This window comes from Balaenoptera musculus, chromosome 19 (assembly GCF_009873245.2).
Source record: "Balaenoptera musculus isolate JJ_BM4_2016_0621 chromosome 19, mBalMus1.pri.v3, whole genome shotgun sequence".
NCBI classification, from domain to species: domain Eukaryota; kingdom Metazoa; phylum Chordata; class Mammalia; order Artiodactyla; family Balaenopteridae; genus Balaenoptera; species Balaenoptera musculus.
This window is the reverse complement of record NC_045803.1, coordinates 6,653,806-6,769,518: the sequence shown is the minus strand read 5'-3', so window position 1 is coordinate 6,769,518 and position 115,713 is coordinate 6,653,806. Positions and strand designations below refer to the sequence as shown.

The 115,713-nt window shown below is 53.2% G+C and overlaps 4 protein-coding genes across 14 annotated transcripts; 2 read left to right on the top strand and 2 right to left on the bottom strand.

Annotated features, from left to right (window-relative positions):
- Positions 1–20,406: 20,406 nt before the first annotated feature.
- Positions 20,407–36,696, bottom strand: SYT3 (synaptotagmin 3). 4 transcript variants are annotated; one of them, XM_036833446.1, is made up of 11 exons: positions 36,654–36,696; positions 35,883–36,013; positions 34,263–34,428; positions 30,391–30,916; positions 27,712–28,099; positions 26,736–26,954; positions 24,175–24,295; positions 23,597–23,768; positions 23,358–23,490; positions 21,082–21,150; positions 20,407–20,917 (listed from the first exon to the last, which is right to left on the bottom strand). In XM_036833446.1, the coding sequence occupies exons 3-10, from the start codon at positions 34,411–34,413 to the stop codon at positions 21,085–21,087; spliced, it is 1,776 nt and encodes a 591-aa protein (XP_036689341.1). In that variant the 5' UTR covers positions 34,414–34,428; positions 35,883–36,013; positions 36,654–36,696; the 3' UTR covers positions 20,407–20,917; positions 21,082–21,084. The 4 variants fall into 4 exon arrangements, 3 of the variants coding, with proteins under 3 accessions (XP_036689341.1, XP_036689342.1, XP_036689343.1); XM_036833447.1 differs by having other exon boundaries at positions 34,263–34,433; positions 36,654–36,690; XR_005017442.1 differs by lacking the exons at positions 20,407–20,917; positions 21,082–21,150; positions 23,358–23,490 and adding an exon at positions 25,349–25,422 and having other exon boundaries at positions 23,681–23,768.
- On the top strand, positions 27,916–52,091 carry C19H19orf81 (chromosome 19 C19orf81 homolog). The gene is made up of 5 exons (XM_036833536.1): positions 27,916–28,001; positions 30,820–30,937; positions 48,817–49,113; positions 50,324–50,463; positions 51,317–52,091. Exons 3-5 carry the CDS (start codon positions 48,940–48,942, stop codon positions 51,510–51,512), a joined length of 510 nt encoding a protein of 169 aa, XP_036689431.1. The 5' UTR covers positions 27,916–28,001; positions 30,820–30,937; positions 48,817–48,939; the 3' UTR covers positions 51,513–52,091.
- A 2,024-nt stretch (positions 52,092–54,115) lies between these two features.
- On the bottom strand, positions 54,116–99,971 carry SHANK1 (SH3 and multiple ankyrin repeat domains 1). Of its 7 annotated transcripts, none has more exons than XR_005017439.1 (26): positions 99,919–99,971; positions 97,152–97,449; positions 96,751–96,954; positions 96,189–96,260; positions 95,002–95,110; positions 94,754–94,905; positions 92,925–93,092; positions 92,354–92,470; positions 87,252–87,329; positions 86,943–87,009; positions 86,340–86,670; positions 85,244–85,437; positions 81,331–81,444; positions 81,078–81,153; positions 80,585–80,611; positions 72,778–72,860; positions 72,443–72,567; positions 71,734–71,869; positions 71,370–71,450; positions 70,784–70,807; positions 70,537–70,605; positions 69,960–70,078; positions 61,779–61,875; positions 57,033–60,126; positions 55,363–55,570; positions 54,887–54,965 (listed from the first exon to the last, which is right to left on the bottom strand). XR_005017439.1 is itself a non-coding variant. In XM_036833379.1 (25 exons), the coding sequence occupies exons 2-25, from the start codon at positions 97,407–97,409 to the stop codon at positions 54,343–54,345; spliced, it is 6,513 nt and encodes a 2,170-aa protein (XP_036689274.1). In that variant the 5' UTR covers positions 97,410–97,449; positions 99,919–99,971; the 3' UTR covers positions 54,116–54,342. The 7 variants fall into 7 exon arrangements, 4 of the variants coding, with proteins under 4 accessions (XP_036689274.1, XP_036689275.1, XP_036689277.1 ...); XR_005017438.1 differs by lacking the exon at positions 54,887–54,965 and adding an exon at positions 54,974–55,060; XR_005017440.1 differs by lacking the exon at positions 54,887–54,965 and adding an exon at positions 54,974–55,060 and having other exon boundaries at positions 55,363–55,566.
- A 3,732-nt stretch (positions 99,972–103,703) lies between these two features.
- CLEC11A (C-type lectin domain containing 11A) lies at positions 103,704–106,201 on the top strand. Of its 2 annotated transcripts, none has more exons than XM_036833493.1 (4): positions 103,704–104,182; positions 104,436–104,532; positions 104,944–105,135; positions 105,516–106,192. In XM_036833493.1, exons 1-4 carry the CDS (start codon positions 104,036–104,038, stop codon positions 105,959–105,961), a joined length of 882 nt encoding a protein of 293 aa, XP_036689388.1. In that variant the 5' UTR covers positions 103,704–104,035; the 3' UTR covers positions 105,962–106,192. The 2 variants fall into 2 exon arrangements, with proteins under 2 accessions (XP_036689388.1, XP_036689387.1); XM_036833492.1 differs by having other exon boundaries at positions 103,708–104,182; positions 104,436–104,625; positions 105,516–106,201.
- Positions 106,202–115,713: the final 9,512 nt, after the last annotated feature.

Genomic DNA, 115,713 nt, shown 5'->3' with positions numbered 1-115,713 from the left:
GGAAAAAAAGGGTAGAGTAGTTGCTCTAGATTAAAAGAGATTAAAGAGATACAACAACCAAATGCAATTGCATAGACCTTGCAATGGATCCTGGTTTGAAAGACAGTCTATGGGCAACTGGGAAAATGTGAATTTGGATTTGATCTTGAAAACCTCAGGGAATTAATGTTAATTTTCTCTGGTATGATAACGATATGATATTGTGGTTATGTAGGAGAATGTTCGTATTCTTAGGAGATTCAGCCTGAAGTATTTACACCTGCAACTTACTTTCAAATAGTTCAGCATTTGAAATGTTAACAATTATGGAATCTAAATGGTGGGTATATGCAGGCTAATTCAAATTTGTTGTTCAATTTTTCTGTATATTTGACGTTTCTTTTTCATTAAAAAATTGGGAGAGGGGCATTCCGCTGACAGAAGTAACAATAGGGAAAGTTGTCACTGGCAATGAACCCCTTCCCCTTCCTGCATAAATAATGTCTGCCTCTCTGCATCAGCATTTAAGATTGCCCTAAAAAAAAAAAAAAAAAAAAAAAAGGATTTCCCTGCAGGTCCAGTGGTTAGGACTCCTCCAGGGGGTGTGGGTTCGATCCCTGGTCACCGCAAGCCCGGAGGTACGGCCAGAAGTTAAAAAAAAAAAAAAAAGATTGCCCTAGTAACTCTCATCTTAAAAAAAGTCACCCCAAAGTTCCCTCCTTTGAGAACACATCTCCTTGCACCTCATTGTTTGTTCTTTTCAGCAAAACTTCTGAGACAGCTGGAAAGTCTCACTATCTCCACTTCTTCCTGTTCTATTCTCTCTTCCAACACGGCTGGGCTTCTGCCCCCCACTACACTAAGCCGCCCTTGTCAAGGTCACCAACGACCTCCATGTTGCAAATCTAGGGGCTACTTCTTGACCCACATCCTACTCATTCACTGAGCGGCACTTGACACAGTACCTCCTTGAAACCGCTTCTTCTCTTGGCTTTAGTGACTCCAAACCCTCCATTTCCTCCTCCCCCACCAGACTCCTCTGTTGGTCTCTGGATGTGGGAGGAGAGCCCGGAGGCCAGGCCCTCTTCGTGGTCTTGGCTCTCTCTCTCTGAGTGATCTCACCCAGTTCATGGCTTTAAACTCACAGTCAGCTGACGACTCCCCGGTGTGGGGTGCGCACAAAGGACCGCTGACATCTCCATTTCTCAAATGCAGCAGGTCCAAAACGGGGCTCTCCACTCCCGCCCCACGCCCACACACCTGTTTTGCTTCCGGCTCCGTTATCTCAGCAAACTGTACCACCTTCCACTGAGTCGTCCTGTGGCTCTACCTCCAAAGAGACTGCACGCAGATAGTCCCTTCTTTCCATCTCTTCTGCCACCACGGCAGCAAAAGCCACCATCCTCACTACTGTCCATTCTCCATACAGTGGCCGGAGTGATCTTGTTAACATGTAACTGAGATCATATTATCCCCCAGTTTGATACTCTGAAGACTTTCCACCCTGCTTTGAGTTAAATCTGTACTCCTTACTGAGGCCTCTATAGCCCTGTGTGGTCCGGGCCCCTATGCCTCCCCGACATCTCCTGCCGCGGTCCCCTTCACTCACTGCACTCCAGCTTCTTCCTCTGCAGTGGGCACCTTCCCACCTCAGGGCCTTCGTACCGGCTGCTCTGCCTGGGACACTCTTCTCCCCTCCCGGAGAGTCACATGGTTGGCTCCCTCCATATCATCTCCCCAAAGAGGTCTTCCTTGTCCAACTTATTTAAAGGCACCCTCCTACCCCTTCCTGGTTACTCTCTATAACACAAACCCTGTCTCTTTTCTTCATAGCATTTATTGATAACTGAACTTTTCTTATTTTTTTACCTACTACTCACTCACTGTCTTCCCTCCCTAGAAGGCAGACCCCATGAGGAGAGAGACCCAGTCTATTCTCAGTGACTATTATATCCCCAGTGTCTAGAACGTGTCAGGAAAAGTGTCCATTTTCATTAAATTTATTGAATATAATACATAATTCATCCAGTCTTCTGGGTACTTCAAATGCCCTTCTTGAAACAAAATCATCCCTCAACATAACAAAACATGAACTGTTTTTGTTGAGTCTACTATGCATTAGGCAGGCATTCAAGTTGTCCCTTCCAAAATCCCCCAAGGAAGATGCTATTATCCCCTCCCCATTTTACAGAGGAGAGTCAAGTTCAAAGAGGTGTTATTGATACAAGACCACACAGTAAAGAAGTGTTAGATTTGGATTCCAAACCTGCTCTGTTTGACTCCAAAGCACACATTCTTCCTGCTCTGCCATATTGTCTGGGACTTAACTGAATCACAATATCTTTTCATTATAAATGTAATCCGTTGGGAACTCCTGCCTATGGCTATGATGGGGTAACTAGTACCAGAACTGCCCTCCCGTGATAAACCACTAGAAAGCTGGACAAAATATATGAGGCCACTATTTTCAGGCATTAAACAGATAGGAAGAGAACTATGGTCCTATAACCTCTGCTATTACACAGTAATTTCACTCTTAGGTATTTACCGCAAAGAAATGAGACCATGGATGCATACGGTCCACACAAAGGCTTAGGTCAGACTGTTCGGGGCATCTTTGTTAATAATAACATAAAACTGGAAATAAGGGCTTCCCTGGTGGCGCAGTGGTTGAGAATCCGCCTGCCAATGCAGGGCACACCGGTTCGAGCCCTGGTCTGGGAAGATCCCACATGCCGCGGAGCAACTAAGCCCGTGCGCCACAACTACTGAGCCTGCGCGTCTGGAGCCTGTGCTCCGCAACAAGAGAGGCCGTGATAGTGAGAGGCCCGCGCACCGCGATGAAGAGTGGCCCCCGCTTGCCACAACTAGAGAAAGCCCTCGCGCAGAAACGAAGACCCAACACAGCCAAAAATAAATAAATAAATAATAAATAAATTTAAAAAATGTGAAATTCTTAAAAAAAAAAAAATTAAAAAAAAAAAAACAAAAAAAACTGGAAATAAGCCCAACTTTTATCACCAATGGAACAGGTAAACCAATTGTAGTGTATTCATAAAATAGAATACTCTTTAGGAATAAAGGAAATAAACTATTGATAGATTCAACAACATGAATGAATCTCATAGATGTTAGGTGGAGCGAGAAAAAGAGACACAAAAGAGTACATAGTGTATGATTCTACTCATATAAAGTTCAAGAAAAGGCAAAATTAATCTTTACTAATAGAAATCAAAATAGTAGTTGCCTATGGGGTTAGGGATTAGTTGGAAGGGGGAACGAGGGAACTTTCTGGATTGATGGAAATGTTCTGTTGCCTTGAATGAGGTGTTGGTTACATGTGTATAGATTTGTCAAAACTCACTGAATTGTAACCTTAATATCTGGGCCTTTCACTGTATGTAAATTGTTCCTCAAAATAATTCATTGATATAAAATAGATAACCAACAAGGACCTACTGTATAGCACAGGGAACTATACTCAATATTTTGTAATGACCTATAAGGGAGAAGAATCTGAAAAAGAATATAGATAGATAGATAGATATAACTTAATCACTGTGCTGTACACCTGAAACTAATACAGCATTGTACATCAACTATACTTCAATTAGAAAAAATATATCTAAATAATTATATATATATATAAATATATATATAATAAAAATATATAAATAATTATATATATAAAATATATAATATATATAAATATAATAAATAAATAAATATATAATAAATAATGTAAATAATTGGCCTCAACCTCCTATAATTTACAAAAATAAATTCTACATGGGTTACATATCTAAACCTAAGAGGTAAAACAATACAGCTTTTAAAAGAAAGCATAGGGGAGAACTCCTATTCATCAAAAGACACCATTAAGAAGATGAGAAGGTAAGCCACAGACGGGGATAGATTCTTATGCAGAATACGCAAAAAAAAATTTCCTTCTAATCAATAAGAAAAAGTCAGAGAAACCAACAGAAAAACCGGCAAGCTCTTTCACACCGTTGGAGGGAGCACAGATCGGTGTAACCACTCTGGAAAACAGGTTGGCAGAATCCTCCAGAGCTGAACATCTGCACACCCTCTGCCTCCTAGGTCTGTATCCACCAGAAACGCATGCATGTGTTCACCCAAAGACACGGATAAGGGCTTTCACAGAGACACTGCTTATACCAGCCAAAACCTGAAAGCAATCCAGATGCACATTGACGATAGAATGGCTGTGTAAACGGTGGTCTATTCACAGAAGGGCATCCCACACAGCGAGGAGAATAAATGACCCACAACCACATGCAACAGCATGCGTGGGTCTGACAAACATTACACCGAACGAAAAAAGAAGCCAACCACCAAGGAGGCAAAAATAATCTACGGGGTTTGAGGTTAGGATAGAGAATGCCCTTTGAGGGAGGGTGGTGCCTGGATGGGCTCATGAGAGGACTCTTGGGGGCCTGGGATGTGCTCTTTCTTGACCTGGCTGCTGGGTACACAGACGAGTGCACCTTACAGAAACTTACTGAGCTGGACACGTATGATTTGAGTGTTCTTCTCTGTGTATATTACACATATTTTAAAAGATTTACTTTTTAAAGTAAAGTAATTCATGATTGTATTAGTTTTCCATTGCTGCTCTAACTACCACAAACTTAGTGGCTTAAAAGATACAGATTTATTCTTACAGTTCTGGAGACCAGAAGTTCCAAATCAGTGTCACTGGGCTGGAGGCAAGGTGTGCCCCTTCTGGAGGCTCCAGGGGAGATTCTGTTCCATAGCCCTTTCCAGGTTCTAGAGGCGCCTGCATTCCTTGGCTTGTGGCCTCGCCTCGCCCCAAGCTCTGCTTCTGTTGTCACCTTGCCTTCTCTGATTCTGATCGTCTTGTTCCCTCTTATGAGGACCCTTGTGATCACATTGGGCCCCACTGACAATCCAGGATAGCCTCTCCTTTTCAAGATCCTTATTAACGTCATCGTATCTGCAAAGTCCAATCTGCCACGTGAATCCAGGGATTAGGACGTGGGCATCTTTATTCTGTCTGCCACAGCGAGCATCAGAACACAGGTGGAAAACAGAGAGAAGTAGGAAAAAAAGTCTATACTCTCACCTTCTAAACCCAGTCACTCCTTAACAGATTGGTGCATTTCCACTTAGTCTTTAAAAGCATCGTTATAGCCATACTTCATATAAAATGCGAGCATTCTGCTTTTGTTCACTGAACATTACCTCGCCAACATTTCCATGCTAATATGTATTCTTCAAAACGTCCTTTTAAATGGCTGTGTAATATTCTATCGTGTGGATGTAGTAGGGTTAACTTAACCGTTCCCGTCTAGTTTGGGTACCCCGGTAATTTCATTAAAAAAAAAAACCGTTATAAATAACATCATGATGAACCTCTTTGTAGATGAGTCTCTGTTTGACTTGCAGGTGGATTCCCAGGCTGTAAGAGCGTGAACATTTTTTCCTGCACTGACATCTACTGCCAAATTGCTTTCCAAAAGGGTGGTGGCAATTTACATTCTGACACCGTGTATGGGCATGAATGTCTGTTTCGCTGTACTCTCACCAGCATTCAGCAGAACCTTAAAACATTTGTTGCTCATCTGAAGGCCAAAAAAGAATCACTACCTTGTTTTAATGCTATGCCCTTGGGTTTTATCAAAAGGAACGAAACAAAACAGTTAATGTGAAAAATCACTTTGGCTTTTGCTGCAAAGTTTTGTTAATCACCTAGTAATTCAACTCCTAGGGACGTATATTAAAGAAATAATCAGAGACGTAGACAAAAACATTCACGCAAAGATGTGTATCATTGCATCCTTTGTAAAAGCCAAATTCAAAAACGTAAATGTTAAAAATTAATAGAGGATATGTGATCCTGGGGATGTCGCTGTACCCGTATCCTGTTGTTTTCGTTTTGAATCACTCTTGCCCTATCTATTTATTAATCATTCATTCATTCATCTCTTATACGGACTAAGCTCTCTGCTGCCAGCTGGGAATATCGTGATGAATGAAACAGTGGGGAACTAAAAAACTGCCTTCGTGAAGCTTACATTGTTGTGTAGTAGATGGACCTACTTCACTGAAGGATCCCTTCACCTCAGTTTTCCTGTCTTTCTTTCTTTCTTTCTTTTATTGGCCGCACCATGAGGCTTGTGGGATCTTAGTTCCCCAACCAGGGATTGAACCTGTGCCCTTAGCAGTGAGAGCATGGAGTCCTAACCACTGGGCCTCCAGGGAAGTCCTATATCTTTCAAATAGAGGAGTCGGAATAGATACCATCTGTGCTCTTACAAATCCAACTTCCAAGTCTCTAGTTAATCTACTTGTTTATTATTCCCCTGGCTAGACTGCAATCTCCTTGAGGGAGTGTCGTGGGTCTCTGCTGTCTTGTCAGCGTGGCAGGTAGTTCCTCCTCTTTCTGGTAATAGCACCATAATTTCCACTGGGAACTCTCCCTGTCCTACGTTCATTCTATGGGATTTCAGTGGCGCTAACCCACCCTAGTTATTAGGAGAAGGTACACGACCTAGGCCTGGTGTCTCCCAACCTCAGGACCTTTTCTGGGGTTAGCTGCCTTGATCCTGGGGTTGCTTAGCTGTAGAAATGAAACCTGGAACTGCCAGTGACCATCCTGCTACCCTCAGGGCCGCTGCACACACTCCGGCAATCTGTGCTCTGCACACATTCAGCCTGTGCTCCTCTTGCCAAGCCTATGTCCTGGATGCAGGACTGTACCAGCCGGATGGAAGGGATGACTTTTTTGAAATGTATCTACCCAGAGTTGGTGGCTTTTTGTAATTTGTCCATCCCAGGGGCCTCTTTTTGTTGTTGTTGCTTTGTAATTTTTCCATACGACTCCTGGTGACCCTGCCCTAGTGGAAAAGAAGCTGCCTGACCATGAAGGCAACACAGAGGAAAGCAGATGGGAGAAATGGGGAGACATGCTCTTGGCAGTGATGTCCGAGTGCCTGATCCAGCCGTTCCTGATGCTGGCCCTAGCCCTGAACATTTTAGTTACATGAACTAAGAAGTATGCACGCTCTCCCCCCGGCCCCAGGTTTTTGTTTTTTTGTGTTTTTTTTTGTTTTTTGCTTAAACTGGTTTTCACTGGGGTTCTGTTACTTGCAAGTGTGACAGAACTGACCGATATTGGGAGGAACTGCCTGCTATCTCTTCTCATACAGCTCAGCACACTCTCATGTCCCCTCTATGGGTTGTCAGTTTATCTAACTCTAAAATGAAAGGGTTGGGACTTCCCTGGCCATCCAGTGCTTAAGACTCCGCGCTTCCACTGCAGGGGGCACGGGTTTGATCCCTGGTGGGGTAACTAGGATTCCTGCATGCCGCATGGCGCAGCCAAAAAATAAATAAATAAAATGAAAGAGCTGAATCAGCGGCCGTTCATATTTCCATGCCGATTGTATATATTTGATTTTAGAGGACTCTTGTTACAGGAAGTAGAGAAGGCAGAGTTTATCGATCCCACTCTACAGTTGAGCTAATGGCAGCTGGGGGCGATTAAGTGATTTGTTCAAAGTCACATAAAACAAGCACAAAGAGCTGCTGGGATTCAGACCTTGGGCTATATGGCTCCAAGTCCTGTGTTCCATTGACAGGTGGGGAAGCTGAGCTCTGTACAAAGGAAGCAACTTTAAAATCACAGGGAATGGCAAGAGGGTTAATTAGTGGCAGGCCCTTCTAATTTCCACCTGGTGCTTCTTCCTCTGCATTGTGCTGCCTCTTGGCTGGTAATAGCCATAAAGCCATTTTGGGAAAAAAAAAAAAAATCAACATACATTTCTCCCACAGGACTGGCAAAAACTAAGCTGACTGGTGTATAAGTGTTGATGAGGATGTGGGAAAGCCCTCTGTCCCATGGCTTGCAGAAGTGAAAACTGGTGTGCCCACACTACCGCCACACCCTTGCCGTGGCCTCATCCTTGCCCTTTAAGGCTGTGTGTGGTCACGTGATTGCTTTGGCCAATGGCATGTGGGTGGAAACAGTGGTGTGTCAGTTCTGAGTCTAGGACTTAACTGGCCTAGCGTGTTGCCGTTAGTCCTCTGTGTCTCTGCTCTGGCCACGAGACACTTGCTGTCGTAGCTGACCCTCCTTTGCCTGGACCCCAGAATGAGACACCCAGAGCAGACCTGAGCCTGCTGGACCTGCAGTCCACTGCAGAGCAGCCCTAGATAAGACAAGCTAGATCATCCGACATAGGATTACTGTTATTTTTTTTTTAATATTTATTTATTTATTTTGGCTCTGCCGGGTCTTAGTTGTGGGATCTTTTAGTTGCGGCATGTGGGCTTCTTAGTTGCGGCATGCACGTGGGATCTAGTTCCCTAACCAGGGATCAAACCCGGGCCCCCTGCATTGGGAGCATGGAGACTTACCCACTGGACCACCAGGGAAGTCCCCCAGCACAGGATTATTATTTGGAGTTGCTGAGTTTTGGTACTCATTATATAGCGATAGTTGAAAGTTACAGGAAGTGTTGATTAAAATGAAAATGAATATACCCATGTGACCTGATGATTCTGCCTCTTCGTACTGACCCTAAGGCAACATACATGTACCTGAGGAAACCTATATAAAGATGTTCACAGCAACATTGTAAGATCAAAGAAACCAAAAATAACCCAAATGTCCAGCAACAGGAGAACGGATAAAGAAACACGAGTTTTTTTGGAACACCACTGCAGCTCTTAAAAGAAATGGTACAGAGCTATTTAAATAAATCTGGATAGATTTCCAAGACATATTGTTGCATTAAAAAAGCAAGTTGCAGAACAATATGTACAGCATGATCCCATTTATGTTAAAATACACTCACATGCTTGCTAAAAACAATACTACTCATTTACTATACAATACTATGCACACACTATATTACTAGATATATGCACCCACGTATAGACAAAGATCTAGAAGGACCCACTATAAACGGATAACAAGGATTACTTCCAGGAAAGAAACCGAGATTGCAGAGAGGCGATCAAAGGAGACTTTAGCTTGATCTGTTATACTGTTTTTAAAAAGCAAGGACACTCTATCCATACATTACTCGTACATTTGAAAAATAATTTTCTAAAAGGGAAGAAATATATATGAACATATATACACGCACACTATGAATACAAACCTAAGGTTCTATTTTAAATGTCTTTTAGAGGCAGACAGGCCTGACTTCTAATCCCACTTCTGCCACCAGCAGCTAACTGTGTGACACAAGTCACCCAATCACTCTGAACTTCTGTTTTCTCATTTGTAAAATGAGGATATTCGTTTCTTAATAGGGTTAAGAACTTAATAGGGTTGTCATAAGAAGTAAATAATAATGTATATAAAGTTCCAAGAACAGCATCTGACAGGTAGTGTGTGTTCAGTTAAATGTTAACTCCCTTTCCTTCCATTTCCCAGCCCCTCCTTACCCTAACCTTGCTTCTAACCCAGAAGTCAGACAGTAGTGACTGCTTTGTGGTCCCTCCTCAGCATTTATCCCTCCTGCAGTAGGTAGAATGATGGCTCCCCAAAGATGCCCTAATCCCCAGAAACTGTCAGTACGTCAGGTTAGATGGTAAAGGGGGCTGAAGGCAGCTGAAGGAATTAAGTTTGCTAATCTGCTGACTTTAAGATAGGGAGAGTAGCCAGGATTATCCAGGTGGTCTAATATAATCACAAGGTCATTTCCATGAGGAAGGGAGAGCCCGTGTGAAGATGAAGCCAATCAGAGGAAAACAGGGCTTATCAGAGGCATCCAGATGACATCATGCGAGTGTCTGGATCTGTGCTTGAAGTTTTGGGGTTGCCACGACTTTTCATTTATATGAGGCAATAACAATTCCTCTTCCTTTTTTTTTTTTTTTTTTTTTCAGCCAGTCTGAATTGGAGTTTTGTTCTTTGCAAGTGAAATAGTCTTTTGAGAATCTGATGAGCTAAAAACACTTTGCCTGGAGACAAACACACGCAGACAAACCTTCATATACAATTTCAGGGAAACTTGTGACCCCCTGAAGTCTGGCCCCAGGTTATGAAGTCCTGCTCAGTTCCAAACAGATCATCAGGGAGGCACCAAAGGGAAGGAGAGAAGAGAGAATGTCTTCAGGGGGTCTTGGATCCCTCCCTCCATTCCTGTAGAGGAGCTTTGGGTCACAGACAAATGACTGGTTCAAGGAATTAAAGGTGGGAGCTCTCTGTAGAAGGTACAAAAAGCTCTTTGGGATAACTTCACTCTTCTTTGAAGGAAATCTCTCAGCCCCTCTTTTGAGATCCACCAGAGGGAGGGTGGGAGAAAATGCAACGTCTCTTGAATCTCCTTCCTGGATTATTTCTCTCTTTCTTCTCTCTTCCCACTCTTGGGACAACTAAAGAATCAGAGAGGTACAGTGAATTGCCCAAGATACACAACAAATGTATATAGAAGGTTTTGAATTCTGGCCTAGTCAGCTCATGGCTTTCCTTTCCTCTTAGAATAAAAAGGAAACATCTCACTATGGCCACCAGGCCCTATATGATTTGGCCCCTGCCTCTCTGCCTCTATTTTGAGCCCCCCTCCCTCTCATTCACTATGCTCCCTCTGGCTGTTCTGATTTTCTTTCTGTCCCTCAAACATGTCAAACATGCTCCTTTTCCCAGCTCTCCCTTCTGCCTGGAACCAATACTGGATAACTCAAGAGGCAGACCAAGTCCATGTTCAAGGGCCAGCAAAGTATGGGCTCTCCAAAATTATTTTGGCAAATATTTAATGCTGCAAAGGAGCCATTATGGGAAAATCCAGAACATGGATTCCCATACATTCATTCTATTATTTAGCATTTTAAAACTGAATATTGGCCTATAATTTTCTTTTCTCATACTCTCCTTGTTAGGTTTTGGTATCAAAGTTCGGCTTGCCTCATAAGATGATCTGGAGAGCGATTACTCTCCTAGTCTCTGGAAGAGTTTGCATGATACTGGAATCATTTCTTCTTTAAATGTTGAGCAGAACTTGCCAGTGACAATGTCTGGACTCAGAATTTTCTTTGTGGTTTATCTTTTTAAAGTTACTGTTTTGATTTGTTTAAATGGTATTAAGATTAATCAAATGCTATATTTCTTCTCATGTCACTTTTGGCAGGTTATAGTTTTCTAGGGATTTGTCCATTTCATCTATATTTTCAAATGTATTAGTATAAAGTTGTTTAAATATATGATTTTTTTTTTTTTTTTGGCCTAGCGGCCCAACTTACAGGATCTTAGTTCCCTGACCTGGGATTGAACCCGGGCCGCCTGCAGGAGAAGCGTGGAGTCCTAACCACTGGACCACCAGGGAATTCCCTGATCTCATTCTTGAGATTTATTTTTCACTGGGTATAAAATTGGCCGTTATTTTCTACCAGCACATTGATCTTATTCTGGCTTCCATTGTTATTGTTATGAAGTCAGTTGTTATCTAACTATTGATCTTTTGAAGGACGTCTGTTTTCTCTAGCTGCTACTGAGATCTCTTTGCCTTTTGGTATTCTTCAAATATACAATAATGTTTCTAGGTGTGGATTTCTTTATTTTTATTTTGCTTGTGATTTATTGGGCTTCTTGAATCTTTGGGTTACAGTTTCTCATTTTTAATTTTGGAAAACTTGAAAAATCCACCATTATTTCCCTAAATATTCCTTTTGCCACATTCTCATTCTCCTCTCTTTTGGGGACTCAGAATAAATATAGATAAGACCCTCTCACTCTATTCCCCATGTCTCTTGACTTCTTTTGTATGTTTTCTACCCTGTCTCTTCAAGGTTCATTGTGAATGATTTCTTTGACCTATGTTCCAATTCACTATTTCTCTATTCAACTGTTGATTTTAATTTTAAATCTATTCCCTTAGTTTGAAGTTTCTACTAGTTTTGTTATTTTTAAAACATCTAGATAAAGTTTCTGGTTTCTTGGTTTATGAAAGAAATGGCAATCTTTTATTTTATCTAAACAAAGCATATTGTTTTTATGTTTGTCCGATAATTCCAATAACACAAGTATTTTGATGGGTTTATTTCTAGTGTCTCTTATTTCTGCTGGTTCTTTCTCCTGGCACTTTGTCCACCTGGTTATATCTGACTGTGTGCTACTCCCTTTCCTTGAAAATATGTTTACAGGAATGATTTGGGCCTTTAATGAAGGTTCTTTTCACCGGAGAAAACTTTTTGTGTGTGCTATTGTCAAGAGCCTAGAAACACTCCCAGTCTGAAACCAAACTAAATTCACAGCCTGAGATCTTTTGAACCATCCAGGTAATGGACTGCAAATTCACAACTGAGGGTCCATGTACTTCCCGCTTCCTTTACCCTGAAGGTGTAGCCATTGCTTTCCCAGTTTAATGTGGATTCCCTACCTTGGGTGGGACCTGAGCTGTTTTTATTCCCTTCATCTAAGTAAAAGTTCAAATTCCCTCAGGGCAGAAGTACTCTGATTATTTCTCTGGGTTCTTGATTTCTCTTCAGTTATGGCCTGATGAATCTTGTGAGACCTACAATGCTTTTAAGACTTAAAAAATTTTTTTTCCATCCAGCAATTTTAATGTTCCAGTGGGAGGATTGATCTGAATAACCTAGCCTGCTATTATTAACAACTTCAATTACGTTGTCCTCTTAGCTTTGCTTAATTTTTCTTCTTAGCACTTAACACTACTTGACGTTATGTATTTATTTGCCCACCGACTGCATTGAAATCTCTATGGGTGCATGTACTTCGTTTTGTCCAGTGCTGTTTCCTCAGCACCCAGAATAGTGTCTGGCACATAGTGAGTACTCAATATTTGTTGAATGAATGAATGAATGAATGAAAAAAAGCAATTGTGCAGCCTCTTTTGTGCTGTGGCTAAAGTGGGCCAAAGCGAGATGACTGGGGGATTTAGAAACACGGTCACAAATCTAGAATCTGTGTGGAGACCTTTCAAAACACAATCCCAAATCAAGGTCACAACTTACCAAAGTGGCATAAAGAAGAAAGCTTGAGCTTCCCTGGTTTGCAGGACTTCCCAGGATCAGGTATTAGCCTGGGTAGTGGGTCTCAGTTGGTATCCATGGGTGGGTCTGTGCCTTTTACTCTCTCGAGAACTTTGTTCACTTCCCCACCCATCTTTGTTTCGTCTGTCGACCTTACCTTTCACTGAGCCTCAGGTGACTCTGACCCTCTCATGTCTTTTCTTTGCTCGTCTCGCTGTTCATCTCTATGACTTGGTCTCTGTCTTTGCGTCCCTATCTTTTTTTGTTGTGCCTTGGTCATGTTCTCCTTCTGTATCTATCCTCCTCTGTAAGATACAATTCCAACATTTCTGACTGCCCACAACCCTGCTCCCTAGCTTTATCTCCAGGATGTCTGCCAAGCCAGCCTCTATGTTGGTCATCAATCCCTCTATCTCTGCCCCACTCCCCTTCCTGGTCTCTATGCCTGTTATGTTTCTACAATCTGTCTTCATCATCTTCATCACTCCCTTCTGTCACCATCCTCTCTGTCTCGATTTCTTCACTTGTCACTGTGTCACTGAATGTGCTCTGTTACTCCACTCCGGTGCTGTTACCACTTTGCTCTCTACTCAGAGTCTGTGCATTCTGTTTCCGTTCCCTCTCAATCTGTCTGTGTCTGGGTCTCCTCCCACTCTGAATCCTCCATCTCGGTCCCCCACTCTGCTTCTGTGTTCTCTGGTCCTCTATTTCTGTCATGGTCCCCTCTCTGCCTTTGACCCTCCTACATCTCTGTCTCTGCACCCTCTACTTCTGTTCATCTCTCTCTCTGCCACTTTCCATTCTCTCTGACCCCTCTGTAGATTGGTCCACTCCTTATCTAATATATATTGTTTTCTCTAACATCGTTACCTTCCTTTATCTCCGCCGCCTCTGCCTGAAGTTGTTCTCTTTGCCGCTGTCCTTCTTGCCTTCAACTCTCACACCTTTCCCTCTATTTTTGTCACTTTCCCACACATTATTTCCATCTCTTATCTCTGTCTTCTCTTTCTCTGTCACTATCCTCTATATCTTGATCACCCCTGAGTCTGTCTTCTCTCTCTTTGTGATCGTCACCTTCTCTATATCTGCCACTGTCCCTTTGGTCTTTGTCCCTTCTGTCACCGTCCTCTTCCTCCCCATGACACTGTTCTCTCTTTTTGTATTACGGTCCCCTTGGTCTCTCTCCCTTCTTTCTTAGACCCCTTGCTTTCTGTCCAGGACTCTTGGGGTCTTAGTGTCTCAGTCCCCTCAGTCTCTGTTGACCTCTTCTCCGTGTCCATCACTTCTGCAACTTCTACCTCACCCTGACTCACTCTCTTTTCTCTCTCTGCTACTCTTCCTTTGCCTCCGATGATCTTCTTCATCATGGCCGATCCCACTTCTCTCTCTCTCTGCCGCTGTCCTCACTCCCCTCGCCTCGGTCCCCCATGCCTTCAGGCCCTCTGTGACCATGGACTTACTTCTGTCCCCTCCATCTCTATAACAACCGCCCGTTATCGTTCCCAATCACCGTCACTCTCTCGCCTCTGGGCCCTTCCCCTGGTCGCGTCATTTATGTTCCTCTGTCGCTTCCCCGCTTCTCCATCACTGCGATTTTCTATCGTGTCTGAATCGTGTTCTGTTCCTGTAGGTGTGCATATGGGGGGAGGTCTCTGTCCCTTTGGAGTTCTTTCTTCTAGTCAGTCTCTGGCATCTCTGGGGCTCTGTCCCTCAGCAAGATTTTATGGGGCCACACCGTCTCTCAGGCCTTTTCTGGGACCAAGGGGGGCCCCCCCTCGGTCCATCTGTCAGTCAATCAGCCTAGCCGTCCGCCTTGTGCCTCTCGCCTCACGCCTCGCCTCATGCCCTTTCCCGCCTTTTATTGCTTCCTTACGCTTAAAAAAAAAAAAAAGGAAAAAGGAAAAAGAAACACGAGCGCATGCGCACCAACCGCTGTACTGGAGAAAGTGTGCGCGACCCGCCAGCGGGCTCGCAGGAGCTCACACGAACTCGCCTTCGAGCTCATGCTCTCCAGGCACCGACTCCGCAACTAGTGACGTCACAGAGGCTTTGCCCCGCCTTATTGGCTGCCTTCAACTAGCGGGCGCTTGCTGGAGTAAGTGGCCAAGAGTTGCCGAGCGCCAGATGGCGCTCAAACGTTTGAGCTTAGGGACTCTGCAAACTCTATAGAGACTCGTGTTGTCATGGCAACTCTCCTCTGTCTAAAGGGATACCTGCGCTATTTGGTTGGATCGCTAATCTGATTGGATGTCTGTTGAGTTAATTCCTGTATCTGATTGGATGCCAGGGACTCTTGATCTTTCCTTCCTCTCAGCATTTCTCTCTCCTGGTAGGGTTTCTGGAGATGGAAAGTGACTTGAGTTGCCAGGGGGCGTGAGGGGTGTTGCACCGGGCGCTGGAACTCGGCCAAAGTCAGCTGACCAGATTGGTTCTCTCTCAGATACAGCCTCCCTTTTCCCCGCCAGAGGGCGCCACGGTGTGCTGAGCCCTTGGAGGCCTTGGTGACTGGTGACGTCACTGGCAAGCCACTCTTGATTGGCTACATCTTTTCTGCCCTAGCCGTCCTAAGAGAGGTCTAGAGGACGCAGGAAGAAAGAAACTGTGTGCCCAGGAATAAGGAATGACCTTGGTCTCAAATACTTCAATACGCAAAGGGCATTCGCCTTTATTATCCTATCCAATCTCCATAATCATCCCCAGACGTGCATACTATCGTTAGAGTGGACACCTACTGCAACTATGGACCCATATAACAGACACCTGTGGTTTTTGCCTGATTGGCATCTGTTATCGTTTAAAAAGAAATTAACAAGCTTTTTAAAAAAGCAGTTTTAGGTTTACAGAAAAAAATTGAGCGAAAAGTACAGAAAGTTCCCATATACCCTAAGGGGAACTCTGTACCCTAATTCTCTACACCCTAATATGCCCTCTCCTAATTCCCTTTATTATTAACATCCTGCATTACTGTGGTACATTTGTTACAATTGTAGGAAAACACTGTATGATTCCACTTACGTGCGGTACCTAGAATGGCGGTTGCCAGGGGCTGAGGTGGGTGGGGGGTGAGGAGTTGTTTACTGAGTGATCAGTAAAAGTAAAACTTTTACTGAAAGTTTCCGTTTCTGCAAGATGAAAAGAGTTCTGGAGATTGGTTGCACAACAATGTGAATGTACTTAACACTACTGCACTGAACTTTCAAAAGGGTTAAGATAGTAAATTTTATGTTATGTGTATTTTTTTTTGGCTGTGTTGGGTCTTCGTTGCTGCACACAGGCTTTCTCTAGTTCCTTCGAGCGGGAGCTGCCCTTTGTTCTGGGGTGTGGGCTTCTCACTGCGGTGGCTTCTCTTGTTGTGGAGCACGGGCTCTAGGCCCGCAGGCTTCAGTAGTTGTGGCTCGGGGGCTCAGCAGTTGTGGCTCGCAGGCTCTAGAGCGCAGGCTCAGTAGTTGTGGTGCACGGGCTTGGTTGCTCCGCGGCATGTGGGATCTTCCCGGACCAGGGCTTGAACCTGTGTCCCCTGCCTTGGCAGGCGGATTCTTAGCCACTGTGCCACCAGGGAAGCCCCTGTTATGTGTATTTTGCATAATTTAAAACAATGCACCAATTTTAAGTGTACTCTTCTATGAGTTTTGACAAGTATATACAGTGTATGGCCACCTCCACAATCAAGATACAGAATGGTTCCATCATCCCAAAAGGTTCCTCCTTACCTGTGTATAATCAATCCCCCATCCCCACTCCTTGGCTCCAGGCAACCCTAATCTGACTTCTGTCCTAGAGATTAGTATTCCCTTCTTACAATTTCATAGAAATGGAATCATACAGTTTGTACTCTTTTCTGTCTGGCTTCTTTCACAAGACACACTGTTTCTGAGATGTATCTGTGATGTCACACATATCAGTCGGTAGTTCTTTTGATTGCTGAGTAGTAGTCCATCCTATGGACATACAATTTGTTTACCCATTCCTGTTGATGAACATTTCCATTGTTTTCAGTTTTCCAGATTGGGGTTATTGTGAATAAGGTTGCTGTGAATATTTGTGTGGACATATGTTTTTATTTCTCATGGGTAAATATTACTTCAGAGTGTGATTGCTGAGTCACATGGTAAGTTTATGTTTAACTTATGAAAAACTGATAAACTGTTTTTCAAGGTGATGACAGGAGGTTTAATGGTGACTCTCAAAAGATATGTCATTGTCGTAACTCCCCAGAACCTGCAAATGGGATCTTATTTGGAAAAGGGGTCTTTGCAGATGTAATTGAGTTAAGGATTTCCAGATGAGATCATCCTGGATTTAGAGTGGTCCCTAAATCCAATGACAGGTATCTTTATAAGAGAAAGGCAGAAAAACAAAAAACAAAACCCCCCGCAAACCCCATGTAGGGTTGATTGTAACCAACTTATGCCTATTCAAAGCAAATTAGTGATTTAAAAAAATTGTCTTGCTTACATTTCCTTACCCTGAAACATCTTTCTCTCTTCTGGAACAGCTGATACTTATATTTTAGGTCAGTCAATGTTAAAGTGATTATGAAGATTCCTAATGCACAAATGTATTCTAATAATATATAATAATTATTAGTATAGTCACCATTATTATCCATATTATTAGCTAACATTTGAGTCAGTTACTATATACGAAATACCACGCTAAGTGTCTCACGTGTATTATTTCATTTAATCTGCATAACATTCTTGTGAAGTAGGTATTATCATTTCTCTACCCTACAGTTAAAGAAATTGAGGCATAGAGAGGTTATATACTTTGCCCAAAGTCACAGAGCTAATACATGGGGAGGAGAATTTGCGTCTAGGCTCAAATTCAAAGCTCACTTGTAGGGACTTCCCTGGCGGTCCAGTGGTTAGGACTCCGCATTTCCACTGCAGGGGGCACAGGTTCGATCCCTGGTGGCAGAACTAAGATCTTGCAAGCCGCGTGGTGTGGCCAGAAAAAACAAAAAACAAAAACGACAACAAAAAACAAAGCTCACTTGTGTACCAGATAAACTTGCTGAACGTAGTGGCATCATCAAAGTTGGCAAAAAGAATAAACGAGCAGCATGCCCAGTAGAGTATGACATTAATTTAAAGGATAAGTTTGGCATGATAGACTGTCTTCCTAAGGGTATTTTCAAGATATTTATTAGGTTAAAATCAACTTGCAATTCTTGTGGATGCTAATAGGCTGCCTTGTTTGCCTTTAAGCTGAACTTTACAAATAGTATTGTACCTTTCTAACCTTGACATTTATTAGAGTTTTGAAAAGTGCTCATTCCTCAAGAAAAGAGAGTACATGTACTCCTATTAGAGTGCAAAAAAAAAAAAAATCAGTGTTCTATGTGCTTTAAAATAGAGGGAAAGGGAGAGGGAGATTTGAGATACAGAGACACAGGGGACAAGGCGATGTGAAGACAGAAGCAGAGATTGGAGTGACGCATCTGGAGTGGCCAAGGAACGCCAAGGATTTCAGGCAGCTACCAGGAGCTAGGTGAGAGGCATGGTACGAATTCTCTCCTAGAGTCTCAGCAGGAACCAACCCTGCTGACACCTTGACTTCAGACTTCTGGTCTCTAGAACTATTAGAGAATATATTTCTGTCGTTTTCAGCCAGCCACTTTGCGGTAATTTGTTATGGCAGCCCTAGCAAATGAATACAGTGGCTGTACTATTTTTTCATGGTAGAATTTTTTGAAATGGTGTGTATGGGCAAGTGGGTGTGAACTAATGTCAACTAGTCATGTAGTGGACATTCACTACTTTGAAGGACGGTTCCCTGACTACTGCCATGTGATTCTTTTTAAAAAATTATTTATTTATTTGGCTGCGTTGGGTCTTAGTTGCGGCATGAGGGATCTTTCGCTGTGGTGCACAGGGTCTTCCTTGCGGCGCGCGGGCTTCTTTCTAGTTGTGGCGCGTGGGCTCCAGCGTGTGTGGGCTCAGTAGTTGCGGCATGCGCTGCCATGTGATTTTGTTGGGGCTGTCAATCAAGGGACCCCCCCCATGTGCTCTACTAACAAACCGTTATGACTTCAGGAGATGAATTCACAGCTAGGCAAGAAGGGATGAGTTCCTGAGGGGGTCTGAGCCAATCCAGGTGAGATGGGCAGCGGAGGAAGAATCAGCCATGGCAGGGGGAAGGCTCAAGAGCAAGCTTGCCAACTGGACACATGCTTAGCTTGAGGTGATGATCCAAGGCCAAGCAGGACCAATCAGAATCCTTTTCCTGAATGATATGGAAGCAGGGAGAGAGAAAGAAAGAAAGAGAGAGAGACTATCCTAATTTTGTTTCCAAGTTTTTTGCAACTGCAGCAGGTCCTGTTAATTTCCTACCCAACAATCATTCCCCTTTCTGGGCTTCCTTGCTGGCAAGGGCTATATCCCACAATATAGACTAGAAATGACAGATGCTCACTTTCCAGACTGCTTTGCAACCCAGGCTGGCCATAGAACCCACTCTGGCAAATGAGAAGGAGAACTCTTCTGGGGAGGAAAAAAGGCGAACACATAAGGGGAGGCCCCTGTCCACATTTTCTGCTTTAGATGTCACCGTCTGAGAACACAACATGTGGTACCGTTGCAGACAGTTTGTACCCATGAGGGGAAGGCAAAACAATTCTCACAGACGCCAACGCATGCCTGACACTGAGCAGCTGAACTAACCCTGTGACTTTGTACCTTTAAAATGTTTGTTAGATGAGCAAAAGAAATCTCTACCATTTCAGCTCTTTCTGTTTTCTGCAGCTGAAGGCATGATGGCAGACGCAGCTTTATAAGCCTGCAGTTCCAAATGGCCATTTATTACCACCACAAAGACCTGCCTGAGAATGAAGTCAATAAAGGACAAAGCAGAATCACTCGAACACCTGGATCCAACCATGCCTGAAGTCCTTCTGTACTCTCAGACTTGCCTGGATGTCTTTCCATTCTGCTTGTGGCTTACAGTAGTTTGGGTTGCCTTTTAAAATATTAATTAATTAATTAATTAATTTTTGGCTGCGTTGGGTCTTCGTTGCTGTGCGTGGGCTTTCTCTAGTTGTGGCAAGTGGGGGCTACTCTGTGTTGCGGTGCGCGGGCTTCTCATTGCAGTGGCTTCTCTTGTTGCAGAGTACAGGCTCTAGGCGCGCGGGCTCAGTAGTTGTGGCGCACCGGCTTAGTTGCTCTGCAGTATGTGGGATCTTCCCGGATCAGGGCTCTAACCCGTGTCCCCTGCGTTGGCAGGCGGATTCTTAACCACTGTGCCACCAGGGAAGCCCCTGGGTTGCATTTTGTGTCCTATAATCACAGTGGTCTTGGCCAATGTGAAATTTAGAAAGGCTCAGATAAATCAATTAAGTTGCCAAAGGTCACCCAGGCAGTGAATGAAACATGTGTCTGAATGCAGAGCCAGGATGTTCCAACCCAGCTTCCCGGTCCCAGAAAGGACAGGAGCCCTAGATGGAGTGAGACCCACGGTATGTGTTTATTCTGGCATTGATAGCAGCAGCAGTGGGGGGATTGGCCAGACGGGGGATGTGGTGAACAGATAGGGTAGACACAGGTGTGCGTGTGTCTAGGGGAACACGGAGGATTGGTCTGTTGACATTCACGGTGAGAACAAGGGTTAGGACAACAAGTCTTGTACAAACAGCAAAGAGACACAGAGACCGACAGAGGTTTGGGGAGGGGGAGGGGTCCCCCAGACATGCACGGCCCCTCGCCTGGATGGGGAGCCCCGGGGAAGGGAGGACAGACACAGTGGAGACTGAATGCCCCCCACCCTGAAACAGGGAGCTGGGCCCGCCTGCCTTCCATCCCCACGCCTCCAGGGGTAGAAGGATGGGCAGGCCCAGGGCTGCCCCGCACCACGTGGCTCGGACGTTATGGCTTCGAGGAGATGAATTCACAGTCCGGGCAGGAAGGGATGGGGTCCTGAGGGGGCCTGGTCCGATCCTGAGCTTAGGCCAGACCTGCAGGACCGGGCAGGGAGGAAACATCAGTGATGGCAGAGAGCTGGCCCATGACCTGCTGTAGTTCCATCACCACCCCAGGGACCCGGGAATCCCAGTCCTACATCTCTCCATCCTCAGACCCAGGAGTCCAGCCCCTCCCACCCCCGGTCTGGTTTCCTTACCCCTCACTCTGAGTTCTCTTTCTCTGACAATCCTTTGCTGCCTTTTGTGAAGCTGGTCAAAGTCTTTTCCTGAAAGGGGAAATCCAGAAGGCTCAGGAGTGGGGGACAGAGACAAAACAGTTGCTAATAATCAATCTAATAAGACATCAAACCTGTTTTCATCTTTTTTTTTTTGGTTGCGATGCGCAGCTTGTGGGATCTTACTTCCCCAACCATGGCTTGAACCCTCGCCCTCGGTAGTGAAAGCGCAAGTCCTAACCACTGGACTGCCAGGGAATTCCCTGTTTTCATCACTTACAGTTCTCTTTTTTGCCTGGCTCTGAAGTGATGGGACAAGCGGTACAACAGTCCCATTCTACAGATGCAGAAACTGAGACACAAGGAAGCAGTCAGGGGAAATGTGAGGAGAGATGAGGATACTGGGGTGATGGGGAAGACCCTGCAGGGCCTCGGAGGAGCTGAGACCTAGTCCTGGGGTTGCCGTGGAGCCATGGGAGGGCTGAGCAGAGAAGGGGCAGGGTCAGCTCTGGGAGTAGAAAGATGCTGTGGGGCCACATAACACTACTGGCTGAAAGTCAAGGTCACGGCCAGACTCTGCCGGGGTTCAGCTCCTCTCTGCTGAGGAGCACGAGCAGGGCACACAGGAGCTTCCAGAGAAGTTTGTGAATAAATGAGTGAGTGAATTAGAAGAGTGGGTGACGGAAGGACGGAGAAGCTGCCATCTGTTTATCTAAGTAGAATCACAGTCTTTTCAAAACTCACATCTGAGTTCTGTGCTCAGCCCTTTAAATCCCCCCGCCCCCTCAACCCAGGAAAAAAGTCCAAAGCAGGGCCAGACTAGTCAATTCCAAGTGAGGAACTGACTCCTAGTGTAAAATTTAAGGTGCATCCAAACTCAGCAATCATGATAAATGCTATTGTAATGCAATTTTTTAAAAAAATCAAAATTAATGCAAAAAAAATCCATGATGAGCAAAATATAAATTTTAAATAAAAGCCAGTCCTGTGCCATTTAAAATAAATTTTAAATGAAACTTGTTTTATTTAAAATTTATTTTATTTATTTAAAATTAAAATTTATTTAAATTGTAAATAAGGGTCAGTTCCTGGGCTCAAGAACTGGAGACAAAAGGAGAAATATGCACCTGATTTTTCTGTATTTAAAAATTTTTTTTCCTGGCATATTAAAATAATTGAGAAAATGTTGAAAAAAAAAGAAGAGTAAGTGTACTGAAATTCACATTGTCTTAAGTTTAAATGTTTAATTTATACCCTACAAAGAATTTAGTATAATTTTACTTTCTTGGCTTTAGTGACAGCAAATTCACCAATAGTTTCAAAATCTACTTCTTTGCTTTTCTTGGTTTCAAATGAGAGAACCACGTTTGAAAATTTCTCTTGACCAAGTAATGATCTTAAGTGATCTTAAATTTTTAATTTAAAAATTGTCAGGCTGGTTCTTGCATGACCCACAAGGCCTCTTGGGATCTGCTCGCACCCCTTCTTCGTCTGCTCCAGGCTCACCGCTGACACCAGCCTCCTCGATGATTCCGAAGAACGGGCAGCCTTGCCCTCTCCCTACAATCTTCTTCACCTGAGCCCATTCCTTTTCAACCTCCAGGCCTCTGCTCAAATGTCACCTCCTCCAAGAAGCCCTCCATGACCCCCTAATCTAAAGGGCATCCTCCATCCCCCATCCAGATTCCCTCTACCTCCCAGATTCCAAAACGTTTGGAATCTGACAGAGAGAAAAATAAATTAATACTATGATCCTTGGTTTGCTGCCCTGTGAAAATGTCTGTTCTGTTCTATTTCAACTTTATTTTCTTATTCATTTCAAAAGAAAAATTGTTGATCCCTACCCAGTAAACCACAATCCACCAATTTTCACAGCCTGCTTTAAATAACAAATAAAGAAAACCCCCACTCTATTTTATCACCTAGTGTTTTCCTTTCGTTTGGGACTTAGCACCATGGGTAATAATTATAACAGTAGCTATTTACTGAGCCCTTACTAAGAGGCAGACACTTAGTCCTGCATTAACTCACTGAATCTTCGCATCTATCCTAACAATAGGTGCTATTAATGGTCCCATTTCCCAACAGAGGAAATTGAGGCACAGAGAGTTCAAGTAACTTGCTCTAAATCACACAGCTGGAGATGGTAGAGCGGGGATTGGAACCTAGGCTGACTCCGCAGCCCACAGAGGCGTGACGCGCTGCGTGAGTGAGGGGGCGACCGGCGGGGGGAGGGGCCTCGGGTGGCGCCCACGCACCTCCACCAGCTGGTGCCAGCGCTCCACGGGCTTGCGCGGGTTGGCCAGCATCTCGGCCCAGTGCTCGCGGCCATGGGGGTCGGCGGCGTCGGGACCCACGCGGCACACGCCGATCACCTCGTTGTGTCCGATGCTGGGGGTCAGGGGTGGGGAGTCGGTGAGCACCTGAGAGGGAGGGAGGCGGGCCCGGCCCCGCCCCCTGCTCTCGCCCCGCCCCTCACCCCCCCCCCAGCCCTCACCAATCATAATCCACCACCGCGATGCTGAGCCCCACGTTCTCCACGCTCTCGGGGGCCACGTCGAACACCAGCGCCTCGTTGTACGTGGGGTTCAGCGTGTTCTTCTTGATCGAGGTTTTCCGCTTCTTCAGACGCCGCCCCTCGCTGATCAGAGAGGCCTTCACGTAGGGGTCTGGGGGCGGTTGTGGAGAGCACTGAACCTCGACTTCCTCAGACCCCACTGCGGACCCCAGACCCCTCTTCTCCCAGACCCAAGGGTCTGGATATGCAGCCTTTTTCCCCCCAGCCCCTCCTCCCTCAGACCCAGGGGTCCAGGCCCCCAACCCCTCCTCCCTCAGACCCAGGAGTCCAGGCCCCCAACCCCTCCTCCCTCAGACCCAGGGGTCCAGGCCCCCAACCCCTCCTCCCTCAGACCCAGGAGTTCCCGCCCCCAACCCCCTCCTCCCTCAGACCCAGGATCCAGACCCCCGGCCCCTCCTCCCTCAGACCCAGGATCCAGGCCCCCAGCCCCCTCCTCCCTCAGACCCAGGAGTCCCAGCCCCCCCCCCTTCAGATGCCAGCGCCTTCCCGGAACCCACCTGAGAAGCCGGTGAGGTCCATTGCTTTGAGGTTAGAGGCTTTGATGATGGTCACGGTGAGGCGCCCGGCCGTGGGGAGGTAGCACAGTGAGAAATTGAGCTCCCCAAGATCCGCCTTTTCCTGCAGTTGGGGAAAGAGGGTCAGCGATGCCCTGCCTCAGCCTCCCGTCTCTCCCTGACTTTCTCTCCCATCCCCAGACTCCAGCTCTCCTCCCACATCTCCAGGGCTCAGGTTTCCGATCCACTTAACAATCTGACTTCGGGCCAAACCTGGTAACTCCTCGGCCACAGCTGCCTGCCACCGTCAAATCCTATTTGTTCTGCAGGGAAGACTGGAAGAGGCATGGGTGGGGGGAGAGAGCAGGAGAGGGACAGAAAGAGGGAGAGAGAGAGAGAAGAACACGGTGAGAAAAAGACTGAGACAGAGATGCAAACTCTGAGAGATACAGTCAGAAAGACAGACCCACAGAGTTCTAAAGTCAGAAAGACCCAGAGGAGAGAGGGGTGGTAGAGCCCCAGACAGGGGAGCACAGAGGGGGTGGGTAGGAGGAAGAGGGGCATAGACTCAGAGGGAGCACCGAGGCCTGGGAGGGGACAGAGTCCCCAAGGGGCAGGACTAGAGATCCAGAGAGGGGGACAGAGACTTGGGGGGGGGGGGTATGGAGACCCAGAGAGAGTGACAGAGACCCAGAATGAGAGGGGAGCGGAAAAGACCCAGAGAGAGAGAGAAACAGAGGCAGAGACCTACATCGAGAAAGGGACAGAGATCCAGAGAGAGTGGGGCAGAGAAAAGACACAGAGAGGTCAGTCTTAAGGCAGGAGACAGCTAAGAACCAGACAGAGGTTACAAGGAAGGCAGACCCTCCGCTGTGACACACACAGATGGACCTGGAACAGTGGCCAGAGCTAGGGGACCTATGACCCGCCTGCCCCATCCTTCAGCCTCATCTCGGCCCCTCGCCTCCCACCCACACTGATAGGAGCCCAGGTCCCTAGACTCCCCACTCAGTCCCCTGAGGCTTTGCCCAGGCTGTTCCCTTGGCTTAAAATACCCTTCCTCCCCATCTCCTCTCAGCCAACAAGCCTCGGCTTAGCTGTTACCTCTTCCCACAAGCTCCCAGTTTCCCTGCAGCCCTGAGCAGATGCTCCCCCTGTGTGTCCCCATAATGCTGACCCCTGACAGCAAGCTGTGTGACAACCTAGACCCACAGCTCCCAGAGGACTGTCTGGGGTCCCCGGGTCTTGATCCTGAAAAAAAACAGTTGTTGAAGGAATGCATGAATGAATGAAAGAATGAGCGATACCTGGAGCAATCAGGAGGGGGAGAGAAAACGAGAGGTGACCAAAGGAGACAAAAACGGATGCAGGAGGGTGCCTTCGGGTGGGGCTGCCTCGGGGAATGACAGGGAGCGGGGGTTGGTGGGACAGACGTGGGTCCTGGGGATCAGGACCCTACAACTAGGCACGTGGTTCTCAGAGGCTGGGCTTGGGGGACTGAGCAAGCAGGCTCTGGAGAGTTCAGTGAAGGGTACTTTAGGAAGAGCCATGGGCACCTGGTTCAACCGTGTCATTGTACATATGGGGAAACTGAGGCTCGGAGAAGGAAGGACCTTGAGTAGGGCCATCAGGTGGGCAAAACCAGCCCTCTCGTGATATGAAGACAGGGCTCACCCACTCCTGACACACACAGCTACCCCAGATTGGCAGAGAGCTGGAATGTTGGGAAACCCACAGATTGGAACTGAGAGGGCTGAGGAGTTGGGAGGGTGTGAAGTTTGATGTGGGGAAAGGGTCAGGACACCCAACGAAGACCTAGGAGCGGGGTTTGGGGAAGGATTGGATGTACAGGAGAATGAGGTTGTAAGAAATGAGGAAGGGGCCCATGGCGGGTGTTGGGGGAACTGGGGAGATGTCAGGATATTGGGGATCCCAGTATGTCCGAGGCTTGGGGCATCAGGCTATCAGGATTCTAGTGGAGACCATGAAGAGACAGAGGATTAGATTATATTAGAGAATCTTAAAGTCAGGGGTTTGAAACAAAATGTCCAGAGATCAGAGGGGTTGGGGGAGTTCAGGAAGTCTGGGAATTGGAAAATTGGGAGGTTGTGAGGGGAAGGAAGTTGGGAAAACAAAAGCCAAGAACTTTGGGCTTGGGAAGTTGGAGGGTCAGGAATCTAGGGCCAGAGGGCAGACGTCATGGGGTCATGGCATGGAAGTTTGATAAAGCTGGCCGGTGGGTACATGGGCGTCTATTATAGTTTTCTCAGTGGTTACCATCAGATGTCAACGGGGTTGGGGGGGGGGTGAGGTGGTGGTGTCAGAAGTTGGGAAATCTGGGGCCCAGTTAGGATATTAATAGTTGACAAAGTGCGGATGGGGAATGGGGGTCCATTATATCAGTCTCTATTCTTGCTTGTACGTTTGCAATATTTTACAACAAAATAAAGCTAAAAAGAAAACTCCAGGATCAAGGAGTTACGAGGTTATGAAGTGGAGGGCAAGGAGATGGCAAACTGAGGGGTCCCAGGTCCCCCGGGGTGGGGGATGCAGGAGCCACTGACCGAGCCACCCTCCACGATGTCCCTCCAGAGCGGGCGGTCGGGGGGCTGCTCAGCCAGCTCCAGGAGGTTGTCCAGAACCACCTGGCCGATGAGGTCGTGCCGGGAGAAGCGGTCAAAGTCATAGACGCTGAAGTGCAGTTTGCGCTGGGCCAGCTCAGCCAGGGGCACGGAGAACTGAAATGTCTCGTTGAACACGGGGTTCAGGGTCTTCCTGTGTACCTAGAGGGGGTGGGCGAGGAAGGGAGACAGACACCATGCCCACCAGCCCCTCCTGCCCGGGACCCAGAAGTCCGGACCCCTGCCCTCTCCTTCCTCAGACCCAGGAATCTGGACCACCAGCCCCTCCTCCCTCAGAATCAGGAGTCCCCGCCCCCAACCCCTCCTCCCTCAGACCCAGGAGTCCCCGCCCCCAACCCCTCCTCCCTCAGACCCAGGAGTCCCCGCCCCCAACCCCTCCTCCCTCAGACCCAGGAGTCCCCGCCCCCAACCCCTCCTCCCTCAGACCCAGGATCTAGGCCCCCGGCCCCTCCTCCCTCAGACCCAGGATCCAGGCCCCCGGCCCCTCCTCCCTCAGACCTAGGAGTCCCCGCCCTCGGCCCCTCCTCCCTCAGACCCAGGAGTCCCCGCCCCCAACCCCTCCTCCCTCAGACCCAGGAGTCCCCGCCCCCAACCCCTCCCCCCTCAGACCCAGGAGTCCAGGCCCCCGGCCCCTCCTCCCTCAGACCCAGGAATCTGGACCACCAGCCCCTCCTCCCTCAGACCTAGGAGTCCCCGCCCCCCGCCCCTCCTCCCTCAGACCCAGGAGTCCCCGCCCCCAACCCCTCCTCCCTCAGACCCAGGAGTCCAGGCCCCCAGCCCCTCCTCCCTCCTCAGACCCAGGAGTCCCCGCCCCCAGCCCCTCCTCCCTCAGATCCAGGGGTCTAGGCCCCCGGCCCCTCCTCCCTGGGACCCGGATGTCCAGCCCACCGCTCCGGACCTTGGTCTGAAACTTTTTCTTGCGGTCAGGCAGCAGGTAGATCTTGACGTAGGGGTCTGAGAAGCCATTGGAGTCCTTGGCCGGGAGGTCCAAGGCCTGCAGGATCCGCACCACCAGCTGGTCGGAGCCGTAGAGGTACCTCAGGGCGAAGCTGATGCGGCCGCAGGGCGCCCCCGCGCCGGCCTCTCCGGAACCTGGGGCCCCGCCGCCCCGTCGGCTGCCGGGTCCAGTCCCCTGGTACAACTCCGGCTTGATCTGTCCGATGAGCTTGGCTTTTTCCTCACCGCCTGGTAAGGGTAAGGGTAGGGCGGGCGGCCGCTCCTCACTGCCCGGATCCGGCTGGGGGCTCAGGGTCTGCTGGGTGAGGGGCCGGGGCAGGGCCGGGTACCTGCGGGGGTGGGGAAGACAAGGTGCAGTCAGTGGCTCCGATCTTTGCTGCATCTGAAGACCTGGGAGGCTGCTCCCTGCCTCCTCCCCAAACCCCATAGTCAGGTGTCCACAGATCCCCACCTGTGCCCACTGTGACCTTGAGCAAGGCACTTGAATTCTCTGAGCCGCAGTTTCCCCATCTGTGTGAGGAGGGTGACCTATCCCTTTTTCTAAGCTAGCTGCACCCCAGACCTGGGCTTGCACCAGCCTCTAGAAGCCTCCTTCTGACCTCAAGGGGTGACCCAGAATAACTTCTCTATGGACCCCTGGGGCCTCACACAGCCCAGACCCCCTGGTCCTGCACCTGCCCTTCTCCAAATCTCCCTAACCCGTCCTAGTCCCAGCCTCATCCTCTCCCACCTGACCATCGCTCCCCCTGGGCTGTTCTTTCTCTCTCAACTTCTTTTTCTGGCTGTCCGTGTTGGTAGAACACTCTGGAAGCCCAAAGCTCCGTCCTTAACTATCTTTGCCATCTTCTCCCCTTCTCACTCACACGCTTTCCCTGAACAAACTCAGCTGTGCCCCGGGTTTCCTCGACCATCAGCAACCTGGTGTCTGCTAAATCTGTCTCCTGAGCTCCAGCCTGGTTCAGCCCCTAGCCTCAGCTGCCCATCAAACACCACACACCCCTCGTGTTCCCTGCTGGGCTCAGTGCCTCCTCCCAAGCCCACTTCCTCTCCCAGTTCCCCAGAATCCACCTAGACTTGCAGGTCAGACACCTGGGGCCATCCTCATCTCCTCTCTCCCCTCCAATCCCTTCCCTGCCATCTCCTGAATTTCCCCATCCCTGTGGTCCCTGCTCATCCACCCTCTCCTGCATGGACCATCACACCCGGGCCCCTAGTGATGGGCAGTCATGACTGGACATGGCAGCCCCAGATGCGCTGAGAGGCAGGCATGAGGCTGGGGGAAGTGGGAGGGTACCAAGCCGTGGAAAGGGATGCCGGGTGAGATGCCTTCAGCTACTGATCAGTGGGCCATTCCCTGCTCCCAGAGTGACTTTGAGGAGGTCATTAACACCCTCTGGGCCTCAGTTTCTTCATCTGTATAATGGGGGAAGGAGGAACTCAGACTGGTGTATCCATCAACCTCTGGAAGGCCTCCCCAGGGACCTCAAACTATATTTTCCATGGGCCCTTGGCCAGCCCCCTGGACAAGAATCACCTATGAACCTCTGGGGCCCAAGACAGTCCTTCCGGGAGGCAGTTTTCCCTGGACGCTCCCCCAGGCCCCTCCCATTCAACAAGACCCAGATAAGCTCAGGGTCTCCCTCAAACCCGCTGCTCTTCCTAGATCCTCTGACGGCCCCACCATTCACCCAATCCATCACCAGGCCAGACCCCTGGGTGCTGTCCTTACCTCCTCCCACACCCTTCTACCCACAGCTGTCAGCCCCCAGTTCCATCGCTGACTCTCGGCCCCCTGACTCTCTCTACCTCGTCTCCTCCTCCACCATCCCCAGTTCAGCCTTGTTCTCTCCTGCCTGGACTCTTGGTATCCAATCTATCTCTCCAGCCTGTCCCCTATGTGGCCCCAGAGAGGTCTTTCTACACCCAGAGCTGACCTCCTCTGCTCACAGCCCTCTGTGGCTCCCCAGTGCCCTAGGACAAAGTCCCAAGCCCTCAGTCAAGCATTCAAGACCCTGTGTGATCTGGTCCTACCCACGTCCCCTAGGCTGCTTTACTGCAGCCCTGGCCTGGCTGGATAGGGACAGCTGATTTGGGGACCCACTTCCCCTGGATTGTGAGCGCCATGAGGGCAGGGTCTGTCTGCCATGCTCACCTCTATTCTTTTCCAACACCCAGCTCAGCTCTAGCTCATATTAGGTGCTCAGTATACATGTACAGAATGATGAATAATGGATGGATGAACTGCAGGTCCCACCACCAATCCAGGCTTAGGGAGAAAGAGATGAATTGCTTTGTGCCTCAGGGACTCAGGGGTCTGATCTCCATTCTCTTCCACCTTCCTGCTCCCAGAGTCCTGTCCTTGGCCTCCTCCCTCCTCTGGATCCGAGAACCTAGACCTCTAGCCCCTCCTCCCTCCTCTGGATCCGAGAACCTAGACCTCTAGCCCCTCCTCCCTCCAACTCAGGAGTCTGGAGCCCTAGCCCCCTCTTTCCCCAGGATTCAGGAATCCACACCCCAAGCTCCCTCCTTCCCCAGGACTCGTGAGAGCCATAGATGGGAAAGAGACACATAAGAAGACCAGAAGTTCAGAGTGGACCCCCAGCCCAGTAGCCTGTCTCACCTGGTGGTGGGTGCCAGGCTTGTGACCTGCTGATGCGACTGGGCACTGGGCAAGCCCCCACCACCGGGGGGAAGCAGGAGCAGCCCAGAGCCTGCGCCGCCCTCAGAGGGCAGCTCAGGAGATGTCTGGCTCGGTTTGACCCCCGTGGCTACTACGGCAGCTGCGGCCTCTGGATACGAGTCCATGTCCAAGTAGGAGGGCTCTGGGGGGTCCGACCCCCCTAGGCTGCCCGGCTCCAGCAGCTCAGCGAAGGGCGGATGGTGGGCAGTGTGGGCGTGGTGGTGTGGGCCCCCCAGCAGGGGATGGCCACCCAGGCCAGCCCCCAGGTGGTGCCCACCGCCGCCTACCAGGCCTGCCAGCCCGACCCCAGGGCCTAGGTCTTTGCGCAGGGGGCCACCGCCCACTGCTGAGCCTCCCTTGTCCCTCCAGGGCACCCAGCACAGCTTCCAGGACACGAAGAGGGAGACACCCAGAAGGACAATGCCACAGAACGTCACGATGACCGACAGCAGGCTCACGGAGATGTCTGGAGAGAGTGAGGACAAAGGTCAGGGGTCAGGGCGGGGTCAGAGTTTATCCTCCCATTGCTGTCCCCAAGAGCTAACCTTTAGTATTTGCCACTCACCGTCCTAAGCACTCTACCTGTAACACTTAGTATAAACTCCACGGCTACTCAAGGTCGGTGTTCCTATCTAACCATTTTAAAGATGAGGAACCTGCGAGGTTGAGGGACCTGTGTAACGCTGCACACGTGGTCAGTGACAGATCTGGGATTTGAACCGGCAGTCTGTCTTCGGATCTTAATCTTTTTATTCTCTTGATTGCTAGCCCACAGTGACTCTCTGTAAGGGAATACACCATCCGAGGCAGGACCAAGGTTCCCTAAAATGCTAAGAGTTGATCAAGGAGAAAGGAGACTGCATGGCACAGTTAGGCGGGTCAGGGTTCAAATCCCAGCTTGCTGTGTGGCTTTGGGAACATATCTTAACCTCTCTGAGCCTGACAGTCCCCATCTGACAAATGGGAAAAATCAGTTCTGCCTCTCATGGTGCTTTTAAGGAAGGCAGGGAGTAAATGGTGTGCAGAGCAAGCTGGGGAAGATAACGGCGAACATTTCTTGAGAGGTTACTATGTTCCGGACACCTAAGTGCTTTATGGGCATTAGCTTTCTTATGCCTGACAGGCGCGCTAGGAGGCTGGCAACATTATTACGCCCATTGTTATTTTCCACAAAAGGAAACTGAGGCCAAGAGACACGAAGTTACCAAAGACACAGAGCCCTAGAGCTGGAGCAGGGGAGTCAGGTTTCGAGTCTGGGTGCCTGGCTTTACCGTCTTCACCATTATGCTACCACACCTCAGTATTTCCCAATAAATGGTAGTTCAAACATGAATTTTTGTTAGAATAGTAAATCTTATTGCTGCTGCCACGTGTATCCAACACCACCGCCACTGCAGCTAACACATTCTGAATGCCTACTATGTGCTGATATGCCTTTCAGAGAAACCCAAGGACAGCCCAGATCTTGAACTGCAGGTTTCTGGTTCATTCAGTAATTGGTACCAGGAGCGGGGTTTTTCAAGGAAATGTGAATTTATTTGGGGTTGACTTCTGGGTGTCAGCAAGGTGGGACACAGGGGAAATTCCTGCTCTGTACAGACCATGGATTATGGGGGGCAGGGGGAGGAACAGGTGACTAAACCATTGGCAGCGAGCTCAGCTGGGTGGAAGGGCTGTGTCACCTCAGGGAGCTCTTGGTGGCAAGGGGATGCCCTCTAGTCCTGAGTTGCCCAGTGAATCTAAGTCAGTGGCCCATGGTGTTAATCCTCAGGATACTATGTAACCTAAGGAGGATTGATCCTATTTTACGAATAAGGAAACTGAGTCTCTGAGAGAGAGGACGTGACCCTGCAGGCCCACACGACGGGCAGTGGCAGAACTCTGAGTTTCCCACCCCACCTCCAACCCCTTAGGGTGTTCCTTTCGAAGTGACCGACATCTACTTAGAGTTCTGGGGGCCTGTTAGAAACCGGAGCAAGGACTTTCTGGCCTCCTGAATGTGGAAAGAATTGAGAAAAGGGGGCCTTCTCTTTTGGAAGAGAAGGGGGAGAAGAATTGAAGAGATGCTTTCCCCCACTGTCAGCCTGACCCGGACCCTCTCCAGGTCAAAGCATCAATCCTCCAAACTCTGGCAGATTTCTCATTCCTGTCTGCCTGGACTGGGGAGCCATTCGGGTTGGGCAAGGCAGTGTAGTTGTGCAGTAAAATATTAACCTTGCCCAAAGAAACATTTGGCCCTTGATCAGCTCCTGGGGGTGAACCTCTAAGCCCTTGGAAGGTCCTGCCTGAGCGTTTTTATTTACCCGAGAAACTTGGGCCACATCAGATAGTCTGTGTAACAATGTGATGGATGGTGGGGTCTTTGGGCCACGTGTTATCAGCTTGACCTTCGGAGGGGCTAAGACTAAGTTCAGCCACGTGGGCAGTCAGCCCTGTCTGCATGACAGAGGCCCAGTAAAAACCCTGGACACCGAGGCTCTGGTGAGCTCCCCTAGTGGGCCCTACTCTGTGCATGTTGTCGCACATTGTTGCTGGGAGAGTTAAGCGCTGTCTGCGCGACTCCATCAGGACAGGACAACTGGAGGCTCATACCTGGTCTCTCCTGCACCTTACCCTGTGCCTCTTTTCCCTTTGCTGATTTTAATCTCCATCCTTTTGCTGTCATGAAATGTAGCCATGAGGATAACAGCTTTTCTGAGTTTTGTGAGTCCTAGAAATCACTGACCCTGAGGGTGGTCTTGGGATTCCCCGCCCCCCATAATTGCAGTAGTGTACTAGACTTCCTGGGGTCAAAATCTGGCTCTCCTGCATACAGGCTATGAGATTCTGAGCGAGCTGCTTCAGCTCTCTGGGCCTCATTCCTCATCACTGTTCTGTGGACATCCTGCACTCGAGATGCTGAGCCCCGCCCTGGCACTCAGCAAGTGTGACTGTCATTGTAACCTCCCAGCTCATGCTTCCTGAAGGTTCTTCATCTGGACGAGGGCACTCATGATATTCCCTAGCTCTCAGAGCCCTGCTGATTCCCAGCTGGGTTACCTGGAGCCAATCACTCACCTTCTGAGCCTCAGTTTCCCCCACTGAAAATAAGGATTATAACTATTTAGTATTTTGTAATAACCTATAATGGGAAAGAATCTGAAAAAGAATATATATGAATCACTTTGCTGAATCACTGTAAACCAACTATACTTCAATTAAAAAATAAAATTAAAAAAAAGAGAAAATAGGGATTATATGTACCACAAAGGGTAGTGGATCTTGTATACTGTCTGGTACACAGCTGGTGCTCAGTAAGTATATTCCAACGTATATTGAATGACCACTGTGCGCCCAGCTTGTTCTTAGCACTTCACATGTGTTATATCATTTGAGTCTCTCAGATGCCCCATGAAGTCGTCACTTTTATGATCCCCATTTTCCAGATGAGGAAATCGAGGCACAGAAGAAGCCATTCATTTCGTAAGTGGGGGAGGTGGGATTTGAACCCAGATAAGTCAGACAGACTGACTGAAGAGCCTGAGCTTCTAAGCACTATGTGAAATGCACAAAGATACCTGAAGGGGATGTATGGCAGCAGTGGGGTGGTGGCGAGGGAGGGTGGACAGCAGGCCCACAGGTCAGATGGACCACAGAGCTCCTTCTTCTTAGATCAGAGGTTTGGGGGACCAGCAACAGGCAGGATGGAGGCAAGACTGTAAGAGGGTCTGGCCCCATAAGGAACAGAAAGCTGAGCAGGGCTGTTGTGAATCTCTAAAACTCCTGGCTATAGTGGAAGCAGGGGGCTGGCCAAGACGGCTGGGGATGCTGACCTGCATCGGGGCCCCGGGGGTAGCCTCTGATTCGCAGGTCGTTGAACTCTTGGCACCTGTCACTGGTGTCGGCATCTCGGACCCGCGCACAGAGGTCCGAGACCAGGATGAGTGCCCGACGGCAGAGGTCATCCTCGTAGTCTCCTGACATGGTGGCCAGCGGGTCCTGTTCTTGGGAGGGGCCGGGCAAGGGTGCAGATGGGGAATGGGATGGGGGAGAGGGGTGGATAAAGGATGGAAAGAGACAGAAAAAGGATAGGCAAGGGGACAGCGATTGGGGGTGGATGGACAAGGGGATGGAGATTAGGGGAGGATTGGACAAGGAAAAAGAAATTAGGGGCAAATGGACAAGGGGGAAAAGACTGGGAAGGCCAGTCAAGGGGCAGAGATTAAGGATGCATAAATAAAGGGGTGGACAGACAAGGAGACAAAGATGAGGGTTGCACAGATGCAGGGACGGAATTTTGGGAGGGAGAGACAACGGAACAGCCATTTCTCATTCGTGCATTCAACAAATATTCACTGAGCACCAACTACATGAGAGGCACTGTGCCAGCTGCTGCAGATCCAGCAGGGAACAAACCCCACGCGGTCTCCAGCTTCCTGGTGTCACAAGGCAATGAGAGGAGACAAGGAGTAAACAAATCAACAAACACACATAAACAAACAGGCACACATAAACACATAGCCCTCAGACTGTGAGAAGTGCTCTAAAAGAAATAGTTGGAGGATGTGTCACAAGGGCACCTGGAGGTGGGCAGTTGGGGGAGCTCTCTGAAATCTGAAGGATGAGATGGAGCCAGCCATGGGCAGGGGGCAGTGGGGCTGGAGTGAGGAAAAACATTCAAAGCAGCAGGAAGAGCGTGAGCCATGGCCCAGGGTGGGAAAGGGCTTGGTAGGTCCAGGGAACAGGAAGGTGTAGACAGGGAGAGAGGCGGGGTGAGAGAGAGATGGATAGGGGTAGAAAGATAAGAGATGGTTATGTGTGGTGCTGGCTGGGGAGGGATGGAGATGAAAGATGCAGAGATAAGGACCAAGTTGAGAGAGGGAGAGATAAGGGGAGGGGAGACAGAGATAATGGGAAGGGCAGACTGGGGCCCAGAAGAGAGGGACGGATGAACAGACAGAGGGAAAGTTAAGGATTGAGACGTGGGATGGACAAACCATGAAGAATAAGCTGGTGTGTAATTCATGGGAGTGTGAGAGATGGGTGGACAGAGGGGCAGTGATAAGTGCCAGGAAAGAGCATGGACACAAATATCTTTGAGAGACAAGCAGCGGACAAGAGGATGGATGGGGTGCAGAAATAAAGGACAGAAAAATCATGGCCAGAGATCACAGATGGACAAAAGGATACAGAGAAGGACCGGGCAGACAGACATGGGTGCAGAAGGAAGGCTGGATTGGTAGGGGGGAGCATAAAAGAGAGGGGACCAGGAGAAATAGGTGGCTGTGGGGAGAAGGGGAATTAGCGACACATGGTTTGGAACTAGACATCAGAGATGGGCTGGAAGGAGGGCGCTGGGGAAATTAAGGACAGACAGATAGGGCTCACAGAGGGATAGGTGTCCTGGGGTGCTGCAGAAGGCCAGGACTCCGAGACAGGCATATCAGACTCACCTGCGCTTATCCCTGCTGTGTCCTGGATGGCAGCCGAGGCGGCGGCTGGCGGTAGCCCATGGGGGTTGTAGGGTGGACACGGGGCTGCGGGCCTGTCCCTACGAGCCAGGTGGTGGGAGGGGGTGCTGGATCTGGGGGTCGTGGTCGTGAGAAAAAGCTCAGTCCGAGACTCACATCTTGTCCTACTCGGGCCAGACGCTCGACCCCAGGCGACCCCCGGGAAGTCCAGCCACCCCTTCCCACCTCCGGGTCCCCAGCTCCGGGGAGGTGGGGGGGGGCCTTAAAGACTACAATTCCCTGCAGGCCTTGCGCTCGCGTTGCTGCGGCTTCATAGACCAGGCTCTGCAGGGACTGATGGGAATTGAAGTCCTTAATACCTCTCCCGGCTGCGGAGAAGATGGGAATTTTTTTGGAGGTGGGGGGGTTATGAGATGCCGGGGTCCCAAGGCGCTGCAGGGGAGAGGAATAATGTCTGGGACCTCGAGAAGCCGCGGAGTCCTAAGTCCTTAGGGGCCATGGAGTGGGTAAACCAACCCCACGCTCGGGGGATCGGTGGGCGAGGTTGGGGTACACCCAGGTGTTTCGGGACCCCCCCTTCCAGGGCCACGTGCCCCCTCCCCCGGGGCGACCAGCAAACGCTGCAGCACTCCCACTCCCGGGCGGGAGATCCGCGCACCTCTGCACCGACCCCCGCCCCCACGCGCCGTGGCCGCCCCCCGGGATGGGGCTGGGGCGGGGGCTGTGGCGGGGGAGGGGGAGGAGCAGACTCACCCGGAGCTGCCGCCGCCGCCGCCGCCGCCGCCGCCGCCGCCGCCGCCGCAGCCCCGCGCGCCAGCCGAGGTGCCAGCTCGGCTCCTCCCCCCGCCCCTGTCGCAGGTCCGCGGCTCCTCCTCCTGCACCCCCTCCTTCTTCCCCTCGGAACCTGAGGCTTCAAAGCCCAAATAGCGCGGCCGCAGCGAGGAAGAAGGGAGATTTCCCGAGACCGAGGCGTCTGAGACGCAGCGCTCTTCCACAGACGAGGATGCAGAGATCTGAGATCATGACCCTCTGCTCCCCCAGGATCCAAGGGTCCTGGACCTCAGCCCCTCCTCTCTCAGAGAAGTCCGGGACCCCAGTCATCTCTTCCCCCAGGACCCAGGGTACTGAGCTGCCAACTCCCTCCATTCTCAGATCCAGGAATCCACCCCTCCTGCTCCCTCCTCCCCCCTCCTCCCTTGGGGACCCAGGAGTCCCGACTCCCCAGCCCCCTTCTCCGCAGGACCCAGGACTTCCAGTCCTCCCAGCTGAGGAACTCTGAGGGATGGTGGTGGGCGGGGGGAGGCAGAGCCTCAGAATCAGCGGTCCTGAGTCTCAGCCCAGTGTGGAGGTAGAAGCAAGGACCTGGATTTCAGTCCTTCCTGGGCCGGCTCCTGAGTAGATTCTCAGATACTTGCTGAGCATCTGCTGAGCGCCAGGCACTGCCTCTGTGACCTTGCACTCTTTGCTCTGAGTTCGTTTCCTCATCAACAAAATATAGACAATAAACCTGTTTCCTAAGGGACCCAGAGGTTTGAAAAACCAGTCAATATAGAGGGAGAGCATTGACACCAAGTAGGTGCTTAATGAGTATTTTTTAAAAGCAGCAAGTATACATTTACCGGTATAGTAATAGCAGTGAATGACAATTGCCACTATGATCTGGGCACTGGGCTAAGTGCTTTGAAAGCATTCTCTGAGTTAATCTTCACTCTGGCCCTCTAAGATGGGGGCAATTATGTTATTCCCATTTCACAGAAGAGATGACTGAGGCCCACAGAGGTTAAATCCCTTGAAGAAGATCCAGAGCTACCTGGTCTCAGTGGCAGCCCGTAGAGGTGACTTGGAGCCCCCTCACCACCCCCAGTCTTCCTCAGTGCTGCCCCCTGCCTCTCAGTGACACCCATATAAATATAATCTGTAAGTAAAAAATTGCTGCTTCTTCTGCAAATACTTTAAGACGAGTCCCCTAGGCCCTCCCTTTAATTAGATAATCCGCCCAACTCATGCCTACGTATACACTTTGCAGTCACCATCATATTTTTGAATGCCCCAGAAATGCCTTCCGGGTTCACTCCGAATCCTATCCTCAGTGCTTCTTGTATTCTCCCGGATGGACCTACATTTGCACCCAGGGAAGCTTGCATGGGGGGGTGGTGCACCCACAGATATGTGCACACAAGTGCAGGCACCCCAAATACCACTCTCACAGCCAGACCTCCGCCCAGGGTCCACAGGCAGCTGTGTTCCACAGGGAGAGACACACAGAAGGAGTATGCAGCAATGCACACTTTCAGAGATGTGCACACAGATGGGCTTGTCAGACTCCCATGACATGTTCCCAAAGAGGCACTTGGGTATCAAGGAATAGCTGTAGTGCATTGGTTGTGTGTATGACTTTGGAAGTGGGGTACCTGAGTTCAAATCCCAGCTCTTTCATCATTTGTGGCCTTGGGTGAATAACTTACATTCTTGGTGCCTCAGTTTCCCCATCTGTAAATGAGGGTAATCTTTTTTCTCTAATTTTTTTTTATTGGGAGGGTAATCTTTTTTTAAACCCACCTCATTAAGTTATTTCGAGGATTGAATTAAATTCACCAGAGATGCTTAGAGAAAATGGTTAATGTTTACTGTTGTCATAATTAGTAATTACATGCATTTGCTCATGGACTCCTTCACTGCATTTTACAAGTGGGGAAATTGAGGCTCAGAGAGGGGAAGTGCCCTGTCCAAGGTCACACAGCTGGGAGGTGTCAGAGTTGAGATTCAAAGCCATGTGGTCTGGCTCTAGACTCCTTGCGTTCAGCCTACATTGTTTGCATATAGGAAGTTTAAGGACCTTGCCTGTCATCACCACCAGGGGTGTAGAAGAGCGCAGAGCACTGGACAGGGAACCAGGAGACAGAGACATTCGTTCCATTCAATCCATGCACCCAATTTGATAGATACTTACTGAGCATCTACTGACTGCCAGGCACTGTTCTAGGCACCAAGGATTTGGCTGGGAACAAAGCAGACAAAACTCCCAGCCTTAGGAGGGCTCACGGTCTAGTGGTGGAGACAGGTTGTCATTAAATAACTCCATATGGGTATCAGTGTTAGGAAGGAAAGTCCAGGGTGCTGTGTGCCTGAGAAGGAGGTCAATGGAAGGCTTCTCTGAGCAAGTGACATTTGAGTTGGCATAAGCCAGATGAAGATGGGGGAGGAGAGAGGACTGCTCCAGGGAGAGGGGACAGTCCATGCAAAGCCTGGGGTAGGAGCGAGTTTGGCACATGGAGGAGGACTGATGAGCACGTAAGCTCCATGGGGGTAGCACTTTTGTTTACTTCTGTGTCCCCGCTGCCTGACGTGGTGCCTGGCACACAGTAGGCACTCAATAAATATTGGTTGGTTGAATGAATGAACAAGTGGATGGATAACTAGAGAAGTGTATGTATGTATGTATGTATGAGTTGGATGGGTGGATGGATGGATGAGCGGATGAGTATGCAAAGTACCTACAGATTCACACACAAATGTGCCTGCAAACAAACGCAGACACACACCCAGAGACATGCACGTTGTGTGTAAACACAGATTCACCCCTTCTCCTGGTGCTCCCCTGGGAGAACAAACACCAAGAACAGAGGTAGACCAAGCTGGCCATGGCCTGTGTGGTTGAGGATGAAGGAAGGCAAACCCTCTAACCAGAGCTACAGCCAGCCCCTCCCCGCCCCCAACTGCGGCGCTGACATAATTTCTGGAATAGAAGGAAAATGCTGATTCAGGGATTTGTGTCCCGGGCTGCCTGCCAGGCCAGGGAGTGGGACAGGGATGGCCCAAGAGAGTTGGGGTGAGTGGCAGAGGGAGGCAGGTGGGGCTAAGGCAGAAAGACCGGGAAGGAGGTAGAGAAACAGAGAGATGGCAAAATAAAGTGATGGACACAGAGAGAGACACACACACACACAGACAGATAGAGACATGCAGAAAGGTATAGAGACACAGAGAATGAGAGACAAAGAAAGTCAGAGGCACGTGATGTAGAAATTCAAATTCAGACACACAGAGAGATGAGGAAGGGTTCCAGAGACAAGTAGAGAGAGGAAGAAAAATAATGGAGACACAGAGAGATGGGAACTTAAGGGACCCAGACACCAGAGGGAAAAAGAGAGAGAGCCAGACGCACACACACACATACAGATGCAGAGAGAGAGAGAAAGACAAAGACACCAAAAGAAGGAAGAAGAGAGAGGTCCAGAAGAGGCAGCTAAAGCTGGTTACAGAGGTAAAGAACTCTGGAAAGGGAGCAACCTTCAACTGAGTGCCTCCTGTGTGCCTGGCTCACATGCGGGGGCTTTGCTGTATCTTGCTTTATTTAAGCACCATTAGCCCTTCAAGGCAGCATTATTGGTAAGAGATGAGGAAACCAAGGCTCAGAGAGGGAAAGACATTTGCCCAAGTTTGCACAGCCTGGGCATGGCGTTTGATGCTAGCCTGTTTGACTCCAGAGTCCATATTCTCTTCTTCATCCTATGTTACCTCATGCAGACCAAGAGACACAGGGCAGAGGGCTTAGGGGGTACTGAGTGTGAGTCACAGCGATAGAGGGAAATCGTCACTTGTTTATTCATTCAACATACATGTTCTGCACTTCCCTGATGCTGGAGAGCCAGAGATGAGTCAGGGGCCCTTGGTCTGGAGGGGGAGGCAGACACAGACCCAAATTCCTGAGCAAGACAGGCAGAGTGCACAGTGTTCAGAGGTCTGAAAAAAAAAAAAAAAAAAGGAGCAGATAAAGAACGTGCAGAGGACGGAGACAGGAAACACAACTGGTAGGAGGAGGAGTCAGAGAAGGCTTCCTGGAGGAGGGGGCACTTGAGCTTCTTATGAAAGGATGAGGGCGTTTGGGCACCAGGAAAAGGGCAGAAGGCAGCATGTGGAGAGTGGAGACAGGAGTGAGGGGTGGGAGGGATTAATTAAATAAAGTAATTAATAAAAGGTGACTGAAGAATGTTTGAAGGTATGAGGTGAGAGAGGAAGCTGGGACCAGATCATGCAGCTCGGAGCCATGGGAGGGCTGAGAGCAGGGGAGGGGCAGGGTCATCTCCAAGTGCAGAAAGACCCCTCTGAAACCTTGTGGGAGGGGAATGAGGGGGGAGAGACTGGAGGATGTGAGGGCAAGAAGGAGCCTGGGGCGAGGGCCCAGGAAGGAGAAGACCTTGAAACCTGAGTGGGTGTGGGGCTGTGGGAACGAAGAGAAGAAATAGCAGAGTCAGGAGGCAGAAGGGATAGAGTTTGGAGACTGATGGGCCGTGGGGGCTAGGTGTGCCTGTGTTCATGAGAATGAAAGATGTCTCCTGTCCTATGGGGATGGACTTGGCAACTGGAAGTGAAGGACAGCCTGTTGGGAGAGAAAAAGACATAAGGAGGCCAACAGGGAGTCAGGGCCACAGAGGAACTGGGTCTGGAAATTAGTCCATTTAAGTCTGGACTGTTGCAATTGCCGATGACAGAAACGCAAATAACCTGAGCATAAGAGGGAATTAATTGGGTGGATGAGGGCTTGAGGGACAGCTGGATCTAGGTGTCCTCAATCATCCTCAGGAATCTGTCTGCATCTTTGGTTTCTGCTTTCCTCGTGTTGTCTTCGCTTTCAGGCAGGCTCTCTCCCCATATGGCGATGTGATGGTCCCCAGCAGCTCCAACCTAGGCTCCGACCAGCCTGGCAACCTCACTGGAAAAAGAAAGATCCTCTTTTGTAACAGGTCCGGCAAAAGTCCAAGGGTTAAATCTGTATCCTACGTTGATTTTTAAGCTCATCCCTGAACAAATGACTCAGAAAATCAAGGTGCTACTGCCTAACAAGCAGAGAATCAATGTTTATCAAGCAGGAATAACTGACAGTTAAGGCAGAGACCAGATGAATTCGAGAGAAGACTAGAGATACAGGTAACAGAGACAGACTGGGGAGATAGACAAAATAACTGAAAAAGTCTGTGCTCCTCTCCCATGGTTCCTGCTGAGAGCTCTGCAGACACAAAGAAGGGATGCCCAGTGGGCACCTCTGTGGCTAAACTCCTTCACTCCTGCCCTTGGGGTCAGGAGCCCCCAGCCCCTCCCCCATCCACTGGAGGTACCATGGCAACCAGGCCCCCTGCTCACCTTCCCTCCTCCATATAGAACCCAGTTTCTGTTTGAATCTCACCTGTACCTAACCAGTTCCTGTGTGAAACAGGGATGAGTGGAGGGCAAGTGGGAACAGAAAAGGGATGACAGAGGGAGGGAAGGCAAGGAGCCCAGCAGAGGCAGCCAAGAGAGAAGAGGGATGGGGAGAGAGGGCAAAAGGAGAATGGGAGAGATGGGGAGAGAGGTAGGGAGGCAGAGAGGGGGTGATAGGGTTAGAGAGAGGCAGAAAACTATGAAGAGAGAGAGGGATGGGGTGGGGGGCTGGGGAGATGTTGGGGAAACTGATGGAGGAGACTGGGGAGATGGAACAAGGGAAGGGGAGAGATGTGGGGAGAAAGAGGGCAGAGAAATCAAGGGAAAGAGTGGAGGAGAGATGGGGAGAGAGATGAGGAGAAATCAGGATAAAGAGATGGGGAGAGAGGGAGGGAGGGAGTGGGGCAGAGAGATGGGGAGTGGATGAGGAAGAGAGTGCGAGAGAGTGGGGTGGGGGAAGAAACTCGAGGAGACTGGGAGACATTGAGGAGGAGGCAGGAAAGTGGGAAAGAAATAATTGGGGCACACAGGGAGTCCCAGAAGTTAAGGGAACCTGGATTTCCATGTGGTCTCAGCCTTCCATATTTTTTTCCCGGGGAGAAGGAGCTGGGGTGGGTGGCCCAGGCAGAGCTCCTCTCCCCATCCTCCTGAGACAACCCCTACCCACTTTCTCAGGATGCAACACGAGGTGGAACCCTTCTGCTCCTCCACCATGGGCAACCCCAGCATGCACAGGGAGGCAGGTACTGAGCCGTGTCTGTTTGTGTGTTTGTATCCAAGTGTGGGGTTGGGCGGGCGGGGTCCTTCATCTGAGCATTGTGTCACAGCCCTGGCTTTCAGTGTGACCTTAAGTGAGTCACTGGCCTTCCAAAGAAAGAGCTACCCCAAATTCTTATGTCTACCAGATTCCTGAGCAGTACCCTTTAGACCTCAAACTACACTTCCCATGAGGTTTTTCAGTTCCCTGACCAATGTTCTGGACCCAGAACTACATTTCCCATGAATCTCTGGGGCCGTAACAACTCTTCTGAGGCCATTATCCCCCATAGACTCCCTGCCCTGGTCCCTCACACTCTCCTTGTCTCCCACACTGACCTCAGCATCTTCTCCCAAAGCTACTGCTCCTCCCTGCTTCCCATGTTTGAATGGTGCTAAGACCCCAGTCTAGACCCAGTCTAGACCCCAGGCATTGTTCCCCCACTCCCATTACCTCCACAGCCATCAGTCCCAGCCCCATCTTCCTGCTTACTCTCTCTGCCCTGTCCCTACTTCTCTTTCCCCACAGCCCCAGCTCAGGTCTTGTCCTCTTCCACTGGACCCTTTCTCCACCTAACTCCCTGGTCTCCAGTTTCTCCCCTCCAGCCCATCCCCCACATGGCTCCAGAGGAGCCTTTCTGACACCCAGCACTAACCCTGTCTCTCCCTTGCTCACAGCTCTCCCATGTTGCCCATCACTCCCAGGATAGAGTCTTAGCCCCTCAAGCTGGTGTTTGAGGCCCTGTGTGGCCTGACGCTAGCTGACAGGCTCATATTCCAGGGTTCCCTACTTCTACTCTACTTTAGCACAGCTCATTCATTCATTCACTCATTCAACATTTCTCAAGTAATATCTTGGTGAGGATTCATTTGGCTAGCAGGTAATAGAAAATTGGACTTAATGCAGTATAAAAATAGGAAAGTCATTTGTCTCACTCAAAAAGAAGCCCAGAGGTGGATCAGGGTTTGTGTTTGGTTGGGTCAGCAGCTCAGTGAATGTCACTGAGAAGCCAGTTTCTATGTCCCTGCTTTTTGGTCTGGGATATATCCCCTTTGCACACCAGCTTGCATACCTCATGGTTACAAAATGGCTGCCACAGTTTCAGGCATCACTTCCAGAGGTCTTCACTTTAAGAACCCCCAATAATCTCTCCTCACATCTCATTGGCCAGCACTAAGTCATCCACTCACTCTTGTCTCAATCCCTGGCAAAAGGAACGAGATTATCATGATTATTTTAGTCAGTGGGGCTACGCATCAGGTGGGAGAAACTTTTTAAGAAAACCTATACCTAATCCTACTTCAGGTCCCAATTAACCAGAATCTCTAGCGCTGGGGGGCCTAGCAACTATAGTTTTTGAATGCTTGCCAGGTAATTATGATGAACAGTAAGGGTCAGAAGGCATTGGTTTACACTGGATGGGATATCCCTGAGGATACTGGGGCTTGGTCAGCCTCACTTGGTTGCATGGGTGGGGAATGGACACTCCTCAAATGGAGGAAGAAGGATGGGAATGGCTGAGGGGGTCTCCTTTCTAGGTGTCGGCTATAAGCACCTCTTCTGTGCCAGGTGCTAGGCTAGGCATAGCAAATGCTCTAGTGGCAAAACAGACAGTTTCTCTGTCCTCAGGTCTCTTTTAGTGTCTTTGAAGACCTCTTTCATTTGGAGACGCCCCACCCCACATCATCTCTAACCTAGACTGAGGCACCCATCTGATAAGTATACTTTATGTGTAGCTCCAGAAAAGATGAGTGAAATTGAGTTGACCAGTTGGCTCGTTTTGCAGATCGATATTTGTTCATTTCAGTTTTGCTGTGTTCTTTGTGGTGTTTTGGAACCAATAACATTTTTAGCTTGTCAGGTTGCAAACTTTGGCTTAGGCCATTAGAAAGCCTATAGGTCCCAAGTGTTCTGCCTATAGTAATGAATGAAATGACCCAGCTGGTTCTCATGCAAGGAGGACAGACATGAAACACACCATCTCACTAATAATTAATAACTTACAATTGCAATAAGCACTCCTTAGCCTTGGACCTGAAGAGAATTCTGGGAATATTCTCTTTCGCTTAAAGACCTTAGCACCCACCCCCTGCCCCCACCCCGTGGTCCCTCTGCATAAAACATCCCTTTCTCCGCCATTTCTTTATTTGGCAAACTCCTCCTTTATCCCTTAAGTCTTTTTTTTTTTTCACTATTTTTTAAAATAGATCTTTATTGGAGTATAATTGCTTCACAATACTGTGTTAGTTTCTGTTGTACATCAAAGTGAATCAGCCATATGCATACATATGTCCCCATATCCCCTCCCTCTTGAGCCTCCCTCCCATCCTCCCTATCCCACCCCTATCCCTTAAGTCTGCTGTAGACATCACCTCCTCTAAGGAGCCTTCCCTGATTGCCCCCAGACTGGGCTTCCTCTCCACCTTGTGACACGTCCACTGTAGCAAGTATTGCCCTTTATAGTGAACACTTTCCCCACCAGACTGGAAGCTCTTGGAGGGCAGGCTGGGGTCTCATTAATCTCTTGGTCTGCAGCAGTCTCCAAGGTACGCAGGAGGCCTTGGAGATGCCTGTTGAAGTTTGAAAGTATCGTGTTTCCTCAATTATTCAATAAGTATTTATTTTTAAATTTATACCTTTACTAAGTTACACATATACATTGAAACAAATATATTAAAATCACGGTTGTAATTTAGAAATCTTTATTTCTAATGCCACATTTCATGAGAAACAGTTTTATTCACATTTTAAACATACACCTTTGATGCTGCTAGAGTCAGTTTTTTAGTCATTTCACACACATTTCCAGGGCATATAATTTTATTTCTAAGTTACTTGTGATAGACATTTAAAAGATTTTTTTCTATTATGGAAAATTTCAAACATACACAAAAATAGAGACAATGTACATTTTGCTAATCTTGTTTCATCTAAGCAACCCCCCCCCACACTTTCTGGGGGGACATTCTATAGGACAAATTTGTTTTAAAGAAAATCCCAGACATAATTCCTTTTCACCCATAAATACTTAAGCATGTGTTTCTAACTGCTAAGGATTTTTAGAAAACAGACCTACCATGCCATTAATTCCACCTAACAAATTCACAATTTTTCTTGAATATCATCTCATACCTAGTACATATTTAAAATTTCCCTAATTATTTAAAAATTTTATTTTTCACAGTTGGTTTGTTTTAATTAAGACCCAAAGTTGACATATTGCATTTGATGGTTATATTCCTTCAGTCTTTATTCAATAAATACTTACAACTAGGTGCCTGGCGCTTTGCTAGATGCCAAGAGCGAAAGACAAGTCCCTGACCTCATGTTGCTCACATTATAATTAGAGACTCATAGAAGTAAATGTAAAATTGCAACTGTGATGAGAGCAAATACATGGTGTCATGAGTTCGTGACAGGAACTGTTCACACACTTAGGGAGACTTGATGAGCTAAGTGAGGGGGAAGAGAGTTCCACGTGGAGTCAGGGCATGTGCCAAGGTCCTGTGGCAGGAGGGAGCATGGAGAGTTCAAGTCACAGAAGGGCAATGTTTCTGGAATGCAGCAAGTGAGGAGGACGATAGTGTCTGATCAGGCTTAAGACATCAGCAGGGTCTGGTCATGTGTGATCTTGGTCTTAATTTATCCCAATGACAATGAGAAGTCCTGGGAGGGTTTTGAGGAAATGGAGACGGCTATGTGGTCAGATCTACATTTCAAAATGCTTCTGATGGGGTGAATGAAGAGGGAGAGAGAGATATATATTGAGAAGTTAGGAAGCTGTTGTCTAGACAATAGTGGGGTGAGAAGCAGCAGACTGGGGGATTGAGAACACAGATTCTGGATCCAGTGCCTAGATTTTTATCCTGATCCTATCACTTGGCCTGTGTGACCTTGGGCAAGTCACTTAAGTTCTCTGTGCCTCCGTTTCATCATTTGTTAAACTACACTATCTCAGAAGGCTGTTTTGAAGATTCAGTGGAAAAAACTTTAAAAGGTGCTTGGCTTTTTAAAGGGGGCTGTAAACACGTAGTTATTATTATTGTTAAGTGGACAGATTTGAGAAGGAGATTACTATGTTGGAGGGATGGAAGGGAGGCCAGTATGGCTGGAGAAAAATGATCAGAGAGGTCATCAGAGTGACCACACGCAGGGCAGGTGCTTCTCAAAGGGGATCTTGCTAAAATGCAGACTCTCACCCAATAGGTCTGGGGTGGACCCTGAAATGCTCCCCAGACCACACATTGAGGAATGAGTCCCCATCACAGGGAGAACTTTATCCTGAAGGCAAGAGGAAGCCTCTGGTGGTTTGTAAGCCTCTGGTGGTGCTGAGAGGAAAAGATCACCCTAGCTGACCTGCCAAAACAGATGGGAGGTGGAAGAACAGGGACCAGAGAGGGGGGCTTACTATGGTACAAGCTGAGCTGTGTTGATGTGCTGAAGCCAAAGACCGCTAGGAGCATAGCTGGGACATAGCCCTGTGCTGGAGAAAGCCTGTCCCAGCTCACAAGAGCCGAGTGGTGAATTTTGCAAGCTGGTTGTGAAAACCATGGGTAGCATAAAATTGGTCAGGAAACTGGCAGATGCTGAGAGAGAGAGAGAGAGAGAGAGAGAGGACATTTACCAGCACGCCACCGAGTTTACTGAATGAGGGAGATAGTAACACATCAATGTCTGAGTAAGAGGTTTTTAGACACCTGGGCTGAGTTAGGTGACTTGGGGAGGAATCAGGAAAGCAGGCTTTGCTCTGGATCGGATGCTGGCAGGAAGCAGAGGCAAGTCCATGACATGAGAGCAATCAGAATGGCACTAACACTGGTTGGGAAAAAAGCAGCATCAGCCCTGAGCCAAGAGGGGGATATTTGGTCAGTTTTGTGGTTTGGGCAGCGTCGATGTTGTGTTGTGTTGAGACATGACTCCAGAGGGGTCTTATTTTTATCTTGGTCCATCATGGTCACAGAGTGACCTTGGCTGCTCTTGGTATTCTGTGAAATTCCTTATGTCCGAAGGGAAGTCACCAGGGTCTCTCTGGGAGTGCCAGGCCAGCTCCTGGCTGTCCAGGGGTTGCTTTCTGCTTTTTTTCAGCTACTGTAACAAAGAGACCCTCAAACTCAATGGCGTTAAGAAAACAGTTGGTCTCTCTCTCATGTAAGAGGAGGAAGGTGGTCTGGATGGGTGGGATATCTCAGCCCCACGAGAATACAGGGACCCATGGCGCTCCATCATCTCTAGCAAGAATAAAGCTGGATAATTGCTACATGCACATTCCAGTCCAAGGGAAGGGGCACTGAGTCTAAGCCAAGAAAATTTCTCTTAAGCAAATGATTCCAAAGTTGCACGCCTCCCTTCTGCTAACAATGTTGGCGAGAACTTGGTCATGTGGCCACACCTAGCTGCAAGGGAGGCTGGGAACTGTTGTTTCCAGCTGGATAAAACTCTAGGATTGTAGAGGAAGGGGAAATGGATTATGTGGGACAAGCAGTTGGCCATAAAAGAGACCAATTAGTTGATGGAGGGGTTGTGTAGAAGAGCCCAGATTTGAGAGCTGTTATGGATCAAGTTCCAATCAGGAGGCCAGTTCTGAGAGTGTTGGAAAAACCACAGACTGGATTCAAATGCTGCTGCAGGGAAGAAGCTAGGCTGGGGTGATTGGAATAGGAAGCAAAAAGGAGCAAGTCCTTTCCTTTTCCTCCTGCCTTGCAGTCTCCCTCTAGCACCCCCTTTAGGCAGAGCCTAACAGGACCCCAACTGTCCGAGTGGAAATGGGGTTGGTAGAGTCCCAGCCCTGGGGTATCGGACAGCTGGGTGGTGTAGGTCGGAGTTTGGGGCTGAGAGACAACAGCTTAATAACTGGCAGAAGAGCCATCCTGGGGGTGGCACGGACAGTCATTTGGTGATGCTGTTTAAGTGGGATGATGTGCGAGGAGCGTTCAAGGCAGCTGAGACTGGGTTTTCCATCCGCAGGAGCACTTCTTGTGGACCTGGAGACCCTAGAGGAGACGCAGGCTCGGAGCCTGGGCAGACCTGTCAAATCCTCGTGAGTGGTCCCCGGCCCCATGATTTCTGATCTCAGCTCCTCTGAGTGCGATGGCATGGACCCCTGACTTTGGGAGGTCCCTGTCCGCTGGCTGTCTTCCCAGGAAGCAGTATCTGCGCCAGGTCATTGCAGAATACGAGGCACTGGACCGAGAGCTCCCATACATCCGCAAGTTCCCTGTGCCACCCGCCGCCCAGCCCCTCTGTCTGTGCATGGAGACCTCAGTGAGTGTCCCCCCCCCCACCCCCATGATCCCAGGCCCCTGGTGGCGTGGTGGGAAGGACACAGGCTCAGAAGTGAGGTGGACGGGGTTTGAATCCAGGTTCTGCAGCTTATCGGCTGTGGGCTTGGCACCAGGATAAGTGGCTGAGAATTGATTGTGAATTTGTCAAAGCGTTCATCATCAAATTTATCACTGCTGATTCCAGAGGGGAGACCGAGAGGCAGAGAGAGGGGACGCTGAGGACAGAGGGGAGGGGACGCTGAGGACAGAGGGAGTCCCGCTAATCCACCTATTACGAAATTCTGTAAAATTTACAGATATCGCAAAAATTCACTTCAAAAAGCCCTTTTTTTTGACAAATTCAGTGACGTGGTTATTCGGTGCATGGATCCTTTGGGCATTCCTGCCTCAGAGGAGGCATCTATTAAGGTCTCACCCATTTGAGGATTAAACAAGGCTTGCCAGGCACAAGCCTCGGAAGTGTTGCCTCAGCTGATCTGTGTGACTTGACCTCAACACAGGGATTGCTGTTCTTGTTTATGGGACCAGTGCCCACCCTATTGCTCCTCTTCTTTGTGTTTTTGAACATGAGACACACACACACACACACACACACACACACCCAACATATACATCCAAGGCTTGCCTACCTGCAGGTGACCAATTTCATGATTTCACTGTGGTTTCTCAGCAATTTTATATGTCATGACATATGGCATCGCCTTCGACATGGTGATCTCAGACCGAAGGCGTGGTTAATGATCAATATATGTTTCTGAATGTAAAACAGATTGACAAGATGTCAAATCCTCCTACGATCCTTATTTTTTGAGAACTGAATAGTTCTTAAAATGCTAATATGACTATAAAAGGACAAATTTACGGCTTAAATCCTTGCGGAAATCTTCAAGGTCTGCCAAAATCTCGCCATCCAACGCAGGTTGCTGGAAAAGTTTTCAGTAGATCGGCAAAGTTGGCCAAATTGGTGAATCATTCAGTCAACTGTTCATTGACTGTTGGCAAATCGGTTTGGTGAGAACTGATTTTTTTTTGGAGAATGACCTAGAATGGCAGTAGATGCCTTTCTACCTGAACGATTCCTATCCTCCCCGCTCTGGCAGGTTCTGCAGGTGGGGTCTCGGGTGGGGATTTCTGCACCCGGACTGAACTCCGGGTGTCACTGACTGAGGTTCTCTCTCCGACCTCCGCAGCCCGAAGAGGACCTTACCCACCTGGAGGTGCTGGAGGCGCTGGAGGCCGAGTTCCCCGGGGCCATGGAGAGCGGGCGTGTGAGCAGCATCCGCTTTGAGAACATGAACGTCATCTGTGGGACTGCCGGGCGCCGGGACCGGTGAGCCTTTGGCGGGGGGCAGGGCCTGGAGCGACCGGGAGGGGCAGGACCGCGGTGAACGCGATGGGGGAGCCGGGAGGGGAGTGAGGGCGGTGAGAGGTGGGGCGGGGCGGAGGCTCTGAGTGGGCGTGGCCGGGAGCTCATAGGCGGTGTGAGCCAACAGTAAGCTCCGTGAGGGGCGGGGCGGAGAAGTGAGGGCAGTGAGGGGGCGGGGCCAGGGGCGCCCGGAGAATGGCGTGGTGGGTATAAGGATCCAGACCCCGCTGAGAGTGAGAGCCGAGAAGGGGCTAAGGCGAGAGCGGGCGCAGTGAAGGGGCAGGGTCAGGTGAGATCGGAAAAGAAGGTGGGATTTGGAGTGAGGAACCGGACTTTCAGTGACCCGGGTGGTGACGGGGATGCGCAGGACCGAGGTGTGTGGTCGGAGCATGGGAAACAGCTCTGGGCGGGAGCGTAGCCGGGACTGGGCGCTTTGCAGGGGCGGGGCCAGAGTGATCGGGTGGGCCTGGAGTGTCTAGTTGGGGGCGGGGCCGGGCCTGAAAGCCACACTGAAGGGGCGGGACCTGGAGTTGCTGGATGAGGATAGGGCCCTGGAGCGGCGGTTTAAAAAGATGGAGCCTCGACAGAGCCAGGCTGAGAGAGAAGACGGGACTTAGACTGACCCAGGTGAGGGTCGAAGTACAGATTGACCTCGGCGAGAGTGCAGGGTTGGAGAGTTTAGGGATGTAGTGACGGGTTGAGGGACTGGAGTTGGTAAACGAACAGGGACCAGGCAGGGACTCTGGGACAATCAAAGCCAGCGATTCCCCTTCCGTCTCCGCCCCGCCCCTCTCCTCTTGGCCTTGCCCGCTTGCAGGTGGCTCATCACGGTCACGGACTTCCAGACTCGCTCGCGCCTACTGCGCTCGGGGCTCCGCCTCCGCGGGCTCCAGCACCCTCTCGTGCGCCACGACGAACTGCTGCTGGGCGATTACCGCCTGCACCTGCGCCGCTCCCTGGTCCGACGGCGCATGCTCGAGGCTCTGGGGGCGGAGCCGACCGAGGAAGACTGACGTTTGGGGGCGGGCCCCGGCTGCGCCTGCGCACCGCCCAGCGGGCTCAGGCGACCCACCCGGAACCCCGAAGGAAAGGGGCGTTGCCTTCCCAGGAAGGAGGCGGGGTCGGCTCGAGGGGGTGGATACTGTGAGTTTAATTATAAAGAATGACCTGGTACAAAAGCCATTTCTCTCTGCAAAATCTTGGTGGGGAGTCAGGGGGTGGGAGGTGATGGGGGGTAGGAACGAACCCCCATGATATAATCCCGCCTCCCTAATCTTCCCCCCGTCCCTGGAAATGGACGCCTGGGTCCCAATCCCTTGAGGGATGAACTCTGAGGCCCGAGAGAGGGAAGACCCGGGCGCCGGGGCTTTGAACGCGTGCGGTCCTTGTCCCAGCGAGAACCAGACGTCCTCATCCGCCCCCCTCCTCTTCCTCCTCCCACCCCCCTTGGAAGACAATTCTCGGGCTTTTATTTCAGGTTTTTTTCTGGATTTTTTTGTGTGTGTTCTAGTTTTTTTTTTTTTTTTTTTGTATTTTCCTTTGTTATCGTTCCTCTTTTTGCTTTGTCTCTTCTCTTCGCCCCGCGCTGTCCCCCGTCCAGTCCCTTCCCCCTCCCGACCCCAACCTCCCCTCCCCCCTCCCCACCCCCCATACCCTCCCCAACCCCGCGGCACCCATCCAGAATGAACAAGCCCTTGATAGACGGGCGCCGCGCAGGCCCCCTGCGGACGGGGGGCATCCTGCGGACAAGGGGGAGGGGGCGGGTAGGGGCCCAACGCGACCTCCGCCCCCCTCCTCGCCACCCCTCCCCCCTCCCACGACCCTCCCACAAGGTTCCCCGCAGATCCCTGACGTGGTGAGGGGAGAGGGCTGCAAGCACCCTCCCCCCGTGGCCGGAGCGCCCCCGCCTCGGGGGTAGAGGGCAGCAGAGGGGGAATGGGATTGGGGGAAGGAGGGGGAGCTTTCTTCTTTGGCAGCTGAACATGGGGGGGGGAACCTGAGGGCGATGCCCTCCCCCCTTCGCCCACAGTAGGGGAGGGGGTTTTTCAGGGGAAGGGGTGGCTTAAAATTCCCAAGCCCTAGGAATAAAGGGAGGGGGAGGCGTGCAGGAAGGAACAGCCATGCTGGAGGGAGGGGTTTCTTGAAGAGCCAGAAAGGTTAGGAGATGAGGGAGCGGTGTCTTCGTGCAAAATGGATGGACCGGAAGGCTGGGAGAGCGAGAGGAGGAAGGAGGGTAGAGGGCCAAGCCCGGAGCAGGGAGAGGAAGAAGTATGGCAGCAAAGTGGGCAAGAAGTGAGTGTGCGTAGGGTCTTCTCTTGCCAGAAGGAGAAAAAGAGCGGTATGAGTTGAGAGAATAGGCAGAGTGTGAATGACCGGAAGAGCTGGTCTTTCGGGACCAAAAAAAAAAAAAGTGCCAGGAAAAGAAACAACAATACAGCCCAAGAGCGCGTGTGCAATGAGATGAGTGCAAAAAGAAAGAGGTAGTAGAGTTCCCCAAGGGAGATGGAAAAAGTCACCCAGGAGCTGACAGGAACAAGTAGAAATTCAAGAATGAGTGTGCCAGCAGGGCCATGGAAGGCAAGAACATTGTTCAAGGAAGAGAAGAAAGCTTCGGGAGAGCAGTGGACGGACGTGCTGGGGAGGGTGAGTGCGCAAGAGCGAGCATGCAAGAAGGTTCACCCAAGAGTTGACAATGGAGACGGACAAGGATTTGGGAAAGAAAGGTGCAAGGGAGTCGGGAGCCTGGCAAAGCGGAGAGGCATGAGCACTTGCGAGAGATTCGGTTCCTGGGGGTTCCTGGGAGGCACGGGTGCAAGCAACAGTGGGAGAGGGGGAGGGGCAAGGAGGGGCGTCAGTGCCCCTGTGAGGGAGGGGTGAGTAGGGTGAGAATGCGGGGTTGCAAGAATAAGAGGGGAACGTGCTTGAAGAGAATGGAGGTGAGAGTGTCGGGAGAGGCGCACAGTCTGTGAGAGGGTGAGGAAAAGGGTGTCCCAAGTGTGTCTGCAGCAAGGGCCCAGAGATTTTTCGGGAGTGAGGGGTGGAAGGGAGGGCGCCCCGGAGGAAGCGTGTGCAAGCAAGAGTCTGAGAGAGCAGGGGGTGTGGAGCGTGGGGAAAGAGACGCATGGCGTGCCAGGGAAACAGCATGAGCTGGAGAGCTGAGGGGGCCTCGCAAGCCGGAAGTGAAGGCGAAGTGTGCAAGACAGTGAGAGGGCAAGTTTGTGCAAAATTGTAGCCCAGGGAGGGGGGAGAGGTGAGCAGGCGTGCAAAGGAGCGTGCAAGAGCCTGGGGGGCTGCTGTGTGTGCTGGGGAGAGGGGAGGGTGGGGAGAGCCGAGGGGCGTGGAGAGGGGGGGAAGGGTTGTTAGAGGGTGGCAGGTGGTGGAAGCTGAGGGCATCCCCTTCCCCTGCGGCCTGGGGGACGACCCCCATCCGGTCAGGCTCCGGGCTGACCCTCTATGGCTCTGTCTGTCCCCTCCTCCCCAGAATTGACCCTTCCCTCCTTCTTCATCCCCCTCTGTGATTTCTTCCATCCCACCCCCCCCACTCCACTGCCCGCTTCTCACACACACACACACACACACACACACACACACACACACACACACACACACACACACACACACACACACACACACACAGTCTTGTGTCAGCTGCCCCCTCCTGTGAGGTGCCAATGTCTGGCCAGATCAGGCCACCTGGTGACCTCCGGCCTTGGGAGACAAGAGTCAGGGTGCAGTTTCAGCAGAGTCCCTGGCCCGGGGAGAGAATGAAGGTCAGGGTTCAGAGGTCAAGAGGCCAGCAGGCTCAGGGGTTCCGTGGACGGGCTGGTCCGTCCGGGCCAGCCATCACCTCTCCAGGAAAAATTTGAGAGCCCGGTCGATGTTCATGCGGTGGCCCACCCTGGTCACCCCCAGATCGACGTAGTCCTCCTTGGTCAAGGCGGGCAGGTGGGAGCCGTCGATCTCGTGGTCCAGGAACCGGGCTCGGTGCTCGGCCAAGCCCAGCCACTCAAGCCAATCAGCCACGTCGAACTTGGTCCAGAACCCCAGAGGTTTAGCGCTGAACGGCTTGTCCGGGGGCAGGGAAAGCAGGCGGGTCGGTGAGAGGGAGCGGGAGGCCCCTGACAAGGCCCCACCGAGCCCCCCGGACATCCCGGGGTGCGGTGGCACGAAGACAGGGGCGAAGGGGTCAGCCGAGCCTCCTGCCCCTCCGGTGGGGGAGCCGCGCATGTCAAAGAGGCCCGGGTAGAGGGGTCCAGAAGGCAGGATGGGCAGGGAGGAGGGCCGGGGTGCAGGGCTGACCTTGTGCTCCGAGGCGGGCAGCAGTGACGGGCTAGGGGCCCGGCGGAGCAAAGGTGGCCGCATCTCGAACTCCACGCCCTGGAGGTGGCGGGCGGACGTGGAGGAGGAGGAGGCCGAAGGCGAGGTGGCCCCCGGGGCTGCAGCGGCTGAAGCGGACACCCCGGTTCCTGTGGGGAGTGGCGGCAGAGGTGGTTTGGACCAGTTCTGAAACAGGCTGCTGACAGGTTTGGAGAGAAGCGAGGACTGGGAGTCTTCAGAGAGTCTGGAATGTGACAACGGGGCAGGGGTGGAGGAGAAGGGTTGCGGGGGGCGGGGGGGGGCAAAGGCGGGTGAGAAAGAGGCAGAGGTCAAGATATAGGGAGAGGAAGAGAGACATGGGGCAGGGGTAGAGAGTTGGAGGAGAGAGATGGGGAGAGATCAAAGGAGCAAGCGAGGGGGTAAGATGGATGTCAGGACAGAAAATGAAGGGAGAGAAAAATGAGAGGACAGGGAGAGGGTGACAGTCAAGAGAGATGAAAGAAAAAGAGACATTAAGTGATAATAATAATAATCACCACCACTTACTGATGCTCACGTGTGCCAGGCATTGTTCTAAGTGCTTTTACATATCGCCATCTCAATGGAATCCCCGTGACAGCCCTGATGCAGGTTACTATTATTATCAGCAGCACAGAGAGGTTAAGTAACTTGCCTAAGGACACACAGCCAGGAAGTGGCAGAGCCCGGTTATATGGCACCAAAGTCTGAGCTCTTAACCACTACCCTATACTGCCTTTCCGGGTATGGCCAGTCACAGCAGAGTGGAAGACAGGGAGACAGTGAGAGAGGAACAAAAAGAGGATGAGCATTCAAGGGAGAGAGATGGAAGGGGACAGGGGACAGAGAGAGAGAGAGAGAGAGAGAGAGGTGAGGAGAGGGAGATGAAAGAGAGAAGAAACAAGGGGAGGAAAAGGTTCCCCTCATCCCTTTAGCTCCCTCCAGAACAGTCCCTGCCTCAGGGCCTTTGAACAGTTCCCTCTGCCTAGCTCTCTCTTCCCCCAGGGAGCCAAACGATTTGCTCCCTTCCCTCCTCCAGTCTCTGCTCAGCTCGCCTGTTATTTGAGAGACTTTCTCTAACCATCGCGTGATTGCATTTTTTCCCCTAGGATGATGACAGTGATTTTGTTTATTGCTTGGCCCCCAGCTCTGCCTCATTAGGCTGTGAGGTCTACGAGGGAAATGCTTTGCTTGTTTTGTCCATTGTGGGGTCCCGCTCACCCTGAAGGGCACCCGGTACAGAATAGATGGCAAATCAATTCTTGGTGGATCTGTTAACTAAATCGAGCGTCCTTTCCTCTACCCAGAAGACTTAAGAATCGTCAATGAGATGCCTTAAGATCTCAAAGACCTCAAAAACCACCTCAGGATATCACCGTGTGGATATCAAACCCTCGAGGAGAATTAGAGTGAGTTCTGCAGAAGAACAAGAGGATTAAAAAAAAAAAAACCTCTCCCCACTCGCTCTGTGTGTCTGAATCAGGAATGTGACTCTATACTTTCCCTAAGATTAGAAGGTCTTGAATGAGCTTGAACTCTGTGGCAATTCCAACTCGCTAGCTGCTTTAGAAAACTTCTGCGTCTTCCCGGATTTCTCCATCTATACTTGCTGGGCTTTTGTAAGAGACCCCTCCCCTCCCCCATCTCATGGTACAACAATGGCCTCAAAAACCCTTTTAGAAGGGTTCTATGCTGTCCCTCTTCTACAGAGAGGTGGATTCCTTTGCCTAAGGTCACCCAGTTAGAAAGTGCGGGGCTGGAACCAGGATCCAAAAAAGCCTGGCTCCAGAACCACACTTGTAACCACCGACCGTGCCCTAAAGCATCTTGTCTTGACCAACGCGGGGCTCAAGGGACTTGAAGATTTCAGGGATTGTCAGAACTGACAACCCACCAAGGAAACAGACATTGGGCAAGTTGTGCTCCAATCTCCTTTGTTGATCACTCTTTTTGTTCATCATGGAATGTGGGTTGTCATGGTGACGGGAGACGACCACAGAAGCTACTGAGATAAAGGGAAATTTAAAGTGGCCGGGAAAGCATGCTTCTTTGAGGGCAAACTTCTCCAAGCCAGCCCGGCCTCTGTGTCCTTTCTACCACCTGGGACCCTAAAGGGACACAGCTATGTGGAAGACGGTCTCTGCTACCCACAGCCAGCCCCTCTGGCCTCCACTGCCAACCTCCAGCCCCCGGCTCACCTCTGCCGCTGCAGGGAGGAAGTCCTCTCGGGGACGTAGCTGGCTCCCCCGTGGTGGCCGTCCCCGCTTCCCCCGCCGCCTCCCCGGGCCCAGGGCAGAGCGCCACCAGCTGCCGAGGAGCCCCCAAACTGCTGAAGCTTGGAGCTGAGTTCACTGATGATGCTGGCTTTTACTGTGGCCAAGGCTGAGGCCTGAGGCTGGGCTAAGGGCCCAGGCAGGGGTGGTGGCGGTGGACCCGGGCCTTCCTCCCAGGGCAGCAGCTTCCGAGGCAGGGAGGAGGCGGATGGCAAGGGCACCGGTGGGCCTTCTGGCTCTACAGCCCCTGGACCGCCGGCCACACCTGCCGTCGAAGGTCCTGAGCAAGCACTCAGGGCCAGCAGCCCGTCGGTTCCAGCCCCCGTCACCGAGACGGTGGGGCTGGTGGGAGTGACAGGGTCTCGGAGTCCCCCACCCGGGCCAGGCCGCAGGCCTCCACTGGCCCCAAGCGCCCGGCCCCGGAGCTTAGAAGGAGTCATGAGCTGCGGTGGGTATGGTGGGCCAGGAGGACCGCTGCCCCCGAAGGCCTGGCCGTCCAGGTAGGCCACATACGTGTCCAGAAGCTCCGGCCCACTGGCCACACTGGCCACCCCGCCCCCAGCCCCGCCTTCGGCAGACAGGCTGCTCAGCGTGGACGCGCTGCTGATGGTCTCCAGCGGGTGGTCACTGCTGCTCCGGCTGTCCACCTCCTCGATACCAGAATCTGTGCCAGCTGGAGGGTCCGGGCCAGGCTGTAGGGCAGGGGGAGGCGGGGCGGCTGGGGCTGCTGGGCCCGGCGGAGGCGCGTCCCCAGCAGCTGCGGGGCCCGCCTGGGTCAGCGTGGCCACCTCGCTGTCATAGGAAGTCAGGCTGGATGCGGTGGAGTCCAGCGTGGGAGGGGCGGCGGCCACGGCAGGGGGCGGGGCAGGGGGCGCTGGGCTGGTCGGGGTGGGTGGGTCCGGCAGCGGGTGGGGAGGCCCAGGCGTGAGGGGCGAATCGGGCTTCTCAAAGCTGTTGGAGAACTCCAGGGGCGGGGGCAGCGGTTCCACAAAGAGAAATTCGCCGTCTTCCACGTCCACTGAGGGGGCGGGGGGCGGCAGGACCAGCAGGGGGAGCCCGTTCTCGTCACTGCCCCGCGGGGAGGTCGGCGAGGGGGCCACGGACCGGCGTGGGCTGGGCGGCGGGATCCCCGGCCCGTCCTCTGAGGGGGGCCCCCTTACCCCCGCCCCACTGGCCCGGGGCTGGCAGTTCTCGAGGAACCGCACGTGGAGCGGCAGCCGCTCGGGCTCCTCCGGGGCTGCGGACCTCCAGGCCTTGCTCACCCCGGGGTGCGGGGCGGGGGGCTCGGACCCCAGCTGCAGCAGGAGGGGCCCGACCCCGGGGGCGGTGGGGGGCAGGCGGTGCAGCAGGGAGCGTCGGGCAGCTGGCGGGCTGGCCGGAAGGGACTTCTCCTGGCTGCCCAGCCCGGCCCGGTAGCCCAGCTCCCGGCGGGCCGGGTCCGGCGGCGGGGCTCCCCAGAGACGCAGCACTGGCTCGTGGTGGGCGTGGGGCGAGTGGTGGTGCGGCGTGGGCGGCGGAGCCTCGTAGCGGGGCGACGGGGGCCTCGGAGGGGGCTGGGGGGCCCCAGCGCCCTCCGCGGACTCCTTCAGCGCCCGCTCTCGGGCGGCCAGGGCCAGCCCGAGCGGGGAGGCTGGGTCCAGGGCCTTGCCGGTCAGCGGGTGGACCAGGGGCCGCGGCGGCAGGAAGCTGGTGAAGGCGCTGCTGCCTGCGCTGCTTCCGTAGGCCCGGCTGCCGGCTCCGTAGCCCCCGTAGCCGCCGCCACTCCCGGCGCCTGCGGACTCCAGCCGGAGGTAGGGCTCGGCCGAAAACATGCCTTCATCGATGGATTTGGAGTGGCGCAGCCGGGGGCCCGGGGGCGCCCCCGGGCCCAGCGAGCTCTCGCCGCCATCCTCGTCCCCCGTGTCGGTGGAGAGGAAGAGCGTAGACCGCCGGCGGGCTTCGTTCTGCCAGCCCCCCTCTCTCCGAGCCGCCCCGACCAGGGCCGCTCCGAACTGGCTGGTGAAATCGAGGGTGGCCGGGCCGCTGGGCGAGGCGGGGGCGGGCACGGGCGAGGGGGGCGGTGGCACTGGCGACATGGCCGGGGCGGGGCTCGGCGCGGAGGAGCCGCCGCCGCCGCCGCCCCCTCCGCCGCCCGCGGTCTCGGGCTGGGTCGGGGGCTCCGCCTCGGTGCTGCTGCCCTGGCTGCTGCGGCCGCTGCTACTGGTGGATGGAGCCTTGATGATGATGGTGGGGATGGGGATGGAGTTCTTTTCCGACGGGGCGGCCGCGGCCGGCGGCGGCTGCGGGGACGCCGGAGACGTGGGCGAGGGCGTGGGCGGGAGGCCGCCGCCCTTCTGGGGCTCTCCTTCGACTTTGGTCTGCTTGACGAGCGGGCCCTTGCGCCCGCGGCCCGAACGGGCCGGCACGTACATGGCCGCGCTGGCCGCCCGGGGAGGCAGCTGGAAGTAGCGCAGGGCCGGGGCCTGGGAGGAGCCGCTAACCCCGCCCCCGCTGCCGTGGTGCGACGGGGACAGGGCCCCCGGGGTCGCGCTGGGCCCGCCGCCCCGCCAGCCTCGCAGGCTGGGCTGGGGCCCCAGAGCAAGTCGGGGAGGGGGGTCTTCGGGGGAGCCGCCTGTCTCCATCTCCGGGGGATGCGGCGGGTGGGCGTGGTGGTGGTGTGGCTGGGGGGGCGGAGCGTGCGGCAGGTGGGGGGGCGGCGGGTGGTGCGCAGGGGGCAGGGCCCCGCCGTGGTACAAGCTCTTCTCACGGCTCCCTACACGGGTGTCAGGAGGGCAGGGCCCATCGAAGGACGACGGCGACGAGGCGGGGTGGGGGCCACCTGAGCCGGGGTTGAAGGGCGCTCCCCGGGGAGAGGGAGTGAGGCGGCCGGAGGAAGAGGGGGCTGGAGGTGTGCTGTAGGGGGGCTCTGGTGGGGACGTGGTGGGCGGCGGCGGGATGTCCTCCGAACCAGGCACAGACAGGCTGCGGCTGAACTTCATGGCTGGGGGTGCTAGGTAGGGTCTCTCATCTTCTGTAGCCCCTGGGAAGACACAGAGGATCCAGAAGCAGGGTGGGGATGGGAGGGGGTGGCCTCTCTGTTCCCCTGTCCCACAGAACTTCAATATTACAATGATAATAATGACACCAGTAGATGGTAAGAAGAACGTGGGTTAGTCTAGAGCTTACCCAGCTGTGATAAATCCAAATCCGCTTGATACAGTAATACAGGTTGTGCACTGCACAACAGCAAACGGCAGAGGGAGCAAGAGAGGTGTGTGCGGGGGGGGGGGGGGGGAATTCAGCTGAACTTCCTTCCAGGGCCAGGAGGGGGCGCCTTTTCTAATTCGCCCAAAGGCACGATATATGCTGGCGGTCGCTTGGGATGAGCAAAAATGGCTTGCGCCAGGAAGAGATATCGTGTTTCTGGGCATACTTATAGATTTCTTTTCATGTACATGCAGAAAAGAAATGGAATTAGCACATCAAATCTCTGATTTCACAGCACTGCTTAGGATGAGGCTAATATTTAAAAGAGGGAGCCAATTCATAGGTAAGAAATGTCAGGTAGATGTATAGGTAACTGATATTAGGCAAATGACACACACTGGTGGACTATGGACACTGAAGCTGGGGAAAAGCTAGATCCAAAGAGCAAAACAACTTGGAGGAAACTGGAGGAGTGGAATCTTTTGCCTACTTATCAATGGCCAGGGCTTAGTCCTTGATTCCCTTTTCCCCTCTGACTACTCACTCTCCGTTGACTATCTCAACCAGTGTCACGGCTTCATTCACTGCTTCCCTGCTGAAGACTCCCATGCTTGTCTCGGACCCAGTCCTTGCCCCTGAGCTCCGGGCTTCTATATCCAAATGCTGCATCCACTTGGATGTCTCACTGGCATCTCAAACTCAGCAGGCCCCAAATTGAGCTCCTGATCTCCTCCCACTATCTTCCCAAGCTGCTCTCTTAGCAAATGGCAGCTCAGTCTTACCTACCTCAGGACCTTTGCACTGGCTGTTCCTGCTGTGTGGAATGCCTTACTTCCAGATAGCCCCATGACTCCCCACTTCATCTCCAAGTTTCAGCTCAAACCTGCCCCCCAGCACTCCTGACCTCTCTCATTATACTCTTTTCCTATTTTTTTCCATAGCACTTAACACAGCTAACATACTATATCATTTTCTTATTTCTTATCCTTATAATCTGTTGTCTGTCTTCCCCAGCTAGAAGGTAAGCTCCCTGAGGGCAGGGCCCTTTAGTCTGTTTTGTTCCCTGATAAATCCCCAGCAGTTTAGCCTGGCATATGGTAGTGCTCAATAAACATTTGTAGAATGAATGAATGAATGAATGGATGGAGTCTGGTATAAGAGAGAATGAACCAGAGTCTGTGGTGGGTTTGACTTAACTGCATCCAGGTAGGGGCAATGATGTCCCCATTTTCTAGATGCAGAGCCCTAGGCCCAGAGAAGTGAAGCCGCCTGCCCTGGGTCACACAGCCAGGACGGACAAGAGACAGGATTCAAACCCAGGTTTGCCCAGCAACAGAGCCTGAGCTCTTTGCCCAACTTGATGGTCACATATGGAAGAAGGAAAGAACATTCCCAGGCTCCCTTGTCTTCCCCGTAAACTGTCACCCTCCCAGCCTCCCCTTTCCCCACTGGCATCCCTTACACCCACCCTTGCAGGTGACATACCAATAGACTTTTGCCGGAGCATGAGCCCAGGTCCTGGAGGCAGGTAGGAAGGACGTTCATAACTTGGCTGGGAGCGGTGGTGGGGATCAAAGCTCGACTTTGGGTTGGCAGTCAGAGGAGGAGAGAGAAAAGAGAGCAGAGAAAAATCAGTCAGGGCATGAAAATCCATGGATTCCCCACACAGCCATCCTCCATTCCTTCCCCAGCCTCTGCAGGAAGGGAGAGGGGTGTGAAGGAGATGGAAGGGAATTCTGGGGTAGGGAAAGGTTTCTGAGTCCTGACAGCAGCAGCGGGGAGAAAGAGAGGGGAAAAAAGTCAGATTATCAACTGAGCCTGTCTGCTCTGCTTCCCAAGCCGATCACTAATCTGGGCACTTTTCTCCACCCCTGCTGTCGCTGCCCAGGTCCAAGTTACCACCATTGTCTGCCAGGATGACTGCAGTAGCCTTTTCCTTGTCTCCTGGCTGCCACCCCTGTCCCGCCACCCCTTTCTGGTCTGCTTTCCACGCAAGAGTCAGAGGGATCTTTCTAGAAGAAATTCTGGTCATGCTGTTGCCCTGCTTAAAATCCTACAGTCGCATCTCACATCAGTTAGGAGGGGATCCGAATTCCCAAGTCTGGTCTTCAAAGCCCACTGCGGTAGACACTGCCTGTGCCCACCCAGATCTCCTCAGCCAGGATGCTGTGCCCATCCCCAGCCACTATGAGTGTCACCTGCCTGCAACACTTGGCTGCCCCTTGCTCTGAAGAATCACTCCCCCTCCAAAGGAGTTGACGTGCCCAAGCTGTTACGTGCCCCCACTTCTGGGAGCAGCCAACTGACAGGAAGGTCTACGGAGGGATTATCTCCATCCTGCAATTCACACTCCCGAGCTCCCCAAGGGATCAGACTGAAGGCAAACTCCAGTGGGGACCAGGGTTGCTGACTTTCTCTGCAGCCCATCCTGTCTCCCCCATGCCCTTACAGGTTCCCCCTTAGGAAATCGTTGTCTCAAGCATCCTTATCTCAGGCTCTGATTTTAGATTAAGAATCACGGTGATTAAGACACTGTGTATGATCTACCCCTTGCCTATATCTCCCACTCTGGTCCCACCACGCCCACCTTTTCTTGCTCCTGCAGTGTCCCAAGGTTCATCCCTGCTTTAGGACACCGACAAGTCCTAGATCTTCTCTCTGCAATGGTTTCCTCCTAATCATCACAGATTCCTTTCCATCTTTATGTCCTCTGCTCAAATATCCCTCCCAGTCACTGCCTACTGCATTTCCCTGTCCTGTTTTCTTCATGACATTTCTCTCACTTCTTGCTTACTGCCTGTCTGTCTCCCTGGCGAGAATGTCAGCTCCCTGAAGGTACCAGACATTATCCCAGGCACCATGGGAACAGGGTCAAGGGCCCACAATACTTTTAGGGGAAATGTTTTAATTTCTTTTCAAATAGGAAGGAAAAATAATTATAATTCAGCCTGGATAATATTCAGCTTTGCATCAACACAGTCATAAAACATTGATTTTTAACTGTTTTTTTTTTTAGGAAGGAGGGGCTCATGAAGGCAAAAGTGCCTAAGGCCCACAGAAGTCATAATGCAGCCTTCCTGAGGGAAGTGACTTTATCAGTCTGGTTCACTGCTAGGTCCCCAGTCCCCAAACAGGCCTGATGTTCTATAAGCTTGTGTCAAATGAACAAGCCAATGTCAGGCACTCTGGGGCCCCGACTCCCCTGCTTCTGCCAGGTGGCCCCATGTGTCTTCCTTCTCCGTCTTTGAGAGCAGAAGTTTATAGAAAGGAAGGCCTCTTTGGATGGGGTCCCCACTTTTGGGGTGTGGCCCTAACTGCCCTCACCTCCCCACCATGCCCCCTGCTGTCCCCCTGCTCTAACCACTCCCCGTTCTCTGAATTCCCTGTGCTGTTTCTCACCTCACAGCCTCAGCATCCGCTGTTCCCTCTGCCTGGAAAATCCCTTCCCCACTCTCTGCTAGGGGAAAACTCCTTGTCGTCCTGGCCCCCACCCTGGCCTGGCCACCCCCTTCCTCTAGCCCTGCACTTCCTAATCCAGTGGCCACATTTCAAGTGTTCCGATCGTCACTCATGGCTGGTGGCTGCCATATTGGACAGTGCAGATGGAGAACATCTCCAGCATCACAGAGAGCTCTACCGGACAGTGTTGCTCTAGACCTTCACAGGGGTAGCACCTGTGCCACCCCTCTCACTGCCCTCACCTTGGACTGGGACTATTTCTGTCCCAGTTTGCATCATTTGCAAAATGCATGAATGTTTTGCATCATTCATTCATTCATTCATCCATTCCACAGATATTTATGGAGCACCTGATTTATGCCAGGGACTGTTCTAGATGCTGCAGATGCAGCCGTAAACAAGACAGACAAAAGTCCCTGCCCACATGAAGGGCAGGCAGACCATAAACAAAATAAATTAGTACAATACGACGTGGGTCAGATGGAGGTAAGCGACAGAAGAGAGGGAGATTATAATTTAAAATAAGGCAGTCAAGAAGACCCCGCTGAGAGGGTACAACCTGAGCAAACTCCTGAAGGAAGGAGCGAGGGATGTATCCAGGGGAAGAGTATTCCAGGCAGAAGGAGCAGCAAGTGCAAAGGTCCTGAGGTGGGAGTGAGCCTGCTGTGTTCAAGGAATAGTTAAGAAGCCAGTGTGTCTGGAGTGGGTGAGCCAAGGGCTGAGGGGTGGGAGGTGACATCAGACAGGTGGTAGCAGGGTGACATTGGGTGGGATCTGGTAGTTTCAGATGTCTCCTCCCTGGAAAGCCTTCCTTCTATTACTCTGCATCATAATTTCCTCCACCTATCCTAGGTTAGAGTTATTATAATTATTTGCTTACTTGTTTATTGTCTGTCCCCCTGGGCATGTAGCCTACCCAGTACCCACTCTACTCTTCTTCTTTGATAAGAAAACCCCAATCTTATTTGGCACCTATTGAGAGACTACATTTCCCAGCCTCCCTTGTGGCTAGGTGTGGTCATGGAACTAAGGCTGGCCCAGATGCATAAGTGGAAGTGTTGTGTGTTACTTCTGGGAAGTCTCATCAGAGGTAACCCAAGAAGCAACAATGTGCCCTCCTTTGCACTTCTGCCTTTTCACTCTTCCTTGTTCCTGCTGCCTGGAATGCTGGTGCAATAGCTGGAGCTCCAGCAGCCTCTTGGACCATGAGGTGACTTTGTGGCTAGGGTGAGGAGGATCCTAGGTCTTCAAGACCATGGAGGCTACCACACCTGCCTCAGACTCCCTACTCCAGACTTGTTCAAGACGACAGAGATACAAGCATTTGTTTGTTCAAGCCACTGTTATTTGGGGGTTTCTCTTATATACAGCAGAACCCAATTCTGCAAAATACCCCCACTCCCCCGCCAGTGTCAATTCTCTAAGGGAGGTAACTTTGTTTGGCTGGTTCCCTCCTATACTCCCAGGGCCGAGCAGCAGGTCCAGCACATAGTAGTTGCTCAATAAATATTTGTAGAATGAAGGACACCTTGACAAAATGGGGGGAGCACCCCGATGATGTAACCCTAGTCCTGTTCCTTTGAGAGAGTCATGGGGAAGGATCACAGTGACGGGGAGGGGTCAGAGTGACAGGGGAGGGGACCGAATAACGGGGGAAGGGTTACAGTGATAGAGGAAGGGTTCCCCTAGCTAAAGAGGGTCCAGACTCAAGGGAGAGGCATCAGATTGGCACACTGGCAGAAGACCTTCTAAGTGGAAAAAGAGGGATCAAATAATGGGTTAGCTTGGCACAAGAGGGATCATAGCAGCAGAGGAGATGTCTGACTGACAGAGGAGCCATAATAGCGTCTGAGGAGGCTAGGAGTGACTGCCTGAGGGGTGGACGGACTCAAGGTGAGACAGGCTGACCTCCCTCAACAAACGGGGAGCGCTATCTCCCGCGCAGAGGGGGCAGCCAATCAGAGTGTGCCAGGTGTGTGACGTCACCGACTGCCGGGCAGACTCCTCCCCAGCGAGTTGACCAGAGGTCCCGCCCTCCTCCTGTGCCACCTCGTGGGTCGGCTGTGGGTCGCGTGCCTCCATGGCAGAGTGTGCCCTGGTGCTGTGCACAGGCTAGAGGCTGAAGATGGGCTGGGAAATTCGCGTTAGGGAGCCAGCCCCTGAAAGGGGTGAGGGGGAAGAGATCGGAGGGGGAGACAGGTGGAGAGACAGAGCAAGACAAAGACAGAGGTGGGGAGACAGAGGCAGAGATGGGGCTCCAGAGGTGTCGGGGAGAGACAGGAGGGGACATGAGACAGCCATGGGAAGAAAGAGGGACCCAGCAAGGCAGGGAGAAAAAGGCAGTCCTGAGAGAGTCTGCCATGGAGAGGGCCAGAGCTACCCTAGGAGGGAAAGACATGCAGCCAGGAGGTCCAGACATGCCCCGGGAGGGGAAGAGGCAGAGGATGCAACCAAGATGATATGGTAAAAATAACCAGAGGGAGAAACTGAGTCCAGAGAATGGCTGAAACCGGAACCCAGACCACCCAGACCAAGATGTGGGCGGTGGGGATCAGGGGACCCCCCCCAAGGGCGGCCAGTCACCAGGTAACAGGCAGTAGCCAAGAAAACCAAAGCCACGCAGAGGGGAGGACAGACAGATGAACTGCAGAGCCCTAGGAGAAGACAGAGCCCAAGAGGGGCCTTGACCTTCAGCGGATCTGCCTGGGGTCTGCACACCCACTGTTGGTGCAGTGGGTCCTCCCAGCCCCCCTTAGGTTTTACGCAGAGGTGTGTTTTTCAGGGAGGGTTGAAATCTCTCCATCCTTAAGTTTTTAAACAGTGGCGTCTTGCACAATCTTTTGCTCTGTCCACTGTGGTGCCGGCCCGTTAAAAGGAGCCTGGGGGGCCACATTGGGCTTCCACACTGCCTGCTTGCCCCCCTGGTTTAGGTGCAGCGGAGTCCAAGTGGGAGAGTGAAGAGGGGAGAGAAGCCGAAACAGATGGGAGATGGAGACCCCATGAGAACAAGACCACCCACTGAGAGAGGCACGGAGATGCAGGAAGGTCGCAGAGGGGTCCCTGTGTTGACTCAGGGGTTAAGATCAGGGTGGCTGGTGGGAGGTGGGGGCAGAGATGGGGGCAGAGAGAGCCCGCAACATGAGAGGGAGGGCTTGGGGGAGGCCCAGGGACAGACCCCAGGAGGGAGAAGAAAAGGGGAAACGACCACTGGCCTCCAGGATCCAGAGGAAAGGGAGGCCCCATGAAGACCTCAGGTGTTTCATTTCTAGGAGATGGGGGCAGGCGGGTAGCTGATTATATTATTGGCCAGTGTCTGGGCCCACCTGGGGGTGTCTTTGGAGCCAGGATCTTGTCTGTCCTATAATGGAGGTTCACACAAGGAGGGGCTGGCACCCTGGCAACCTGGCACTTGGTGGGTACTCCATGCATTTGTTGAATAAATGAAAACAGGACTGGCCCTAATCTGTTACTAGAGACTCCGTACCGAGCCTGGAATGTTGTTGCGGGGTCTCTGGGGCACATGCGGGGGTCACAGCAGGGTCTGCAGTTTGTTATTTTATGGCTTGGGGAGGCTCACCATCCCTTGAGAGCCCCTGTGCTAGAAGCTGATCTCATTCAGTCCTCCTAAGAACCAGCAAGATTGGCTTTACCCCTATTTTACAGAACAGGAAACTGAGGCACAGAGAAATTAAAAAGCGTGGGCCAAGTGACATAGTAAGTTAGAGGCGGTCAGGCTTTGAAGGCAGGTGTGCCTGGGTCTACTGCCCATGTACTTTCTTTTTTTTGGACAGGACTTTTTTTTTATATATATCGGAGTATAGTTGATTTACAATGTTGCGTTAGTTTAAGGTGTACAGCAAAGTGATTCAGTTTTTCTGGTTCTTTTACATCATAGGTTATTACAAGATATTGAATATAGTTCCCTGTGCTATACAGTAGGTCCTTGTTGTTTATCTATTTTATATACAGTAGTGTGTATCTGCTAATCCCAAACTCTGAATTTATCCCTCCCCCTTACCTATGGACTTTTGATCCTTACACTGACCCTGGGGGGAGGTGGGCACGGAAGATGACCCTAATAGGGCCAGAGATTTCAAATTCCTCGCAAAGCCAAGGACGGGTGTGAAGTGAGGGCTCCTACATGCAGGGCCCTCTGCCGAGCCCTGAGAAGTGGCCAAGGACCCTCTGCCTCTAAATCTGGGAGAAATTCTAGGAGTCTCGATACAAAATTTGCCACTTGCATTTGGCTCTTGTAAAAGTACTAGGGGGCTTCCCTGGTGGCGCAGTGGTTAAGAATCCGCCTGCCAATGCAGGGGACATGGATTTGATCCCTGGTCCGGGAAGATCCCACATGCCACGGAGCAACTAAGCCCGTGCGCCACAACTACTGAGCCTGTGCTCTAGAGCCCGCAAGCCACAGCTACTGAGCCCGCGAGCCACAACTACTGAAGCCTGCATGCCTAGAGCCCGCACTCCACAACAAGAGAAGCCACCGCAAGGAGAAGCCCGCGCACCGCAACAAAGAGTAGCCCCCGCTCGACGGAACCAAAGAAAGCCTGCGTGCAGCAACAAAGACCCAACGCAGCCAATAAATAAATAAATAAATAAAATTTTAAAAAAAGTACTAGGCCTTCTAGAATAGGTGGTTGAGCCCTTAAGAGGGCTATGGATAGATTTCAGGGGGGCCCTGCACGCTTACTTGGATGGGGAAAAAAAACCTACATCTTTATTTTCATTATTCTCCAACTAAAACACAACATTTTCTCAATTAAGGATGTAGGCAACAGCCCACGTCAGTCTTAGCAAAACCTGTGACTGTATCCCCAACAGAAATCACAGGTATTTCTGTATCCTTCATTGCAGAGGCTGCAGATTTCTCTAAATAGTGTTTATGCTTCTTAGGACTTCGAAATTAGAGTAGTCAAGATCCACCACCAGATCTTTCTGGCTACCACGCGAAGAAAAGGCACCGACGTTACTATATCGCAAATTTTGCTTTCAAAAAATATTTTGATAACTGCATTTCGGTGTAACTGACTTCTTTTGTTACCTTATGCAGTTTTTTAAATTCTATTTTTGGTTCAAGGGACTTGTAACCTAACTTCATCCACTCACGAGAGCCGAACTCTTCGTGCAGGCTTGCACTGCCCTTGAGGCTACACCCTTCCATTGTCACTCCCCATGGTTATGTACTGTTCTTGACCCTTACGGATTATGTTTTATTTTGTGCATTTATAAGCATTATTATGAGGACTATGCCAGCCTGCCAAAGGGGTCCATGGTCCCGCAAAAGTCAAAGCACCCAGTTTTAGAGTCAGTGGTCCCTTGGTCACCAGTGGTGGGTGTGGCCTGTAAAAGGAGGGAGTCAGAGGGTGGGGTCAGAGGGCAGGGCCTGGGCAGAGAAGAAGGAAGTGCTGAGACAGAGGTAGGGCCCCGTGTGGCCTCTGGAGGGTGGAGGGGGGGAAGGGCTGGCAGGGCTGGTGGGGGATGTGTCCCCATGAAGGGGCACAGTCCAGTGAGGAGGGCAGCCAGGAAGGGACCAGCAGGTCCCCACCCGAAGAGCCAGGGCCGTGGCTGGATCACGGATCCAGTTGCCTGACTGCCTGGGGTTGAAATCCTGGCTCCCTCTCTGTGCCTCAGTTTCCCTTCTGTATAACAACCGAGTGTACCTCACAGGATGATTCCAAGGAACGAATGAGATAAGCCACGTAAAAACGTCGTGTCAGAAATGTGATCAACACCCACTATAGGTTAGCAGGCAGAGCGCAGACAGAGATGATAATTAATATTTTAATAACTACCACTTGTTGAGCACCTATTATTATGTGCTGTGCCTGGGCCAGGGAGCGCCATCCATGACATCGGTTTACCTTCCCTGAGACCCTTGAGGTGGGATGGAGATGAACAGAAAGAGTTGGGCAAGAGAGGCAGCACATGAGGAGTCAGGATGGAGAGTGGAGGGAGGTGAGAGAGATGGGATCTGGGGGGACAACAGGGAGGAAGAGGATGGGCCGGGAGGAAAGGGGACGCCCAGAGTGGGGAGAAAGGAGGGAACCCCAGGAAGCGCGGTGCCCCGTAGGACGGGCATTAAACACGGGGAAGTCAGGAAGGATTTGCAAGGAGAGAGGTAAAGGCTCCAAGTTGCCCTGTGCATCCCTCAAGCTTCCTTCCCCCCAAGGGCCCAGTTCCCCAGACCAGGCTGCCTACCTCAGTGGCAAAGAAGCCTTTGGGTCGGTGTTTGCCCAGGGACGCAAGGCCACCAGGCCCAGGACTCTCACTTGCACTGATGGTCTGCTGAGCTGCCGCCAAAATTTCATCCAGTTTGTCTAGGGGGAGGCGGAAGAGGGAAGGAGAGCCAGAGAAATGAAGTTTGCTTTGGCCTGGCGTAGAGACAGAGCTGCCGGGAGCCCATTCAGTGTCTTGTGTGAACCAGAAAAGGGCACCCTTGTCTCCCTCCCGGTGGCCCGACGGCCCTGCTTGGAGACACAGTCTCCAGCCCGGCAGGCAGGACCCAGCGATGGGAAGGGGTGAGGGCGGTGAATAGGACAGCCATCGTGTGAGGGAGGGTGGAAGGGAGGCAGAAGGTAGTGGGGAGAGGCTCAGAACAGAGGTGGGAACTCAGACTTGACGGCTGGGGCCAAGTTGAGGCGTGAAGGTGATCAGGGCGGGGGTGGGGTGGCTGAAGGGGGCGCGGGCCTGGAGAGGGATGGAGCGGATGCGGCACCCCGGGGGGTGTGGGGTCGGGGCCCTGGGCAGCCCAGGGAGCAGGGCCGGGCCATCTTACTGAGAGCCATCTGGTACACGGTCCGCTTTTTCTCCATGCTGGGCACCGGCGCAGGTTGCTGCTCGTACTCTGTGGGCAAAGGGTGCGGATGAGGCCCAGGGGCGCCGCCGGAGGGCGGGGCGGAGCGGGCTCGGCCGGCGGGCGTGCGCAAGCGCGAGTGGGGCAGTGAGGGGCCGGGGCGGGGGAGGGGCGAGTCCGCCGGCGGGGTGGGGACGGGGGCCCTCCCGCCAGTCCTGTGCCCACTCACCACTCTTCTTCTTCCAGGGCGAGACTAGCCCGGGGGAGAGGCAGTAGAGGAGCCAAGAGTTAGGACTTCAGGGGGAGGCGAGGGGCCCCCTTTCTGGAACGCCCGCCTCCCTCGGGGCCCTGGGGTGAGGGCGGTCAGCTAGCGGCCTGATCCGCCCCCGGCAGGGGAAACAGGACCCCCCAGGTCCACTCGGCCCCGTCTGGAGGGAGGGGCTCGCCTTCCTTTCTGTTAGTGGGAGTGAGGGGAGCTGGTGGAGGGGGAGATGGAGAATGGCGGTGGGGTTGAGGTGGGACAGAGGCAGAGGGGCTAGAAAGGAAACAGGGACCCGCAGAGAGGAACGTACGGACGCAGAGAGAGACCCCGACAGAGAAACAGATGTAAGAGGACGAAGGAAAGTCGACTGTCAGACGCCCTTTCCCAGCGACACACACGCAGGCCAGAGAGAGTCTGACCCATGGACCGGGGGACGGGATCAGGACGAGGACCCCTGGTCACTAACAACACTAACAAACTCCAGGGATGGTCCCGCCTCCCTCTGCCCCTTTCCCTCCGCAGCACCTGGGCCCCAGCAGCCCCGCAAGCTCACCCATCTCCTCCAGCTCTGAGGTCATAGACTTGGAACGCAGGGAGATGGTTGGGGGCGGGAGCCGCTTAGCCTGCGGCGGTGCTGCAAAAATGAGCGGGGTCAGGCATCAGTACCACGGAAAGAAAGTCCATGACCTTCCCCCCCACCGTTCACCACGCGGCGCTCCCAGAGCTCGGAGGGGAGATGCCATCCGCATGCTGAGCCCTCACTCAGTTCCTCTCCAGAGGGTCACGCACAAGCAGCCTTGGGGGAGGGAAGGCTGCTGGTGGTGGTAGGGGCCACTGGGCCATTCGGGCTCCTGAGGACTGTAGTCTAGCAGCAGTGGGGGACCCGGGCCCGGCCACACAAGTGGGGAGACGAGCACCTTTCTTATGAAGAGCCTCATCCATGTCCGGGTGCCGGGTGACCATCACCACCTTGACCATCAGCGTGTTGCCCCCTTGGCGGATCATGTTCACCACCTGCCGGTGGCCGACCTTCACCACATTCTGCCCGTTCACCTGTGGCACAGACACCCCCAGAGCACATCCAGTAGGTGAGGGGAGGGATGCTTTCCACTTCAGGGTCCCCATCGAAGTGGCCTCCTACTGCCTTGACCTGTATGTGGCACTGGCGGTCACTCTTCTCTCCCCTTGACCCTCCTCTGCCTTGCAAGCCCCCAACTCGCTGTTCCTGTAACTCTCCTGGCCTCAGGGTTGGGGAAGGGGCTGGGCCCACCCTATTTGCCTCTCTCTCCCTCCTTGCCCTCCAGCACTGTGTGTGTGTGTGTGTGTGTGTGTGTGTGTATGTGTGCAAGCGCGTGCCCCAGGGGGCAGCTCTGTCATCTGAGATACTTCAGAAACGCTTTCAGATTGAATCACTGAAGAAGCAGAGGCTGGCTGCGGGGGGCGGGGGGGGGGGGGGGCGGGGTTTGGGAAGCTTTGGTGCCAAAGGAGAATCTGGATTTGGGCAGCCGCATCCTGGCATAGATCACGAAGGGTCTGAGGATTTGTTGCTAGGGGCCCAGAGGAGAGCGCGGTGTCTGTGGAAGGTGGGCCAGGGGTAGGGTCTTCGGAGAGGCCTTTGGGGCTCACCTCAATGAGGAAGTCTCCCATCCGCAGTCCGGCTCGCCATGCCACGCCCCCCTCGTCCACCGACTCCAGATACTGCAGCGCCGGGAAGGCCGGGGTGGGGGTGAACTCCTCGATGGGGGTCTGCGCTGCAGATGGGGAGGAGCCGGCGGGGTCGGAGGGGAGGGGGTGGAGAGGCCGAGCAGGGGATGGGGCTCAGACCCAAGTCACGGAGGCCTCACCGTAGCTGAGGGACCAGCACCCTGGGGTGGGGTGGTGGGCAGGCTGGGGTCCCTTTCCCTGTCCTTCCCCCTGGGTCAGAGGGCCCTTCTCCCGTGCCCTCCCCGGCCGGCACTCACCCTTGGCCCCCCGGAGCACGAACCCAAACCCCTCACTGTCCTTCTTCTGCAGCAGAACTGTCTTCTCCTTGATGATGTAATCACTGGCGGGGAGGGTGGGGGAGGGGCAGGGGTGGGGCGGGTGGAAAAGGGCTCATGAGACCCAGAGCCCGTGCCCCACCAGCCACCTGGTGACCTGAGCCCAAGCTCCAGAACGAGTCATCCCCCCTCCGAGGAGCTTCCTCACCCGCTCCACGTGTGTATGCTCGCAGCAGCCCTGACAAGCCTCCCCCTCAGAGCCCAGAGAGCTCGCTCTCCCACTCAGTCTTTCCTCATTCATCCATCGGTGCACCCATCCACCCATCCATTCAGCAAAGCACAGTGTGGGGAGTGGAGGGCTAAACTGCCAGATCACCAGACAGCCTGGCTGGAGTCCCTGCTAGCCACTTCCTGCCTGTGACCTTGAGCCCACGACTTTAACCTTTGGCGCCTCAGTTTCCTCATCTATAATGCGCAACAATAACAGGCTGCACCTGATGGGGTCGCTGTGGAAGTTCCCTATATATAGTATGTATAGTATTCGGCACAGTGCTGGGTACCGTAGCACGTGCGCAATAGAATTCATGCGCTGTCTTCGGTCAAGTCTTTTGGTCTAGAGGACACATGCACTTGGATAATACCTCTCCCAACTCCTTGACTATATATATGCTCCAGTAACTACTCCCCAGGTCCCCACACATATTGTAACATTGCTTATTCAGCATTGTCCAATATGGTGGCCACTAGCGGCCTGTGTCTATTTATATGCAAATTAATTAAAAATTAAATCGAAAAATTCAGTTCCTCAGTCCCACTAGCCACGTTTCCAAGTGCCTGGCAGCCACATGCAGCTAGTGGCTACCACGCTGGACAGCACAGATACATAACATCTCCATCGCCGCAGAAAATTCTAGCGGACAGCGCTGACATCTATTTCCCGGTATATCTCAAATGTATCTCCTTCATGCAGTCGGTAGATTCTAGCAAAATGCGAACTGCGTGTGAATACGTGGATGGTCCCCAGTAAGGCCACCAAAGCCCACCAGCACATTTAGGCAAGGCTCACATACCCGGCAAAGTTCAGTTAAACTCAAATCTATTCCGTGTATCTCAACAGCCGCCAGGGGCTCACTCAGATAACAGCCCCAAAGCCTAGACGTCACCACTGTGTACATCAGGATTACACATCCATTCCATTCCGGGCACCCCAGTATACAGCAGGAATACCCAGACACTCCGGCTCCAGGCTCCTCAGAATACCCACAGTCACCCCACCCCAGAGCCACCAGGACACGTGCCTTGCTGCATCCAGAGCATCGTGCAGTCAGGTCAGAAACCCGGCCCAGCACACACACAGACCCCCTCATCGTACCCCAGTAATACCCACGGGCCCTAGCACACTCCAATAATAGCCAAGCATGCTCCCTGCGCACTCCAATTACCTGCCCCCAGAGATCTGACAAAACAGCCCTCCACGAATACTCCAGTATATTTCAGTAACACCCCGACACATCCCAGTATGCTCCAGTAGTAACTCCCCTTCGCTTTGATCTCAGTCTATTCCCATAACACGCCCCCTGAGCACGAACCAGCACACGCCAATAACACTTAAGGTGCCCCTGCTGTATTTCAGTGCCACCCTCCCTCCACACACACAAGCACGCCGGACACTCCCACGACCCCCCAGGACGTCCACTGTCAAATCCAGGCATTTGTACCGTAGGGACGTCCCTGCTCCCACCCTCCGTATTATAATCTGGTGGGCCCAACAGCAGGCGTGCGCGTGTAGACGCAGCCCGCCACGGCCCTTGCTCAAAGTTCACGATGGTCCCATAAACACGTCTACACCATACCCGCTGTGTCTTCCTGACCTTATATTCAACCCAGGGACCGGCCACCTTTGTAGCTGGGTAGAGGGGATGTTGGAAGAGAAGGAGGGAAGGGGTTGACGGGGATGAGGGAGGGGAGGAGAGGGGAGGAAAGAGGCAAAGAAGGCACCAAGAGCGAGTGTACAGGGCTGACAGAAATTGGTTGAGAAGTCAGAGCTGCCGGCTCCTGACCATGAACTCTGTGGCATCCTTGTCCCCACCTCTGTGCCCACGGCGTAACCTGACATGCTCCTTTGAGCCCTCATATCCTTGCTACCCCCATAGCCCTTCCAGATCTCCAGGGCCCCACCCCCCAGTGGCCAGTAATGCTATTCAGATCCCCTTTATTCCTCATTTACAGAAGTTTCACTTGTCTTCATGCATGCCACAAACCCCTACTTTTCCCCCAATTTCCCCCTGCCCCTGGAATCTCTCACCCACACATTCTCCTCACACTTCATACATAAGCCTTCCCCAAACATCCCATCCCCCATACAATTCAACAAAACTCCCATATCCTTTAGATGCCAAGAAGAAGCACTTGATATGTGCGAAGCAGTATTTGAAACCCCTCATGGGTAAATGACTTAATTGTCTCCCACAGTCAGCCCCCAGGTAGGTGTGGGTACCATTTCCACTTTACAAGTGAGGAAACGGAAGCACAGAAAGGTTAAGAAACTTGCCTGAGCTCACACAGCGAACAAAAGTCTTCAACAATGCCCCAGAAAATACCTGGGTAACTCAGTAGTAATACCCTCCACTCCACTGCACCCAAATACCCCAGCACAAAGACATCTGTCCCAAATTCACCATGCACGTGCCCCCCCCCCCCCGTGCCTGAAATTTATCCCAGGCTATGCCAGTAACACAACAAGGAGTAACATCTATTGAACCATTGCTGAATGCCAGATGGCGTTCAAAGCACTTTACATTTATTTATTCACTCAGTCCTTACAACACCCCTGGGAGGGGTTGACTGCTATCATTCGCGTTTTATAGATGAGGAAACTGAGGCACCGAGAAATAACTTGCTCAAGATCACACCGCCAGAAAAATGTCAAAGCCAAGATTTTAATTCCCCGCAGGCCACCCATATACCCCAATAATATCCAAACACCCCCGGACCATCGAAGCACCCCCTCTGTCCCTCCCTCTCAAGTCTCCCCATCCTGGGCATATGCCTCTCTCCTTCCCACGAATTTCTCACACAAATCCCAGCTCTGTGTGGCGTCTCTCTCATCCACCACATTCTTCTTGAGCTGTCTAATGGCCCTCTTGCCCTCACAGCTTCCTGCAACTCTGTACTCCTTCTCCCCCACTCCTGTGTATGCCCCCTCCTCGCTCTGCACCCCGATCCCCCCTCCTCCAAATCATCTGAAAGCTCCACAGGACCCTAACCCACCCCCCATCAGCCCTCACTTCCGCAAGCCCTCATCACACCCCACGGGGTCCTCCCTTCACCTTCCATTTTGCCCTCACACACCCCACATCCTCTTTCCCAAAGTGTCTTCCATTGATTTCTGTGACCTCCTCACCCCTCTCAGGCCACCTCTCCCCCTCCTTTGCCCTCCTCCCTCCCGCATCCTCTCGAGCCTGTGTACAGAACCTGCACTGTGGCCCCTACAGCATCCTAGGTTTCTTTCATACTCCCCAGTCCCCCCCGCTTCCATTCTCATCCGTGGAAACCTCCTCCTACTTTTGCATCCTCAATTCACTTCATCACACACCCTTCCTTCCGCCTCCTTTTGCTTGCAGCTGCATTTCATTTACATTCCCTGCATCCTCTGTCTGTGCTCTCCCTAAACTGCCTAAATCCCCACCCCCAAATTCTCTTCACATTTCCTGCATTCCCTCCTTACCCCGTTTCTCCGCACACTCCACACACGCTCTATGCTCTGGTGTTCCCCATGTCCCCCCACTTCAGTGTCCCCCCCGCCACCGCCGTTCCATTCTCATCCTGTCACCCTCCTACCCAGACCCTCTAACCCCACCCCTGCCCTAGTGTTCGCTACCCACGCAGCACCCCATTCATGCTCCGTACTGCTGACTACCTGCCCTGCAGGAGCGCGCACAATGCTCTCCCCCAAGCCATGCCTCGGCGACCCTGAGCGGCCTCTGGAGCCCAGCGGCCAGCTCTTGTTCACCAGATCCCACACACAGAGACTGCGGCAGCATCGACTCCCTCCACCCCCACCCCGAAGGTCCCTCTCACACACCCAGCATCCCACAGCCCAGAGCCTGCTGCTGTACATAGCGCCCCCCTCTGGTTCTCAGCCCCTCCCCGCGTACCCATCTCCACCGGCCTCTCCAGGGCCTGCACACAGGCCCCCACGCGGGGAAGCCAGCCCCCTCCCATGCTGAGAAGCGGCACACACAGGCAGATGCAGCTCCCCGTGCAGAAGCTCAGCCGTGTCTCAGCACACGTGCCCCACACAGGCATAGACCCCCAGGGGGCAGGGAGAGGGGCGCATGGGGATGGAGACACACGGAGTCACTGGTGAAGGGGGGGAGCTGTCGGGGAGAGGACAGGCCTGGCAAAGGAGGGTGGGTGTTGGGAAACATAGCCGCAGTCCCTGGGACAGACCCCCCCCCCAAACACACACAAACACACACGAGTCCCTAGAGAGCCTCGCTATCGCTCCAAGTCACACACAGAGACAGACGCCGTCAAACAGGGACACCCAGATGGACACAGTTGGGGGGTGGGCTGGGAGCCCACCATCTCTCCATCCCTCTCTCTCTCTCTCTCTCACACACACACACACACACACGCACACACACACACACACACGGCTGCAGGCAGCCACACACGCACACACACACACGCACACACACACACACACACGCACACACACACACGGCTGCAGGCAGCCACACACGCACGCACACACACACACACACGCACACACACGCACACACACACACGGCTGCAGGCAGCCACACACGCACGCACACCAACACAGCCACAGGGACACACGCACAGTCTCACAGTGACACGCAGCGGAAAAAGAGGAAGGGAGGGGAGGGGAGGCCGGGGGCGGGATGCGTGTGTGATGGGGGGGGAAATGACTGTGAATGGGAGAGAGGGGTATGAATGGGGGGACTTGCCAACTCCTTGAAGGGGTGTGGGGATACAGGCATCAGAGAAACGCGGGCCTGGGGTGTAGGCGCCTGCGCGGAGGGCTCCAGAATGGGGGCGCTAAGGGTGGCAGAAAGGGCAAGTGGGGCCCGACACCCGGAGTGGAGTCCGTTTGGAGGGCCTCCCTTGGAGGGAGGTCTTGGAGGAAGAGCTGAAGGGGGCCTGGAAGGGCCTGCGAGGGGCCTGGAGAGTGCGTGTGCGTGTGCGTGTGTGTGTGTGTGCGTGTGTGTGTGTGTGCGTGTGTGTGTGTGTGTGCGTGTGTGTGTGTGCGTGTGTGTGTGTGTGCGTGTGTTGCGGGGTGCTCGGGGAGAGAGGCCCAGGGAGGCGGATGAGAAAAAGAAGGGTAGAGATGAGGGGTCCGGAAAGGCTTTAGTGCTGAGAGGTTAGGGCAGAAGGGCGGAGGGGGCGGCTTGGGGGTGGGGGAGGAGTCCCAGGGATGGGGGATTAGCGGCTGGGGGAGGGTCGTCACAGCGGGCTGGGGCCTCCTGGTCGGGCCGCGGAGAAAGGGGCGGCGCGCTCCGTTACCTGTAGATATACCAGACGCTGCGCCGCCGGGGCCCCAGGGCCGGCCAGCTGGAGGAGAGCGCGGGGGGCGGCTGCGGCAGGGAGCCCCCACCGGGGCGGCCCCCGAGACCCCCGGCGCCGCCGCCCGCAGACAAAGCCATCGCCGCCGCGGCCCCGGCCCCGGTCCCGGTGCCGGCCGCCCCCGCCGCCGCCGCCGCCGCCGCGTCCCCGTCCCCGCTCGGCCGAACCCCCGTGTCCGGGCCCCCAGGCCCCGCCTCATGCTGACCCGCGCCGGGAGGGGGAGGGGGAGGGGGCGCGCACCCTCCCGCGGGAGGGAGGGCAGGGCCGGGGGCTCACATGCCGGGGGGCGCGGGGGCGCGGGGCGCGGGGTCGGGCCGCGGCGGGAGCGAGAGGACCGCGGACGGCGCCGGCTTCAGCACCGCGGACAGCTCCGGAGGCGGGCGGCGGGCGCGAGGCTTAACCCCTTGCCGTCCTGCGCCGGGCGGTGGAGGGGGCCGGACAGGGGGGAGGGGAACGTGGGGGCCCCCTTGGCGGGAGAAGGGGGAGGGGCGAGGCGCGGGGGGGGGAAGAGAAGGGGAGGCACTTCCGGTCTGGCCCTCCCCCTTAACCCCCCCTCCCCCCTCCAGAGCCCTCCCGCGCAGGTGCAGAGAGAGGGAGAGGGGGGAGAGGGACGCACAACATCACACAAGATGCTTCGCAACCGCGTGCAGGGACGCGCGGACCAAGCCCCACTTCCCAAGCAGAGACAACACGGTGAGAGAGACCCCAGGAGGGGACACACAGCCCCCCCCGCCCCGCAGACAGACACACAGTGCACCCCAACACAGTCTGGAAGGGCCGGAAAGGGAAGGCCAGGACGTTCAGACTGGGCGCCAGAGCAGCGAGAGACACCCCTCCCCCCAAAGAAGTCCAGGCGGAGGGACATCCACTCTCCACGGCTCACACGAGAGCCGCAGACCCCCAGGGAGAGGAGAGAGGGCAGCACAGGCTAGGAGGACGGTACAGCTCCAGCTGGGATGCGGGGTCACAACACAGGCCAGGGCACCCCAGACAGGGGGGCGGAGAGCAGGGCGGGGAGGCAGGAGAAGGAGAAGCTCAGACACGCCGCAAACACAGCAGCACATGCCAAGCGGGCACAAGGAGTGGAGGAGAGGGAAGAAAATGCCCTCGACGAGACAGAGCTAGAGAGAGGAGAAGGAAGTAGCTGAGGGCCAGAGGGACCACCCCCATCCAGCTGTAGAGCAAGTAACCCCCAAACCAAAGCCAAGAGGAGACCCAGAGAGACACTGACAGAGACAAGAAGCAGAGGCTGATGGGGAGACTCCCGGTGGTGGTGGGGGGGACCTCGATACTCACCCAGTGCCCAGAGCCGGAGACGTGCCAGGCGAACACGCACAATGGTCAAGCGCCTCGGACACTTGGGGCGCAGGGTGGGACCCCAGTCCCGCCCTCTCTTCTCATATTGTCATTTCTCCCCCCCCCCCACCCCCCCCCCATCCATCCCCACTGGCCAGAACACAGACACGTAGGTTTGGACACATTTAATGGAAGGATGCCATGAACAAGGAGACCCTTCCCTGGATTAGGGGGAGCGGTGGGGGAGGGGAGGATTCATCTTTCTGATGCCCGCTTATGACCAACCCTCCCCCACAGCCTTGCCCTTCTGGAAGCTCAAGCCCTGGAGTCCTCCCCTCTTCTGCCCTCCCCTCCCCCAACACCCCAGGTCCTGAATTCCAGATCAGACAGGTGCAAATGCATGCACACAACTTTATCTGTTAATGCGCACACACAGTGACATGCGTTAAGAGGGACAGGCATGTGCAGAGACCCAGCTGCCCACATGTGGTAAGCAGGACATCTCTGGAAACACTGGCCCTCATTCTCAGACACACAGATTCAGGGAAATGTGCAGAGCCAGCTGCACGATTAGCCACAATCGTGCACCCATAAATGACAGCCACAAATGCGCCCATCTATACAGAGCAGGACAGACCCTCTCGCTGTCACGGGCACACGTGCAAGGCTAGACATCTAGGGGCCTCCAGCCACACATGCACACAGACACGTGTCATGCGCACCTACAGAGACACACGGGCAAGAACACGCTCGGGGAATCCGTACAAGGATGCTCGCCTGTGTAAGATGTTCACGCACAGGGAAACTCCAGCTCTGGTGGTGCACACACATCCATACAGCCCCCAGGCACCCCTTCCTTCCCATTCCTAACCCCATCCCCTCCCTTCCCCTCCCCTCTCACCTCCCTGGGCCAATCCCATCCATCAAGCTTCAGAAGCAAGTCAGCCAGCAGCCAGGGAGGGGAAAGGTGTCAGTGTGCCTTCTCCCCACCCCCACCCCGCCTGGCCCAGCTCTGCCTGCCCCCCTCCCTACGCCAGCACAGGAATGCATACACTTCTGCTGCACAGGACTGCACAGAGATGTGGCACATGAAGGAGACCAGAGCCGCCAGCCAGCCACACACATGAGCGCCCCAGCCCCCCAGGCATCCCCACCTTGCCCCAATCCATTTCATCGGTCTCTGGCTACCCCAGAGCTGGGCAGTCTCAGTGGCTGCCAAGGACGGTTTGGGATTGGGCTATGTAGTCTGAAGCTAACTCTGCCTTCCCCCACCCCTGGGTAAAACTTTAGAGGGAGCAGATGAGAAAGGGGGCTTAGAGGTGGTGGAAATATTTAAAAGGTGGAGTGTAAGGGAGTTGGGGCGGGGGGGCGCCCGAGGGTGTAAGGACATTTACCTTGGGGCATCAAAGCTGTCGTAGGAGCCTACGGTATAATGCCGGAAGAGTCTCTTTGCCTTGTCACTTCGGCTTTCTGCAGGGAGACAAAGGATGACCTTGGACCTTCACTCTGGAAACCATGGGCCCACCCCCTGGGGTCCTGGCCCAAGCCCTCCCATCTACCTCCCAGCACCCCACCCCCATCAGGAGGGGGAGGGAAGGGACATGAGAACCTAGAGTAAATCGGGGACAATTGGGGGCTCCTCGTTACCTTGCTTTGCCTCCTGGGAGCGGTTGGCCACCTCTTCCAGGCAGTCAGAGGGGAACCAGCCGATGCGACCTTTGACCTGGCCTTCCCAGAAGCCTCCTTCCCCGACGCTAAGCACTAGATGGGGAGCAGGGACATAGAAACATTTCTGCATTTCTGTGCTGCCCACACCCCCACCTGCTCCCAACACTTGATGCACAGCCTTTCCAGAATTCTCAGCACCTAGCACAGAACCTGGCCCAAGGGCATCCTTAATAAATGTCCAAGGAAGGGGCAAGGGGGAAGGGGGAGATACAAATCATGTCGCTTCTGCATACTAGCTTCCTGGACCCAGTGGCGACATCAAAACGGCACTGGGGAAAAGGGCTGTGTCCCATGACGTGGTCCTTGGAGGTTAGGGACACGCCCACAACTGGTTCTCATCTCCCCCGGTAACCAGTCACAACTCAGTTATTCCAAAATTTCCCTAAACCCTCCTAGGCTCCTAGGTCAAGTTCTACACCCCCATCACTGCCCCTGCTGCCTCCTGCAGTCTCCTTGCCACTTAATCTTCTGTCATCTGTTCCCAGACCCCTCCTTCCATTTCTCTTTGCTTCCCCTGGCTCTAGAAGGGATAGTAGAATCACCTCTTTCCTTCTCTCCACTGCTCGTTACTGGAGGTCACTTCCTGCCACCCTCACCCCTTAACCGTCAAGCACACATTGACCAACAGCAAAGATGGGCAGCAGGGGCAGCTAATATTTATCCAGCTCTCACTTGGGGCCAGGACCCTAAGTGGGGGGGGCACTTTCATTCACCCCATTGTACTGGTGGAGAAACTGAGGCTCAGAGAGCTGAGGTCAACTGCTCAAGGTTTTGCAGCTTGCAGTCGACAGAGCCTGGATTTGAACACGGCGCTGTTTCCAGAGCAGATACTTTTAGTCATTTATTTTTGCTACCTCTCTGTTCCAGCACTTTGCTGCTGCTGTTCCTGATGACGATGAGGGCAAGCCCAAAGTCATCCATCTCTCCAGCACCTTTCACAGCTCTGTTCCCACTCGGCCCTTCACATCCTTTGCTCACTCCATCCTTACACCTACCTGGTAGGTAACAACTGATTTCCCATTTCAAAGATGAAGTTGAAGCTAGAGCAGAACAATCTCTTGCCCAGGGATGGCTCAAGCCACGCTAGGATTGGGGTTGGGGCCATCTGATGCTTTTCCCTGCACAAACCACCCCCTCTGAGAGGGTCTGGGGAAACCAAATGGAGGAGATGCTCAAGGTCATGGAAGAGAGCAGGAGATGTGTGTCAAGGCGTCTGGGTTCTTGGCTGGCTCTGCCATGTCTGGCTGGGTGGTCTTGGAATCAATCATTTGTTCACTGAACAAATATGTATTTAGTGCCAGTCATGAGTCAGACATCAGGCTAGGAACTGGGTAGAGCTGTTGGACAAACTAAATGTGGTTCCTGCCCTCACAGAGCTTCCAGACTGGCAGCCATTAGAGGTATAACTCTCCAAGTGACCCCACGATTGGAAACTGAGGTCAACGCTTGAGGGACAAAGGAAAGGGTATTTGGAGAAAGGCCAGATGGGAGTATATAAATCCGATGGCAAAGGGGGACCACAAAGGTGTCTCAGAGGATGTGACATATAGGCTGAGACCTGAAGGATGCTAGGAGTGGAGGGGGCAAAGAGAGGAAGGTAAGGTTTTCCAGGCAGAAGGAACATCATGTGCAAAGGGTTTGTTGTGGAAAAGGACTTGGGGGACTTCCCTGGTGGCGCAGTGGTTGAGAGTCCGCCTGCCAATGCAGGGGACATGGTTTCGAGCCCTGGTCTGGGAAGATCCACATGCCTCGGAGCAGCTAAGCCCGTGCGCCACAACTACTGAGGCTGCACTCTAGAGCCCGCGAGCCACAACTACTGAGCCTGTGTGCCACAACTACTGAAGCCTGCGCGCCTAGAGCCCGTGCTCCGCAACAAGAGAGGCCACCGCGGTGAGAAGCCCGCGCACCTCAGCAAAGTGTCCCCCGCTCGCCGCAACTAGAGAAAGCCTGTGTGCAGCAACAAAGACCCAACACAGCCAAAAATAAATAATAAATAAAACAAATAAATTAAAAAAAAAAAAAAGGACTTGGAGCATTTGAGGAATGGAGAGGAGGATGAGGTCCCTGGAGCCCTGCGGGTGAAGGAAAGAGTAGCATGAGATGAGGTTGGTGGGCGGGCAGAGGAGGGGCTTGCAGGCCAGGCTAAGGCACTAGGCTTGGGTCCTGAGAGCAGAGAGAGCCCGCTGCCTCATCGGGCTGTGGCAAAGGTCAGTGACACTGTGGATGTGGGTGTGCTTCGAGGCAATTAAGCATCTTTTAATGAAAGGAAAGGATAGGAAAACAGGGCAGTGCATAGAATTGCTGGGCTTGACATTCAGAAAGACACAAGGGAGATACAGCCCATGGCCCTCTGCCTGTGCGAAGGTCCCTCACACTTGGCCTCAGCTTCCCTTTCTTCTTTTGCCTCCTTCAAAGCACAGACCTGACCCCACCCCCAGACCCACACACATACGCACACAAACATACACACCCATACACTTGCTCCCCAGGCACGGTGCCTCCAGAGGCACTGCCTCTGCCCCCCACAGTTAACTTGGGCGTTTGGCCATTCATCCATTCATCCCTTCACTCAGCAGGTGTGCACTGAGGCTTCCTCTGTGCTGGGTCATTAAACTGGGCCCTGGTGACCCAGCCCCTGGTGACATGTGACCTTGTCTTCAGGAACTCAGGTGATAGGGAGACAAGACTACAAAAGAGATGCAGTTACACAACCTGCCTGATACTCTGATCCCTGCACATGCTTCAAGGCCCACTTAAACTCTGTCTCCTTTGGGAGGACACCCCGCTCCCGCAGCTTCCTCGGTGCCCAGGATCTCTCTCTTCTAAGTGCCCGTAGTGGGGGTCGCTTATGGTAATGACAGCTGGCGCTTATGATGTGAGAATCATTGTTCTAAGGGCTTTACAAGAACTGACTCTAATCCTCGCAAGGGTCCCATTGTACAGACAAGGAAACTGAGGCCCAGAGAAGTCACTCACCTGAGGTCGCCCCGCTAAGAAGTGGTGGAGCTGGGATTTGAACCCAATCAGCCTGGCTCTCAACCACTACGCTACTCGGCTCCTCTGCAAGCCTAGAGTCGGGCAAAGAATTGCTCCCCCATCTCGAATTAACTACTGCAGGGCACTTCCTGTCTCCAAAGCACCATTCTGTCCAAGAACACTCATCCACAGCCCTGCGAGGTGCGAAGTCTGCACATGGGTGATACTGGCATGGTTTTCCAGATGAAGACAGGAAAACCGAAGACAGGCAAACCCCCATGACAGCAGCCTCTATTTAGGGAGCCCTCAGCATGGACCGGGCTTCGCACACTGGCCGTCTTTTCAGAGCCCGGGGAAGCAGGCACCACCCCGTGTCTCAGATGAGAACTCCTGGCAGAGGCAGGAGGTGAAGTCAAGGCGGTGTGGCCTCACTCTCCAAACACGAGAGCGGGAAAGACCCTGGGCTCAGATTGGGGACCTCAGGCAAGTCATTTCACCCATGTGAGGCTCTGCTCCTTCAACTGTGCGATGGGCTCCTGACAGCTGCCTGGAAGGGCGATCGTGAGTGAGATGGGACCCCGCAGGGGAAGCGCTCGGGCAGTGCCTGCTGGCGTCAGCTTCTCACAAATGCTCATCACCCCTCTTTTGCCTGGACACCACCTCCTGATGGCCTCATCCCAGCTACGCTTTATGCCCCTCCGAGGTGGAAGGGGCATTTAGGTCTCTCTGAGGTCTCCGGCGTTCACTGGACATGCTAGGTGCTGGAGAACCATTTGTCATTGACCGGTCCCTTCCTGAAGGGTTAGTTCACCTGCCCGACCCTCGTCCACAGCCCAGCCGGGCCCTGCCCCTTTACCTTTGATCTTCTCGCCCTTGCTCAGGGAGATCTCCCCCTCGGCTTGGGCCTGGTAGGACTTCACAGCCATGAAGGAGCGTCCGGGGACCGCTGAGTAGAGCTTCCGGCGTCTCCCGCGGCTGCCCAGGGAGCCCCCGGGGCCCCCGGAGCCCCCTGTGCCCCCAGCTGGCCCGTCCCGGGGTGTCCCGCTGGAGCTGCATACACAGAGGGTGTGAGAGGCAGGGGACAGTGGAGGGAGGGGGCACCTCTGGGAGAACAGGGTTCCTTGGGTCGGGGGGAGATGGAACATCAGGGTCGGGGAGGGGGTTTGAGTGCGTTTTCCAGCTCTGGCGTCCTCAGGGAAAGAGGGCACTTGGGGGGTCCCCCTGCTGGACGGCTGCTGGCCCCGTTCCAGCCCTCTTTCTTGCCTCCTGGCTTCCGGCTCTGTCCCCTCCCACGGTCCTGCATGCCCTGCCTGATTCAGCTTCCTGAAGCTGAGCTCTGACTGTGTCATCCCTGGCTCACGGGCCTTCAGCGACTCCCAGCTTCCTCCTGGGTTGAGTCCAACTCCTCTGCCTGCCATCCCCACCCCGCCGTGATCTTCCTCCCGCCCACGTCCTCAGGACAGGCCGGCCAGCCACAGCACCCCCTACCCGTCCTCCTCTAGCCAGCCTGGCCTCTTTACCCCAGAATGCTCCCTGCCCATCCTCCCCACCTCTGGTCTCACCTCCAAGCCTGGAAACCCCTCCCCGACTCCCTCGCCCACCCCCACTCTGTTTGGCTTCCTCTCAACCTTGCCCAGTCTGTCTGTCTGTCCAACATTTCTTTTGGGCCCCTCCCCCCCCAGGCCCATGGAGTAGGTGCTCAGCTAAACGCTGGTGCACTTGGACACGGGTGCAAGACTGTGGCTCACGATACCCTCACTTCCTCAAGGGTGAGGAGAGGGACTTGGTAGTCTGAGGTTGGGACCAGTGAGGTGGATGGATGGGGGACCAGCCACATGTGGGATGGGAGGAAGGCAGCTGGGCTGGCCCGGGGTGGGGCGCGGAGCTGCGGCTCTGAGGAGGGGATCTGGCTGGGATGGGGTCTGTGGGATCAGGGCTGAGCCTTCCCCTACCTGGGCCGTCCACGGGGCTGCCTCTTCGCCTCCTCGGGGTGCCTCCCTCGGGACGGGGAGCGGGCCCGGGCGCCCCGGGGGCTGCTGGCACTTCGGAGGGTCCCACTGCTGAGCTTGGTGCTGGGGGCCGAGGGCTGCGACTGGCCCTGGGGCCCTGAGGTAGGGCCGGGGGCCCCGGCGGACGAGGTCCCCGGGGCGGCGAACACCATCCAATCAGGCAGGGCCATGCTGGTATCACTGTTGGCCCGCAGCAGCGCGGGGGGCACCGTCAGCCCCACGCCGGGGGGTCCCCGTCGCCGGGCTGCGTACTTGGGGGACTCCTGGAAGGGCACTGAGGGGGGCATGGTGGCAGGAGGGTAGAGGGAGGCAGAGGCAGGTGGGGAGGGCATAGGGGCGAGAGATGGTGGGGGAGAAGCGTGAGGGGAGAAAGACAGAGATAAGAAAGAGTGGGGTGCCTGGAACCCCACCCCCGCCGCTGCTCAGTGGTTCGTGCTCCTCTAAGGTGTATTTGATCCCATCCTGGCCCCCAGATCAGGTTTTCTGACTCCCCAATCCCACCACGCAGCCCCCCAGGCCCCCAGCTTCTCCCCTTAGCTCACTCACCCACGTCCTGTTCTCGATGGTTTCGAATCAGCTCCCCAAGTTCAAAATTCCCAGCAATCACTGCCACCTGGTGGGAGGGGGTACAGGGAACCCAGGGAGGAGAGAGAAAGAGACAGAGAGAGAGAGAGGAAGCAGGAAACACTGTGAGGTCTCTGGCCAGCTGCCCCCCCAAACCTTCACCCCGGTAACTTTGTCCTTCCTCCTCTCCCAGACCAAGTGCCTCCCTCCCAGCACCCCACAGTCTCCCACCTTCCTTATCCCCTCTGTGTTCTTCATGCCCCCTCCCAACCAGCCCCGACAGCCCCAGACCTGGAAGGGGGTCTGTCCGCTGTTATTCTTCACGTCCTTGTTGGCCCCTCGATAGAGGAGGATCCTAGCACACGTCTCCTGATGGTCAGTGGCACAGGGTGAAAGGAAAAAAAAACAAACAAACAGTTAAGGTCACCATGAGTGGACACAGACACGGTGCTAAGAACTTCCAGAACCATCTGATGGAAACCCGTCCTGCCCCGGACAGCAGCCACTTGCCCTTTAAATGTGGCCAGTCCAAACTGAGAGGTGCCGTGCATACAAACTACACACCGCATTTCAAGGACTTGGCATGAAAAACGTAATTTAAACATCTCTAATATATCTTTTTTCATTTTTTTAAAAGTCCTAATTGAATTTGTTACAATATTGCTTCTGTTTTATGCTTTGGTTCCTTGGCCACAAGGCATGTGGGATCTTAGCTCCCAGACCAGGGATCGAACCCACACCCCCTTCACTGGAAGGCGAAGTCTCAACCACTGGACCACCAGGGAAGTCCCTCTAATAATTTTTATACTGATTACACATTGAAAGGATAAGATTTTGGATACACTGGGTTAAATAAAATATGCTATTAAAATTAATGTCACCTGTTTGTTTTTTCCGTTTTTTAAAAGTGGCTCCTGGGACATTTAAAATGACACGTGTGACTCAGGTTATAGCCTATCGGACAGCACTAACCTAAACCAGGGGTTTTCTTTATTATTATTATTTTATTGAAGTATAGTTGATTTACTATGTTGTGTTAATTACTGCTGTACAGCAAAGTGATTCGGTTCAGTTACACACACACACACACACACACACATATCCTTTTTAAAAATTATTCTGTTCCATTATAGTTTATCATAGGAGACTGACTATAGTTCTCTGTGCTATACAGTAAGACCTTGTTGTTTATCCATTTTATATATAGCCGTTTGCATCTGCTAACCCCAACCTCCCAATCAGGGGTTTTCATCTTCAGCACTACTGGTATTTAGGGCCCAGACAAGTCTTTGTAGCGGGGGCGGTGGTGGTGGTGGTGGTGGTGGTGTGTGTCATCCTGTGCATTGTAGGGCTTTCAGCAGCATCCCTGGACTCTACCACTAGATGCCAGTAGCACTCCCCTCCCCAGTCGTGACAACCAAGAATGTCTGCAGACATTGCCAAATGCCCCCTCGGAGGCAGAAGCATCCAGTTTGAAAGCCACCAATTCAAACCTCTTGGAGGGCTTACTATGTTGCATGTCTGGTGCTCAGCACTTTCGAGGAGGTAGCCACCAAAGGGCCCAACAATTCCAAGAGATGGAAATTATTGTCCCCATTTTACAGATGAGGAAACTAAGGCTTCAAAAGGAGCTCAAGGTCACATGGCTGGTGATGATCAGCACTCAGATTCGAACCCAGCTTTGTCTGACTCCCAAGCCTTTGCTCTAATCACACACTCTGCTGGACCCAGAAGGAAGGGGGCAGTGGGACCAGGGTCGGGCAGTGGGGGAAGGGATGTCATCCACATCCAGATCAATTCCTTACCAATGTCAATCACAACATGTCACTCTCTCTCACTCTTTGGGTCAGACCCAATGTCCTTGCCCTGGCCTAGGAGGCCCCTGCTGATCTGCCTGCCCTGCCCCGCCACCCCCCAGCCTCACCAACTTCATCTTCTACCACTTTTCCTTGCTCCCTATGCTCCAGCCACACTGGCCTCCTTCTTCCTCTGACAAGCACGCTCCTGCCCCAGGGCCTTTGCACCTGCTGCTTCCTCTGCTTGGAATTCTCTGCCCCTAGATCTCCGTACAGCTCATTTTCTCACTTGATTCATGTTTTTGCTCAGATGCCACTTCTTCAGAAAAGGTCCCTCTGACTATCCTGTTGAAAATAACCCCTTGTCCTGTTCCCGGCTTTATTTTTATTTACCTGATACCTGCTATGTGCCGGGCATTCTTCTAAGCCAGAATTAACTCATTTTCCTCATAACACTGCCTCCCTGAAATTACATTTCTATTTTATTCGTCTCTAGCATCTCTCCCCCACTACATTGTCTGTTTCAGACAGGCATGGTTTTGTCTGTGGCACCCACCACCTGGCATAGTGCTTGGCCCATAAGAGCTGTTCGATAAACACTTGCTGGGTGAGGGAATGTCCTCCCCCTTCATCTTGGCCTGGCCAAACGCAACCTGGCCCCCAGCTCAGCTCCACTCCAGATCCCCAAGATGCTAATTTAACCAGAATTCACAAAACACCTGCTTGGTCTCACCCTCTTCACGTGACAAACCCATCAAGGATGCTTGTACAGGTCCATCCTACAGGACAGGCTCAGAGAGGGCCAATCCATGGCCAAGGTCACACAGCCAGTCAGTGGGGCATCTAGGACTCAAACCAAGCCTTCTGATCTATCTTCTATCTCCTGTGAAAGCATAACTCCGATTGCCCAAGTCCAGTGGTCCTCCGATTGGACGACAAAGTTAGCCTGGTTCGTTTTCTGGATGTGTTTGTGAGTGTGAGTGTGTGTGTCCACGTGTGCACATGCTATCTCCCCAACTAGACTGTAAATTAGTGCCATGTGTGTTTTTGCATATCTGCCAGCCCCCACTGCCACCTTGCCTAGCACAGGCCCAGAGCATCTCTTTCAGCTTAACCAGCAATTCACTACACTCTTAGAGAACCTCGTATTTACTGGTGTGCTAGCACTTATCTCATTGTATCGCAATTATCTGTTTACACATCTGCCTCTTCGCCAGACTGTGAACTCCCCCCACCCTCCCGAGGACAGGCGCCGTGCCGTATCTGATTCATCTCACAACCGGGCACACAGTAGGTGCTCAAGAAATGTGCACGGAAAGGATAAGGATGGAGGATGTGGCGTTGAGTCATTCAAAATTCAATTCGTTCAAGTCATTCATTCATTCATTCATTCATGGAGTCATTCAATCTACCTCGAAGCAAATACCTGTTGAATGTTCTGAGTTGGGTGCTGTGCGTGGTCTTGGGGGAAATTCAAGGCATCTGATCCATCATTCATTCATTCATTCATTCACTCATTCATTCATTCAACAAAGATGCATCTAAGCCTAGTATATGCTGGGGCCTTGGGACAGAGCGATTGATCAGACTTAGGCCCTACCCCTGAGGAGCTCACAGCCTGGACATGGGCCTGATCTTCACCACCAGAGGCTAGACGGGCATGCCAGGAGGCCAGAGGGGCAGAGAGTGAGGAAATCTTTCAGACCCAGCTCTGGGCCTTGGGAAGCTTAAAGTCTGGGAGGGAAGATAAGGGGAGAGAAAGTCGGAAAAGAACCTGCATTTGTCAAGCATCTATTTGCTAAGCACCATGCCAAGAGCAAGCAAAACATTCACACCCTTGATCCTTCGCAAGGTAGGTGTTACTGACCCATTTCACAGATGAGAAAGGAGAAGCACAAGGTGGGGAAATGGCTGGCTCATCTGACCCACTTAGAGTAATTGTTCCCTCTGTATAACTACATACGTGCTACATTTTCCCTATTCAGATTACTGGTATGGTTTCTGTCTCCTGACCTGATCCTGATTGATAATGGTAATGGTAACGATAATAATAATTATTACTTGTATAGCTGCCTTCTAGGGATGAGCACTTAATACACATGATCTTTCATCCCCTTCAATCAGCTGACGTTATTCCCATTTCAGAGAGTGGGATGGAACCTCAGAGAGGGGACAGGACTTGTTTGGGGCATCCTGGCCTGTGCACAGGCTACTGAGTCAGAAAATCCGGACACGAGGCCCGTGTCAGGGAGCAGGAGAGACAGATGCACTGGGAGGGGATGGGGGCGGGGAAGTGACGGCAATCTGACAAACACTGAGTTCTCCCTCTGCGGGCGCAGAGCAGACTGCTTGCTGCCACCAGGCAGCACGTGGCTACCTGCCACATCCTGGCACTGCAAGTTCTGATGAGGCAGAAGGGACTGGGGCTGTTCTGGAAGACTTCCTGGAGGAGGGGGAAGAGGCTGATGGATCAGCCACAGCGTGCCAGGCCCTGGCCTCCGAAGTCCTTGCAGCAACCGTCTAAGGTCGGGGAGCCTTGGGAAGCAGGTGGGGAGACTGAGGCACCAGAGGCGGGGGCTGACCTGCCCAGGATCGCCTGGTGCACAGGTGGCAAAGTGGCCGGGGTCAGCCGGCTAAGAGCCTCGGCTCTTGCCAACCCAGCTGGCCACTACATCACAGCTGGAGTGGGTACGTGAGACCACACCCCCTTCTGCCAGTTCTTTACTGCTCACCTCCACTCAGAACTCCTGAACTGCGGACGGTCCACCCAGCCCTGAACTGCTACAACTTGCGACACGCTCTTGTCCCCTTCAGGGGTTGCGGTTTGGCCTTTCCCCTGTCCCCCGCAGTGGGCGGCGCTCCACTGGCAGCTGAATGGAGACCCATTAGAAATAGGACCCTCAGGGGTTAACATATACACGCTACTATATGTAAAATAGGTCATCAGCAAGGACCTACTGTATAGCACAGGGAACTCTACTCAATATTCTGTGATAACCTAGACGGGAAAAGAATTTGAAAAAGAAGGGATGCATGTCTACGGATAACTGAATCACTTTGCTGTACACCTGAAACTAACACAACATTGAACGTCTGCTCTACTCCGATATAAAATAGAAATTAAAAATAAAAGAAATAGGACCCTTGGAGTTTCTTGCATTTCCAGGAGCAATCCCGACTCTCTCCCCTCTGGTTTTCTGGCACAGGCTATGCCCTCTGCCTGGAACACCCTTTCTGCCCTCTTCTACTTGGCCAACTCCTCATCTTAGCACTGATGGCACGTCCTCCAGAGAGCCACCTTCACCCCAGCCCCAAGGCCAAGCCCAGATGTGGGCTCCCACAGGGACCTGGATTCCCGGTGGCCGCCCTCTGAACACTCGGGATCATAACGGCTGGGTGTGTCCCTTGATGGAGGGGCTGCCTGTCTTAATCACTACTGTGTCCTCAGCACCCAGGTCTGAGCCTGACACAGGGAAGGTGTTCAGGAAATATCTGCTGAATGAATGAATGAATGAAATAGTGAAAGAACAGAGGGCACAGAGAGGCTGGGAGGCTGAAGTCAGGAGGAGGGCCCGGGGCGGGCGCTGCAGGGCAGACCTTATTGTAGAGGGCGCAGATGTGCAGGGCCGTGTTCCCCGAGGCGTTCTGGGCTCCAGGCTCAGCCCCATAGAAGAGCAGGTGTTCCAGGTGCTGAGAATGGCCCCTCTGGCAGGCCTGGAGAGGATTGGGAGCTGAGGAGGCTGGAACAGACCCACCTGACCATGGCATCTGTCTGTCTCCTTCACCTCGAGGCCAGGAAGCTCTGCGTCCACCTCCCCTTCTCCTTTCAACCCCCATTCCTGCTTAGGAACTCACGCTGCCAGCTTCACAAGTCATTGCAAGGCCCAGGGCTCTGGGCTGGCTCCTCGGGAGGGTGGAGAGGCCATCCCCACTCATCTCAGGGATCGAGGTTTCCAGGTCCCACGCCATCCCCTTCAGGGTCCCGGTGCTGACACCCTCCCTCATCTTTTCCTCTCTGGGGACCATGCTACTCCCACCCCTCCCCTCTGTGAGGACCCCAGCATCTGGAGCCCTAGCTCCTTGGACCGGGGTCCCTGATGCCTGGCCCCCTCCGGGTCCAGCAACCACCCATGCCGCCCCCAGCCCCTCCTGGCCGAGTCAGGAGCACCTGGTGGATCTCCTGCCAGCCGTTCTCATCAGCTATGCCCAGCTGGGCCCTGCTGTATAGAAGCAGCTCACAGCAGCGGGGGTCGCCCCCCACCATAGCCGTATGGAACAGAGGAGTCAGCCCCCGGCGGTCCTTGTAGTTGGGGGAACCCCCAAGATCCAGGAGCGCCTAGGAAGGGAAAAACGAAGACAGTCAGACAAGCACCGGCTCATGCTGAAGGGCCAGTGGGGAGGGGAGTCCTGGGTGACCCACACTGGCCAATGCCAGAGCTGGTTCTGCCATGATGCCCTTGAGCGACCTTGATACTGGTCCTTCCCCTCTCAGAGCCTCTCTCATCCCTGTGAACAATGAAGGGATTGGGAAGATGCCTCCAGAGGACCCTCCCACTCTGAAATCCTGCCCAACCTTCCCCCATGGGCGACGTTTGGTGAGACAAATTTGGGGGACAGATGAGAGAACGGAGTCTGGATGCAGGGTGGTCCCTGGCTGGGTGGGAGGGGTTATTAGGACCAGGATCCCGAGGATGAGGCACAGAATGAAGTCTGGGAGGGAGGCAGGCTTGGGTTAAAGCCACTTGGGCCAGCCTCACAGGGGCTGGGGGCTCGGGGGCAGGGAGTGGTCCCACTCAAGTAACGGCTCTGGGCCTGGAAGGCTGGCAGCATTGAGCACGTGAGGAAAGAGTGTTTGTTGGCGGCAGCCCTGTGTGAGGAGAGTCTGCAGCGGCACTGTCCAACAGCACATTCGCACCATTTGTGGTGATGGAAATAGTCTACAACCGCACGATCCAATATGGCAGCCGCGTGTGGGCTACTGAGCGCTTGAATGTGGTTATAAGCCTGAGAAACGGAAGTTTTCATTTGAGTGCATTTGACTCCATTGAAATCTACACAGCCCCACGTGGTTGGTGGCTGCTGGATTGGACAGCGCAGGCCTGGGGGGTAGGGGTGGGGTGCGAGCAGGTGTGGGGTCTGGGGGAGGGGTGTACATAAAGAGGGTCTGTCGATTCCAGGGCTGCAAGGCAGATCTTTGTGGCTGGTGTTTAGGGATCTTCAAGATAAGGGTTGGAGAAAGCAAAAGAGGCTCCGTTAAGCTGGAGCATCTATGAATCCTGGTGTTTATCAACAGCTTTGGGGGCGGTCTAGCCTGACCTGTGTATGAAGAGGGATCAAGTGCCCTTGGGTGGGGGGAAAAGAAGACCGTTTTAAAATTAGACCGGGCGAGCTGACTCCGTGTATGTATTTTGAGGGTCTACGAGGTTCGTCAATTTGGGAAGGCACATTCTGGACGCTGCACTGGAGGAGGGGGCTGTGAGAGAAGGGGGTGTGTTTGGGGAGTGAGCTGCTAGGTTGGGAAGGGTAGATGGAGGGGCTGAGGGCCAGTGTCTGGAGGAGGCAGATGAAGGGGCTGTGTCTGCAGGGTGTGTATGGAGGAGGGTCTGTATCCGGGGGCACAGCAGGGAGGTCATTCTGTATTTTAAAGGCCACCAGGAGAGTCTACACGTCAGGGAGACAGAGGTAGGTGTTGGTGTAGAGCTGGGTCAGAGGGAATGGAGAAGTTCTGGGTGTCAGGAAATTAACATGGTCTACCTGCGTGTAGGGCAAGGGTCCACGTGACCATCAACTACAGCTGATCATGAGCCTTGAGCTGGGGCGGGTGGGCGCTCCTGGAGGTCCCAGGAGGGTATCAGATTCAGTCAGAGGAGTAGCAATGGAGGAGAGGTGGAGGAAGGGTCTGGGTCAACTGGCCCAATGCAGTCTGGGCGAGAAACATGGTAATCTGGGGGTGCCTCTGAGCTCTGGGGAGGGTCCCGGGAGGATCTGGCACCTCACCGTGAGAGCGAGGCAGTGACGGGCACACGCGGCCTTGTGTAGCGCTGTCATGCCATCCCGGGCCCGGAAGTCGATGTGGGCCCCGCCCAGGCATAGGGTTCGAATCACCTCTACAGAGCCTTCTGTCTGGGCAGCCAGCGTCAGGGGGGTCTCTGGTAGGGGGGGGACGGGAAAGGCCGGTCACATGCAGCCCCTAGGCCTTGTTCTTGACTCTCCAGACCTCCCAAAGCGCCCGGCCCCCTCCCTACCTCCTGAATCCGAGTCATGATAATTGGGGTCCAGCCCCTTGTCCAGCAGCCGTGCCACCTTATCGGATGTCCCGAGCTGCACATACTCCAGGAACTTCTTCAACCCCGTCTGAGGCATAGACAAGAGAGAGAAGACAGGCCGGTCAGGGAGGAAGGGAGCAAAGCTGGATTCTGGGGCAGTGCTGGCCAGTGGAAATACACAGGAAGCCACACATGTCATTGAAAAGTCCCTAGTAGCCGCCTTTTTTAAAAAAAAAAAAAGGAAGGGGAACTTTCAATTACATTGAAATTCACTTTAATGATCTATCTCTTTTTAATCTACTCTATCTACAATATTACTCTTTCAACAGGTAATCCACATGAAATTTATTAATGAGATATTTTACTTTTGGGGGTACTGAGTCTTCGAAATCCAGTGTGTATTTCACACTCACAGCGAGGCTCAGTTCGGACCTGCCACACTGCAGGTACCCGGGGAGCCATATGTGTCTGGAAGCACCTGCAGTGGATGGTACAGGTCTGGACGGATGGAATATTTGGGGGAGGACAGAGACAAATGCATGGTGGGGTGGGGATGGGGATGAGAAAATGCCTGGGAGCTTTCTTCCCAAGTGTCAAGGATCCTTCACTTCACTTCTGACCAAAGCAGCCCCCTGGCTTCTTCCCAGCTTTTAGGGGACCAGAGGAGACGCAGGGGACATATAGTCTGAGAACTGGAGGGCAAGATAGCAGGAGGATAGACGTGGCTGGGGAGGAGAGCATCCTCGGATCTGGTAGAGATTTAGGCTCTGGGATTGTGGGAACTGCAGGGTGTCTATGAAACAGCCCCTAGGCAGAGGGATGCTAGATGTCAGAGTCACAGGCCAAGGAAGGGGGGGCCCTGAGTGGATATAGGGGACCTAGGAGATGAGAGGGGAGAATCCAAAGATGAAGAAAGTGGGACCCAGGTGGAAATGGTGTGAGCCTGAGCAGAGGCACAAGGAGGAAAGAGAGGAGATTAAAAAGGCTGTGATAGGGTTAGCAGGGGCATTTGGGGTTGTCCCAAATCTGACACAGCATTCCAAGTTAAGTGGGGCACCCTGGCAGAGGCAGAGAAGGGTTGGAGGGCTGTTGGGAAGAGATAGGAGAGAAAATGGTTGGGCAGGGAGCTCCAGGTGGGAGGGCAAGTGTCTGCAGGGTTCTCTCACCTTCGTGTGCAACTTGGCCAGCTGCTTCTCATCCAGGTTGGTCTGTTTGTAAACTCGGGTCTTGTATCGGAACTGAGGCCAGGGGTGGGGTAAGGGGAGAGACAGAGACTCAAAATCAGGGGTCTGGACCCCCTTCTGAGCCAGGAGTCAACTCTGGGTCAGGGTGGAAACAGCCCCAGAGCCTTGGTTGGGTGGGCAGAGCGGTGCTGGGCTACTAGGGGCATGTGGATGGCAACCCCTAAGGAGTCTGGACCCCATGGGGAATGTTCTAGAATACCTACTGTAATTGGGCATCCTTTCCCACTTTGATAGATAACGGGAAGCTTGGGGCTGGAAAATGACTTGCCCAAGGTCACTCCACCGGTCAGAGGCAGAACGCATGGTAATTTGAACTCAGGCCTCTCTGACTCTGATTCTTAGGTGCCCCCCCGAATCCAGAAGAGCCCACTGGGTTTTCCCTTGTCAAGGTCTTGGCTGGGAGAAAAAACGGGGAGGGGGCAGATGTGTCTCAGGACACGTCTTCTGTCATCTGTGAAGGGGCCAGGAAGGCTGTGGGCCTCACCTCCAGGTAGGGCACCCCCTTCTCGAAGGACTGGGGGTACTCCCGCAGCAGCCGCTCCTCCTCCAGGAAGTTGGCGTCGCGGCCCGAGGTGGCCGGCTGGAACAGGCCATAGTTGAGGACATCCTGCAGGCTCTCACTCAGGGCGCAGAGCACCTGCTGCTTGGCTGTCCAGATGGTGGCATCTGGGTTGAAGCGCAGGCATTTCTGGTGGGGGAGGCGACAGGAAGGGGCCTGAGGTGGTGCGGGAAGGGGCTGTGGGTGATTCCAGGGACAGAGTGGGTGTTGGGGGCAATACGTGGGGGATCTGGAAATTGGGGGCCACGTGTGAGGACACCCAGTACCGGAGGCCTCCCCGTGCGGGCTCGGGTCCCCCCCACCCCCACTCCGGCCAGCCGGCTCACTGTTTGGTGCAGGTCAGGGATGCCAATCCTAAACACCATCATGCTGAAGTGGGCGTCGTCTGGGACAGACATGGAGCGGCCCTGGAGGCCTCGAACCGAGGCCAGGCTACCAGGTCCCCCGCTGCCCCGGCCCCGGGTCCCCCGGGGGCCTCTCCCTGGCCCGTCTGGGGAGCTGTCGGATTCTGAGCCCCCCTCGGGACACTCGCTGGCACTGTGGCGTTCCTCGTCCTCGCTTGACGCGGGGCTGTGGGTCATCATGGGGCCACGGGGCGACGGGGGACGGCAGCATCACAGGCGGCTGCGGGGGGCCAAGGGCGGCTGTCAGATGAGGAGCCCGGACCCCCTGGAGGCCACAGGCGCACTCAGTGGACAAATGATCAAGGGCAGCCGCCCCACCCTGCCGGAGGGAGGCAGGAAGGAGGCTGGACACACCCCCCAGACACTCCTACGGCCTCCAAGCTCTCTCTCGCACGCGCGCACACACACACACACACACACCCAACCCTGCCATGCTGCCTGCACGTCTCCTTCCCTGCCCTTGGCCTTGCTCGCAGCCCCCCCGCCCCTCCTGCGCCCCACTTTGCCGCTGACCCAGCGTGGTGGTGTCCCAGAAACCGCAGAATCACCGCGGGAGCTACTGGCCCACTTTGCCAGGCCACGGATAAGGCAGCTAAAATTAGCTGAGGACAGACAGGTGGGCGACCCACCGGCATCCTGCCCTCCTGGCCCCAGCCAGGGCCCTCACCTGAGGTCCTCCCATCTTCCTCCTGGGTGACTGGGGTGAGGCTGAGATGTAGTAAGGGGGAGAGGGAGGTGCCTTGAGCCTAGGGCGGAGCTGGTGACTTCGCTGAAGCGCGGCTGACAATGTGCACAGAGGGCTGCTGGGGGACCGGTGTCCCGGGGGGCAGGGGCACTGGGACGGGGGTGTCACAGGGCAGCGTACCATGCAAGGGGTGTGCCGGGGGAACCACAAGAGGTTGCCTATGCAAGTTTCTGGGGGCATCTTGAGAGGGTGTGTGTGGGGGTGGGGAGGCTGGCCCTGGGAGCGCCGTCCAGGTGACAGTCACCCTGTCGGTACCGGGTGGCTGCAGATGACCTGTGAGTGTGTTTGAGGCCTGGCGCTGCCGGGTGGGTGGAGTGGCATTGCCTGGTACTACTGCTGGCCCCACTGTGAGGGAGACTGGGGGGCTGGGAGGGAGGCTAAGAAGGGGGGTGAGACTCTGGGGGACTGGGGTGAGAGATCCTCTCCAGATCCCCACTATTCTTTGCCCCTGAGGGAGTCTTATAAGGGTGAGTCCCAGATGGGGTCCTTTTCTCTCATTTTCTCCCCCCCCTCCCATCCTAGCACCGGAAACCAGAATGTCTGGTCTTGTCCCTCCCCCCCACACCAGGCCCGGCTCCTGCACGTTGCCATGGAGATGGGAAGCAGTGGAGGGTACTGCTGACTTTGGGGGAGTGGGGATGGGCTGGGGGGTTGGGGGAGGGAAGACAAAATGTGTGGCGGGGAGGAGAGCTCTAAGAGCTGTGGGCGAGCCAGCATCTAACCGTGGGCAGTCCAACCCCTTCCCCAAGCGTGGCCACGGCATTGAAGCCCCCTCCCCCTCTAGGTACCCCGCAGAGCTGCCCCTGCTTTACCCTTGCGGAGACCCCGGCCTCCTCCTACCCTTCGACTCCACATCCCACCTCCGGACCTGGGGCTGGCAGCCACTCCCCCTCCGCTGACCCTGGCTGACCCTCAGCCTCAACCGGACACTAATGGGGTGGCCAGTGGCCTGAAAGCAAAGCTGGCCGGGTCCCCCCGCGCGTGCGGCTGCCCCCGACTCCCCGGCCCCTCCCCCTCAGGCCCAGCGGGAGGGAGCGGGCACACTCCGCCGGGGCGGCATGAATCAAACGCTCCGCGGCTAAGAATAGCTGGCACGCAGCTGGTACTGAGACGGGGCTGAGGAATCGGCGGGGTGGGGGGGGGGAGAAGGGGAGGGGGGGTGCCCTGGGAGGCTGCGGGGGGGCGGGGGGCGGCTGGCTTGGCCGAGAGCCGGCCCGGGAGAATGAATGGAGGCGGAGAGAGGCGGGGAGAGGCGGGGAGAGGGAGCCGGGGCTGGGGCCGAGAAGCTGGTGGGGGAGAGCCCCGGTCCGGGAGAGGGGGCGGGGGCACCCGGGAGCGGGACTCGGGGGCAGGAGCCGAGGGGGCGCGCCGGCCGGCGGAGAAGGAAGAGGGGATGGGGGGATGGGGGGGAGCTTGTGAAGGGGTGGGAGGGGACTGCAGGAGTCTCGAAGGAGAAGCAGGAGCTACAGGGGGTCGAAGGGGGCGGAGGAGGCCAAGGCCCAGACCCCCTGGAGGAGACGGGCACCGGGATGACCCGGGGAAGGGGCCTCGAGGGGTGGGGCCGCAGGAAGGGTCGAGGGGCCGAGATGGGCCGGGATGGGCGAGGCGGGGGAGTGGCCGGGCAGGGCCAAAGGCGGGTACAGCGACCGAGCCCTTGGCCCAGGAGCGCGGGGAAGCGGGTTCGGGCAGCGGGCTCTGCCGGCGGCGGCTGGGGGCTGGATCCTCCCACCAAGTCTGCGATCTGGGACGGGGCACGGGGGACCGGGCCGTAACCTAATTTGACGTCGCCCGGGGCCGCGCTCCCCTCCTCACCCCCCCGCCCCCCCCACCGCACACCCGGGCCGGGAGCCCGGCGCTCAGCCAAGGACGTCCGGGGCGCCCCCGCCCCCTCCCGCGGCCCCGCGCCCGCCGTCCCCCCAGACCCCCGGTTTTCGGCCCCCTTACCTGCCTGGCGGGGCTGCTGAGTCCCGGTCGGCGGCGCCCGCGGCCCCTCCCCCCTCCCCCCACCCCCCACCCCCCCGGAGACGGGGGACCCTCAGGCCATGCCCCACCGCCCCGGAGGGCGAGCGGGCCCGGGGAGGCGGCGGGCGGGGGCCGGGGGGGCGGGCGGGGGGGCCGAGGACCTCACCCCCCCCGCGGGCCGGGCCTGGCCATCCGCAGAGCGCCCCCCCTTCCGCCGCGGCCGCCGCGCCCCTCTTAGCTAGCCCGCCCCCGGCTCGGTCCGGCCGGCTCCGGGCGCCGCGTCTCCGCCTGCTCTTCCTCCTCCTCCTCTTCCTCGGGCCGCCGCCGCCGCCACCGCCGCCGCCGCCGCCGCCGCCAGCTCCGCGCCTCCTCTGCCTCCCTTCTCGCTCTCTCGCTCTCGCTGTCTCTCCCTCACCCTGTCTCTCTCTCTCTCCCTCCCTCTCTCCCTCCCTCTCTCCCCTCCCTCCGCCCTCTCCCCTCCCTCCGGGAGCCGGCGGAGGAGACATCGCCCCTCCCCGCGCCCCCAAACCTCGCCCATCCCCCCCCACCGCCGGCTCCGCCCCCTCCCCCACCACTCCTCTCAGCCGCCGGATCCCCGAACCCTGACTCCACCCCTGCTTGCCCCTGTACCCCGACGATGGGGACCCGCCCCCCAAGGGTACCTCTCCTCGCACCCCCAGGACCGCCCCTTCCCAGATCGCCCCCACCCCCTCTACACACAGTAGGGCACAATTAAATATTTGTTGCTAGACTCTACCCCGCCCAAATTGGATGGTGAGAGCTACAGATTCCTGTCCTGTCCCCCCAAACACACACACACACACACACACACACACACACACCTTCCTCCGAGGCACAGGTGCAGAGAGTCACTAGCTGGCCCTGCCCCTGCAGACATCTCCACATATACATTCTCTCCAGGGCATGCAGGGCTCTGAGTGTACATTACCATGAACACACCCAGCTACATCATGTACATATCACACCCGCGTGCCGGAGCATGCACACGGCAGAGCACACGCATTTACCCACCCCACACACACGGGCACGCAGCCGGCTGTGCTTGCTCAGAGCTCCAGCTCACACGCAACCCTGAAACAGAGACACAGAACTGGAGGGAGATGTGTGCTTGCATCTCCGTCACACTCACCCACCTCGCCCTCCGTCCCACAGGTGCGCACACGCCCATTTAGAGGCACGACCCTGCGCCTTCGCTCCCCTCCGTGAGGATTATTGCTGACATTTCCTGAGCACTCCCTGTGCGCCAGCCTCTGCTCTGGATTTACCCTTCAGCGTCTCACACCAGTCCTCTGGGCTGCGGACTTGCGCCATCCCCATTTACCAGAGGGGGAAACCGAGGCCCAGAGAGGTTAAGGAACTTGCCCAAGGTCACCCAGTCAGAAAGAGGTGGTGGATCAGAGACAGGTAGCCTGGCTCAAAGTCTTCAGACCGCTGTGGTCCAGCACTGGGCCCTCCATAGCTGCCTGTCCTTCCTCACACGGATGCCCCCAACCATCTCAGCAGCTCGGCTCCTTGGTGCGTGGGACAAACCCACAGAGACGGGGCAGATCCCGTAGGGCAGCGGTGAGAGCACCGCCACAGCCCGGGCTCCTACCCTTCTCCCCGCTCCAACAGGTCCACCAGCCAGAGCACAGGCACCTGCAGAGGGCAGTTCTAAGCAGCCTGTGGGTGCACCTCCAGCTGCAGGCTCGTGGGTACCACGGTATGAGCTGGAGCAGGTGCTGGCCCAGCCCCAGGAGGCCCGGTTCTGGACGCACATCCACCGGCCCAGGTGGTGAGCAGCTGGGCCTGGGGAGAGAACAGCTGCCCGTGTTGGCACCGCCTGTGAGAGGGGCTGTGTACCCTTCCACGGCCTACAAGGCCTTTCCGGCCTGTGTATTCTCTCTCAGTGAGGAGTCCCCAGGCCCTTCATGGGCGCCTGAGAGAGGCCCAAGCTCTGAGGTGGTGGGCAGCCTGCCCAAGGTCACACTGCCCTCTGCTTTCTTGGAAAATGGAAGCCTGGATGCGTTGATTTCCAAGGCCCCTCCTAGGGCTCCCGGCAGCTGAGGGCAGATGCCCTGCTTTTGCTTAGAGCCAGAAGCTTTGGCTAGCTGCCGCCACGCTGGTCACCTCCAGCAGGCTGAGCTGGCCCCTCTCCGAGCCTCGGTTTTCTCCCTTGAAGAGTGGGCCCTGCGATCCTGGCCCGTGAGCTCCAGGTTTTCTTGCACAGCCAGCCGGGCTGAGGGTGGGAAAGCCCTACATGACGCGCGGGCCTGACATAGAGTGGGCATGGCCTGCCCTCCTGCTTCCCTTGCCCCTGCAGCCTCTCTTCCACTGCCTTCACCACCTCTACCCTGGCTGCCTACCCCAGTGCCACGGGGAGCTCGAGTTGCCACCTAAACACAACCATCCAGTGTTCAGTCTTTTGGCTGAGCTCTTACCCCGCAGGAAAGACTACTTCCTTCCTCTCTCAAATGATTGAGCACCTACTACGTGCGGAGTTGGCCCTGTTCTACCTCTGGGGATACAGCAATGAACACAGATGCCTGCCTTCATTGGCGGGAGACAGACACTGAACAAGTAAACAAACAAACAAGGCAATGCCAGTCTTGATTCAACCAAAAAGATAAAATGAGGTGTTTGAATAAACTAACTTGGGGAAGGCCTCTCTGAGCCGAGACCTCAATGATGAGAAGGAGCTGGGGGAAGAGCCTTCTAGAAGGAGGAAAAGGCTAGCGCAAAAACTCTGAAGTGGGAAGGACCTTAGCATTCAGGAAGTAGCGAAGAGGCCAGTGTGGCTGGAGCTTGTGGAGGGTGGGGGCGGGATGGGGGGAGTTAGGGCACCAGGGGAATGAGGGTGATGAGCTTTCAGAGGTGTAAAGGACCCATCCTTCCCAGCCCCCGCTGCTGGGCAGGCCAGGCCTGTGCAGAGGACAGGGCTTGGCTTCCCTCCCACATATGATGGGAAGCTGGGGGGAGCAGGGGAGTGGGGCGTGATGTGATGTGATTTATGGTGGTTTGGAAGCATTGCTCTGGCTGCGGCAATCTGTGTGGATTGGAGGGGCTTGGGAGGAAGGAGGGGGAGAGGCAGGAGGAGGCGACTGCAGTGGTCCAGGAGGGAGATGAGGTACCTTGCTGAATGCTTAGAGCTCTCTGTGCACCCAGCCTGGCCATCTGTCTACTCCACCTCCCGGAAGAAGCTTTCCTGACCCCACCCACCCAGCCTCTCCCCTCCCCTCTGCCCCAGCCCTTCACCCTGTGGGTCTGTCTGCTGGTCTGTGAACAGCTGGAATCCCCAGCGTCGCCCCACCCAGGACCCGGTCTGCCCGAGATTTCCAGGAAAGCAAGGCAGATGGATCCAAAAGCCCCACCTTCTAGGGCTACACACACAGCCACACGCGTGCTCTTCGCATGTGTCCCCACAGACAGGCACAGACACTCATTTGCATCTGGGGCAAGGGCTTGGAGGGCAGGATGGGAGATCTGGGGACAGGACGCGGTCTAGAGCTTGCGAATGGTGGGAATGCCTCCTCCCGCAGGGTGTGTGGGCGACGGTGGCCACAGGATAATAACAACCTTAGCAAGACCTTGAGGTCTCCAGTCCTGAGCAGTGGCCAGGGGGAAGAGAGGGGAGCAGGGCCCAGCCCCGACAACTCCCTGAGGAGGTCCCTGGCAGAGGCTCTGCCCCAGGATCCCTTGGGGAGCCGCCTCCATCTTCTTCCTGACCTTCTGGAGCTTTGGCTGTGGCAGAAGGAAAGAGCAGGACAGGACGGAAGCAAGCTCTGGAAAGTGGGAAGAGGAGGGTGTGTGTGGAGACCCAAGGCAGGCGGGATCCAAGCTTTGGAACGTTGGAGGTTTCCGGCCACAGAGGCAGGGCCTCGGGGGAGCCAAGAGAGGCGGGGAGAGACACACACAGAGGAGCAGAGACCAACGGAGCACGGACGAGACAGGAGTTGGGAGTTGGGAGGAGAGGGACCAGAGAGAAGCTGGGAGAGGCACGGACCAGGGGGCTGGTGATCTGCACACACTCCGGTCCCCAGAAACATCCCTCTCCTCAGGGACATCCTTCTGCAGCCTTTGGTGCTCCGAGCCCAGCCTGATGCACGCAGTCTGGCTCCTCGGGGCTCTGGTGGTACCCCAGCTCCTGGGCTTCCGTCATGGAGCTTGGGGAGCCGAGAGGGAGTGGGAGGGGGCGTGGGGTGGCTCCCAGGAGGAGGAGCGGGAGCGGGAGGCCCTGATGCTGAAGGTGAGTTAGGGGAGCGCTGGGACTCTAGTGGGGGGACCCGGCTGGGTGGCTGTGGGCTTGGGAGGGGCGTATTTGAGGGCCAGGGAAATGGGCAACGGGAGGGATGGGTTAGGCTCAGAGGATGAGGGTGATGGGTTCAGAGTAGGGGCTTGGGGCAGAGAGCCAGCTTACAGCTGGAAAGGGGTGGCTGGAGTGTCTGGGGGGTCAGAATGCAGCTGCCAGGCTGGCCCTGACCATCCCTCCCCTGCCTCAGCATTTACAGGACGCCCTGGGACTGCCTGCTAGGAGTGCGGACGAAAATCCCGAGGGAAACCCTGAAGGCAAAGGGGCCTGGGCGACTGAGAAGGACGGTAAGGGGGAGGAAGGCGAGGAGGAACCAACCACAACTCCCTACTTCAGCCCCAGCCCCTCTCCCACCTCTGAAGACACCTTCACTTATATCCGTGAGTAATCATTAGCTCCGCCCTGCTCCCAGGCCTCCGTGGTCATTTTCACAAAAACGAACCGTCCTTTCACTGCCCCGGGGTCTTTCAGTTGCCCACTGCCCAGCTCGGAGCCGCTATACCCCCAGGAGCTCCGGGTCCCCGGCCTTGCCTCCCCAGAGCCCGGAGCCACCGGCCCCTACCTTCCAGGGGTCCTGAGTACACACCCCCCACCCCAACTCCGCCCCAGAAGCCCTAGGTCCCGGTCGCCCCAGGTCCTCTGGTCCCCTGGCTCCGCCCCCAGGGTCACGGTCCAGCGTGCGCCCTGTCCATACGCAGTGGGTCGCCTGGCCGGCCTGGACGCAGGCCTGCACCAGGTGCACGTCCGTCTGCACGCGTTGGACACCCGCGTGGCCGAGCTGAGCCGGGGGCTGCGGCAGCTGCGGGAGGTGGCGGGTGACAACCGCGACACCTTGCAAGCCTTGAAGGAGGCGCAGAGCCGCTCCGAACGCGAGCATGGCCGCTTAGAAGGTGAGTCGCACCGTGCGGGGCGGGGAAAGAGGGACGATCCGGGTCAGGTGGGGGACTGGTGGCAAAAGGGGTTCGGAAAAGTCTGAGCAGACGTGAGGACCCTGGGTGCCAGGGGCGAGGGGGTTCTTGCAGATTTGGGGTGTGTTGGCTGATGGGGAGGGTGAATGCGGGGAGCAGACGGGCTGTGGGCAGGAATGCTCCCCACGGTGCTGTTGAGCCGAAACTACTCCGGCCGCGCCACGCCCCCTACAGTCCCGCCCCAACAGCCTGGCCCCGCCCCTGGCGGCCCTGACGCCATCTCCCAGCCCCTGGCGGTTCTGAGCCCGCCTCCGCTCCGCCCCTGAGACACTAATCCCGCCTCCGCTCCGCCCCGCCCGCAGGCTGCCTGAAGGGGGTGCGCCTTGGCCACAAGTGCTTCCTGCTCTCGCGCGACTTCGAGGCTCAGGCAGCGGCGCAGGCGCGGTGCGTGGCGCGGGGCGGAAGCCTGGCGCAGCCGGCGGATCGTCAGCAGATGGAAGCGCTCACTCGTTATCTGCGCGCGGCGCTTGCCCCCTACAACTGGCCCGTGTGGCTGGGTGTGCACGACCGGCGCGCCGAGGGCCTCTACCTCTTCGAGAACGGCCAGCGCGTGTCCTTCTTCGCCTGGCACCGCGCCCCCAGCCCCGAGCCCGGCGCCCGGCCCAGCGCCGCGCCGCACCCGCTCAGCCCCAACCAGCCTAACGGCGGCACGCTCGAGAACTGCGTGGCGCAGGCCTCGGACGACGGCTCCTGGTGGGACCACGACTGCGAGCGGCGCCTCTACTATGTCTGCGAGTTCCCCTTTTAAGCGGGCCCGGCCCCCCGCCTCTCCACTCCATCCCACCACCCGCCCTTTGCCTGGGCTGTGCACCCCGCAAAGACGCCCTTCTCTCCTTGCCCGTGGATGAAAGTGTGTTCTCCCTGGCTGGCCGATCCCTGGGGGGCTCCTGCGGGGCGGGAACCCCTTCCTTGCCTGTCTTTCCTGGAAGCGGTGGGCACCAGGCTAGGTCCGGCGCCAATAAAGCCTTGTGGAATCTGAGCTGAGCAGGCAGTGGAGGCACTTTTCGCCTTTATCTCTCTGCGGGGCAAGGCAGGAAGGGCAAGGTCCCGTCCACCTTTTACAGGTATTCTTTGAGCCCCAGATCAGAGTGATGGACAACACGTGCATATGTACACACGGTCATCCGCTACTGCACACACATGTTTGGACTACACGCGTGCACACGCTGCTGACGCCTCCACCCACATCGTGCCCCACTCAAGGCCTTTGGGACCCAGGGCCTGTCAGTCATGGTCCCAGGCCTTGGCCTTGGTCCTGATCAAAGAGATCTGGGAGGCACAAAGGAGCTAAAGGCTCTGACAAGTCCTGCAGGAAAGACCCCCATTTAATTTTTTTTAGTGTGTCTCAAACTTGTTTCACCAGATGGTACCATAATGTCATGTAAAGTCATGACATTATGGTCATGACTACTCCCTTCCCCTTCCCCCAACTCCAGAGCATGTGTTTAGACACAAACATGAGGAACTACCTAGCCTGGAAGCTTAGGCTCCCTCCTCATCCGTCCTCCACTCCCTGCCTGTGAGGCCATGAGCCAGTCCCTCCCTCCCTCTGAGGCTCAGTTTCCTCATCTGAACATGGGCACATTACCCCTACCTTGTATGGCTCTTGGGATGTTCACATGAGCCCAGGAAAGTGAGCATTTGGGAAACGGTGGAGCATAAGCCACACGCTACATTTTCTTCCTCACCATTCTTCGTACCTTAATCCCCTGGGGCAGTGAGGACACCCAGACCCATCTTGGGCTCAGCACTGTGGACAGCACTCTTTGGGGGAAGAGCTCTTTTGGAAACACCCAGTGTCTCTCCACATACTGGCATCAGGGTCGGGACCCTGATATCCTCATAGAGCCCAGGAATCGGAGTGTGACCCTGTCTGTCCTTACATCTCTGTCCCTTCCCCTTCATCAGCCATGGCACCACCCACCTAAAGTGTCACCATTGGATCTTCCAGTGGGAGGAATGAGCCACTATGTCATCTCCAGAAGGGGGGAGCACAAGCCACCCACTCCCTTTAGGAGTCATTTCTCAGCCCCACAGGCCCCATAGGAGGTACAGAAGAGGGGGGTAGCCTCTGGTCAGGAAGGCTTCGATCAGGGGACTGAAGACTTTGCTCAAAATTCATCCCCCCTCTAAGCTTGTTTCCCGGGGTTGCAGTGGGGCAGCAGGATGTCTTATAGAAAATCAAAGGGCAGATTAGGCAGACATTGATGAATATCTGATGTTGCTCAGGGGAGGTCCACCCTCACAGACCTGACATTCTGGGAAGTCAGTGGATGGGGCCAGTTCAGTGGTTACCTGCCTAGATTCTGGAGCCAGATGGCCCAGGTTCTAATCCTACCTCAGCCACTTAACCTACTGTGCAACTTGAGGGAGACATAACTTTGCTGTTCCTCAGTGTCCCCATCTGTATAATGGGGGTGATAACATCTGCCTCCTAGAATAGTGCCAGACACAGAGGGGCCTCTGTAACATCAGCTCTGATCCTTACTTGGCTAGTTTAACCTCACCTTCACCTCTGCTTGCTCTCTCCAGACACTGTCTTTGCATATGCAAAAGTCCTTCCAAGAATTGGCTAATGTGGCACCCTGAACAACCTGCCTAACCCCTAGCTCCCACAGCAGGGTTAGGTGCTGCCTTTGGTGCTCCAGAACCCCTGACTCCTCTCATGACCTAGCTAACCCTGATCAGCCAGGCTGGGGACCCTTGTGGGGCAGGGCTGGGTATGACCAACTCCGTGTCCCCAGCATCCCCTGGCATGTGGGAGTTCTTTGAATGAAGGAAGATGCCTGTGTGGGGCCATGTTGGGAACCCCGAGATGAACTGGATTTCTAACTGCTTCTCTTCCTCCCTGGCATCCCCCAGGCCTCAGTCAGACGACTCACCTGGGCTCCCACTGGGTCGGGGGCTTTCCTCCTCAAGCCTTCCATCATTCTAGGTGCCACTGTTTGGTCAGTGTCTGTCACACCAGCCCAGGGACAAAGAGTTGTGGACACAGAGACGTCCGGGGTGGGGAGTGGAGGGCATTTGCAAGGACTGTTAACGCATCAGATCAGCTCGCCTGTACGCTGCTTTCTGGGCTGATTCCGGTCTGCATATGGGAACCCTGCTGCCTTCTCCAAGAAGCCCTCCCAGGCCTCTCAAGGGCCAGCGTTTGCCAATGCCACCTCTTTGGCTCTCTGTGGAGCACCTGCCGTTTGAGAGCTCCGAGCCGCGGACCGGAGAAGGCCTCGGCAGTTGGTCAGGATCGATGAGTTAAGGGATCCCAGGGAAGTGATGGAGGAAGGGCGCAAAGCCTGAAATGACCCAGCGGGAAGATAAAGAACGAGGGCTCCACCGGCCTGCCAGGACTACAAATCCCAGGAGGCTGAGCGGCAGGCCCTCCACCTCCTGCCCAGAACAACATTTCCCAGCAGCCATCGGGGGCTTCATAGAGAGCCTCTCTCAAGCCCCGCCCCCTCTTCCCACGTGGGGATCGCCTACATTTCCCTGCAAATTGGAGCACCACACCCAGTCTCCAATCAGAGCTCAGACCCTGGCTCCCCACCCACCAGGTCTCACCCCGAGGTACTTTGGGAAATGTAGTCCGGTCCCGAGTCAACGGAGAGAAAACATGAATCGGCGGAGTCTAACATTCCATTAGGCTTAGAGTGTAATGGGTGCTCAGATCTTTACTACGAGAGTGTTTCAAAATATGGGTGAATTTCCACGGGTGTATCATAAGCATTTTTTAAAAAGTGAAATCATAGAAAATATCAGAATGAAGAAAAAGTGGAAAGAAATAGTTCTCATAATTTGAGTTCTTGAGTATGTACTGAATTACAATATAAAAAACAACATAAAAATTATTCCTTTGGGGGATTCCCTGGTGGCGCAGTGGTTAAGAATCCACCTGCCAACTCAGGGGACACAGGTTTGAGCCCTGGTCCAGGAAGATCCCACATGCCGCGGACAACTAAGCTCGTGCGCCACAACTACTGAGCCTGAGCTCTAGAGCCCACAAGCCACAACTACTGAGCCCGCACGCCACGACGCCTGTGTGCCTAGAGCCTGTGCTCTGCAACAAGAGAAGCCATTGCAATGAGAAGCCCATGAACCACAACGAAGAGCAGACCCCTCTCGCCGCAACTAGAGAAAGCTTGCGCGCAGCAACGAAGACCCAACGCAGCCAAAAATAAAATAAATAAATTACTTAAAAAAAAAATTCTTCCTTGGCCTGCAAAAGATTTGCTAAAAACTAGTCCAAACCAATTTAGCCTCTTTTAAAAGAACCAAAACTTTTTATTTGGAAATAATTTCAAACTTACAAATAACCTGCACAAATAAAAATAATATTTTGTATATGCCCTTTACCCAGATTTATTTATCGTTAACAGTTCACCCCATTGCTTTAGCTTTATCATCCTCAATCTATTGTCAACCTGAAAAAATAAAGTAGCAAGTTATTTTACCAGCAAAATGAGTTTATTCAGGAATAGCAGAAGAATTACAGTTCGAGCGGAGAAAGCTGTGGTGAACCACAGGCAAGTCCGAAGAGGTGGACAGCAGGTCAGCTTTTATTAGGTTTCAGGAGGAAATTGGGGAGGGTTGTTTTGAATAAGAGTTTATTGGAGAAGAACAATACTTTGAGGTTGCGGTGGTTTCTTTCTTTTCTTTTTTTGGCTCTGCCACAGGGCATGTGGGATCTTAGTCCCCCAGCCAGGATCGAACCCACGCCCCCTGCATTGAAAGCACAGTCTTAACCACTGGACTGCCAGGGAAGTCCCCGTGGTGGTTTCTTGTTGACTGCAGTCAGTGGTTAGTGGTTCTCGCTGGGGCAAGGAGGAATCCTCCTCCATTTTCTTAAAACCAGGAGATGAAATTCTCATGTGAAAAAATGTACTCTCCTGTCCCAGAAGGAAAAAAGTAACATTCTTATCATCATGCATAAGAAGTTGAGACCAAGAGAATTTTGTACAAAGAATTCTATATGAGCAGACCTTGTTAAAATAATTTTTATCTTCCTTCTTCCTTCTGGTTATTCAGGCTGCAATGTGTGGTATATGCATGAGAGCTCTCTCTTCTGGACTTTCTGAATTCATTTTAAATGAAGTTTTCCTCTATTTTCACTCTATCTATCTATCTATCCATTCAACCATCCATCCATCCACTCATCACCCACCGCTCCATCCTAACCCAATCACCAGGGACAAACCAAAGTCAGGTTTATTGACTCACTGCAATGAAAGAGACCACGTCCCAAAAAAGGAGCTGGATCGAGCTATAGAATTTGGGGGAGGAGAGGAATTTGAATGAAATTTAAGTGAAGCTGTGTTTTAATAGCTTGGGAGCAAAGCAGGGATTTGTATAAATGAGTCAACATCAGGTCTGGACTGCAAAGTGGACTCAGGGTCCTGTTTCCTTGGAAACTACAAAGTTAAGACAAATGTGGCATGTTGTGTCTAGAAACTCTATCTAAAGCTCTGTATTAGGGCTGGAAATGCAGGCTTCTTGTCTGTGTCAAAGTGACTTACATCTTACAGGCAAGAGTAGGATGTTTAATTTTTTTTGTTTTTTTTTGGCCACGTGGCACTGGCTTTCAGGATCTTAGTTCCCCAACCAGGGATTGAACCCAGGACATGGCAATGAAAGCACCAAGTCCTAACCACTGGACCGCCAGGGAATTCCCTGTTGAATTCTTATGGATATAATTTCAAATAGCGAAGTTTCCAAAAGCCTATGATTTTTGAGAACTAAACTTCTCAGTGAGTAAAATAGCCCTAGTCACCCATAAAGGGAGTTATTAGAACACTACAGCTGCAGCATATCCCTGGGAGAGATGTTTCCTGTTAACTTTACAGCTGGCTTTATCTGTGTCCATAGATGGATGGTGGGGCAGAGTTTTAATCCCAGCTGGTTTTCATTTCTCAATATACATATATTTTCTTTTTTTAAAAAAAATTATTTATTTATTTATTTATTTTTGGCTGTATTGGGTCTTCGTTTCTGTGCGAGGGCTTTCTCTAGTTGCGGCAAGCGGGGGGCCACTCTTCATCGCGGTGCGCGGGCCTCTCACTATCGTGGCCTCTCTGGTTGCGGAGCACAGGCTCCAGATGCGCAGGCTCAGTAGTTGTGGCTCACGGGCCTAGTTGCTCCGCAGCATGTGGGATCTTCCCAGACCAGGGCTCGAACCCGTGTCCCCTGCATTAGCAGGCAGATTCTCAACCACTGCGCCACCAGGGAAGCCCCATATATTTTCTAAAGCATGTAAGGGTTAGTTACACACATCATGGCCCTTTACCTTTAAATACTTAAGTGTGTATTTCTTAAGAATAGAGATATTCTCTTACCTAGCCTCCTGTAATCAAAAATCTGTGACTTGTTCTGTTCTTTTACTTTCTTGATAGTGTCGTCTATTGATTAGAAGTTCTTAGTTTTAATATAGTCAAATTTCCAAGTGCTTTCACTTGGTACTTTGGGGGGATCATTTAAAAAATCCTTCCCTGCCCCCAGGTGATACAGTGTTAATACAAAAAAGTCAAGAACAGCATGAAAAAGGAAAATCTATTTCTATTTCTCACATGAATCAAACAAATCCTAAATAAAAATATTACCATTTGATTTCATCAATATATTAAAAATATGATATTTGATGAGGTTATACCAGATGTGCAAGGTTGTTTAGCATTAGAAAAATCTATTAATTAATTAATTCACCACTTCGACAGATTAATGGACAGGTGACAATCTTCATAGATGGAGAAAAAGCATTTGATAAAAACTTTATTCAACAGATATATTTTTCTGCAATGGGTTAAGCATCTAACTCAAATAGTGGGAAAATAAGCAATAAAGCAAAACCACAGAAACAAATGCAAAAGAAATGATTTTAAAAATATGGGCAGAAATCAATGAAATGAATGGGGGAAGAAAAGAAGATTAACAAAACCAAAAACTAGTTTAATTTTTGAAAAAGTTACTAAGATAAACTGACTTTTAGCAAAATCAAATAAGAAAAAAAGAGATAGGCTGCAGATAAAATACAAACTGTTAAAGAGGAAATAATATTGACCAAGGCAGAGATATAAAAAAGAACAAAATAGTGATTATGGCTAGCAATGGGCTAACATTTAAAATCTAGGTGAAATGGTTAAATTACTAGAAAAATATAAAATGCTAAAAATTACACAAAAATAGAGAACTTGAGTAAACCAATAAGTACTGAAGTATACGAAGTTATAGTCAAATAGAAAAAGAAAGGTGTAAAGACTAAATGGGAATAGAGAAAGATGTCATTATTTGAACATGGTATAATTATATACCCAGTAAAACCAATGGAATGAACAAACTATGAGAACAAATAATGAGAAATATCACAAGGTCCCCAGTTACAAGATTAACCTACAAAAATCAATTCCTTTGCTTTACACCAACAATAAACAAACATACAATGTAATTAAAGATACCATTCACCATCCCAACAAAATCTAGAAACCATCTAGGAACTGGCAAATAAGAAAACATAAGATTCTGTGGAGAAAACTTAAAATCTAATAAATAATTAGATTTATTAGATCTAAAATCTAATTAATCTAATAATTTAAGTTTTAAGAAAACTTAAAATCTAATAAATTTAATAAAACTTAAAATCTAATAAAGGACCCCAAAATGAATTGAATGAAAGCAAAGACATGCTACACTCTTGGTTGGGGTGAGTATATATTATACTAGTGTCAATACCTCACAAATAATTTATAGATTTAATACAATTGCAAAAAATTTCTACTTGGATTATTTAAACAGCTTTATTGAGATTCACATACCATACTATTCCCACAATTAAAGTGTATGATTCAATGGTTCTTAGTATATTGAGATGCGTACAACCATCACCACAGTGAATTGGATTTTCACCATCTCAATCCCTATACCATTCAGCAATCACCTCCCTATCTCCCCATCCGTTCCCAGACCTAAGAAACCACTAATCTATTTCTTACCTCTGTATATTTGCCTATTATGGACATTTCCATTTATATGAAAGGAATCATATAAATATGTGGCCTTTTGTGACTGGCTTCTTTCACTTAGCATGTTTTCAAGATTTATCCAGGTTGTGGTATGTAAGGTACCTCATTCCTTTTAATGATGAATAACATTTCTTATAAGGCTGATCTACTAGCAAGAAATTCTCTCAGTTTTATCTGGGAATGTCTTTATTTTGCCTTCACTTTTCAAAGATAGCTTTGCTGGGTATAGGATTCCTTGTTGATAGTTTTATTCTTTGAGCACTTTGAATATGTTACACCACTGCCTTCTGGCCTCCAACATTTCTGATGAAAAATCAGCTATTAATTTTATTGGGTTTCTTTGTATGTGTAAAGTCATTTTTCTCTTTCTGCTTTTAAGATTTTCTCCTTGTCTTTGAGTTTCAGCATTTTTACTAGGATGTATCTGATTGTGGGTCTCTTTACATTGATCCTATTTGAGTTCATTGAGTCTCCTAGATGTGTAGGTTGGTGTAATAAATTTGGGAGGTTTTCAGCCATTATTTATTCAAAAAATATTTTTCTATTCCTTTCTCTCTCTTCTCCTCTGGTATTCCCATTATGCTTATGTTGGCCTGTGTAATGGTGTCAATAAGAGCAATAGTTGTTACACCATCTGCTAGAGACCTTCTATATTTGGGTTCAATATTTAAAAACATAGAATGGTTAGGAGAAAAGAATTGCCTATTCATCATGTCAATTCTTTTAGCTTTCTTGGATTTTAAAATACTTAAAGTATAAAAAGGGTGCAAGGGATTTTGAGGGCGATGGAACCATTCTGTGTCTTGGTTGGGGTGGTGGTTACACAACTTATGCATTTGTGAAAACCCTAGAACTGCATCTAAAAGTGTGGCTTGTACTGTATGCAAACAATGCCTTCATTTAAAAAATACTTAACGTAGATTTTTTTTCCTTTTTGTCTCGTGTGAAGGATACAGATTTGACAACCTTAAATTTAAAACCTCTGTGTATAAAAAACAACTCACACTAAAAATAAAAGAGAAGAAATAGACTTGAAAAAAGTTGTACCTTATGTGACAGAGATAATGTTAATAATCTTATCATATAAAGTGACAGAAGAGGGAACACAACAGTTGGATTCCAGGAGGCAAGTGGGCAAAACACATGAAAAGACTGTTCCCAAAAGAGGGAATATAGTGAGTAACCAACCATTTCAAGAAGATAGTGCATCACACAAGAAATCAAAAAATTCCAGTAAGTCAATAACCAGGAGAAATTTTTAAACTAGAAGACCCAGAGGTGGTGGGCGAGACCTGCCCTGTTGTACATCCTCACATCCTTCTGGAAAAAAAAGCCAAGATCTTTTCTTCTTTGGGGGCCACTTCTGGGAATCCAAAGAAATAATCCTAAACATGGAAGAAAGATTTATCCCCAAAGATGTTATTTGCAGCACTATTTATAACTGCAAAACACGTGGTGGGAAAAAAAAATGTTTGTTCAGGAATTCCCTGGCGGTCCAGTGGTTAGGACTCCGTGCTTTCACTGCTGAGGGCCTGGGTTCGACCCCTGGTCGGGGAACTAAGATCCTATAAGCCCTGCAGCACGGCCAAGAAAAACAAAAACAAAGAACACACAGTGGTGGTCGTGGTGTCGGGGTGGGGACGGGGAGAATAACTTAAATTTGTGCTGAGATGGAATTGGGTGAGAATGTCACAATCTCTGCATGGGAAACTATGATTTTTAAAAGGTTGAAGAATCTACAGCAGCGGGAGAAATACTTGCTTCTAGAAATCAGTTACGCAAAACAAAGCTACCCACTTGAATATATTATTTAGGATTTCACCATTGCAAGAAGCAATCCCCAAATCCAGGCAGCGAGTAGCCTGGTGAGAACAATTATCAGCTTACCAGCTGCCGGCGGTGTTGGTGTTCCCTTTGGAAAAAGGAACTGGCTTTGATAAAGGAGAACATCAAAAAGGTATATCGCATTTGATCTATTCTAAGAATCACACTGTCTCACATCTTGATCCGTCTGAAACGGGGAAGCATCTTCCAGTGACTGGCACGGCTTGATTGCTCCTGGCAAGGCACGGACTCCTGCAGAAGGGGTGTCTGAAGCCTAGAAGAAAATCCTGCAGGTCACTGCAGGGCACTCTGAGCCCCTGGGAACCAACTGGGTGTGCATGGGGTTGTGGGGTGTGGGTCAGTGGTGAATAAGTCGTGCTTGGAAATGCCCTGGAAATAGGAATCAGTAGCAGGCCACTGTATGTAATTGCAAAGCTGCCTCAAGAGCCCAGTAGCAATGGTTTTTAGTTTTCACCTGTCATCTTTAAAGAAACACTGCCTCACCAAATCTAGACCGGGGCTGAGGTTGGCAAATCATGACCCACTGCCTGTTTTTGTACAGCCCATGTGTGCTAAGCATGGTTTTTACATTTTCATATGATCGCACAAAATCAAAGGAATAATGTTCATGATACATGAAAATCATATGAAACTGAAAATTCAGTGTCCA

Excerpts from the sequence above, each read along its gene's own strand:
- SHANK1 (XM_036833379.1), bottom strand. The coding sequence starts at position 97,409 with ATGATGACCCACAGCCCCGCGTCAAGCGAGGACGAGGAACGCCACAGT. Across the intron at positions 94,906-95,001 it reads TCATGACTCGGATTCAGGAG|AGACCCCCCTGACGCTGGCT; the intron begins GTAGGGAGGGGG and ends CCCCCCTACCAG. Across the intron at positions 86,671-86,942 it reads CCATCGAGAACAGGACGTGG|TGCCCTTCCAGGAGTCCCCC; the intron begins GTGAGTGAGCTA and ends TGCCCCCCTCAG.
- CLEC11A (XM_036833492.1), top strand. The coding sequence starts at position 104,036 with ATGCACGCAGTCTGGCTCCTCGGGGCTCTGGTGGTACCCCAGCTCCTG. Across the intron at positions 104,183-104,435 it reads GGGAGGCCCTGATGCTGAAG|CATTTACAGGACGCCCTGGG; the intron begins GTGAGTTAGGGG and ends CCCCTGCCTCAG. Across the intron at positions 104,626-104,943 it reads AGACACCTTCACTTATATCC|TGGGTCGCCTGGCCGGCCTG; the intron begins GTGAGTAATCAT and ends GTCCATACGCAG.
- C19H19orf81 (XM_036833536.1), top strand. The coding sequence starts at position 48,940 with ATGGCATGGACCCCTGACTTTGGGAGGTCCCTGTCCGCTGGCTGTCTT. Across the intron at positions 49,114-50,323 it reads GTCTGTGCATGGAGACCTCA|CCCGAAGAGGACCTTACCCA; the intron begins GTGAGTGTCCCC and ends CGACCTCCGCAG. Across the intron at positions 50,464-51,316 it reads ACTGCCGGGCGCCGGGACCG|GTGGCTCATCACGGTCACGG; the intron begins GTGAGCCTTTGG and ends GCCCGCTTGCAG.
- SYT3 (XM_036833446.1), bottom strand. The coding sequence starts at position 34,413 with ATGTCAGGAGACTACGAGGATGACCTCTGCCGTCGGGCACTCATCCTG. Across the intron at positions 24,296-26,735 it reads ACATCGTGGAGGGTGGCTCG|GAAAAGGCGGATCTTGGGGA; the intron begins GTCAGTGGCTCC and ends CCCCAACTGCAG. Across the intron at positions 21,151-23,357 it reads GCTGGCACCAGCTGGTGGAG|GAAAAGACTTTGACCAGCTT; the intron begins GTGCGTGGGCGC and ends TTCCCCTTTCAG.